The sequence below is a fragment of the Nuphar pumila genome, chromosome 10 (assembly GCF_984573655.1).
Source record: "Nuphar pumila chromosome 10, dmNupPumi1.hap1.1, whole genome shotgun sequence".
NCBI lineage: Eukaryota > Viridiplantae > Streptophyta > Magnoliopsida > Nymphaeales > Nymphaeaceae > Nuphar > Nuphar pumila.
In genome coordinates, this window is record NC_143258.1 from 90,343,493 (window position 1) to 90,461,643 (window position 118,151).

At 37.1% G+C, this 118,151-nt stretch overlaps 4 protein-coding genes and 1 long non-coding RNA gene across 10 annotated transcripts; 4 read left to right on the forward strand and 1 right to left on the reverse strand.

The window, feature by feature from the left end:
* The first annotated feature begins 14,097 nt into the window (after positions 1-14,097).
* Positions 14,098-22,828, forward strand: LOC149827307 (GTPase activating protein 1-like). Of its 2 annotated transcripts, XM_090019270.1 has the most exons (3): positions 14,098-14,383; positions 18,568-18,663; positions 22,379-22,828. In XM_090019270.1, the coding sequence occupies exons 1-3, from the start codon at positions 14,273-14,275 to the stop codon at positions 22,664-22,666; spliced, it is 495 nt and encodes a 164-aa protein (XP_089875396.1). In that variant the 5' UTR covers positions 14,098-14,272; the 3' UTR covers positions 22,667-22,828. The 2 variants fall into 2 exon arrangements, with proteins under 2 accessions (XP_089875396.1, XP_089875397.1); XM_090019271.1 differs by lacking the exon at positions 18,568-18,663 and having other exon boundaries at positions 14,232-14,383.
* On the forward strand, positions 18,670-19,576 carry LOC149827308 (uncharacterized). The gene is made up of 2 exons (XR_016434876.1): positions 18,670-19,005; positions 19,109-19,576. It is a non-coding gene; the product is annotated as an uncharacterized LOC149827308 (long non-coding RNA).
* A 2,285-nt stretch (positions 22,829-25,113) lies between the features above and the next one.
* On the reverse strand, positions 25,114-51,057 carry LOC149827309 (uncharacterized). Of its 3 annotated transcripts, XM_090019267.1 has the most exons (6): positions 49,516-51,057; positions 48,424-48,484; positions 48,157-48,281; positions 32,852-32,942; positions 29,111-29,158; positions 25,114-25,473 (listed from the first exon to the last, which is right to left on the reverse strand). In XM_090019267.1, the coding sequence occupies exons 1-6, from the start codon at positions 50,610-50,612 to the stop codon at positions 25,423-25,425; spliced, it is 1,473 nt and encodes a 490-aa protein (XP_089875393.1). In that variant the 5' UTR covers positions 50,613-51,057; the 3' UTR covers positions 25,114-25,422. The 3 variants fall into 3 exon arrangements, with proteins under 3 accessions (XP_089875393.1, XP_089875394.1, XP_089875395.1); XM_090019268.1 differs by lacking the exon at positions 32,852-32,942; XM_090019269.1 differs by lacking the exons at positions 32,852-32,942; positions 48,424-48,484.
* A 7,210-nt stretch (positions 51,058-58,267) lies between these two features.
* On the forward strand, positions 58,268-70,714 carry EMB2795 (condensin complex subunit). Of its 2 annotated transcripts, none has more exons than XM_090019272.1 (13): positions 58,268-58,627; positions 58,900-58,998; positions 59,080-59,194; positions 64,055-64,131; positions 64,206-64,266; positions 64,384-64,587; positions 64,685-64,971; positions 65,043-65,190; positions 65,310-65,560; positions 65,670-65,700; positions 66,375-66,514; positions 68,564-68,674; positions 70,196-70,714. In XM_090019272.1, exons 1-13 carry the CDS (start codon positions 58,346-58,348, stop codon positions 70,409-70,411), a joined length of 2,022 nt encoding a protein of 673 aa, XP_089875398.1. In that variant the 5' UTR covers positions 58,268-58,345; the 3' UTR covers positions 70,412-70,714. The 2 variants fall into 2 exon arrangements, with proteins under 2 accessions (XP_089875398.1, XP_089875399.1); XM_090019273.1 differs by having other exon boundaries at positions 58,345-58,627; positions 64,058-64,131.
* A 29,200-nt stretch (positions 70,715-99,914) lies between these two features.
* HPL1 (hydroperoxide lyase 1) lies at positions 99,915-105,071 on the forward strand. 2 transcript variants are annotated; one of them, XR_016435156.1, is made up of 3 exons: positions 99,915-100,792; positions 101,120-101,909; positions 104,961-105,071. XR_016435156.1 is itself a non-coding variant. In XM_090020289.1 (2 exons), exons 1-2 carry the CDS (start codon positions 100,042-100,044, stop codon positions 101,791-101,793), a joined length of 1,425 nt encoding a protein of 474 aa, XP_089876415.1. In that variant the 5' UTR covers positions 99,915-100,041; the 3' UTR covers positions 101,794-101,980. The 2 variants fall into 2 exon arrangements, 1 of the variants encoding a protein (XP_089876415.1); XM_090020289.1 differs by lacking the exon at positions 104,961-105,071 and having other exon boundaries at positions 101,120-101,980.
* The last annotated feature ends 13,080 nt before the right edge of the window (positions 105,072-118,151 follow it).

The window sequence follows — 118,151 nt, forward strand, 5'->3', positions numbered from 1 at the left end:
GTCTAAACCGCGAGATATCCGATGCGGCTTCCTCCTTAGGAATAAGCGACACAATTGCTAGGTGAGAATGAACCGGCAATCGGCCATTTCGATGAAACTCGGCGAAGACACTAAGAATGTCACTCTTAACGCATTGCCAGAATATGCGAAAGAAATCCACAGGATACCCATCAAATCCCGAAGCTTTCCACCCAGACGACTCCCGCACCGCCGAGACGATTTCTTCTTCGGAGAACAACCCCTGAATCGAGTTGGCTAGCGCTCGATCCATGGACAAGAAAAAATTGAACCCATATTGCCACCTACAGCTTGGTTGCAGGAATACAAGTTAGAAAAATAGTTGGAGACAGCATTGAGCACCTGATCGCCCGAAAAGGAGACACCATTGATATTCAGAGTGTGAATCGCATGTCTTCGATGCCTGTGAGATGCTAAAGAATGAAAGAACCTTGTATTTCCGTCACCCGCTTTAAGCCAATTTACCCTTGACCGCTGCTTCCAACGAATTTCATCCTTTAGACGCCACGATTGCACTAGAAGAGTCAGCTCGGCCGATCTAGCATTGAGACATTCAATATCTGATGCATTCATATATGACGTATCCAAGAGAGACTGATTGATAGATGCCAGCTCTCGCTCCCAATCCCCCAGATTTTGGAATTTACTTATTCTATTGGAGATGAGCCAAGATTTGATATCGCGGGATAGACGAAAAAGCTTAACCATGCATCTTGTAGCTGCCCGGACTGCAAAGCAAGGTCTACTCCAAGATTGATGGACTAACGACTCGAAGCCCGCCTCCTTAAGCCACCATTGCTCAAATCTAAAGGATCTAACGTCGGTGAAGCCTTGACCCCATCGGATAACCATTTGACTATGGTCTGAGACAGATGGTGGCAGAAGACAACAAGAGACGTCATTAATAGAACTCAGCAGCTCTGACGAAACGAGCACCCTATCTAGCAGACGGAAGCACGGTGTAGATCGTCGATTGGACCACGAGAAAGCTTCACCAACATGGGGAACGTGGTACAACCGGTTCATCTGAATAAAATTTTGAAAGCCCCTCATTGAAGCCGAGAAATTAACCGGAAAGCTAGAATCGATAGGAGACATAAGGCAGTTGAAATCTCCCATGATAATATGCTGATCCCCGAATGAAGCAATAACCCTATTTAATTCCAACCAAAACTCCTCCCGACGGCTTTGACGGTGGGGACCATACACCATAGTGACCACAGCTGGAATAAACTGAGTAGGTAAGGGAAGAGTGATGGATATGGAAAACGTACCTTCGTCCACCTGTTGTAAGGCTAGAGAATGCTTCCCGAGGATGAGGATGCCTCCCGCATATTGAGTCGCAGGTTTGAAGAAGGAATCTGCACCACGCCAGATTTCGGAGATGACGGAGCTCGAGATATCTGCCATCTTCGTTTCACAAAGAGCAATAAGATCGGGCTTTTCTTGACGGATCCAACTTGCCAGGAAAAGACGTTTGGTGGGGCAATTCAGTCCCCGAATATTCCAACACAAGATCTTCATAACTGAAAGTCCGGAAATACCCGAGGAGTGCGGATCCTCACAGACCGCCTAGGAGAGACCCCAGACTCGCCGGATGGAGATAGCGAAGGTCGACGACGTCTCCTAATAGGGAGACCACCCCACCCAGGAGGAGATAACCCCTCGACCGAAGGAGATGGGGTGTTGATGAACGAGATACGCCCAGCATCCGCGACCAAGGTCGGTAAACAATCTGCGATCGCAGCCAAGGACTCACGCATAACAGAATCGACGTTGAGGAGCTGGGCTTGGGAAAGCGCAAGCTTGAGCCGCCGAGCTGCATCGTCCACAGACAGACCCAAAAAGGATGAGAGCTGACCACTCATAGAAGACGAACCCGCAAATGACGGATAGACCAAGTTTGGGGAGGCCTCCAGGCCTGCGAAGTCGCCCTCCCGGATGAAAGAGAAGGAGTTCAATGCCAACGGAGCCCTGCAAAACACGGCTAACAGAGGGGCACTTACCAAACTGATAGAGACCAGGCGCATCGGACAGACGATGCACTTTGATGAGAAAGATGAAACCAAGACTGAAAGGCCATCAACCAGCTTGAAGAAGAAACACTGTCGGATCGGGACTCCGATAATAGGCGACCTGTGGGCCCGAGCAAGGAGAGAATCCTCCGAGAGATGAGACCTCTTACGCGAGAAAGGCCCAAACTCAAATGCCCTATAGGTCGAAGCAAACAAAATAGAGGATGTTGCAGCTGCCGAGAGGCAGAGAGAATCCTTAGACGCTAAGGCGACACCTGACGGTCCCCGATCCCCATCAAGCTCGAAGAAAGGATCCACCAAAAGGCTCCGCAACAACATAGCCCAAAACTCAGACCACCCGGGAAGCCACGACAGCCAACATCTTCCTGACCGAGGCCAAGATGCCTCGTCACACCCGCCATACCACCTGAAAACCCGTCCCGCTTCGAACAACGAGCCCAGAAAGGAAGATACTACAGATGATGATGATGCAAGCAAACTCACACCCCGAGGCTGCAAAACGTCCGCTGCCGACATAGAGACACAAACCCCGCCAGGGAGCCGCGGTAGCCCGAACCCCAACGCCCCCGAAGGAGAGCAAGATGACGACAGCGGACAAAGAGAATCTCTGCTCACCCAAGAAGACCTCGCCACGTCGCTAAAGGGACCCACGCTATCCACCGATCTCCGTACAACTTGTAACCCATGTGGCCAGCACGACCACCAAGACAAGGAGAGGCGAGATCTCGATAATAGAATCGGGGAGAGCCTGCTTGCCTCACCTCTGGCCATAACAACTCCTCGCACATCAAAAAGAGCGAAAGAAGAGAAAAAGTACCTTCGTCGAACAGAAAAAAGAGAATAAATCGAAGGCACCCCCGAGCACGCGACCTGCATCCCCGATCTACGCAGAGGAGAAAAGGACGGAAAAATCGCAGGCATCCCCGAGCAAGCCGCCTGCACCCCCGAGCATGTCGCAAGCACTCCCTGACTGCAAAAGTCACCGAACGCGGAACCCTCAGAGACAGAGGTAGCACAAAGGACAGGCGGGCCCGACGCAGCAGAGCAAAAACTGTCCCGACCCAAGATGGCAGGCGAGCCACTGGTACGATCACGACAAAGATGGGTAAGATTGAAACGCTTCCCTGCGAAAGACATCGGAGCAGCCGTAGATGGTCGCATCGGCACCCAAACAGAGCCGATCTTGAATCCCAAAAATGACGACGAAGGATCTTCCAAGATACCGATCTGGACCCAAGGTGCGAAAGAGGCTTTGCGAAGGCGGTGCATACCTCGCGAAGAGGCTCGTCCGAGGGAGGGAGGAGGGACTACCGCCCACGAGTGCCTCAACACTGGGTGCCGCCGAGACCTGAACAACGAGGCGCAATGGAGGCAAGCACGACGCCTGCGAAAGTTGAGAGAAAGGCAACCCGCGCACCACCAGTCACCCGGCTTCGCCTGTGAAAGACGAGAGCGAGAAAGCTTTTTGGGGAAAGACCGCTGCCAGGTAGCTTTCACCTCCTGCCAGCCCCGACCGTCGATCGAGCTGGGCGGCCTACGAAAGAAAAACGGAGCCCGAAGAGTGGTGCCAACAGAGCATGCCTGAAGGGATTCCACCCTGACAGCTCTAAGAAATCGCCTGACATCACGAGCCAGCAGTGAACCGGCGGCGAGACAGGACGCGAAGGCCTCCGATAGAGAGAAAAACACACGAAAAGATAAGCGAAAAGGGAGAGCAACAAAAGCACCTTGGCGGCGAAGGGCGAAAGCGAGACCCCAATCGTTCAAAGCCTCTAGGATAGAGGATAGAGCATGTTGGTTGGCTTGCAGGGAGTTGGAGGCTCCTAAGCCCCAGAAAAAGAGGGATGAGGGAGGCATGTGTCCCACCGAAGGATTGGCGATGGAGGTCGGAATCCTTGACGCCGATGGCCGAAACTCCTTACACTCGAGAGACTTGGAGCTTGGCGGAGGACAGCTACTAGATGCCGAGGACAAAGGTGTCGGTGCCGCAGACGCCCACCGCCGAGATTCCCTTTCGGACGGCCTCCAGCACGTACTCCACCTCCCATCGTGCATCGCTGAGTGCTGACGATGCCTCAAACACCAACTCACCCGCCACCGCACCGCTGGATCGCAGAAGATGCCCCTTCACCCGGCACTCGGACCTCCAATGGGGCTAGGGTACTCTGGATCCTCAACACCACAGAGAGTGGTCAATCAACTAGCCTCAACACCACAGAGAATGCCCGGGGGGGAGGAGAGAGGCTATCGAGCATGGGAACAGGTTTACGATGGGCGGGAAATGGCAAAAAAGGGGTCGACCGGTCAGTCCAGATCGGAGGTCGAGAGGTCATGAGAGAGAGAGATAGATGGGCTCCGATGACCGGCGAGCAACGGGGGAGGGAGAAGGCAGGGTCATCGGCGAGCAGGCACCGACAAGAGTGCGAGCAGCAAGGCCGCCACAACTGGATACGGAGGGAGAGAGGAATCAGGCAGAACAGGCGATGGCATGGCTCTCAACAGAGCAGAAGATTGGGTTCATCTCCGGCGAGTGTCTCAACGACGGTGCACGTCCCCGGAGGTGGACGACTGATCAAAACTCGGGATGGAGAGGGAAGATGGGAAGGAGAATCACTAAATAACACACAGGGGGAAGGACCTTCCCACACAGAGACGGGCGGGAGCGTTCGTACGATCTGATGGAGTGCGTGAGCCCTCCGCAGACGGTGAGACGGACTCCTCCTGGCAAGGCCAAGACTCCCGCTTCCAGACCCCCCGAAACCCTAGCCCCTTCCTCTGCTATCGCTCGACCTGCCCTTCACGCGGTCCATCCCAACCCAGAGAGCCCCGCAGCCGCTCAGAAGGCATCACACGAGCGGGATGGGAGGAAGAAGAGCGACATTCGTTGGTGCTAGAGAGAGAGAGAGAGAGAGAGAGAGAGAGAGAGAGAGAGAGAGAGAGAGAGAGAGACTTACATTTGGGGACACGGAAATTGATTGGTTTTTCTTGGAAGGTAGAGAGAGACTTGCAGAGAGAGAGAGAGAGGTGGTAGCTGCTAACCACTGTTCTAGCTAACCGCGGAGCTTTCAAAGAGTTTTCCATGTTTTTCTTAAATCTGACCTTACATGTGTTTTACATGCTTGATTTTATAGGAATCAACTCTTGGATCATCGGATTCCGCTGATAGGTTTTCGTAAGGTTTAAAAAATCGATGGACTAAGATTTTCTTAAAAATTCAAGAGTTAAACAATCATGTATTTTTAATCAAAAAAACATGATTCAAGTGCCATTTTTCTAGTAAATCAACCATGTCAAACACATTTATAAGGTCAGATTTATGTAAAACATGAAAAAAAAACCTTTGAATGCCCGATTATATATATATATATATATATAGAGAGAGAGAGAGAGAGAGAAAGAGAGAGAGCACGATAGTGGGTGTGATGGGTTATCTAGGCGACTGACGTGGACATGTGTCAAACTTCTAGTGGTTCAACAATAAGCACCGAATCCTCTTATATCCTCACCCAATAAAAAAATGTCATTTCATGCGAATGAGAACCTCCCAGAACGTGTTAAAATACGAAGAAACTGCATTTGACTATTAGAAACCCAGAGTGCTAAGCACCTTAAAAATTATACATTTTGTATTAAGTTCCATCTTTCATGTATAAAAAATCCTACTCCATTCATTCCCACGATAGAACCCAATCAACCCCTGCTTGGGGTTGCCCAAGTGGTTATCGCGGCTTTTTGAGAAGGCGGTGAAACTCCATCTTGATTAGGATCAATTCCTCTTGTGATTTGAGAATTGCTTTGTTAACTAGGCGTATATGTTTTCGCAATATCTCAAAAGTTTACGTATTTATAAAAAACAAGCCAAAAGTTAGAGTATTTTTATTTATTTTTTTAGAACCATTTTTTTTATAAAAAAATATAAAAAAAAACTATTGAAAATTGCATTGGATCATGCTTATGGATTTAAAGCTACTCTATCGGCCAACCACGCAGAACACTTCAGTGAGAATACCATGTAAGGTGACATTTGTTGATGATGAGGTCCCATTGAAAGTTTTGCAATTATGTTTTTTCAACAACCACCAACCTTGCAGTAAACAGCCAACATCGCCATACATAACGCCACCTCTTACTACGAAAGTTCGTATTTTGGCAGCCAATAGTAAATCACGAACCCAAGAGGCCTCAGTGATAGAGATGGCATTAGATTGGGGTGGGTGCGGGGGGCAACGTCTCCATCCCCCACCCCCATCTCAAAAAATGCGAAGCAGGTTATATGTTCCCCCTCCCCCTCCGAACAAAGGAGTTAGCTACATCTCATGTTCGGGGGTCCCAAAGAGCACCACGTATGTAAGCATGTGCGTCTCGTATCCCCATGTTTGTCAGCATTAATTAATGTTGGAGTTTGATGCGATTGCAAAGACTTAAGTACCCTCTTTTCCATTGGTGCCAAAAAAAATGATGATTCTTGAAAAGGATTGGTTGTAAAGACTTAAGTGCCCCAAAGATGATTATTTAAGACCCAGTCTCTACACTGCAGGATTATCCAAGAAAGAAATCTCTCCTGGAGGAGGCCATGAACATCAACCCTCTCACTCTCTCTCTCCCTTCTATTTCTGCTTTTGTGTACATCCAGCAGAAGATCCTACAATGCTTCATCAAGCACTGACTGACCTGCACATTGACTGTTGTGGAGCCTGATTCAGAGTTTTTACCCTTACAGAAGGAGGGTTTGGGGGTTCATCCCAGCGTGGGTAACATCATTCAACTAAATGAGTTGTAGATCCTGATTCAGAGTTTTTACCCTTACAGGAGAGGGGTCTGGGGGCTCCTCCCAGCGTGGGTAGCATCATTCAACTTGATGAGTTGTGGAGCTTGATTTAGAGTTTTTGCCCTTATAGGAGGAGGGTTTGAGGGCTCCTCCCAACGTGGATAGCATCGTTCAACTTGATTTGTTGTAGAGCCTGATTCAGAGTTTTTGCCCTTACAAGAGAAGGGTTTGGGGGCTCCTCCCAGCGTGGCTAGCATCGTTCAACTTGATTCGTTGTGGAGCTTGATTCAGAGTTTTTGCCCTTACAGTAGAAGGGTTTGGGGGCTTCTCCCAGCGTGGGTAGCATCGTTCAACTTGATTCATTGTGGAGCCTGATTTAAAGTTTTTGCCCTTACAGAAGGGGGGTCCGGGGGATCCCCCCCGGCACGGGTCCCGGGTGTCGTGGTCAAAAAATGCACAGGGTGTCGTGGTGAGAAAGACATATGTTTGTTCCAAGCAAGGTTGGAAGAAATCAATGGAAAATCCAACAAGGAGCATGTCAGAATTAAGATGTGGATGTCAAGCGAGAATGGTGTTATGCAACTCAAATAACATAAAATAATAAGGGTCTGGTTTTAAGTTAAAATGGGGAACAAAATGACAATAGAAATTGCTTAAAATTTACAAGAATAAACTAGACTCAATAACGAAGACATCACTTTTTACGGATTTGGAATATGACCTCCGGTTAGGGAGATATGACCCTAACAAGTTTGTCCTAATTCGAGTAGCGATTTACAGCGATTTGCTTACTGAATAACACAACAAATCGCTATAGTGATTTGCAAAAGACACTACAAATCGCTATAGTGAGATTCAAAAATACTATAAATCGCTATAACGATTTGCGAAATACACTATAAATCGCTATAGTGAGATCCAAAAACGTTATAAATCGCTATAGCGATTTGCGGAAGACACTATAAATCGCTATAGTGAGATCCAAAAATGTTATAAATCGCTATAGCGATTTGCGGAAGACACTACAAATCGTTGTTGAAAAGTCGGATAACACTATAAATCGTTGTGGGGCTCGTTGGAGACCCGAAAATACTACAAATTGTTGTAGGAAAGCCTGATAATACTACAAATCGATGTTGGAAGGCCCAAAAAAAAATTGGTCCGGACGGCGCTGCCCCCCGACCCCCCCCCCTGCCAGGGGCGGCCCCCCCTGGACCCCCGCCTGCTGACCGCACAGCGGGATCCGCGCCGGGGGGAGCCCCCGGACCCCCCTTCTGTAAGGGCAAAAACTCTAAATCAGGAGGCTCCACAACAAATCAAGTTGAATGATGTTACCCACGCTGGGAGGAGCTCCCAAACCTCTTCCTGTAAGGGCAAAAACTATGAATCAAGCTCCACAACTCATCAATTTGAACGATGCTACAGTCAGTGTGCAGGTCAGTCGGTGTTTGATGGAGCAATGTAGGATCGTCTGATGGATGTGCACAGAAGTAGAGAGAGAAGGGAGAGAGAGTGTGAGGGTTGATGTTCATGGCCTTCTCCATGGAGAACTCTTTGCCTCCCTTGATTTCTTCTCTAGAGAGAGAGAGGGTTTTACAGTGTTTTACAGAGAAAGAAGAAGAAGACTTTCAAGAGTCGACATCATCATCGACTTTCTGGATGAAGGACATGTTTGTCCTTTTTTTGAATTGTTTGCTTTTTCTTTTTTGAATGAAGGTCATTTTTGTCATTTTCTCAAACCATCACTTTATGAGAAGAATAGCAAGAAAGGGTATTGAAGTCTTTGCAACCACACCAGACTCCAATGCTTAGTGATGTCAACATACACGGGAATACGAGCCCCATGTGCTTGTATACGTGGTGCCCATTCAAAGCCCCGAACACAGACGTGGGATTCAGTGAATCGTCGGAGGGGAACATACACCACCCTCCCAAAAAAATGTGTCTTCAATCATCGCCTTCATTCACGCACAGGTTTTGATTTTAACTTCTATTCTCGATTCATTCTCCGTTTTATATTCTCCATCCTCAATCCAAACAAAATGAGGTGGCAGGGGGCGAGGCTTCGTTTTCTCGATCCTTCCACTTCCACTGTTAAAAGAATAAAAAGAAATAAATAAAAGCTCTCTGGGCTCATTAGAGAAAGAGAGATCCAAAAAAGAGTTTTATGTTAGGGTTAAGAATATATATATTCTCTCAAAAAGAAAAAAAAAGGACAAACACATTATTTTACACCTCAGTAATAAAATGCGTTTGGGTAAAGTAGGTGGATGAATACGATAAACCCAAAAAAGTTAGCAGTATTTTTGTAAATAATAAGTTAAACAACCTCCCTTTTGTAAATTACTCATGATGTTGACGACTTATTGCTACTGCCGTGTTCAAATTACAAGCCAAACTAAGCAAAGTCACGAGCTGCTCGGTTCATTTGCTATGCCATGTGAGACTCTGAACGTGGCAAATTCTAAACTTTCTTGAAAAAGTTTGTCCAAGGTAGAGGCAGAAAATATTGGTAAACAAGTTGCCAAGGACTTGACCAATTGTGGTGCAACCAACACCTTCTTGATTATGTCACAGGGATCCCGTCTTACCTCTGTGTCGTGTCCTCTTTTACACTGTTTTGAATGAAAAAATCCACACAAAAATGACGTCGCATAGTTTTTTTCTTCCTGTCGTGTCCATGTGGCCTACCTTGTTAAAAAGATAATGATATGCTTAAGCTCTGCTTGAGAGCTGTTGTTGGGAGCGGCAGTGACAGCGGTGGCGGACAAACCAGCTCAGCTTGTTTGACAGGAGCAGTTAGTGCAGTCACCTTGTGTTGGGACATTGCAAGTTTGAATCCCAATGGTATAGTTGTATAACATATAGGGTCTGCAATATTTTTACAAGTTGTTGAAATCTGCACATTTATAACACATCGCTGCTCCCCAATAACAATCCCTTCTTCTCCACCACCGAGGTGGTATCCCATGTGGTAAGCGGGGTCTTGTATCAAGATGAAGGCCAATTCCATCTCCTTCTCCACCACCAAGGTGGTATCCCATGTGGTAAGCGAGGTCATCTATCAAGATGAAGGCCCAGGATCAAACCCCTCTGCCACATAAAGCTACTGTTGACTATTGTTCTGGTAGGGGTTTGCCTAATCTCATATGGGGGCAGGTTATATGTTCCCCCCCTCCCTTAACACGCCCTGTAGCTACAGTGCATGTTTGGGGATCCCAATTAAGCATTGCATGGTACTCAGTCGGGTGTATGAGTGTACCGTACATCTCACAGGTGAGTATATGACCGTGTACGATGCACCCATACACCCGATTGAACGCCATGCAGCATGTTGGGGGGAGAGAACACGCAACACCCTCTCATCTCAGATGGCCTTTCAAACAAAAAAAATCCCATCTTCTCTCCCTCTCAAAAAGGTGACCCCAATCGATGAATCCAGTTGGGATTCCGTGAATCCCTTATCCCTGCGGTCAACTAGGGCTCCCAACATATGATATTATGATGACGTAAGAAACAATCAAAGAATTGCATGATGATGACGGTGATATTTATAAAACAATCACATAAGTCTTTTGTCTCTTTGTTAAATGCCCCGTCTGTCTTGATGATGACCAAAGACATTATGTGAACAGACGTTTTTTCTTTTTCTGGATCTCAAAGATTCGTGGTCTTTTGGTTATTTAGCTTGTTCTAATGTCAACATAAACAATAAAGTTGGTGTGAACATTGTCAAAATTAATAAAGTAAGGACTGTGGGCACTGCACCATGACGCTCAGCTTACGTGAGCAGTTCTCACCCTGACCCAGATTGCAGGTGAGCCGTGTCCCGGTCAAGGTGGGCACCACTCTTGCCCGACCCAAAGGGGTCATGGCTCATTCAAGCCCGAGTGGTGAGTACTTACTCTGGTTTTTTGTATATTTTTCAATTAGCTTTTGACATTAATATAAATGTTTTATTTTAGTTAGAATGCTAAGGGTTTTAATTTTTTTAATTGATATAAATTCATGTTTTTTTTTAGGATTTAGGTTATTAATTTAGATTTTTTCAAATGACATGAATATATAATTAGGGTTTTAAGGTTTTTTATGATATTTTTTTAATTATTATTAAGCATGGCTCAATTAATAAATGCTTGATTTTGATTATCAATCCCTGTATTTGATTTTTGTTAAGATTTAAGTTTTTTATTTTGGGTTTTCAAATGATATAAATATTTAACTAGGGGTTTTATTTTTTTCAATTAGCATATCCATGAATAGTGTTTGTTAGGATTTAGGGGTTTGATTTGGCTTTTTAGAATGACATAAATATTTAGTTTATAGTTTTATAGTTTTTTATATATTTTTTAATTATCATTAAACATTAATTTATGAATATTACATTATTTCATTTTGGTTAGAATATTAAGCATATTTTATAAGTTAACATTTTTTTTTATACTTACATAGAGAAACTGCTCTTAGGAACAAAGACCTAGTTATGCTAGCTTGGCCGAGCATACTTACACACAATGTAAAACTCCGTTGACTTATCAGTTAACATAAATGCATAATTTTTGATGTTTATAGAAACTAAAGTTTTGATTTGTTGTTTTAGAATAACATAAATGTTTAGTTATAGTTTTAGGTTTTTGTTAAAGAATCTCTTGCATGAGCTACAAACTTGTCAATCAAACTAAATGTTGTAGTCAAACTGCTCTGCAAAATAATAAACCTAAAACTCAACATTAATCCTATTTTTCGTTATGCAACTCATCAATCATTTTAGAATTACATAAATGTTTAGTTATGGTTTTAGGGTTTGTCTATGCTCTTATTTTTATTTTTTAATTACCATTAGGCATGAATCCTTAAATATTGCTTGATTTAATTTTGGTTAAAATATTAAGTTTTTTTTTTATCAATTAGCATAAATGCATAACTTACCAGGTAAGAATTGGGGTTTTGATTTGATTTTAACTTTAGGTGCATTTTTTGTGCCTCTATAATTGAAAGGTTTTACTCTACATGCCTTCTATAAGCTCAAAATTTAGATGCATTTGTGCCCACCCTAGTCTAGATTAATGTAAGAACGCTGCAATAGTGGCTTTTCTACGTCTCTCTTTGGCTTTAGTGTGATTTATGGTCCCACCATGTAATTTTCTAGAAATTTCTTAACAACAATAGCAACTCTTGGGATTCCTTGTGCATCTTTTTCCAATTTGTGGGTCAAACGACTCTACTCACCCTAGTCCCAAGTATAAAATTAAACTAGTTTTTACGACACTTGGGTTAAAAAATTGGGGTGATTTAAGTATAGGCACCTAACATACATTAAATTTATGTTTATTTCAATGGGTTTTTAAATATTTAAGATAAACCCTTAACTTTTTAAGAAATTGCCTGCAGGGGTAGGCACCTAGCCCGATGGACCGAGCCGACTCGGCCCGTCTTGGAACATGATTTTAGGGCCGGGCCCATTAGGTACCGTGCCAAAACTCGGCCCGTTATATAAGTGGGCAGGCCTCGGCTCGATGTGCTTGTGTTTTTTATTAAGTTTTTTTAATAATATAAAATTTTTATGAATTAACTATTACATTTAATTCATTTTTTGTTAATTTTAAGAATGAGTAACTATTACTAATTATTAATTTTTTTATTTTTTATTTAATTCATTCTTTTTGGTGTTCTAATAATTAATGTATTAATTTTATTAAAAAATAACCTACAAATGGGTTTGGACCAAGTGTACTAGACCCACTTCATATTGGCCCATTGGGCTAATGGGCCAAGCCACGAGCTTCTCTTCAAATCTGAGCCCGTTACCCGGGCCGGTTCATTAGCGGGCCGGCCCACCCCTAACTGCCTGAGTTACTTTTGCAGCTCCTCATTTTTAAATCTAGAGTTAAGGGCAGATAAATAAAATTTTTTAAAAGCTAACATATATAAATGATCACCAATTATATAATTTCAGAAAGTGAGGCATTTTATTTAAATATTAAACTAAGGCAGCCAAACATAATTCACTATAAGTCAAGTGCCTACATTTTAAGCACACTGTTTTTTTTTTATATTATACAAAGAAACCAACCCCGGATCAAAGACCTAGCCGCTGCCTTTGCCTGCTAGCTGTACTTATGGTTATTGTCCTGGCAGCCAAAACTCTATGGGTTTCGGCTAGCACAAGAGAGTGATACCTATGAGATTTGAACCTAAACGTTAATCCCACTGTTTACAAGTTATTGTGCTCAATGATCTAAAATTTTAACCAATAATTGCATGAGCGTGATGATCACGTAGCCAATGTGGGTCCATGATTCAGATAATGTATTTCGCCCATGAGTCGGTTCGGGTCCGTTATTCTCGTGTCATGATCTAAATTAAATGAGTGTGGTGGTCATGTTGTCACTAATTAATTAAATTATCGGTAATATATCAAGTGATTACATTAGTTCATTAATCCTTCACCATGCTTGGCTGTAGGTGAATGTACTTGTAAACCTCTTGACTTCACCATTATTGCAGTCAATAATGAGGTAAATAGGGTAAAAAAATTGAACCATCGAAAATTTCAGACATCTACCAAAATCCATGTTATTCAAGGAGTGGAAAATAACTCCTCTGATAAAGAAGGGTTGAAATTTGAAATTTTTAATATTTGGAGTTAGCTGATTCCCAACTTCCCTCCAAATCTACCGATTTAATCACTACTGCCAAACAAAGCATTATTAATAGGGGTGTCAACAGGCCGGATCTGGTTTGGACCCAGGTGAGTCCGAACTCAGATCTGTATTGAGGTGCGAGTAGCATGTTTGGACCTAAACCCTATAGGGTCTGCTATAAAAAATCATACCCGGACCCTATAAGGATTACATGAACTACACCCGGTCCATACCTGATAAAATTTTATATATATATATATATATATATATATATATATATATATATATATATATATATATATATTTGTACTGAAAAATCACTGGTCTTAAGCAGAACTAGGGTCGGACCCAGGTTTGGCATGAAATTTCATAAACCATACTGGTTTCATATATTAATCAGATCCTTTGGGTCAGACCCAGTTTCTAATCGGACCTCCCTCTTTTATCACCAGACCCTATAGGGTTTGGTACGAGTCGGGTCCGGGTCAAACCCGACCCGTTGACACCCCTAGTCACCTTTTTTTTTTTTTGATGAAAAAAAAACCAAGTCGAGGACAGATCACTTAATGGGCCTGCCTCCCTACGGTTTGGTAAATTCCGTGGGGAAGAGAGAAGGAGTGGTGACCGGGATGTGGGGACGTGCTTTAAATTTCAACGGTCCGCACCTTCTTTGTTGTCAATCACAGGAAGGGGTCTAAAGTTTTTGGACCAGGAACATACTCCCACGTATCATGGTATAAATAGATTGGCCACCCCGTGATCCAAATATCCATTGTTCATCATCATCTTGTTCGTCGTGGGTGGAGATGGATCACATCCATGGGCTTCTGAGGGTTCGGGTGATCAAGGGCGTGAATTTGGCAGTCAGGGATGTTAAATCTAGCGACCCTTACGTTGTTGTTAGGATGGGCAAGCAGGTTTTCTTCTCTTACTCAATGTTGTTGTTGTTGTTGTTGTTTGTTGTTGGGTTTAAATTCTTGTTGTTTGGGTTAGTGGGTGTTTGATTTTGTTTCTTCTTATTCTGTTGAGTTTAGGATGGGTTTAGAATCTCATTTTTCTTCTGCTTATTCTGTTATGTTGGATTCTGGATGTTGGGTTTGGAATCTCATTTTTTTCTTCTTATTCAGTAATGCGGAATTCACGATGTTGGGTTCTTTTCTGATCTTGATTTTTTGTATTTGATGTGTTTGTTTTAGATTTTGATATTTATATGCAGCGTGCCACTTTTTGTTATATGAGTGGTTCGCGTTTAAATTGGTGGTGGTTTTAATTTTCTCTGAGTTTTTTGCTCTCTATCTCTCTCTGTGCTGATGTTGGGTTTGTGGTTGTGTTCCTTTTTTTTTTATCTCGATCATTATATGTGATGTGCCACTTTTGGTGGGAGTTTTTAATTTTCTCTCAACTTTTTTTTTGGGTCTGTTTTTTTTTTTCGCGGGCTCAACTTTTTGTTGATCCCATGACTTAGTAATGTTGATGTTTCTCTCTCTCTCTCTCTCTCTCTCTCTCTCTCTCTCTCTCTCTCTCTCTCTCTCAATATGGTGCTCCTGATTTATCTAACTTTCGTCATGGAACCCGGGGGCTGGCGATCTCGCACTTGCGAAGCATGTGGCTGAGAGCCTTATCGTCCTTCAGAGATCAAATTGGGGATACAGGTAATTATGATCAGTGGTTGCATTGGGCTATTGCACCAAATGGTGCGTTCCACACCCATAAAGTGTATAGATCGTTGCTCCTCCCAAGGGCAAATTGGTTCCCTGAGTGTGCGTTATGGGGTAAGGGCCCTACCCCAAGATCTCAGGTCTTGGCTTGGTTAATTTTGCATGATAGGGTTCAGACTCACAGTTATTTAAAGAAGTTGGGCTTTCAGTTCCCAAGTTGGTGTGTGCTGTGTCAAGCTGCTGAAGAAACTACTTTTCATTTATTCTAGTCCTGCCCAATCTTTGTGGCCCTATTTAATAGCACGTGGAGATCTCCGAACGTAATTGTTAAAGAGGAGTCTTTTGCGCTTGATCTGCTCCTAGCCCCTATTGAAATTAGACGTTGCAAGCGGTGGAGACTGATCTGGAAGACATGGTTGCTTACTACTTGGTGGTTTGTTTGGATGGCACGCAATGATGCTACTTTCCGTCAAATTCCGGTCATCCTTAACAATCTTGTCCATAAAATCTTGGTTGATGTATACGCGATTCTACGTATGCATCTTAGAGACCTCTCCTTCCGTCTGAACAACGTTCACTCATCGGTGGTTCCTTCTTTTCCAGAGGATCCTGGTTGAGCTTGGCTTTGTTGTTTGTTGCTAGCTGGCTGTAGTTTCTTTTCCTTTTGCTTTTGTTTTTCTATATTTTAGTTTTGTTTTCTATTTTGTTGGGTTCAACATTTTGTTGATCTTCATGTGTGATAATGTTGATCTTCTTTCGGCTCTCTCTCTCTCTCTCTCTCTCTCTCTCTCTCTCTCTCTCTCTCTCTCTCTCTCTCTCTCTCTCTGCTGATGTTGGGTTTGTGGTTGTGTTCCTTTTTTTATGTCGATCTTTATATGTGATGTGCCACTTTTGGTGGGAGTTTTTTTCTCTCAACTTTTTGTGCTCTCTCTCTCTCTCTGCGGAATGGATGATCTCTCTTTCTAACGAATTTTGATGCAGGAAAAGACTGTCTGATCAATGATGTTTAGAATTTTTGAGTTGTTAAACATGATAATATGTTGATCCGATTGGTTTTTTTATGGGAAAAGTTTTATTTGCTTTCATTTTCTGGACACATGATCATGGTGATTTTGATGCAGGAAAAGACTGTCTGATCAATGATGTTTAGAATTTTTGAGTTGTTAAACATGATAATATGTTGATCCGATTGGTTTTTTTATGGGAAAAGTTTTATTTGCTTTCATCTTCTGGACACATGATCATGGTTATGCTTAGTTCAAATTGTAAGAGTTCCTTTCCCTTTAAGACCGTAATATTGATGAGCCTGTGGGAACAAAGAGGCCCCGGGAAAAAGAAGATACCAGAAGAATGTCTCTTGGGAGGGATCTTCAACAGATTCATTGAGGGAGCCTGAGGAGTTGGGGCAAGCTGAACATGATGAAGGAAGGAGCCACAACTGTTTCCATCAGTTGGAACAAATAGAGGATTATGCAGAAAGGAATGGATGGTTGCTTAGGCATTATCCTAATGAGATGAAGAATTGGGAACCACGTGAAGGGTATATGACAAAAGCTGCTTTTACAATCAAGAAAGCCTACAGTATGGGAAGAGAGTAATCTTTAATCTTCTTTCCTATCAGTTTTTGGATTCTGGTTTTTTAGGATGCTTTAGTGAACATGTCCTGTCCTGATCTTCACTTTGTACAAGGATTGCAGGTAGTTCTGACTGTCATTTTTTCCATAGTTATCTGAGTGCTGCTTTTGTAGCAATCCTCCTTTCTTAGACTGGAAGATCTGGGGCTTATCTTGTTAGAAAGCTACACAGTGGAATAAAACGACAAAGAGAGAGAGAGAGAGAGAGAGAGGAAAACAAGCACACACAATGACACACGCTTTACATGGTTCAGCTAAAGGCCTACGTCCACGGGCGGCAGAGGAGCAGAGATTTTCACTGTGTAAAAAAAAAGGGATTGCAAAGGTAGATAACGGCTCTGTCACAGAAAACCCTAAAGCGGCACAGAACACCCAAACTCACAAAATAAGTTACCTAAGCAAGAAAACCCTAAAAGAGTATTTAGGACCTTGTTACAAATGGATCGGGTCCATAGGCCCGGTCCCTTCGCTACCACCACAGACTTCCAAAAAATTCCAAAATATGGTTTTCTTCAAGTGACATGTGTCGAGGTTGTGACATGGAATTCAAGGCACATCTCAACATATCTAAGACTGTATTAATTTTAATTGTACATTCTTAGTCTGTCCTTAAAATTTTGAGTAGGAAAGACTGCCTTCTTTTCGTTCTTCCTAATATGCTATAGATCTTCCTTTATAATAAAAAGATAGAGACTTGTTCATTGATAAAGATTAATTACATTGAAAACAAACTGAAGAACCTTGTACAAGACTGGATTTTTTTACACAAATCTGTCACAATGTCCTCACAAGTTCCATGATTTGAATTTAATGAGTGCTAGACATTCAATATCATCTCTCATTCAATATATCAGTTTACTAATTAGCCTCCTATTTTTGTTGTTATCCTCCAAAGGGTCTTCTTAGATGAACTTCAAAGATGTTCTGTGGATTGATCCCATGACCTCTAGGGACTGTTTTCTGTTTCTTCCATCTCTGATAGCCTGGATACTGGCATTTTCCAATTCATGTGTGTTTGTATTATTCACGAGTTTGTGTCATTAAGTGCTAGTGCGTGTATGTATGCATAAATTCACATGATAATTTTACTTGGTGATATTGCGCCTTCAGCGTAAGTGGTCAAGAAATTCATTACAATAATGGCACTAGAAGTTGGCTTCGCAACTTTCCCGTGTTATTCTTTGTTTATCCAGTTTGTAAGGTGAAAGCTTGACTATAGGATGATTTCATTCACATAGGACATGACCAATCTCTGAATGCACTTGAACTCATTGATTTACAGATAGCATTCTGTTTCTGTATCACCTTGATGATGATGATTAAAATGTTAGTGTTGATGACAATGATGATTAAAATGTTTGTATGCTTAAGTTACTGCAAGAATTTAGATGGAGGAATATCATTTAGTGCACCTTGTGTTGTCATAGCCTTAAGACAGGGGGGGTGCAAGAGTCGATAAAGAAGTGCTGCTCTTAATTCAGTCAAAACTTTTGAACGTGTAACGAACATGAGTGCTACCAATTCAATGGATCTCTATCATGGTGTTCTGAACTGTCCAGATAAAAGACAGAATTCAAACATCTAAAAGCAATGAAAACATATTCTACTTGGAACTTTTCAGATGGTGTGTGTGATGAGGATGGCATGTGCATGCCTTGATTCAATTAGTAGTTTGATGTTCTATAAAGATTTTAATTTTGAAAACTAAGTCATTTTTCTAACGTTTCTTGCACCAGCACATTTATATGCTCTATATTTCTATTTGGCATCCATCCTTCTTGAGACTAATGTTAATCTTTTTTGTGTCAGAAATTGAAGACTCGTGTCGTAAAGCAGAATGTCAATCCAGAGTGGAATGAAAATTTGACTCTTTCAGTTTCAGATCCTATTCTGCCAATCAGAATTGTATATACTGTTCTTTTCCGGCTGCTTATTTCGTGTCTCTTGCATGGCAATATGCTTTATTAATTAGCTGATAATTCTTCATTTCTAGATGTTTGTTTCTTATTTTTCTTGATCTATATTTTCGAATCATTTGTTAAAGTGATGAAACGTATTTATGTTTACATCAGTTCGTGCTACAACATTATACACATGCAAGCATGTATCTGTGTGTTATTCTATCAGCTAGAATATCTCATAATTATAGGATTTGTAACTTCATATTTACAGCAGTCAAGTTGTTGCCCACTTTAGCAGACAAGATTTTGGCATAAATATATTTTCCAAGCAGCGGACTAAGGCATGGTATCCTTTAATATTCAATGAAAAATCATTTTCATGTTATTCTTGATATGTCTGTTTTTTTCTGAGAATACTGCAGAATGAAACTTTGATACATGATGTTCAGATCCTAAAGAATTTCTTTCAAATGGTTTATTTCCATAGTGCAAGGGATTTCATGACACTTTCTCTCTGAATTTGTATCTGAAGGGCTCCCAAGGAAACTCATCATCCAAATATAAACTGAAGATTGTCATTAATACAGTACTCCGAGTTTCAACCTCATGTCCTCTACATTCTCAGCAATTCACGTTGTTATGCTTGGAAAGACATTTTGATTTTGCTGAATCTGTGAAACTGAATACCTTTTTGTAAGAAATGGAGTTCCTGAACGCTGAAAATGTATAGATGATGTTGAGCCCAGAAGTTAATTTGCTATCCAGGATGCCTTCTGGTAATCCTATGACTGCATATTTACCTCCAATGCATGTTTGACAACCTTATCAGCCATCATTGATAAATGGAAATTTTTTCGATACAATGCTAAGCCCTTTTTTAATACAATTAAGTAGAAAGTGAAATTTCGAAAAAAGAAGTGTGATGCGTCTACAGATGTCACAGCTTTCCATGGACCTAAGGCTATCAGTGCTAAAGGTTTCTTCTGTTGCACCTGATACTTTTGAGCAGCTCCATCTCTTCTGACTAGTTAAAGTTGTCATGAATAAATATCTGATGGGTGTGAGAGACATGGCACTGTCCTTTTCCCTCTTTATTATGTGCTCTTGTATATTGCATCTAGTCTATGTCTTTATTGGCTCTTCTGCATATGTATGTCCATCAAGCTTGTGACGATTACAAAAATAAAATTTATTCTTCCTTCTTTACAAGTTTCATGCCATAGAGTGCTGGAGACTTTTTTATCTTGCAAAAAATCATGATTTTTTGGTTATGGTGCAGCAGGACGTCCACCACATAACTTGCTATGCAGAATTTTTTTTCAAGGCAATCTGAGAACATACATCATTATTCATCTTTGATGCATTTGTTTCACATGCATTTCATGCTTGTGCATTTGTTTTAGTCTATGGTTCATGTATCAATTGAGCAATATTAAATTTTGTAATTGAATATTATAAGTCATCTTAATTTTAAGTTTCTTGAAATTGAAAACTCCAACATTCTTAGAATATTGCATGATTTGACATACAATCGCCAAGAGGCTAGATCCAATTGGTCCACATGTATCAATTGTTTGTGGAAACAAGATTCTTAGTTTGCGAAGCACTAGTTTTGTGCTTGAAGTGCTAGATAATCTGCTTTATAGGAAACCATAAAAAGATTCTATATGGAGCTATTCTGCACCTTCTTTCCAAAATGTATGGATCACGGATTGTAGAAAAGGTTTTCAGAAATATTCCATGTCACACCATTCTTTTTGTTTTGTCTCCATCTATGTCACATGGGTGCGGGTGCGGGTGCGGGTGCGGGGATTCGGCACTTCCAAAAAAACCGGGTGCGGGGGTGCGGCAGGGGCAAAAATGTAAAAAATAATATATATATATATATATATATATATATATATATATATATATATATATATATATATATATATATATATATATATATATATATATATATATATATATATATATATAGTGTATATGTATGAATAATGTATGGTAGCTGTTAAGGTCCATGACATTTATGCCCAACTTACTTTTTACCATTTTTTATCTTATATGGTTGTCCCCAAAGATGAAAGTGATGAGTTGTGGAGCTTGATTCATTGTTTTTGCCCTTGCAGAAAGGGGGGGGGGGGCGGGGCTCCCCCCGGCGCGGGTCCCGGGGGCAATTTTTTTTTTTAATTCCACAGCCCATTTCGTAGGGCAAAAAAATGTTTTTTAAAAAAATCCAAAAAAAATGGACAAAAATGACCCTGGGTGCGGTCAACGCACCCAGGGTCGGGTTGACCGCACCCGGTGCCGCACCCGCGTCGAGTCGCGTCGACGCAGGTGCGGCACCCTGCTAGCCAAATCCTTGTGACATAGGTCTCCATGTACCATGAATGTTGCGCTGTGAACCATTCAAACATAAGCTACCCAACCCAGCTGAAAGACCTACTACATGTATTCTTCATATTGCACTTCAATAGTGAGTATTCACATTTATTTGAGAAAATCTTGCAGAGCATGTGCTGCATATGCTTTTGTGTGGGTGGGGAGGGGGCAGGTGTGCACAATCCTTCATATTGCATCTCCTGGTCGGTCATTTTTCCACAAAAATTTGGAAGTGATAGCTGGTGTGTGTCTGGATGAGAATGAGTCTCAGCTTGATCACCCTTTTTCTGTAGAATTTAAGACTGAAGTTGATTGAGACTGTTACGTGACTTTTTTGAGAAGAGTAAAAACGTGAACGTATTAAGGTGATTCAGTAATGTGTCAGAAATTTTCTGTCGTTATGGATTTCAGTTGTTGTGCTATACTAGATTGGTTTCTGGATATATGTAGAATTCTCTAAATGTTACAAGGGTTAATGTGCTTGTTTCTATTAGTTTGATCTCATATCATGTAAGGCAGGAAAGGGAGGCTTACCATTAGTTGATTGAGAGTTCAAGGTTTGACTTTCTCATGGGTCTAACATATTTTCTCCAGTCAAGCTTTGCTCTTGAATTGCACCAGAAATTTCCAAGTCTAGAAACTATTTTACCGACTCATATTTATGCATAGTTAAATAGATAAGCAAACAGAAAACCCATCTAGATTTCACGTACATTTTCAGCAAGAAGCCAAGAGGGTGGGATTCTAAGCATCCACCAACTGAAAGTGAAGAAACAAAAACTTTTAAACATGACATATGGCAAACTCGTTTGACTGACCATGATTCTGCAGAACAAAGTGAACACATCGACCAAAAAAATGCAGCCATTAGTTTCTAAGTTGATGGCACACTTGTCACCCCATACAGAGATCAAGATAGCTAATGACATTAACAGAAGGTATGCAGGTTGCAATCCTTTTAACTGGAGAATGTGTAGAATCTGGCCCTTTGGTCAGCCTCCATAAAATTTATGCTTGGTTTCTACTTTCTAGGCTATACTCTTATTTCCATAAAAAATTTCTTAGATTTTCTGACTGTTGTCCTACAATGCATTTAGACCCCTGTACTGCCCTTCATATTCTAGAGTTCATCTTTCATCATTTAAGATGCTTTCTTATTACATTGTTATCTGTTACTTAACTAACTGAGAGCACCAACATAAAGAATGGGAGCAATATGTTATTTGCCAAATTATTTGTTTCATGCTTGTGTTCTTTTATTTTCTGCGTGCACATTTTTTCATTTGCATCTTCATCAGTATCATTGTTGTTATCCCCATAATGAAGATGTTTTGTTGCAGGAAGTATTTGACAAAGATACATTCACTCCAGATGACACCATGGGATATGCTGAAATTGACATCCATCCGTTTATGGAGGCTGTAAAAATGCATGTGGACCACGCTCCAGGAAATCAAATACATGGGAAGCTGGTTCCAAATAGGCAAAATTTCCTGGCTGAGGAAAGCTGCATAAAATGTGTAGAAGGGAAGATTATTCAAGACCTGTGGCTCAGGCTGAGAAATGTGGAGTGTGGAGAAGTTGAGCTACAACTGGAGTGGATCGATATCAAGAAGTCCAAGCATTAATAAATGCTGTTATGCCCCTTTTAAGAGTTCTGTCTATGATTTTTGAACATAAGTATGAGCATATGACAAAATGTTCAGAGTATATATTTTGCTACATTAGCTTAATGGTTTTTTGTAGAATATATGTGGCTGTTGCCTGGGATAAAGGTATGTCTTCACAAACATCTTGGAAAATGATATGGTGACCAAGCTGTGGTTGGAAACATAAGGCATCACAGTTATACCACCTCTAAAATTATGGAGTTTTTTTTTTCAAAATCTCCATATTGTTTTGCTAGATCCAAACATTCTCTTGATTTTGTGAACTGGCTGCATGATGGGGTGAAACTTGATTTCTGAGTTCTCTGTTGAACCAACATATCGGTTTTCCAATGATTATATCATTACATTTTTATTTGAAATAGTAAAAAGTTTTGGCTTTCCAACTTAATGAAGCTTCCTTCCAGCCATGAGATTTTAATTCATTTCAATTTCTCACAAGATCAAGGCTACTGTTCAGTGACTACTATTTGCTATATTATGATGCAAACTATGCTAAGGAGACAAATTGAAGTTCAAAGCCAAGTACAAGAAATGGTTAGAATTCTTGGTCTGCATGACAAATCCCCAAGAGATATTTGATGTTTACTATAGTAAAAATGGAGATGAAAATGATGAATATTCCTGTACAAGCGTTGTACACTTGAAAAGTTTGATTTGAGTTGATGCCTCTCAATATATGTTGTCTTTGTCGCTGTGCAAATCAAGGCTGTGGATGCATGAGCATGACAGTGATTCAAAACAGTTAATTAGAAACATTACCTTATACTCTCGGGGTAAGCTGCCTATTTTCAAGTTACAGTGCTCTTATTATTCTTTTGATAGTTAAGCTGGGGAATGTCCCCAATGGGAGTCGAACTTGAGTATAAATTCTAAAATGCTCTTGCTGTCATCGGTTAAATTCTTTTTAGATTATCTACTTCATGAACAAGCACTGGAGAATGTAACAATATTAGATATAAAGTGCAGTTAGCGAGTGTTTTTGAAAATTTCCACCATTCTTGCTGATTTGTTGGTAAACCATATATAAGTTAAATGGCATTTATGATGATTAATTAGAACCAAAGTAATATACTATGGAGTAGGACCATGTCACCATAGAATATTTTCCTACATAACAGCTTAAATGTAATTAAAATTCTTTGCTGGAGGGAGCACAAACCTGCATTCAGAAGTTCAACCTGAAGTTACATATGCAGCAACTTGTTATGATCTATTCATGTCATTCTGTTGCTTCAACTTAAGAAGTTCATGGCTCAGTTATTACGATGAAAAGTTACCAATAACAAAATTACATTGTTTTCAGAAAAGATATAATTATATTTCATTAAATCAATTTAAAAGATCAAGTCCATCATACAATAGCAAAATCCCAATCCAAATTACAGGGCCTGACTAGAAGGCTTCGTACTACAGTAGAATTGACTGGCCGACGACCCACTGACCTGATCAAATCAGCCCTGTCAAAAGGCCAGACCAAGCCTAAGCATGGCCCAGGCTGGGCTGAGGCTCAATCCCATGGTTCACACCTCACATAGAAGGGCCCCACCATAAGCGGAGCGCAGGCTGCTAACCTTTTGAAAGATGGGCAGACCCAGCCAGACCAAGCCAAGTTCAAAGTTGACTGGGATGACCTGCACATTGATAAGTGGCAGGTTGGTTGACTGGTCTATTGCCCATCAATGGGATGAGCTGAGACTCGATCATTTCCCAATGGGCTGCAGGCTAATGCCTGGACCAACCTAAGCCCCAACTTGTTCAAAAAGCATGAAGCAAGTTTAGGTACAAAAGTAATGCCGCTAGATAAGTTAGTAAGCCCAATCTAAACTAGAAGACAAAGCCTAAACAATCTTTCCAAACAATGAGACCAATGACTGGCATTGTCAGACACCTCAAATCGCTTGTATCAAGAGACATGACAATAAAGGGCACCTGACTAGAAGACGCATATAAACTACAGAAATTCATTACCATGACCACTTAGGAAAAACAAAAAGATCAATATGCATAAGTTGGTTCATATGTTAAAAGGCCATGAATTTACAATTTTTAGCCCAATAACCGTTTGCTTGTCCCCTGATATTATTATTTTTATTGTTGTTATTGCTGTTGTTATAAATAAATGGCTAATGGTGCATTTTCAACCAATGTACAGAACATAGTAATTGATGGTCATTGCATGGTGCAATCGTAAATTACTCTTGTAAGTGCGGAGAAAATATGCAGCACGGAGCACAACTTAAGGGGCAATAGTGCTTTGGTCCTTTTCCTAAGGAATTGAACGCCACTTCTATGAAAATACAAAAGGAACATACTTTAGCACAGTCAGTATGTGGCATTTCCCAGCACAGTGATGGTTCGTTTTTCTTTCCTGTCATAACTGACAATAGTTTGAAGATGAAACTGTGTGGAGGTGATCACCGGGGACAAAATTTATTCTAATGACTTGCACATATTTTCACAATCCCCTGCATTCTGCTTCATGAGCCTATAATGTAACTTAATGGGCAAAATCTGGACAATGTACAAATGCAACCAGACATTTTGATTTCAAAATCAGCCTTTTCTTTTTTACAACATTACCAGTGCTATGTATACTCCTTGTGTGAATTGACAAAAGTCAAAAAACAGAAGTTCCCAACTTCCCGTTCAGCCTTAAATGTGAATTGTATCAGAATCACCGGATCATATTTCATGATTCATTTTAGTTTAACAGTTCAAAACTGACTACTCTGACTCCTTGGTTTTCCAGCCAGACGAGTTTTTAACTGCAGAAAGATAAGGTCACATGAACAATAAAGTTAGAGCTCAAATAGAACAGCATGACAAATGGAAGCACAGTTTCTGTTACATCTTAAACTGTGAATAAAACAATCAAGCAATTGATAACATGAATATAGCGCCAGCTACGGTAGAGGATAACTACCAGTTATCAATAATATACAGTACGTAGGCAATATGTTATACAGCCTTAACTAAAAAATGTATCTTTTTTAAATCTTAATTACTCATGGTGAAACATTTAATGCAAGGATGACTATGGTATTTCAAAATCTGACGGGCAAAATAATATCCAGGAACACCTGTACTGATCACGGCATAATGGCAAACTTGTTAACATCAACTAAGGCTGTGGAAGTCAACAATACCCACACGCACGTGAAAAAACTGGAAAGTTACCATAACCCTGCAGAACCTATGTCACATGGACACTTCACTTAGCATGAGTATCTCGTATTGACATGATACGACCAGGGTTACCAGAAGCGCCATAGGACCTGGGGAAGCGCATTTCGGAAGTGCGAAACATGGCGCTTCCAAAACGTGCTGAGAAGGGCCAATTTTTTTTTTTTGCGCACTTCCCATTTATGGGAAGCGCTTCCCCTTTCCCCTAAATGGGAAGCTCACTTTCCCTTCTTTTTCCTTTTTTTTGATTTTTCTTTCTTTTTTCCTTTTTTCGCTTTCTCCTCGCTTCTGGTTCGTTTTTGAGACGATTCCTCGTTCTCTTCTAAGTCATTCCGCGCTTCCCGCTTCATAAAATTTTGGAAGTGCCTCGCTTCCCGCTCCCGCTTCCCCGATTGACAACTCTGGATATGACACTCGGACTGGTTGCACACAAAATTCAATTGGGAGGTTCATCAATATTAAAAAATTCCACTATAGGTAGCAAATTTAAAAAGTCGGCTTTCACCCTACAGCAACACCTTCAATTCTTGTAGATGCTACTTGAGGAACATGGTGGTTAAAGGGCCTTCCTTTCCATCCCTAGTCAAGATAGGGCCTTTTGGAATATAAATCAACTACCCATCATTAATATGCTTTACATGTTATTGATGTCATAAGACTCACAACTGTACTGTAATAGACTAGCCAAATTTTACCCATCATTAATATGCTTTACATGTTATTGATGTCATAAGACTCACAACTGTACTGTAATAGACTAGCCAAATTTTACCCATCATTAACTTCATTTTTGCAACTGAAGATGCACTAACTGCTGCTAAAAACGACACAGACAGGAACTCTTTTTAAGAGACATATTGAATATCAATAAAGTTTCCCATGTGCAAAAAGATAAAAGGACTGTCCATGTGGTTCTAGATCAGTACCTCCATTTCATCTTCTTTCAAATGATGTTACAACCACCCATGATTCCATTGACCTTCTTCTATGAGACTCGATTGCATGGATGGCATTTTGATCATACTCTGTCCATGCGGTTCTAGATCAGTACCTCCATTTCATCTCATCTACATTTGCATCTTCAAGTGATCTAAATCATAATCATCAGAATTGGTACTTACAACTTTTCACCTTGGCAATTTCTTTGGAGAAATAAATGTTTTTGAGGGAAGATCTTAGGAAGGTAGCAGCTTCAAAGAAAAAAAAAACATAGACAATAAAAAAAATACTTAGTTTTGTAATAATATAAAATAAATATATAATACTTAAAAATAAGAAATTAAGTAAATCGTTTAAATTGAAATTTTAATTTTTGCAATATTATTGAAATCAATGATTTTTTTCTTATAAAACATCATGGAATACCTTTAATATTACTTTATTATAACATTTTAGCTCCCAAGATCTCCACTGTCAAGGTCCTGCATTTCTTTACAACCGCCTCATGACTCCAAAGGTAGCATAGGTATGTCCAATAGGCTTCAACAGTCCACCATCACAGAGGCATTGAACCTTAATTTGGAATGACCACAATAAAATAATGGTTTATGAACAAGGTCTATAAAACTTCAAATGTAGCACTATGAGGGTTACCGGAAGTTTCTTCAGTAGGTGTGAAGCGTGCTTCACAGAAACTCGCTTTCGGAAGTTCAATATTCCTCGCTTCCGAAACTTCATGGGAATCTCGATTCCCTCACGCTTCTTTTATGCTTTCCACACACATTGTCCATGCTTCCTATATGTTTTCTCACGTTTCTTTTCATGTTTTACATATGTTTCCTCTCACACTTCCACTCACTTCCCATGTGCTTTCTTTAAATTGGTAACCATCATTGTTAGATTTTAACAAAAATTTAATTCTTTTACCGAAAATTCATGAAATATAAAAATAATTAAATTTTTTTTGTTTCTTTTTCAATTCTTATTCAGTTCTCATATTGCTTCCTTTTTAATTAATGTTTCTCTTTCAAATTCTTCCTATAAATTTTAAAATGCCTCGCTTCTCGCTTCCCGTATTGTTTCCCGCGTATACTTCCTAGTCTGGCAACCTTGGCACGACCTAATCTCATGTAACATTGGTACTTCAAGATGCCCAACGTTCCCATGTTCAAGCCCTTCTAGGTGTTGGAGCCAAACAGTTGTTTCCATAAATGCCTATGCATTCATGGAACTTTGTCTTTCCTCATAAGCCAATTTTGAAGATAAAAAATAGGTGCTTCTGAAGCCAGCTTCCCATGCTTTGAGAACCATGTCTCCAATGACATGAAAATCCTGATTTTAACCTACATTGAAAAGCTATACATTTCTAGAAATAACGATTTTTATTCTTATGGAAAGCAAGCCATAGTTTCCCTAACAGCTGAACTTGAGGTATTATGGCAACCCATTTCTATAATTGATTTTAACACATGAAGTATTCTTTTTTAAGCTCCATAGCCTTTTAATAGATCCCTTTATAGAATTAGTCACAACAGGAGTGTTCAAAATCTTCTTGCCATTATGAGAACATGCACATGGGAGAAAGGAGGTTGGATGCAGGTTTTATTGATTTCCTCTTCATCTGACATTTTCTTGCATGTCACATGGCAAAACAGAACAATGTCCAGCCAGCCGCCAGCCCTCCTCTAAGCTGCCCATCCAATTAGCATAATCATGTCTCACAATGTTTGAAGAACTAACCTACCTACTCTCATGTCAAATGTGATGCAACCTTATCTTCCATATTTATTTAAATTCAGAATAGCATGTTGTGCTACTTTGAGGAAGTATGCAAGACCGGATAAGCAAAACTAACAAGACATTTCTCCGATATAGATAAAATTAACACTAGAATTTAATTTATATTGCATATGAACTACTTGTGTAGAAAACATGATAAACTAAAAGCAGCCATTACTAGAGGAAATTTTGATGGCAGACCCCAAGATTCCAGTTCTATTCAAATCTGAGATAAAATTGGCAAATTCCAAGCGAGAAATTGGAAAAATGGATTTTGAGGTTAATAACCAAGTAAGCAATTAGATCCACTTTGCACTGGTTGAAACTTCAACATATGCAATACTTTCTATTGGTCTTCTACCATGAAATACATACCCTTGAATAAGGGAATAAAAAACAGCAACATACATAAGATGACACTTAGCATAACCTAATGTAAAGACAAAAGGCTAATAAAGTAGGCATGATGTAAACTGTCCAGAATAATTTGTCATATCATACCGATTCTATGAACTTAAGATGCTTCAAAACTTCATCAGTACTAAGCTCCTGTAACAGAAAAAAGCATATTAGTAAAGGATATTTGAACAAGTACCATTCCCAGAGTAAAACTTATCAAAGACGATATTGACAACGGTAATCAACAAAATAAGCTACTTGAAAAAACTAAAACGATCGTACATAATACTTTAAGAACCCATAGTGGTAGGATGTTCTATCAATAGCATATTTTTATAAAACTTGAAGGAATACAATGGACATATGCAATAGTAAACAAATTTCCAATGAGAAGACTCGTCTTGCACAAAAGTACTATGCTTTTTGAACCACATGCTTCGTGCATGAAAACTACTTTTCTAACTTTGTCACATTCATACTGTTTTTAATCATTTATCACAATGATGTGGGGGTAAGCATTGATACTGAATTTTAGAGCCATTAGTAATGATTAAACGAGATGACATATTGACCAAGATACTTAGATCAGAGACAGACCACATTTGACATCATATGACAATTTTTATTTCAGACTTCTCCCTTGATCTACAGATAGTTAGCAACTTAACATAAAGGATAAATATACACTCAAACTTTCTCGAGAAAATGAAAAACTATGCAACACCATAAGAAAATAACTGAGTGCTACCATAAATACTCTGTTTAGAACATGTTTCTTCAATAAAACTTAAAAACGAAAAAAATAATCATTTGTGTTTTTCAAATGAGGGCAAAAAAGATTCTAAACCCAGGAATCATGTAGACCCTCTTGATTTTAGTTGAGAATAACATGTTTTAAAATGGGAGATAAATAACACTTTTAATCAGAAATAGCTACACTATTAGAGGACAAAATCAATTTATGGTTTTACCTTTTTCCCCATTCTTTTCCCCTTCTTTTTGGGATATAATTGATTTTTTGGGTTCATTTTTCAATGTAGAACTCTGCCAACTTGGTGAATGTTGATGTTGTTTTAGCCAAGCAAGCTAATGCATATGATACTATAGTTTCATAAATTAATTAGTTTCAACTTTTAACTTTTAAGATTATGTTTTAATTTTTTATGTCTCAGTAACAACAATGATCATACTTTTTAGTGATTAAAGAAAAATCACACACACACACACACACACTATATATATATATATATATATATATATATATATATATATATATATATATATATATATATATTCATTTCCTCACTTGGTTTCATTTTTATTCCTATTCCATTTCAGCCTTTATTATCATTTTGTCTCATTCAATTTCGTTTTTGCTTCCGGTTTGATTCTCATCTCCCTTGGTTTCAATTCCCATTTCACTTTTAGTTCAATTTTCACTTAGCTTGCAGTTCAATTCCCTCGATCTAAGGTTTAGGGAATACCATTAAGAGCTGGAATTAATCAAGAATCAATAACAACCATATCTTTCTTATGTTCAACCAAAGATTATATTCTTTTTTTTTTTTGAGAAAAAAATCAGAACTATATTTCTATTTTAAAATTTTTCTGGTTGCTTCCCAAAATAGTCCACAATCATCTTCTATGAATAGGAAGCCAGGGATGAGAGGAAAACAAGGAAAATCCATCAGCTTTAGTTGGTTTATCATGGCCCTCTTTTTTTGCTACTCCTACTCCTAGGACAGTAAATAAGATAAGATAACACAAAGTGTTTGTGGCAAAGAGTGCCACACATAATTAGAAAGATAAATCAGCTTTAGCACCTCTCCTTTCTCCAGAACCACAATAAGTTTTCTCAGAAGAAAGAGAAAAACAAAAAGAAAAATCAGAATGCCTAAGATCTCCCCAACATCTGATTAGTAAGGCCTCCTATATTCACCAAATATTAGGTTATAAAACTAAATATGCTTGCCAAATGAGCATGGTTTCTGCAAAGTATTGCGATGGCACCATCAAACCCATGCTCATGTTTGTGTGCCCCTAGGACTAACCAAAACACCCAAAACTAGTTTTAGTTATACAATCAAATAAAAATACTGTAGTGAGGAGATGAACAAAGCCACATGAACCAAAGTCCAGTGTCATCCGAAAACTGATCCAAGTTACATGCTGTTCTGGGAGAGTTGCCTCGAATTAGACCTGTGCAAGAATGAACTCCTATCATATCAGGCTACATGTCAGGTGCTTTAGGTACCCCTAACTCAAGATGAGTCAGTTCAAGCCCAAGGTAAAGGCAAAAGATGTTGGGGGAATTTAAGCTTAAGGCTAATGGCTGAGATGTAGATAGGACTTGAGCCTTGATCATACCAAAAAATTATATAGCTAGCCTCTCAAGTACAGGGTCTCCTTTCAATAGGCATACTTCAACTATGCATGTGCTTATTCATGGTTGTATGCCTAAAGCTATGTTACCTGGGTACCGGTGCGGGTAGGGGTACGGAGGGTACGACACGGAAATTCCAAAAAAATGTGGATATGATATGGGAACACGGCTATATATGTTATATATCACATAAATACAAAATAAACAGAATATAATCTAAATATATAAGTTATATCTAAAATATATATTATATACTGAAAATACGAAGTTATAAACTGAAAATATAATTATATATTATAAATTGAATACAAACTTGTATGTATGGAGGATAAAATGGTGTGTCTGGGTGTCGATGTGTGTTGACATGGGTCCAGAGGGCAAAATGGAGTGTCCGGGTACCATAGGCCTAAAGATGTTTGGATTTAGCTTGGAACTGCCCAATGACCACCCACATGCAATTTTTGGATACCGTCAGGCACCTAAGGCCAAGTCAGTAGGTTTTGACATTCTTTCATATGCATGAACTGAGATCCTAGGATCTCAGATACATGATCTCTGGCCCAATCCCCCCGGATTGGGCCAGAAAACCGTGATTCCCAAATGGGGTTCTTGATCTCAGATCCCTTGTTTGAGTGAACATTGGATCTAGCATGGGCCCCATGCCAAATATGACATTAAACCACACTTCTGCAGTGCTCAAACACGCCCTTAATCATCCATAGTAGTCCAGTTTGTTAATTTGTTCCAGGTCATCTCCACATCATTTTTCAATGATATGCTACCCCATGTCGTGCATATGAAGTTACTACTTTTTTGCCATGTTCATATATTTCAAAATTGCTATATTGCATCTGTTTTATGTTGTTGGATTTACAAGTTCAAGACCTTGAAAAACAATGTGACTCAAAAAATCGCCCAACTTGAACTGAATCTTCACAAAAATCTGACTGTGTTCAGTGAAGACCCAACACTCATCTACCTGATTGACAAATAATTGTGCATTAGATTACATGAAAGATGCAGACATAACCATGCTTAGGCATAGTAAACCATTGACCTTTTGATAATGTAACCAGATGCTAAATTAGAAACTTTACGTTCAATCATGGGATTACTCAACTTGAGCTAATTTGTTGAACATCCCAAGATGAAATTTCAATTCAAAGTTTGCTATAAAAAATGAAATAAATGATACAGAATAAATATGAGAAAAAATATGCACCATTCAAACAGAATCAAAGAATTTTAGTTCCATCGTGTCTATCATAGTATGAACATCATCGACCAATGCACAATAGCAAAATCCACAAGTTCTAATAAGCGAAACATAAAGTGATTTTCCTAGTTGCACCTAAATCAGTGAGATTTACCTATAATATTAGATCAATGTCAACCATGATAAAAGTTTAATAAAAAACATAGAAAGAGATGTAAAAGTCAGCATCATATTCAATATTGACCTGAGGCACCGCACAATCAGCATGACCTGTATCCCATAAGACAGCAGAAGAGCATTCCCAGTCACTTGTTTGAACTTCAAAAAGTGGAGACCTTTCATTTAATGTGGCAAAATGTCAAATACACTAGCCTTCCATTGTAAAGAAAAGCAGACAGTCCAGTTTCTCAACAATAAATTCTACAGTTCTACCTCAAACTGAGAAAAAAAACAAAACTGTAGCACAAATCACTAATTCATCACAAGGGCTTGTTCTATGCAACCCAGACGACATCAAACTTGTTATCCATAAAGGACCACAGTCGAAGATATTGGTCTACCAAAAAGTGTTAACCAAAATTATAAGTCACTTGACTCATTTTTTTCGCAAAAGAGGCATGTTGCCCTGGTGACAGAATATGTAAGCCCAAGACAAGATGCGTCCATGTAGACACTAGTGCTAGTGATATTTTCAAAATATCGCATTTTAAATTTTCTTAAATAAAACAAGAAAGGGAAAACATCACAATATTTTCAAATTACAGTTATAATGGAAATACTATGATACTATCACAATCATATCATGATCTAAAAAACTTCCATTTTCTTTCTATAACTTTAGCATATATCTTTCTTATTCTTTTTCATATTTTGAAAACTTTTCTAATTTATCTTTAAATATTTTCAGGCTCAATAATATTAAAAATATTAATTTTGTATTATTTTTATACTGATTTTTTTAATCCAAAGATTTTTCCAAGAAAATCAGTTTCTGAAAATCTACCTAGGAAAACCCTCTCCCAGAAATAGACACAATCAATACTCATGAATATTATGCATGTATACACGTGAACTTTCTTATAGTACAACCATCGAAGAAGAAGAATTTAGTAAATATATCATGCCTATTAGGAGAAAGATTGCTTAAACAGATTTTTTCCATAAGCTACTGAAGAATTGATGCAATTGCTTTCAGAAAGGCCTAACAACTCTATGAATTTTTGAACTAAATATTTCATGTACTGGTTTTCAGGCAGACATCACAAACAACTTGATGGTAATTCTCATGTCAAATTTTTAGTTCTATGTAACATGGCCGATGCACCCGTGTCGCACCCACATCCATGCAGGTGACACTTGGGCACAACTTCTACATTTTCATGTGCAGTCAACAGCACCAGGGTCCATTTTTGTCCAAAACTGGATTCAGTTAACCCTAACCAAGTCCAATTTTATCTATAGTACACACACACAGATATATATATATATACGCACCCAAGTTTTTTAAAATTTCCATGTCACACCCTTCACACTCGCGCTTATGTGACATAGTTTTAGTTTTATTTAAAATAATTGTGAAGTTTTACCAAAGTTACCAGTAGCTTTTTAGATAAGTGGGAAGCATGCTCCCCGGAAGCACGATGCTCCTCGCTTCTGAAACTTGATGAAAATCTCAATTCTCCCACGTTTCTCTTATACTTTCCACACACTTTGATAGTCATCATTTTTAGATTTTGACAAAAATTAATTCTTACACTAAAGTCATGAAAATTAAGAATAGTAATTTTTATGTTAATTTTTATTTGTGTTCTATTCAATCCCGACTTCAATTCCCACTCAATTCTCATATCACATATTTTTTTATTCCTTGCATCTCGCTTCCTATAAATTTTAAAATGTCTCGCTTCTCACTTCTGCCTCCTAGTCTAGCAACCTTTAGTTTTACTCCCTTCGAAAACATTAATCGCATTAAAGGCACACCAAAGAAGGGGTGGGGTGGGGGGGGGGGGGGGGGAAGACTTCAGGAAATACATTAAGAGGTGGACTTCTTTGTTTCTTTGAAAAAGTGATTTTATGAAAGTAATCAGTTCGGGAAAGATTTTACCTGTGTCCTAATCTTTCATGAGACATATAAGTCCACCTTTTAATGTATTTCCTGCAGTCTCCCCTATAAGGAAGTATCCGAAAATATAACTCAAAATGCACAAGCATTCACAAAGTTTAATAATGGACAAGCACTAAGGCATACAAGTAAGAAGTCCACAAGGGACTATACAAAAGCCTAAAAAGGTTGTACAAGCATAAAAAACAATGAAATATTTATTAGAGAGAGCCTCGAAAGGCATAACATATAAAGGGGTGAAGTCCCCTATTTATACACAAAGAATAAGAAGTGGAAGGCCATTGGAGGCTCCCACATTGAGTCGTTGGGAGCCCCCAACGGTCATATTTATGACCGTTGGGGGGCCCAACAACTCTATGTTGGGACCCTCAATGCATATTAAAAAGAAAAAGAAAAATAAAATAAAAAGAATCTCCTTAAATTAAAACTCATGAGTCATACTATGAAACTTTGGAAGAGGGTGATTGAGCATAGGTTGAGGAAGGTTGTCATGATATCGGAGAATCAATTTGGTTTTATGCCTGGAAGATCAACTATGGAAGCTATACATCTTCTTAGACAACTTATTGAGAGATATAGAGAGGGGAACAAAGATTTGCATATGGTTTTTATTGATTTGGAGAAGGCATACGATAGAGTACCTAGGGATGTTCTCTGGTAGACAATGATGAAGAAAGGTCTCTCTCTCAAGTATATTAGTATAATTAAAGATATGTACGAAGGATTAGTAACCAATGTTCGCACTTGTGGAGGGGTGACAAACAATTTTCCTATAACGGTTGGGTTACATCAAGGATCTGCATTAAGCCTTTTCCTTTTTGCTATAATGATAGATGAACTTACGTGATCAATTCAAGAAAATGTGTTGTGGTGTATGTTGTTTGTTGATGATATTGTTTTGATTGATGAGTCTAGAGCTGAGGTTAATGTTAAGTTAGAATTATGGAGACAGACTTTGGAAGCAAGAGGTTTTACATTGAGTAAGAGTAAGACAGAATATATGGAATGTCGGTTTAGTAAGCAACGAAGTAGTAATGGGAGTGTAGTGAAGCTTGGTGAGCAAGAAATAGCGGTGGATGACTGTTTCAAATATTTGGGATCTATCATTCAAAAGAATGGAGAAATTGATGGAGATATAAAATATAGGATTAAGGTTGGGTGGATGAAATGGAAAAGTGCAACTGGAGTGTTGTGCGATCGTAGAATGCCATTGCGGTTGAAGGGAAGGTTTTATAGGACGACAATTAGACCCGCTTTACTATATGGTACGGAATGTTGGGCTGCCAAGAGACATCATTTTCAAAAAATGAGTGTAACTGAGATGCGTATGCTTCGATGGATGTGTGGAAAGACACTAAAAGATAAGATTCGGAACGAGGAAATACGTAAGAAGGTAGGTGTTGCATCCATTGAAAATAAGATGAGTGAGAATCGTTTACGATGGTTTGGGCATATTCGGCGAAGGCCTAATGATGCTCCGGTTAGAAGGATGGAGAAATGGGAAAATATATTAGCTAAAAGAGGTCGGGGTAGGCCTAAGAAGACTTGGATGGAGATGATAAGAAAGGATATGAATGCTTTGAACCTCACCGAAGACATGACATTGGATAGAAATGAGTGGAGGAGAAGGATTCATGTGGAGGACCCAAAATGATTTTCTTTTTGGTTCATATCGCCGACCTCAATTGTTTGGGATGAAGACGTTGTTGTTGTTGTTCCCTAAATTAAAATAGTTGTTTTTAGAAACAACTATGTAAAAAGACTAAAATACCTTTATCGGGTATATTGACTAAACTACCCCCATCAGGTATATATATATATTAACACCCTCCCTTAAAACTTACAGGAAAAGTTGTCCCAAAAGTTTGGAAATACAAAAAGAATTAAGGGAAGGAATTCAAGTCTTCAAGAGAAATCTCCATCTTTATGGCATATCAAAGAATTGGTTATCTCTATGATGTATCAAAGATATCACATCTTTAAGAACATGTAGAGAGAGAACAAACCAAAAAAAGACTCCAAGTACACAAGAAAAATATTTTATCCCAAGAGTTACAAAGTTTTAAAAACAATATATTTTAAAAACAAGGATAAAATCGTTTAAACAAAATAGTAATCATTTTTGAATCATTAGATAATCATTAAGAAAGACAAGAGGAGTATCCTTCAAAGACGATTTTTTTTATGAAATTGAATCATAATCAACTTAATTTTCAAGAAACCATAACCTTGATCATAAGAAAATTTGATCATTAAAAGACATGATTCATCAAGAAGAGATAAACACTTATGCATAAATAATATTCTAATCATTTCAATTATTCATATAATAAAAAGAAGAGCTAATTAAATTCATGCATACAATTATGTAAACCAAGCTAATACACATATATACATCATGCAGTTAAAGCATATTTAATGCACATGAAACAACAATGAAAAGATAATCATTTTTATTAAAAAAGATGAGTTAATTAAATTTATGCGTATAACAATGTGGACAATATAATCAATTAGAAACATATATATATATGCAATATATTTAATGCACATAATAATGAATGAGAGCAATCTCATCAAAATTCACTCACACATCCTAGAATGAGTTTAAGTATAGAGAACCAAATAATATATATATATGCTATCAATAAAATGCATGAAATTTTATCGATAAATATTTTTTCATACAAGAAAAAAACTAGTAGTAAAGGTTTAAAAAATTCATGAAAAGATTTAAAAAATCCAACATAACAAAGGGAATGATATATGCAAATCAAAGCCAATTTGCGGAAGATAACATGTTTAAAAAATCTCATAAATATCAAGAAATGATATTTCTCAACAATAGTTTGACCCCTCATTAGACCTTCAAACCTCAAAAATCAAGTGTATAAGTAACTAAACAAGAGCTTAGATACAATGTCACTAAAGGGCCAAAGACACACACAAAGGTGTGTATAAACATCTCTTATCTACATATAATGACACTTAAAACTATTGTATCAACGACTAGAACAAGAGCATAATGCCAACAATGGGCTAAAATAACACACGAAGGTGTGAATAAACAACTCTTGTCTACATGTAATGAAACTAAAGATCAAGTGTATCAACAACCAAATCAAGAGTATAATGCTAACAATGGGCTAAAAACACACGAATTTATGAACAAACATCTCTTGTCTACATATGATGACACTTAGATAAGAAGCATAAAAAGGAGAAGACACTCGAGGTAAGAAAGCTTGTAATAGAAACACACTAATGCCATCAAAAATATTAATTTTAACCATATTTCGAAACACCATGGTTTCAAAAATAAATAGTTGTCACAGATACACATAATTATAAGCATCCATAATAAAGACAATGGTCATTAACAGATGAGTGATTAAACACACTCACAATCAGAGATCACATAACTGTCAGTTAAAGTCAAACTACAAGTTGACAATCTAAAATGACATAAAACGAGGTGCACATATAAAATTCTATGATGGACAATCCAAATGTCATAAAAAGGCAATACACATGGAAATCAATTTCCAAATGGGTGAGTTTATATAAAAAAAACTGATTTGAAAAAAAACAAATTTCAAATCAAATTCAATAAAGGTAGATGACCAACCTTAGGATCAATAAAGTGTAATCATATGTACAACAATGTCTCATGACAACTTTTTATAATCTTGAATAAACAAGAATTATGCTTAACATAATCAATTCTATAAATTGAAGTCATAAATGCACTAAGGCACATCACATCTAATAACTCTTAAAGAGATGACAACAACATATTATCTTAAAAGAAAGTCTTTTAAATCAAAAATCTACTATGAGACAAACAAAACATATAACATTAAGGAGATAACACATATAGAGTTTTTAGAAGAATCTTTTACAATCCCAAAAGTAAACATAATTACTACCAACCATGAATACTTAAAGCAATAAGATAAACTAATAACTCATAGCCACATAGGGTATACAGAAGCTATAAAATTTAATATGCCAAACATCATTCATAATGCATCAAACATAAACCTTCTAAGGAGCACAAGCACTATAACCCACTAGGGAACAAAATACAATCTCTTTTGTATGACCATGACACATTTTTAGAGAAAACGAGTTACCATTATAAAATGCATTCAAAGCATCCAATGCAAGATTCATTTTCTATATGAATGTCAAATAGAGATGAACACAAATATCTAAGATCATTCTCAAGCATAATCAATCGAGTATGTTTTTCAAAGAATTAGTTTTGCACAATGAGAGAAACATCTTAAAGTTAAAATATGGGACATGAACATGTCAATATACAAAATATCTACGATATTACCAAAGAGTTAAAAAAACATGATGACTTGAGGTATAAATCATACAATATTCTAAAGTTTTAAGGAACACATAAAATTCATATAATATACCTAAAAATCATGTTTTAAGAGATGCATAGAATCACCAATGATCATTACGATAAAACCAAATACATACAACAAGGGAATTAGCAACATGAAAGACATAAGCATAATATTTAAGATTTTAAAGGAAAAACACATATTCTTGTAAAATATAATTTTTATGACGATATGCATAATTAAAACAAATATTTTATGGAAACATGCTTACGCACAAGTTCTAATAATTAATTTAAAAACCTATTCATTTTTAACATATTTAGCAAGAAGCTACTACATTTCAAATGCATACCATAAATATTTAAAGTAGATAATCCAAAGAAAATACATGTAACTAGTTTGCTGAAAAAATAACCAAATAAATTTTGATAAAAAAACAAGTCCAACGATGATTCAAAAACCAATTAAAAGGATTTTTTGTTTTAAAAATAAAAAAAGTATATATATATATATATAATGATAAAGAAAATAAGTGTTTTCTCATTCATAATGCATGAAATAAATAATACAAGAAATACTTAAAAAATATGAGATACATACCAGGCTATGTCACATGGACTCGCCAACTAGGTGTCGTACCCGCACCTGAAGCGGTCAACTTGACTCTGGGTGCAGTCAACGCACCCAGGGTCATTTATGTCCAACTTTTGGACTTTATATATATATATATATATATATATATATATATATATATATATAATTTTTTATATTTTTGCCGCACCCCCCGCACCCAAGTTTTTTGAAAGTGCCGCACCCCCCACCACCACCACCACCACCACCTGCACCCATGTGACATAGATACCAGGTAAATACTTTTCTTGAATCCAAGTCACACAACGATCATGATTTTGAAAGAAACTTAACTTCTTTTCTAAACTTTGAGTGACATGTTTTTCGATGCACCGAAAATAAATTTAACTTGATCACCAACCTTTGATATCATGAAAGGAAGTATGCAAAAATATAACTAAAGTGGAAGGCCATTGGGGGCTCCCACATGGAGTCGTTGTAGTGCAATGGTACGGTGTGGATTCGGTACACACCGAGCCACGATCCAGGATCCAAACGCACGCGGAAGATTAAACGATAGAGAGTCTGGACAAAACTCTGAGAAACGGGTTTTCAGGACCCGAGCATTGTACTTTGACAGAAACAGTCCAAATGAAAGTTGTGCGCGACTCGCACATCTTTCCAACGAATCCGAAAACACCAGATTCAGAGCAAAAATGTTCGTTCCACGGACTCGGAATCAGGACTGCTAAACAAATCCAACACAGACTATCGAATTCCACGGACAAATTGTTAACAATAGAGTTTGTTGAAACTCACAACTGAGCAATCGAAGGTCAGGTCCAGACCTTTCCAAAACACTAAGAATCGGAATTTTCTGAGTTTTCTACAGCCCTCTACGAATTTTTGAATTTACGAAATGATATAAAATATTGTCAAGGAATTAACACTTTAGATATACGACAACAGCAGAGAGATTGATATTTTCGATGAACAAAGATAATGATTTATTGAAAACTCAAAACATGAAAGATGTAGGTCTAGATCCTAGCTTTCCATAGAATCAAAAAAATTGAAATTTCATGCAGGGAATCTTCAGATAACAAGAAAATACCAAACACAACTACGATGGTTCTGTAACAGTGAACTTCCGTTAGTCCGACACCTTGACAGTCACTTTCAGAGGTTCAAATGAACGAATAACGAAAAACTTTCAACTACAAAGTTATAGGAAATCGTTTTAGCTTTTCGGGAAGCTAAAGAACGCTAAAATCGGATCAGTAATGAGTATGATACAAATGTTTCTTCAGAGACGCCTCTGTCAACTCGTAACAGAAGTTTGGTCTTTTGACAGGATCCGAGTTTCATTCACACACATCCATATTCCGAGAAAACTCAAGATCAATAGAGATAAATCATAACATGAAAAACACTTCTAACATGCATTCACAAATCTCTATGATATAATACAACTTAGCAACGATAAATTATGAACAATCGCAAAAAAAATGCGAATAAGAGTGGCAAAGAACTAAAATGAAGAACCGATGGTGATATCCGGGTTGAGATCGATAATGGTCGCCGTTGGAAAGCAACCGACGCCACAAGATGAACCACGAACAGTAGGGATGGAATCTCAGCCACCACGAAGAAGCTCAGCACAACCACAACATAATGAACCCTCTCACAAGTTCCACTTCTATACTCACAAAGTAACACGTTTCTTCCTTTATTACCAAAGCACCACACTCAAAAGTTTCTCACAAGTACTCTCCAGCCACCACCAAAACTCACGAATTTTTTCAAGAGAAGGAGCCTCTCTCCCCTTGGTCGACCTCCCCAATTAAAAGCATTGTGGCTTGGGAAGGGCCAAAATAAAGAGGCCATGGGTCTTCCCAATCCTTGCACCAAAAATGAGTGTGCAAGGCATCGTTTTTTGCCAAGAGCTAATAAATATCCAACAACCCATTTTTTTAACTTTGGACTGGTCAATAAGATTTGAATGAGATCCAAGATGGACCACACTCATGTGGTGCCAACTAGGATCCCTCGTTGAATACGGATCTCGATCCAGATCCAGATTGTGTAGTTAAATGGATCATGCACCAACACATTAAAGAAGCGAATATGCGAAAAATAAAAAACTACCCTTGGACCCCATACACCCTCTAGTACCACAAAAAAATTTGTACAGGGTACCAGAACTATCCGGATCCATAGAATCTGGCTCCTTAAAAAAAAGATTACATGACACGATAATTGTGAAACAAAGTCCAAAATACGATTCCACAATGGAATCGAGACAATAAAAAAAGCACGATGAGCATCAACTAACTGAGAGATCCACAAGAACCAGGGACGTCCTGCAAGCGTGTGGATCACCTTGGGTAGCGGTTGTTAAAATGTATACTCAAAAGCATTATTGTAAGTATAAATATATATACTTATATACATAGAGATACATATACATATATTATATGTATATGTATCTCTATATATAAGTATATATATTTATACATTTTTCTCTTTTTACCCGAAAAGGGTATTTCTGTCTTTTCACATTTTGCGCATATCCCATTTGGAATATGTTGTACCTTTTTTCCTTTTATTTTTGTAATTCTTTTTTTTATTTTATTTTGCCTTTTTGCACATTCAAAAAGGAGCATTGGGGGTCTCCCCAATAGAGTCGTTGGGGAGCCCCCAACGGTCACAATTGTGACCGTTGGGAGCTCCCCAACGACTCCTTTGGGGAGCTCCCTCTTGCCCTCTTCTTTTTTGTATAAATAGGGGTGTTCCCCCTGGTTGTAGAATAAGCTTGAGAGTCTCGAGCATTTGCTTTTATATATTGAAATACATGCATTATTGCATGTTTATTATTTATACGCTTTTTACGTATTTTGTTCAAGTGTTGTAAGAGTGCTTTCGTGCACTTCTTTTATAAAGTTTTTATGCTTGTTTATGTATTGTCTCTTCGTAGACAATTTTACATGGTATCAGAGCTCGGTTGGTGATTGAAGATCGTGGGATCCTCTTTTGTTCGAGTGCCTCGAAAACCGTGCCTTCGGATCTTTAGAGATTGAAGAGGTGGATCTTACTTCTCAAATATTTTAGAAGGATCTTGTGCAAAGTAGAAGTTGAAACATTGTATTGGTACGTCTTTTTTCTCCTTCTTTTTACGCCTTAATGGGTGAGAAAGAGTCTCACTTTGCCCTTGGCTTCAAGTTGAATGGGTCCAACTATCATATTTGGGCCGGGAATATGGAGGCCCACATAAAAGGAAAAGGAATGTGGGGTTATGTGCAAGGAACGATTCCGGAACCGGAACCCAAGATAACTGTAATGGACGGAAGCGATATCAAGATTCTTGAGGGAGAGGAAAGAATCAAAGCTCTTGAGGAATACTCAAAGAAACACGACGAATGGGAAATGAAGAACTTCAAGATTCTTTCTTGGTTCTTCGCATCCGTCGAAACGAAGATTAATGCCAACATTATCAAATTCAAAAAGGCATCGGAAGCTTGGCATTATCTCGAGAAGATGTATACATCAAGAGATCTATCTCATAAGTATTACCTTCAAAAGAAGGCCCTCTCCCTTACTCAAGGTGAAATGTCTATTAGGGAATATTTTGCCGATCTTTCCTCTATTTGGGATGAGCTCTCTATGCTTGAACCAAAATGGAGTGGAGAGGCAATTGAACTCCGCCACAAGCAACTTGAAGAAGATCGTTTCTTCAATTTTTTGAATGGGTTGAGACCGAAATTTGAGCAAATAAGGTCATCACTTCTATCCTCATTTACTCCTCCCTCTCTTGAAGATGTTCTCACCAAATTAAGTGGTGAGGAGACTCGTATGAGTTTATGTAAACAAGGACCAAGTGTTCTTATGGTCCCTTGTAATCATGAAGAAAACATTGAGGTCAATGCCGTATCAAGACCCGGAAATAATGTAAAGACCTATCGTCCTCCTCATTTTAAATTCTAAAATCAAGGAGGAGATGGCGGACAAAGAGGAAAGAGGGACTATAGCAAGACTATATGTCACTTTTGTAAAGAACCGGGACATATCAAACCCGTATGTCCCAAATGGAAGAAACTTCTCGCTATGGCCACCACCGGAGCACCACAAAAGAAAGAGGCATCATCAAGTGGGTCACTCTCGTTGAACCAAATAATGGAAGCCCTTCAACCTCTTCCCAAGGGGGCTACATCCGGTGCCGCCGTGTCTACTTCTTCCATTCCAGGTAAAGTCTCTTGGCTTTTGGACTCAGGTGCATCCTTTTATATGTCCTCAAACATATTTTCACTTTCCGATTATTCAAAAAATGTTTCTCCATCCTTTGTTTCCACTGCGGATGGAACCTCTTTTGAAATTAAAGGAATAGGTGATTTTGAAAATCAAGATTTTTTTATTCCAAAAATCAGATTTATACCTAAGCTTAACTTAAACCTTCTCTCTGTTTCTCAACTCTCGGACCATGGTTGCGATATTAAATTTTCATGTGATAAATGTTTAATACAGGATCGTCGGTCCGGGAAATTGATTGGGGAAGGCTTTAGAAAAGGCGATCTATACTATATGGAATCTCTTCAAGTTCCAAAATCTTTTTGTAATGTTGCCCGAAACAAAGACATAAATGTGTGGCACAAAAGACTTGGTCATCCTAATATCACCAACTTATCCTATTTACATTTTGCAAAGGACCTATGTAAAAGTTCTTTTTCTTGTAATGACTGTATTTTCGGAAAAATGCAAAGTTTACCTTTTGAGCAAAGAACTATGTTCTCATCTAAAACCTTTGAAATTGTTCATTCCGATGTTTGGGGACCTGCACCTGTTGTCTCAAAAGGAGGTTTTTCTTATTATGTTATTTTTGTGGATGATTTCTCTAGATATTCATGGATATTTTTTCTTAAGTTCAAGCATGAGGTTTTTTCGTGTTTTAGAACCTTTCATTCAATGATCAAGAATCAATTTAACAGTAACATAAAGATCTTTAGAAGTGATTCTGGAGGAGAATATCTCTCTAACCAATTTAAAATATATCTTGAAGATCACGGAATCATTCACCAAAGATCTTGTCCCCAAACCCCTCAACAAAATGGGTTGGCCGAAAGAAAACATAGGCACATCATTGAGACCACTAGAACCCTTCTTATTTCTCAAAACATCCCTAAAAAATTTTGGGCTGAAGCAGCTCTTGCTTCTGTTTATCTAATAAATCGATTACCTTCTAGAATATTAGGGAAAATATCCCCTTTTGAGATTTTATATAAACTTGAACCAGATTATAATAGGTTACGAGTCTTCGGGTGTAAGTGTTTCATACTTACGATAAGAATGACAAACTCTCTCCCAAGGCTATCCCCTGCGCTTTTTTTGGCTATTCTGAAACTCAAAAGGGATTTCGGTGTTATGATCTTCGAGAAGATAAGTTATATGTCTCTAGAAATGTAACTTTTTTGGAAAATGAAAGTGGATTTGAAAAAACTGTTTTGCAACAAGAAAATTTTGATTATTCCTTCCTTTTTGACTTATTGTCTAGTAATGATGATATATCTAGTGATGATGATGTATCATCAAACCATGATGAGGACATTGAGGGTAATGTCGAAGAGCATAACCAACAAGAAGGCAGGATTTCAAGTGATCCAATAACATACTCACGTAGAAACCAAGACACCTTTAGAAGTGCTATTGATCAATATAGTGAACTTGTTCCTGTTCTCGATCACCGTAGATCTGAGAGGAATAGGAGACCTCCAACTCGTTTTGTCTCCTTTGATTCCTTTTCACCCCGATATAGGGCTTGTCTTAGTGCCATTTATTCTTACTTTGAACCTAGAAATTTTGAAGAAGCTAAAAAATGTATAGAATGGCAAGAAGCTATGCAAAATGAACTTAATGCTCTTAAAAAGGCTGAAACTTGGGATTTCGAAACTCTACCCATAGGAAAGAAAACTATAGGTTGTCGATGGGTTTTTAAGGTTAAAACTAAGAGCGACGGATCCCTTGAAAGGTATAAAGCTCGCTTAGTTGCAAAAGGATATGGGCAAGAGTATGGAATTGATTATGAAGAAACTTTTGCTCCTATAGCCCGAATGGTTACAGTTAGATGTCTTATCACTATTGCATCTATTAAAAATTGGAATAGTTTTCAAATGGATGTAAAAAATGCTTTTTTAAATGATGATCTAAACGAAGAAGTGTATATGGATGCTCCACCAGGCATGGAGATCCCTAAAGATAAAGTTCTTCGTCTTCGAAAGGCCCTTTATGGTTTGAAACAAGCCCCCAAAGCTTGGTATGACAGATTTACCAGTGTAATGCTGGAAAATGGTTTCTCCTCCTGTTATACTGACACTGCTCTATTTACTAGAAAATCTAAGGCAGGGATTGTAATATTGTTACTATATGTTGATGACATGTTAATTACAGGTGATGATGTTCAAGGAGTCAAGGGTATTAAGTCCGTCTTGACTTCAAAATTTGAGATGTCAGACTTGGGTTTTCTGACATATTTTCTTGGAATTGAGGTTGCTTATTCGCAACGTGGTTATTTTCTATCTCAGTCTAAGCTTGCTTGTGAGATTATTGACAGATCAGGGATTTCTGATGACAAAGTATGTGAAACTCCTGAAGTTGTGGGAGCAAAAATGAAGATTGATGACGGTGTTCCTCTAACGGATCCTACTCCTTACAGGCAGTTGGTAGGTTCTTTAATGTATCTTAGCATTACTCGACCTGATTTGTCACATGCTATACACATCGCCAGCCAATTTCAGCATGCTCCTACAACCGTTCATATGAGTGTTGTGCTTCGCATCATCAGATATTTAAAGGGAACGGTGAATAAGGGAGTATTCCTATCTTCTTCTTCTGAATTAAAATTGCTTGCTTATACTGACTCAGATTGGGGAGGTGACCCTAGTAACCGTCACTCCACCACTGGTTTTTGTATTTTCTTAGGAGAATCGTTGATCTTGTGGCGATGTAAGAAGCAACAGAAGGTATCCTTATCATCCACTGAAGCCGAATACAGAGCCATGGCATCCACTACCATGGAAATTGTATGGATTCGACGCCTTTTGGAAGATATGGGAGTGCCTATCAGAGAACCAACTAAGTTGTGCTGCGACAATAAAAGTGCAATCTATATTGCCAAAAACCACACCTTTCACGAGCGAACAAAGCATATTGAGATGGACTGCCATTATGTCAGGGAAGAATACTTGAAGAAGGTCATTGATTTACCATACGTGACATCTGAATATCAACTTGCGAACTTCTTCACAAAAGCTCTTTGTTCGCCTAGATTTCATTTCCTCCTTGACAAACTTGCGGTTATCACACCGTAAGTTTGAGGGGGGGTGTTAAAATGTATACTCAAAAGCATTATTGTAAGTATAAATATATATACTTATATACATAGAGATACGTATACATATATTATATGTATACGTATCTCTATATATAAGTATATATATTTATACATTTTTCTCTTTTTACCCGAAAAGGGTATTTCTGTCTTTTCACATTTTGCGCATATCCCATTTGGAATATGTTGTACCTTTTTTCCTTTTATTTTTGTAATTCTTTTTTTTCTTTTATTTTGCCTTTTTGCACATTCAAAAAGGAGCATTGGGGGTCTCCCCAATAGAGTCGTTGGGGAGCCCCCAACGGTCACAATTGTGACCGTTTGTGACCGTTGGGAGCTCCCCAACGACTCCTTTGGGGAGCCCCCTCTTGCCCTCTTCTTTCTTGTATAAATAGGGGTGTTCCCCCTTGTTGTAGAATAAGCTTGAGAGTCTCAAGCATTTGCTTTTATATATTGAAATACATGCATTATTGCATGTTTATTATTTATACGCTTTTTGCGTATTTTGTTCAAGTGTTGTAAGAGTGCTTTCGTGCACTTCTTTTATAAAGTTTGTATGTTTGTTTATGTATTGTCTCTTCGTAGACAATTTTACAGCCGTGTCCAAAACGGGTCTGGAGATTTGGATTGGGATCCAAATCCGCTTCTGTCTCTGGATGCATCACGTTGGGAGCCCCCAACGACCCTATGTTGGGACCCCCAATGCAAATTAAAAAGAAAAAGTAAAAAAATAAATAAAAAAAAAATGAAAAAAAAAATCTCCCTAAATTAAAATAGTTGTTTCTAGAAACAACTATGTAAAAAGACTAAAATACCCCTATCGGGTATATATATATATATATATATATATATATATATATATATATATATTAACATTCCCCCTCCCCTCTATGGTGTGTGTTTAATGAGATTAATGTTTCCGAATAAGTGATACACTATATGCAAGTATAAATTGTTTTTTTTACTCATCACTGCATGTGGTTAACAACATAAATCCAGCTGTGCTCAGGCACTGTATGCACTTCTTTTAGTAGTTTTGCAAGGAGTTCGAGCTATAATTGTATTAACTCAATTCAAATCCAAAATCTGAGTTCCAATTCCAACTGTGTATGTACCTGCGCCACTTTCCACATATAACACCTTGCTTTCTTTGACCATCATTGGATGCTCCAGCCTCATCAGGAATGACATTTTGACATTGAAGCCAATTTCCAATTGATGTATCATTGTTACATTGCTTCTGCAAAATTATGTCCCACACTATCAGTTCTATAAATGTGTTCCCGTTTACAGCCATCTAAGAGGACAATGAAACAAAGTTCAAAGAAGAAACATTCCACCGACACAAAAAACCACAAAAATCAGCAAAAGGAATAACTTACAGTAGTGTGCTTCTTGGATGGTGTTTCTAAGGGTGTTCCATGAAATGGGTTGTCTGGATCACTATGTAAACAATCCCAAAAGTAGTAAAATCAATCATGTCAGAATTAATTACTTGAACTAACAAACTGAGTTTCAAGTGTTAAACAAAGCTTAGGACAAACGAATTTAGAAAAGTGAAACCCAGTGGAATAACAAGTTGTCTGAACAGCACAGTAGAATTACACAAAAATCATTCTCTAGCATTTGCAGAAATGACAAGGTTATTCTAAGTGAAATGGATACCTCTCTAGAGACATTTAACCAGTTACAAGCCATTTTCCCAATGAAAAGCATTATAACATGAAGATGCTAATAGTTAGCCACAAGTGCTGATCTCAAAGAAGGAAAATAAGGTTAAGGAGAAAAAGTTTCTAGCCAACCATAGTGGAGCATTGCATGGAATGACTGATTCACATACATGGAAATTATTTGACATACCAGCACTGCAAATTTATAAAGACTACCAAAAGCAGTCCTAGGATGATCTTTCATTTATCAATGAATAGATCAGTAAAATAAGTAGATATATGATAGAGTAATTCAAATATAATTTGGAGTAGAGCAATTAGGAAGATAAATTTAACCTTATATAAATGTACAAAATGAACAAAGAAAAGAATGTCTGTAGGACCTCACACATTGCACACATATCAAATGAAAGAAAAACAGCTCCATCACTCACATATCCTACCATAAACTAAACAAGGCTCATTCTACAACGAACCTTAGTTACAATATAGATTGATTATCAATAAATCCTCAGTTGACATCAACTTTAAGCTTTAAGGTTCAGTTTCTCATATAAATAGATTTTGATGAAGTGTTTGCAATTGCATCTGAGGAGGACGTTTTGTAGACTTAGTGGTGCTAATGAAGTTATGATTAATAACATCAAACACAGCTTTGTTTGGAAAATATTCCACATCAATCGCTTTCCAACAATATACATACAAAAGAAAAAAGAATGAGGATTCTAGTCTATCAAACATGAGAACAACGTTAGGAGGAAAAGAACACGTAATGATCAAATATCACCAAAGCAAGTAACTTACTCAATAAAAGGCCCGGTCCATTTGGGCACTTCAGCTTGAAATCCTTTTCCAATTTGTACTTGTGTAGTATAGGGCTCTGTATCTTTAAGCATAAAGGATATCAGATCGCTTCCAACATTTTCTGATTCAGCCGATGTTTCAGAATTTCTACCGATGAACTTAGTGAAAGCTTTTCTATACTTAGTCTTGCAACAATGACAATACCACGATTCGATGGGTATCTTTCTGATCTTAGGGTAGCAGCATGACAGATGAAATGCTTCGTCACAGGAGTCGCAAATTAGCATCTTTTCTAAACCATCCGATACCCCACAAATTTTGCATGGCTCAAGACCATCTTGTTCCTCGATGGCCTGCTCACACATCAAACCTGCCCCTAGGGATGTTGGATTCCTTGATATCAATCCATGCATCATCAAAATTGAAGCACACCAATTCTTGACGCTGTCACTGTCATCCATCAACTTGATAACCTGAACTGAAGAACACTTCCCAATTTCCAATGACCCAAGATTCGAATTACCATTTTCTTCATTTGCCAACTCTAGCTTTCCCAAACAATCATTCTCCAAAGTTCGCCTACAGACTTCTACAGCCTCAATGGCACCCTTCCCAATTGGTACCGACCCAATATTCAGGTTTCTATCTTCATTACCCACTTCCTGCCTTCCTAAACAATCATTCTCGGAAGCTGGCCTACAAACTTTCAAACCATCGGCGGCAGGCTCCCCAGTTGCCGATGACCTGAGATCCAAATTACCATCTTCTTGCTTTCCCAAACAATCATTTTCCGAAGATGGACTACAAACCGACACACACTCGCCGGTTTGTGCAGTTATTAGCGCCACCGAGTTCCTACTGGTTTTCCTCCTCTTGTACACATAACCAGTCATCTTCCCTGACGATGAAATCGAACCTGAATTCACCGATCTAACACTCTCCTGATCGTCGATCAGGACGGGATTTTCCTTGCAACCTAAACCGTGCTCGAGATTTTCCATGATCAGATGAATTTCTCCCTCTCTTGGCCAACCACTGTACAGAATGGCATGGTCTGGTATATAAGAGAGTGTTTGGTCCGACGACAATGAAACCATAATTAATTGGCAATGATCCAACAAGAATTGATGGTCATAACAAGAAACCTAGGGCAGATGTTAATCCTGAGTGCCCACGAAAAGAGAAACAAGGAAACCCCAAAATCTCTTGATGCCTCCAAAATTGAATCTTTAACAAACGGGAACCGTGTGTAAATGGAAAGACTGCTCAATTTGGTGATGAAATAAAGAGAGGGGATGAATTCACAATCTATGAATGTACCTGAACCTTCCGGTTGGAGAATGGCCGGCGAAAACGCGGTCAATCTGAGTATCTTTCAAAAAAATAGGGTAACAAACCTCATCAACGCCTTCAACAAAAGAAATCCGCAAACTATCCTTGATTAACAATCTCTCTTTTCCCCTTTTCCACCCTATTTTCCCTCTTCGCGAACGATTAAGCGATGGACTAACAGCTCTTCTCCTTCTTGTTTTGGGTGGCCTCTCCAAAGAACGGTATGGGGTTTTAATGGTGGAGGGCTCCAATTGAATGGGTGCATCGGACGGCTGACAAGATATCAGAATATTTTGAAACCTCATCAACGCCTTCTTGATTTGTGACTCGTGACAGAGCATTTCATTTGTTATTCTGCTATCATAAAATAAAAAAGAAACTTGCTAATTGCAAGACAAATAAAAAAAAATATGTGCATTGGCAAAAAATCTGAAGTGTCAAATGTATCATAAATACATTCGTGAAATAAGTGATTTTATATTTATTTTATGATCAAAGATATTAAGAGATATCCCACAAACATTCGAATAAATAATAATATTCATTACTAAGGCCCACTTTAAATATAAGTGTATAAATTTTGAAACAAAAAAATGAATTTATAAGGTACCTTTAAAGGTTAGGTTATATTTAAATTATTTAGCAAAAAAATAGTAATAATATTAAATATTTTATTAACATTGCATTGGACAAACTATGAAAATATAAAATAACTTTCATATCTAATTATTGTAAAAAGTGTCATGGTCAAAAATTTTATGTTATAATCAACTAATAAACAACACCTATATTGAAGGTTGAATGCTATAGTTAGATGGTAAATTCATACTATCATAACTGAGAGGGTCAAATATAGTGAGGGTTATCTCACAACTTACCTATCAAAAAGAAAGAAAAACAATAAAATCACTCAATATAAACATAAAAAAACAAAAAATAAGATAAAAAATAATTAAATATACTTACCTTGTATCTTCTTAATTTTTACATATAGATGGGTCGTTTCATTTTGCAACCCAAAAATTGAATGTTCTAAGTGAAAAAGTAGTGTTGACAAAGCGAAAGTGAGTGTGTAAGGGAAGGTCTTTGAGAAAAGAGTTAGCAATTATATAGAAGGATCATTTATTTGTATTTAAAATAAAAATATCACTTTGAGTAGAATAAATAAAGAAAAAAGACAATGTGTCCCTTTTATAAAAGATAAGAAGAAATCCATTATTTCTTTAAAATGAAAGTAATGTATATCATCCAAAAAAAGAGATATACATACTAACAAATTTCTTACAAATATTACAAGTTTTAAAATTTTTAAAACATTACACACGTACAAAGAGGGAAATGGTGGTGTGGGGGGATGTATTTGGTGTTCTCATGGATAAGGAACACCTATTTGAAACTCATAGTGGGAGGTTGTTTTGAGCAAATGCATTTAGCATGGTTAAAATAGTAAGAATCAACCCTTTAAATTGCATTTTTTTACATAAAAATATGCTATGTTGAGGAATAAAATTTGTGTACATTATAGGTCATTGATTTTCCAACCCCTATAAAAACTTACATAAATGCTAGAGTAACATGTTCCAAACACCGTTTTTTATTAACCCAATCATGCAGATTACATCTTGAGTGTCAAATGTGCAAATTTATAGTTTTTCACTAGGGGGTGCTTAGCTAGTCATAAGGGTAACAAACATCAATCCTATATAAATATATATAGAAACCTATTAGGTGTATAATGGATTTTGAATTCCCTAGTTCAAACTCATAAGGGCATGCCATTTTTATCAAATCAGACCCATATATGTGTTCAACATACCCATAATAGAAGAAATTGACCTTTAAACTGCATCTTTTATTTAAAAAGGTGATTTTTTAGTGTTAAGAATTCAATACATCGTAACCATTGATTTTCAACTTCCAAAATTTCCAACATGCACATTAGAAAGACATTATCCAAAGGCAATTTCTATTAAACCAAACATATAGGTTACATATCGAGGGTTAAATATGCAAAATAGATAAATAAATAAACAAAACAATAGATTTTTCACTTATGAATTTGGAACCCATGAGTGTAGATAACATTTTTTTTATATAATTATAAATATAAATACAAATATAAATATAAATATAAATATAAATATAAATATAAATAAATACACATAATCTATGGTCTAGCATAAAAAATATTAAGAATTGCACCTTTTTTTAGTATTATTTAAATATAATTTTACAAGAAAAAAGGTGACACTTTTCTAGTAAGCATAGGGGCTAGTACAACAAAGTCATGCTATTGAATATGAGGTTAGTCAAGTATGAGTATAAACCCATCTAGAGTAGCTTGGCACTGTGGTAGGTTTCCTTGTCATTAAAAAAAAACTAGGGCGAGAATAATTTGATGTTTTACTAACATCAATTAAAAAAATAAAATCATAAAAATGATGGAATATATTATAAAGTTATTTTGTGGTGTTACTAATTGATAAAGAAACACATATAAAAAACCTTAAAAATTAAATATGCAAAAATTCTAAATAAAATATCTATTACATCATTTTTATCATGATTAATTAATAGCATGAGTTTAATTTTTAAACTAATCATCTATAGATGATAAACAACTCATAAAAGTTCTATTTACGGCCCTACATGACAACTATCACAAGGGTTGCACTAAAAACAATGACAAAAAATAAAGGTGACCATATAGGAGGGTCATTCTTGGCTACATTTGAATTTGATCATAGTGATTCACTAGATAATTACTAATTAAAGTAGTGTGAAAATTCTTATACCATTTTATACGTGTGTATTACTTAAAAACACTTATTATACAGAAATTATAATACTTTTAATATCCTTAACATATCTATTAAAGTGATACTCCCTCCAAAGCACTATAAATGCATAGACTTAACATAAATAAACATACAAATTAATTCATAAATTTACAAAGGGCTTAATGGTTCATTCGTGCTTTTGCACTTGATCATTTTTTAAGTATCCTATGGGGTTTATACAATGTTTATATACGGGCCCATGATGCAATTGTTAGCCTATTAAATAATATTTTATTTGAGAGCCTTTGAATTGGCAATGTGTTGCATTTTTTCAAAAGACCTCCATTATTTGAGAGTAGTGTGCTATAGTTTTTTTCAACACCTTTTATTTCATAACAATGGTATTTCAACATTGTGTTGAGAATGGAATCAACTTTAACACTACAATTTTGCACCATTCAAAAGAGCACACTTTTGACAACTCCATCCCCTGCACCACATTTTGGTAACACTATATTTTGACAATGTTTTCATCCCGATGCAAGTCTTCTAAACAAAGCTTAAGACATCTTTTAGGAGATTTTTTGGCATAATCTCATACATCTCATATTTGCCAATGCACTTATCCCATCATTTGTGTTGTTATGCATAACTACATGCATTGTTGCTGGTAGCTTGCCACCACCTATGCCTATAATAGCCGCAACAATAAAAACTTTTTAAAAGTTTGTTGAAAGGTGATTTTCATTTGTTGAGTATATTAGCTTTCCTTTATTCTTGAGAATTTAAATGTCTCTACTTGTTATGCATTCGAAAAGCTCTTTGTGGATTCATGTATGTTATTTTACTCTGTTAGAACATTCCACCTTTCCTGTTAAACTAGTTGCTCATCCAATGATAGGTTGAAATTGACAAGTGATTGGTCAGCAAATAACTCTTTCTCTCTCTCACACACATAACACAAAAAATCATGTTGTTGGCCACTATTTAATTGGTCATTTGAGTATTTTTCATTCCTCTAAATCATTATATTGTTGTTTTCTTTTTATATTGTGAGTGAAAATATCACGAGTTATTGAGCTAGTAAATAGATCATGATGGTCATAACTCAACTTGATTTGTTTGCGTAATTGTCTCATTTGATATTTGAAAAGTGTTTATCTTCGGTTTGTTGAGGATTAATTGCTAAAGAATATTCACACAGTAGCTCACAACTGCCGTATTGTATATGTGAAGGTAGCATCTTATTTGTGGAGATAGACTAGAGTGCGAAGGATGATGACATTCACAAACAATAATATGCAAATGTCATCACATATTTGTAGTATGGTAGCTCGCGAATGTTGTCTATATATGTGAATTTTATATAATATTTATGAAGGTATCTTGATTTCAGGAGGTTTACAAATTCGGTTATGTGGACTTTGTGTGTGTGTATATATATATATATATATATATATATATATATATATATAGATAGATAGATAGATAGAGAGAGAGAGAGAGAGATAGATAGATAGATAGATAGATAGATAGAGAGAGAGAGAGAGTCGCTAGAACACGAGAAATAGAAATATGATAACTACATTGAGAACTAACCATTTTCAATACGTACAATTCCAACTATATAAATTTGTTTAATATGGTGAATTTGCTAGGAATCAATCATTGGATCGTGTATTTTTTTACGATAACTACAATTTTTAGATGCTTGAATATTTATGGAGATTATGAGTTGTTGCTTTTAAAGCCTTGAAAATCTTGATTATACATCATAATCCATGATTAAAGAACTGCTCCTTGTAAAACCAAACATGCATATCACATATGTGTTGTCAGATATAATACAAAATAACAAAAAACATCAACATTGTGGTTCACACAATAGTTGTATTTTTAATTCTCATATTCTAGTGTATACATATGGTTTACACTTCATGTCATCAATACCTACAATTGAGTTTTTTTTTCACTTTTTTCTTTTGTTAAGAACTATTTTTCCACTTTTTTCTTCTTCTTTTTTCCAGAAACTATTTGTATAGTTTTGTTATACATATTTAACTTAGTGGGAATCAACTTTTAGGTCTTCCAATTACTATGACACAGGTAGGTTTTTATGAGGCTTTAAAAATCAATGGCCTACAATGTGTGATACTTTTCAAGTAAAAAAATGTTTTTTCATTAAAAAGAAAAAACATGATTCAAAAGTTGATTCCCACTATTTTTAACATGCTGAATTCATCCTTGAGGCCCGAATTGATGCATTTTGTATGTAATGGTGCTATTACTAAATGTTATTTTTTGTGGGGGTTGGTGTGGGAGCGAACATGAAAAGAGTGTCTAGAGTAAAGTTATCAACAACCAATAGGGGCCGAGGGGGCTCCGCTGGTGGAACGTTGTAGGTTCAAACCCCAGTGGTACGTTGAATAATAACTGGCGGGGTCTGCCTAACCCTCGCTTGCCTTTAAAACAAAACAAAAAAAGTTATCAACCATATTTTCTCAAGGATGTAGTTAAATATAGAGAGATCAGAGGCGTCCGCTCCCATCTCCCATAGATAGGACCCCAAACTGCAATGGGGATTAGAGGATTCAAGATCTAAATAAAGCCTTAAATATGAATTTGGGATAATCAGACCTGTTCTTATGAGGATCTTGCTCAAAACTAAACATGACTAGTTATGTAATTAAGCTTAGAATGACTGTAGCTATGTCCAACCTTGCACAAATTAGGACTTTTTTAAGAGGGTGTTTGATCTGTGCCATTTCTTATGAAAGAGACTCTATTTCATAAGAAATAAGGTCTATTTTCTATAAATTGTGAAATGAACATTGTATGGGGGATATATGATGGAACCCACATAATAAATTAAAAAAATAGCTTGCTGGAGAGCGGATCCTGTTAAACTTTGGGTGTTGGGATGGGGTTTGTGGTTTTAAACTCTCGGTGAAATTGCTAATCTCACCCAACGTTTGACATGCTTTTCTGTCAATATGGGTTCATACCTCCCCACACGGAGAAGCACTTTCTCTCAAAAGTGGTCATTTTAAAGAAAAGAGGTTTCCTTGAGTTGGAGTGTAACAAACACAGTAAATCAAATTTTGGTGGGTCAGATATTATCTGACACTTCCAATAGCCATAGTTCGATCTAGCTGATATTTAGATATGGGCTTGGTATTGACTTTTGCAGTCGAATATGAGTCCGACTAAGATCCCAATCGACCAAAGTTCGAATTTGAATACATGTAAAATACAAACTTTAAGCTATCCATACCCATATATTGTTTTAACTGATCCCATCCGACTTCAAATTTGAATCCAAAACTTGATGCCGAATCTGATTAGGTAGGACTCAGTATTGCCTAGTTCTCACCTGAGTCTGACCGATTTACATCCTAGGTAGATGCTCAAAAAAATTTGAGCCCCAAAACAACCCATCCAATTTTGTTTTACCTTGCCCAAATTTCACCCTAAAGTGTGAAGCACGAAGAAAAATTGCGTAAGACTTGATGGTTATAAGTATTTTATGATATTTAGATTTTAAGGGTTTTATATTTTAATCTCTATTATTGTAATTTATTAAGTGAATGCATGCTAAATCATTTTTAGTATCTATGTTTAGATTTTAAAGGTTTTGTATTTTAATCATTTTTTAAAATTTATTGTGTGAATACATGCTAAATTCAATTTTTCAGGTATGTTTAGATTTTAAGAGTTTTGCATTTTATAGAGTTGATGCATGCAAAATCTTATTTTTTTTGGTATGCATAGATTTTAAGAGAGTTTTACATTTTAATTCTTATATTTGTAATTTATTTAGTGAATTCATGTAAATTTTAATTTTTTTGGTATGTTTGAATTTTAAGGGTTTTACTTGTTAATCTCTATATTTTGCAATTTATCGAGTGAATAACGCTAAGCCTATTTTTTTCGTATGCTTAGATTTAAGAGTTTCATATTTTGATTTTTGTAATTTATTAAGTGAATGCATTATAAATTTGATCTTTTTTTATGCTTAGAATATGAATCTTTTATCAAAATATATAAATTTTGAATATTTTTGTCCAAATTATCATTAATGATAAATCAAACACGGGATACATTTACAATATTGTTCGATGCAAACACTAGTCAAGGATACCGTAACTCTCCTAGATAGGGTCAAGACAAGACTGGACAGAACATGGTGTCCAGCATTGTGCGTGAATCAAACACCCCCTGTAAATGTTCTATAGGCCAATTGAACGATCCTCTACGAGCCGAGCTGGGATGAACGCTCCATGTTAGTGCTTGGCTCAGCTAGTTATAAGAGTAAAGCTCGTTTTTGGCCCGCCATCTAAAAGGAGCCAAACCGAGTCGAGCAATGAGTAACTCGGTTCATTTCTTAGCCCTAAAGACTACTTTAAAGCAGCTTAACAAGGAGACGTGTTATGATTAAAGTCAATGAGGTGACCCGAAACTGACCTAACCCTGGTCCGAATAAACACCGAGTCATCACCTGTTTCCGGTTTTTAATGGGCCGAAACCCGGTTCAGATACAAATGGAAATTTGTGAAATCCTTAAGGTTATTTATGTAACTATTCACCATATCAGTCTCCATTCGAAGGCAGAAAAGGGGGGGAAAAAGGAAAAGCGGAGCCACGACGGAACAAATCGACCATAAACTGTTAATCTTCTTCTTCTTTTTCGTCTTCGTCTTCTTGTTGTTGTGGCGGAGATGGTGGCGGCGTCCGTAACTCCGGAGCGTCCGGCGGCGAGGCAGAGGAATCCGGTGGCCGCGCGGTTCCTTCAGTCCCCGCCGGCCGCCGGATTCACCCTCGGCTCAAACGACGATCAGCTCGAGCGCGCCCAGGCTCGCGCCGTTAGGGCATCCGCCTTGCGGAGGAAATCGTTCGTCGGAGGCGCCGATCTCGCGTCCCCCTGCCCTGACGAGAACCTGCTTTGCAAGGAGCAGATCATCGAGCTCTTCCAAAACTGCATCAAGCTCGCCAGCGAAAATGTACGCCCAAATTTTATTTTTACTTAGTTTTATTTCTTCTGTTTTTTCTGGTTCCTCTTTTCTAAATTTTCATTGTATTTTTTCTATTGTCATTTAAATTTTTTGACCTCCCCCCCCCCCCCTTTTTTTAGTTTGGGATTTTTTCTGTTGCTTCTCATTTATAATGTGATTTTCATGGTTTTGTGCTTTAAAATATTTTTCTGATGTTTCTTTTTCTTTTCAACCTTTTTGTTGGTTCTGATACATTTTCTTTTGCTAATCGCGATTTCTAGAAAATAAACCAAAAGAATACATGGGAATTGAGTCTTATAGATCACTTGAGTGACGTTATCAAAGTTGAAGATGATGATACTGAGACCAACTTCCAGAAGGTATTTCTCTCTCTCTCTCTGTCTTTCTCTTTCTCTCTCTCTCTCTCAAGTTCAATTCGAGAAATAATTGGAGCTGTGTAGGCTAGTTGTACATTGGAAGCTGGAGTGAAGATTTACTCGTTAAGAGTTGATTCTGCACATTCAGAAGCATACAAGGTTCTTGGGGGGATTAACCGTGCAGGGCGCGAGGACCAAGGTCTGGGATTTTGAAAATTTTCTTGTTTAGGCTCTCCTAGTTTTTGGTTAATTCTGTTCTGCTAGATGCCTTTTGTTTAGCTATTGAACTTGTGTATTGGAATAAGTTGCTTGGAGTTTGTGGTACTTGGGTATTGCTCTTGTTTTAAGTTTAGCATTGGCTGAGTGAATGGAATATGTAGAATATGTAGTATGTTTGAACCTTTTGCACGTATTGCTTATTGTTCATAATGGCAAGTTTCTGTGGAAGAGAAAAATCACAATCCTAGCTTATGCGTCACCTTTGCTGCCAGACAACAAAAAAAATATGCATGTGCACAGATCCATCATCCATGTAGATCTACAAATAGCATAAATATGCACATAAATAGGCAGCACTTCAAATCTAAATAAAAATGAAGTGAGATTATTTTTTCCAATTTAACATAGAAAAAGAACATGCAAGGCTACATGAAGCTGGACAAGAAAAATGAATATGTAAACATATGCAGTGCCTACACCTAAAGAGAAACTCTAGCTGAGCTCCTTGAGTTGTATATCACAGTTGAATGTGTATGACTTGCCCTTCAAGTGTACATGTGTTGCTGTAGATACGTCCATATGTAAATTATTTATCACTTGGTTCTGTAAATACTTTAACGCTCCAATCATTTCCCCATACTTGTACCGTCTCTTTAGGCTGTATCAGGCCACCTTCTATCCTTGAATATTCACCACCTTTTTTGTATTTCGAGCCATTAAGTATTCCTGTATTTGTGTTAACAACTAATGAAAACCCAACTTTTTTTTACCTAGTAAGAAATATTTCAGTGGAAGTTTCATTTGACACGTTAAATTATAATCTAACCTCACTATTAGGCATGTGTACATTTTTTTGATATCATCTATTGTTTTCTTCCTTGGAGTTCTCATGTATCCAAATTCCAAACAAAACATAGAGATTACCTTCACTTTCTGTTTGCAGATGTAAGAGATTATCATATATATTTCTTTTTACAAAAGTTTGATGCTGTTTTCCTTATGTCCGCCTTATCTCAATTTCATTGAGTCCCTAGTAGAAAACTTCTTAGGATGGGATATCATGACAATATTAATCAATAAAAGGATCTATCTGACGTAAGTATAATATATTTATCATCTGTTAGAAACTTAGAATTAATAGTAGCACCTATGCTATTGCTCTAGAAAGTCATGCTCCTTTAGGGAGTGTTTGCATTGAACCATGCTTTGTCGATAAAGATGCCACAAAGGATGTCCCTGTGGAAAGAGAGTTTGAAACACTGCAGATTTTAATTAGAAAATCGGGGAAAGAGGGGCAGTTTTCTGAAGGAAGCTTCCTTCCATTTTGGTGCTGCCAAATGTGCGCCCCATGAAATAGGTGTTTTCCATGGAAGCTCCTGCTTTTCATGGGATGCAGGCACAAACTTAATTCAATTTGTAAACTTTTCAACCATTTCATAATTCTTGTTTTAACATGTAAAATGTTAAGTTTTCTGTTATATTCTTGTTATTTCATAGACTTCCTAAATTTTGACATGCAATAATGGATGTACCCAAGAAACCATAAAAGGCAGTAGGTTTCTATTAGATTTCATCAAACTCATCCAAAATTTTTGTAGGATCAGTCAATTGATGTATGTGTTGAAGCAAGCTTCCCACACCTGGCATAAAGCTTCTATAGCCCATTGAGAAAAAAAATATGTTTCATCAGGATATCAGTAGAAAGTCACCATGAGTTTATTCCTCATAATATGAATCCTGGGTCTTGTGCTGTTAGTTTTAAAAATTTCATGCTCATCTAGTGCAGTTTGTAAACTCGAGACCCATGTTCATGGTGCTTATTTTAACTAGAAATTAAATGATTCAATCTGCAAATTTAACTCCTAGAGAGTTCTTATGAAAGTTCATATCAAGTCTTCAACATACCATGTTTTAAGGCTTTCATAATGCACTGGGATAATGATGTCTTGCTGGAATTTTGAAAAAGTTGTTGCCTATATATGGAAGTCCAAAGTGCATTTTGTTGTTCTTTTATATATTACTAGTATTGCAATAACTGGTGTTTTTTATTGTTTAAATTTGGAAGATCCAAACTCCATGGATGGTAAGTTCAAGTTGAAGATTTAATGAAGTATTTGAAGATCAGTTTCAGATATATCCACGTAGTTCAAAAGCATATTGATTTGTTACTGGACTTGTTTGCTCACATCTTAGGAGTTAGTGTGGTCAAGTGAACTTAGTGATTTGGCTGTCTCAACTTTTATTTTTCTATAAAAATTATATGGAAGTTATATAGAATTATAGATAAAAAAATCTTGATTGAGGTAATGTGTATGATCAAAGTTATATAGATAAAAAGTCTTAATGGTGGAATGTCTCTGTTATCAGCCACTACGATTCAAATGGCAACTAAATGACATAAAACATTAGGTCGTAGGATATATATTCGTAACATCTTTTAGCAACTAACCAGTTGTATCAAGCATCAATGATGAACTTGATAAGTATGAATCATGATCTATAAACTATCCATTTGGAATCAACTTTCACAAAGTGAAAACTTGGTTACAGAACTGTGATATTGATTTTTTGGTCAACATTTCCAATGCAGGAATAGTATGACAAATTTACGGTAGTAAACAATACTAATTAGCAAAAGATTTCAAATTGTGTACCTTAATGAAAGGTACGAGGAGAAGAGGTTCAAACAGAAAACAGTAATTATATCTCCATCTCTGCCATCATAGTCCATTTGTATGAAGCCAATTTCATATAGCTATTCAGATGTACGAAATCATTTGAATTAACTAAGTCCTGAAAAAACAGAAGCAAGGTATATGAGCACCAGGTCAACCAGCTGGGCTGACCCAGTACGGGGTGATCTAGGTTTACTTAGATGAATCATCAGGTTTTTAAGCTATGATATCTTCTAGTGGAGTCATTGAATGAGCAATCCAGGTATTCAAAAGCCAAGATGGATATTGTTCAGGCATGAATTTTAGGGCATGTTTGGTTGGATACAAATGTGATTTGGAATCTCATGCAAATGAGAGAATGAATCTCATTTACCCAGCTGACCAAACATGTGATTTCAAATCTCATGCAAATGAGGGAATGAATCTAATTTGCACAGCTAACCAAACATGTGATTTGGAATCTCATGCAAATGAGAAACGGTCACATTCGAAGTGAATCTCATGTGATTCCAAATCACATATTGGAATATGTGATTTGAAATCATATGAATTCAAATCACATTTGATTCCATCTCATGTGATTTATGAGATTCTAAATCACATGAGATGCAACCTAACATACCCTTAATGTGAGTAGGAGAGTTTGAAGACACATAATTGGATCAGATTTATTCTACTTTATTATTTATTATTGTACTTGTGACATTGTGCATCTCTATATGGTGAGTCAATAAAATTGCTAGTCCTCTCACTTAAAAGAGATTAAAGGGTCATAGGTATTTCTCTTCCTTGATCGCTTCACCAATATGGCAGGATTTACTGTTTGGAGGTGGTCGCTAGTGTTGATCCTTCAACTTTCACAGCATGAAATATTAACTTTTCAGAAGTCGTTGTTTCAATTGGAAGGTCAAAACTAGTCCCACACTCCCATGTTGCTTCTTCCATTTGGATCTGCTGGACTGATTGTGTTATTTGATTTCTAGACATGAAGTTTTTTACAATTTTTCTTTTTGAATACACTTGGTTTCATGTATATCTTTCTATCTTTCTCTCTCTAATATATATATATATATATGTATATATTATATAATATTCCAGGAACTTTCTTTCTAGTGGCACCAACTTTGAGCAATTGAACGAATAGGTGAATTAATAACTATGTGAAAGATGTTCCTTCCAAACAATCAAGCTTAAAATATTTGTTTTTTTTTTTTCTAGTTCTTTTGTTGATTCTTTTTTATAACGGTTGAGTTACATCAAGGATCTGCTTTAAGCCCTTTCCTATTTGCTATAGTGATGGATGAGCTTACGAGATCAATTCAAGAAAATGTGCCGTGGTGTATGTTGTTTGCTGATGATATTGTTTTGATTGATGAGTCTAGAGTTGGGGTTAATGCTAAGTTAGAATTATGGAGACAAACATTGGAAGCAAGAGGTTTTAGCGGTCGTAGAATGCCATTGCGGTTGAAGGGAAAGTTTTATAGGACGACTATTAGGCCCACTTTACTATATGGTATGGAATGTTGGGCTGCCAAGAGACATCATATTCAAAAAATGAGTGTAGCTGAGATGCATATGCTTAGATGGATGTGTGAAAATACAATAAAAGATAAGATTCAGATCGAGGAGATACATAAGAAGGTAGGCATTGCACCTATTGAAAATAAGATGAGAGAGAATCGTTTACGGTGGTTTGGACATATTCGGCGAAGGCCTAATGATGCTCCAGTTAGAAGGATGGAGAAATGGGAAAATATATTAGTTAAAAGAGGTCGAGGTAGTCCTAGGAAGACTTGGATGGAGATGATAGGAAAGGATATGAAGGCTTTGAACCTCACCGAGGACATGGCATTGGATAGAAATGATTGGAGGAGAAGGATTCATGTGGAAGACCCAGAATGATTTTCTTTGTTGGTTCATATCGCCGACCCCAATTGTTTTGGGATGAAGGAGTAGTAGTTGTTGTTGTTGTTTTGTTGATTCTTTTTTCAAGGTGCTTGTCTGCAAAATAGATAGCGTGCAAGAGCAATATAATTCAAATTTTTTTCTGCACTATCTGCAATTTCTTGATCCCCATCCCTGTGCCTCAAGAGTCTTAGCAACTCATTGAAGATTGATGGTTTCAATACTTTGTTTGAGGATTGATCGCTTCAATTTCATGGCAGAAGAAACAGCGGGAGAAGATGATTGTACCGGCGTAGGGCAAGAGGAGGATGTTGTGAAGAAAGAGTCAGAGAAGAAGGTGAAAATAGTTATCTGATTCATCATATTGAGGGAAATATAGAATCCTCTGTTGACATTATCTATTTCATGCAGACATCTCCATTGTCAACACTAGAATCATCTTTTGAAGCTCTCAATTTGAAGAAATTTGATGGTATGCTATCTTTGCTTCTCCTTTGATATGTGGGTAGTTTGTTTTTGTGCCCAAATTTTTTGCACTGGAAAGCCTGAATTTTGTCTTCAATTCTTTTACCCTATTTCTGGCATGCAGTGGCATTCGCTGTGGATCCTTTATATCATCAAACATCTGCACAATTTGATGAAGGTGGTGCCAACGGTCTACTTTTGAACAATCTAGGTGTTTATGGTGGTTGTCGGGTGCTTTTTGATTCCACAGAAGTCCCTGGGAGGAATATGTCATGTGCGGAACAAACAAACACAAATTCAGAAATGATTGACATCTCTTTTGCAAGAGGTATGGTTACACAATGGCAGATAATCAAGAAAATTTATGCTTTTTATACTGATGTGAGAAGATGTAAGAAGATTCAATAAATAATGCTCTTTTGTAGATTGCATTGAGAAGATGATGGCTGGCATGTCCATTAAGAATGAAATTTCTCCAACTCTTAGAGATATTGTGGAACTGTTTGATGAAGAAAATCAAAGACCATTTGAAGCCTTCAGAAGCCAAAACGCAATGGGGTGTGATGTTTATGAACCTGCTGAGAATCTGGTGGAGCCAGAAGGAAACCAGTTTGATGGTTATGAACCATGTGATTTTGATCACGAGGAACAGATGAGCACACCGGACGAGCATTCTACTTCTACAGTTCCAAATTTGGTGTCTAATGATGAGGTAGTTGTTCTTGCTACTTCTTGAAATATCTTGGGCTTTGTCACTTTAATGGTTAATAATGTTATCTGTAGGATGCTTTGAGCGATCATTATGCACCTTACGAAACTGAAAGAGGTGACAACTATGAGGAAATGGACTATTTGATTTTAGGGTTAGCATTTTCTTCAAAATCTAATGCATGGGCTGGTCCTGACCATTGGAAATATCGGAAGGTTAAAGGTATTGAAGTGGAGAGTATTGCTATCTACCTCATTCTTTCTATGTTTTATTTTGGATATTTTACTGTTTATATAAAGTTAAATGTGAACACTTATTGCATGTTTTCATTCTAAGTGCAGAACCAATTCCAGATTTTTCAATTGGATCACAGATAACTGCCAAGAAGTCAAAGAGTAGAAAACGAGAAGCCTTTTCTATTGATTTCACAAACATATCAGAGCTGGAAAGTCTGAATTTATTTGCACCTCCTAAAAACCAGAAGTCAACATTATTGCCTGTAAATCGTATTCCTAGCAGTACCACTCTTCCAGAAGACTGTCATTACCAGCCTGAAGATCTTGTGAAATTGTTTCTTCTTCCCGATGTTATGGTGAGGACTGGTATCAGATGGTGTAGTTGAATGATGGCTGGCCTTAGTTTCCTCTTTCGGTTATTTAGGTTTTGCTTGGGTTTGTCTAATAGCTAATTTCCATTTGCAGTGCGTAGGAGGGAAGCGGAAGCAGTGTCATGGTATGTTTTTCCTCTCTCTCTCTCAATCATGTGGCTAATTTTCGTTTTTTCTTTAATTCCTGATTTTCTCTTAAGTTGTCACCTATTGCAGAACAATTATTTATTATTAATCTAGGATCCAACTCCAACTGTGTGAAATATGCTGTGCTTCCAATGCTTTTATGAACTACTTTGCTATATCTGCCAAATTTTGATGCATGGGTGGTCAGCTTTGGTTTCTGAGAAGATCAGCTCATGCAAACTCATTTAAATGGTCTATACTTTCCTGTTAACGTCCGAGAGCTGATTGTTAAGGGAACATCATCCATATCCAACTAGTGTTACCTGTTGTGTAATGACTGAATTTGACTTTGGTGCTTAACACAGTGGAATTTTTAAAACTATGATTTGGCTGCACCTTTTCATGATATGATTCTAAGCTAATCTTCTAACAGTTTTTTTTCCTCTTATCAAAATGAGTTGCTCTCTCCTTTCAAGATTACCAAGATTATCAATTATTTTGATTCATAGTTGTGGTGTAACTTGATCAGGTTTGAAATGGAAAGATGTTCATTTTTCTAATTTATCTTGTTTCAGTCCACTGGTTGAATGGATTTTTATGTATGGATAGCTTGTCATAGCAGATTCTTTTAGACCTTTGTTCATCACTTTTGACTGTCTTCACCTTTTGTTAGATGATTCGAGAAATCAAACTGAAAACTATGAACAACCGGAGTCATGGGCTGATGGAAGTGACAGCTCTTATCCATTTGATTATGGAGATGTTCAAAGTGATGTGGACGATTCAAATGATCTAGTTTCTCAACCTCGTCAGGTAGTTCTGGTTTCATCTTTTTAAAGTTTCCTTTGCTGTGCTACAACTTATTTTTAGTGGTCCTATTTGGTTGAGACCCCTTTTGTTAATGATTATATAAAGAATACTTTGTTTTTTTTATAAGCCTAAATTTTGATGTATTTATTTATTTAGTCACTTTATTTTTCTTAAGATCATGTATCTTCATATTGATGGTGGTGCTGAACATGGATCAAAAGATTTACAGTTTGTTGCTGGACAATGGAATTGAATATGAAAAGTCTTGCACTTATACTTTTGCTTAAAATAACGTAGATACAACCCTATATATGATGCATGCATAAGAGTTTTGGGGCTTATCTATGAAGTGAGGCATTTTATACTTTTATATCTTTGATTAAGTGCTTGCCGTTAGATGTGCTTATTACACTTTATGAGATACAAGCTCTGTCACATAGGTGTGGGAGTGAGATGAGTTACTAGGGGTATGACAAAATTTCTAAAAAGATGGGTATGTGGGTACACACACACATCTCCAGAATAGATCCATAATCAAATGAAAGAGATGTATCTAAGTAGTATCCACTTGGAAGTATGCTTCACTAGATGCATACGTAATGCCCCGCTGCAAGTCTTTCAAGATCTATTGGAATTGGAAAAAGATCTAAATTTAGAGATTTCTCCACAGGTAATATTGCTCCAATACCTAACCAAGGGGCTATTCTCGTACTGATAAAAAATCCTGTTCTAGATACAAGTGTCATGATGGATTTTGAAAGTTTTTTACTCCAAAAAGGGTAACTGAAATCATTAAAGAAACTCCCAAGAACTGCACAGGTACTGTATGGAGTATTTCAAATATGGGAAAGAAGTACCATTCAGGTCAGATTTCCAAAAGAGCGACAAATGGATCTGCTGGTTCACCAATCATTTTTACAATCATTTCTTGATCTAGAACCTCTAGACCTGTGTTAAATGTAATAGTACCTTTTGTGACTGTGGTTTCTATATAGAAAAGATCATTTGGCCAAGTGAGTTATCCTTAAATGGTGTCCTATCCCCTTAGCCTTTTGGTGGCCTGCTTTATGGTATGGTTGTTTCCAGGGTTACCGGAAACTCCACTTACATGTGGGAAACTTGTTTCCTGGGAAATTGTTTCTGAAACTGGAAACCATGCATTTTCCAAACTTGTGGGAAACTTCTAAAAAATCATGGGAAACACGTTTCACATCACATGGGAAACCTACTTACTTTATATGGGAAACTCAATTGTCTTATTTGGGAAACTTGTTTCCTTTTTTTGCAAGTTTTTCTTAAATAAGAATTCTTTTCAATGAAAAGTTGAGATATATGTGTTATTCAAAATTTTAATTACTTATTTTAGTTGTAATCAGTGTAATCATATATTTTATAAAAAATAATAATCCTTACTATTTATCATAATATTAGTAAAAAAGTGAAGTTTATATAAACTTCTAATGTTGTTCGTCAATATTGTCGACATTTGCACTTTTGCTCCACATAGACACACACACACATACTATATATATATATATATCACGTTTTCCGTTTCACATGAACTTTAGAAAGTCTCGTTTCCCCTTTCGGTTTCCCAACACGTTTCTCATTTCAGTTTCCCTTCCTGGCAACCTTGGTTGTTCTGCACAGTCCAGCTGCTCCATGGTACGTAGGACATGATATTTCCATTGGGGCATTTAAAAACCTATATAATATGCTTGAGGAAATCCAGCACCAAAAATCTTGCTTCTAAAGAAGGCAATTAATGAATGAAAGCTCGCATCAGTAACCTTGTTTGACTACTTTTGCAAAATGGTTAGGTCTTATTGATTTATTGAACAAGTGTTGATTACTTGCTTTTCATGTCATGAAGAAAACATGGGATCATTATCCTATCACTTATTGAGACAGTTGGTGCTGTTTCCTAAATATTGAGTTTGATATATAGGAGATGACTCAATGATGCATATTGAATCACGTATGTTCTTAATTGTACAAGTTACTGCAAATATACTTTGTTAATTTCATTGTGTTGTTCCTTTAAACACACAGGTGAACAAAATTGAAGTTCAGTATGACAAGACATCTAAACAAGTTGATGTCCATGCTTTGAAAGGGACGTTGTGGGTTTGCATGCAAGAACTTGTTGCAACTTCTGATGTGGTATCTTTATTGCTCTTTTATTCTTTTAAATCTGCTTTTTCAGTGTTTGTTTGTAATCAAACCTGTTTTTCTTTTTTAGAATATCTGTCACTTGTCATTTCCACTTTATTCTCTTGTTGTCTTTAATATAAGTATCCAGTGAGCAATTGGAAATTGTTATGAACATCCTTTACAGGTGCATATTTTATCATTTTATGTCATGAAGCTTTGGGAGCATCAAATTTAATATTTTTGTATAATTTAAGCTTTAATTTTTTGAAATTACAGTAATTCCTGCAACTTCAATTGGACTGCACTGCAAAGTAAACCTAAGTCTGTAGTTCTAGAATTGGGGTGGGAGAACCATAATAACACAAATACCAGTGGTAAATTTGAAGATGGTTCTAAATTTTTGTTGCAAAGTTGAATCTTAGTTTCTGGCAATTTTGCTGAAACAAGCTCAATTTTTACAAAGTGCACCATCCCCAAGTTTTGTCTTGGTTATTCTAAAGACCTTGTCATCTATTTATACGAAATTTGCATTAGCTGTGTGACTTTATATTGGTCTTATCCATTAGAAAGAGTACTTTTTCAATTTGCTGCTGACTACAAAATGATAACTTCTTAATCTAAGAATAAACGTCTTTGATGTAATTCAAGTTTTATGATTTCATTTCAGGGGTCTTATAGATGAATTTTAGATGGAAAAGTGCTGAAAAATTACGTCTTCTACCTATGTTACTATATGAATGCAATTTCATCAATAATAGTTATCCTCTTCCTCAGCGACTAATAGGGAAACATATATTTAACAAATCATGATTAATTGGAAAAAAATCTGTCAAATTTTCCAAATTAACCTTTTGGCTAATTGTGATTAATAGGCTATATGATAAAACATGATTAATTGGAAAAAATATATGCTGCTTTATATTAAAATGTTTATTGTAATTTGTGTTGATTAGATCTTACTTTTACTAAATCCATATTAAAAAAATAAAGCCCCAATGTTAAAATCCACATGACGAAAAAGCAACCTAGTATTGTCACATTTTGGAGGGAAAAACTAATGGAATATTTTCAGGCTATATTTGTTAACTTAATATAAAATTACTTTTATATATAGTTTGTTTCTTATTTATAACATTTTTGTCCTCTCTTTAAAAAACTTTTAAAAATACAATAGTAACAATACTGGAGTTAATCGGCCAATAACAAAAATGGCAAATCCATAAATCTTCAATCTGTTCCTGTTAATTGGCCATTTGGTAATTGTGCAAAATTTCGACATTCGCTGCACCGCCTGTAAGTGTCGGTCATGATTCTTTGTCGATTTGGCCATTGAATCACTAATCACGGCCACAATGATTTCATCTGGTTGAGGCATAAATTTCTTAATTAGTTTTCATTTTCAATGTATGATTGTTGAATTTGCTGGATTTGCAATTCTCGGGTAGGTTTCTTGTCCATTCTTAAAGAACACGGTGATAATATCTTAGTCGATATACTGGTTTCATAGTATGTGTTTCCTTCCCTTTGCAGGAACATGATGATGTCATATCATTCAGGCATGTTTTGAGATGCTTGCCCGGAAACTGTTCTGCAGCTGCATCCAAGGATCTCTCTCCGCATTTATGTTTCATTTGCTTACTTCATTTGGCCAATGAGCACAGCCTAAGTATTCAACATTCAGCCAGTATGGACGAGCTCTTCATTAAAATGCCTACTGGATCCACCAGAGCTGGAGTTGTTATGTAAGGATATGGAGATGTATGCCAAAATCTCATTGATTAATACAGTTCTGTGAGCCGCTTGCCCGTTTGTTGATCTGCACTACATAGTGTCCGAGTTCATTTTGATGTTGTCTCCTGACAATTGTTTCACTTTCACCTGCTTCCTTTTTGGAAGATAATGATTAGCCCTTTGTTGTAGTTGGCCATTTGTATTTCTTTTTCTTTTGATTGTCTAGTGTAGGCAGAAAGCAGCTAGATCCTGTTCTCAGTTAGATCTCACTCAGATTGAGACCTTGGATTGCCAGCTTCATTATGGATTTTTTTCTTCATTTCATGTGGCTGCAAGTTCTGGTTTAACCATCTCTTAATATAAAACTAATTGTCAAATCATGGATATATGAAGTGGTTAGGGTAAACCAACCATATCACTTGACATGCATGCTATCTTTGTTTGGTCAAGTTGATCAGCATGGTCTGCTTTCCCTAAACAACGTGACAATTATTGGTGATATTTTGAAAAAAATGTCAAAAATTACCCGGCCCTTTTTTCCAGTAAATATGGGCAGAAAATAATTTTTTTGATTTATTTAAAATTTACTTTATTTTTTCTCTTGTAAAATTAATTAAAAATTATTTTTTTATTCTTTAACACGATTTTTATTCTTTAACACTTCCCGCTCTAAAAATTGTGAAAATTTACCTGGCCCTTTTCCCAGTAAATATGGGCTGTGTATTATGTTTACTATTGTGTAATATGATTGATAAGGAGCTTGGAAGCTTCGCCTAACTGGAATGTAATGCATGCCCAACATTATGTGGATGCCCAGACAGTGTCATATCTTATGGATAGCTAAGCATTAGTTTTTGGTTTGCAGAAAACAAGAACCAAAAGGATGATGGAGAGCAAAGAATTAAAATGAATGATAAATTCGTAAATGGGTTAATTATGGAAACAATGGGTGAATCACAAATGGGTCCAAGCTGGATTATTTCCATTTTAAAAAGATGCCGAAATCTAGATCCAAACAGTTTTGATTACTAATCAGAGTTGCAAATTTTTTTTCTAGAGATGTCTAGTTTTGAATTAGCATAGCTGGTCTTTCATATAAAGGATCCTTCTAATTCGAAACAAAAGTGAGCCAAGATGTTCTTAGAAAAAAAAAAGGATTCTCCAGGCTGTTGGCGTGGTTGAATGTGTGGGATTTGGCAGCAGTTTCAGAGCAATTTGGCAGGGTAAAATTAGCTATTACATGCTGGTCCAGACGTATGACATAAATGACAGAAGGATAAACAAAGAAGGATAAACAGTAACAGATCCTAAAAGGTACTCCAGGAGATTAAAGCCAAATATGTCCTAACAATGAACAACAATATGCAAACTCCTCAGTTAAATGAATAGGAGGCTGCAACCCTTGCTGGTTCAGCACTACCGTCTCAGATGATGCTGTTGGTATGACGAGTCTTTCGACAATGAGAATATTTCAGCCTATCCCTCCATCACATCCCACAAAACGTGTGCCTCTTCTATGAGACAAGATTCCTCTACTCCAGCCTATCTCAAAGGGAGCTCTTAGTATATGCGTACCACCCATAAGAGCTGGTTTTCCCACACCAGTTCATTTGTGTGCTATATCATTCTCCCATCTTCCTTTCTAAGAAGAAGAGTAGACAATTCAAAGAGATGGTAAATTCTCTCTTCCAAGAATATTTGCCTTCACAGGTTCATATTAATAATGATTGGAGTATCCAAGAGACAACCAACACATTCTCTTTCTTCCAATTTGAGTATTGGAGTCTCTTTTCATCAGGTTTGCCAACTTCTCCGTCCTATTTGCCACTTGCAAGAACAACCAACTCCAATGGTCGAGCCCATTTGGTGTAATTTCAATCCTTGAATCCCACAATGGTGGATTTGAAATCCTTCCAAACCATTAGCATTCACGATATTCTTTAATATAAGGTCTTCCTTTCGTCTCCACTAATTTTCACTTGGGCCACCCATCTCACAATAATACATCACTCTATACACTTTTATTGAGACTCCTTTCAGTTTCATCTTTGAACTCTTTACCCTTAGAGTTTAATACACATTTCCAGAGCCTTACTGGCCAATTTGACCTCTACTAAGGCTGCCACCAACCCTCTACGACACAAAAAACTTTTAAGAGTCATGCTGAGTACGGTCCAAACAAATGTTGGACTTGGAACAGTTGTTACAGAACAAACAAAACCAATCTTCTGTTTCATTTTTTTTTTTCATTTCGTCCAACCCTGGACAAGCCATCAAACATACCCTAAACAACCTCAATATGGGGACAAACATTACAAATGTCAGGAATGCTTCCAAGCTCACTGTTATTTGAGAAGTCCCCACAACTCCATTTCTTCAGAAAATAACATTTCTAGTTGCCAGCAGAAAATAAACTGGAAAATCTGTAACTTGAACATTCCTTTATGAAATAGGCCGACTTCCACACCTAGTCTTGGTCTCGTGGCTGACGTCATGTAACGGTAGGAAGGGCTTCTACTCTCACATATGATTTTTTGTTCTACTGTGAACCATCTTGAACGATAGTATCTTAAATCTGTATAACAAAAATACAAAAAGGGCAACTCTACCTGCATGTAGGAAACAAAAGAAATTTATCAGGTGCTGATTATAATGAAATGCCCTCACAAAAAAAATGTGTCCTACTTGGGATATGCGTGATCCTTAATGTGTATATTTGCGTAGGTCGACTCTAATCCTGATTTCTATTTATTTTTTTCTGTGAAAACATAACCGTAAACTAGCCAAATAACCACTCCTAATGGATGGGTTCAGATAAAGAAACAAAAACATGAATAAAAGGCTTGACTGGACAAAAAGATAACATCTAAAAACTTACCGTGCACTCCAATGGGTAGACTTCCAAGAACCGATTATTAATAGTGAGACACGGAAGTTATATTTTTTGAGCTTGTCAGTTGTACCAGATGCCATTGTACCCTTTGAGTCCTCCCTTTTTATTAAATCAAATTTTCAACTACCTTCAGCTACAAGTGTTGCAGCATCTCGTTGAGAAAAAAACATCTGAATTTAATGCATGGACTTTTTTTATCAAGATGTAAACCAAGCGGACTAGGTTCATCCAGTGGGTTATATAATCCTGGCTAGGTTGGAAACAAGCTAGTTCTAGTGATATGTTATCGTGAAACAAAGTAATGATTAAAGACCAGACCAGATCAGGGTATTACAAAATGTGGCTCAATTCAAGTCAAAGCCAGGCTCTACTCTGCTTCATGCCAAAATAATTAATTTGAAAGAGAGAGATGGTTCAATTCAAGTCAAAGCCATGCTAGGCTCTGCTCTGCTGCTGCTCAAAATAATTAATTTGAGACAGAAAATGGCTCAAATCAAGTCAAAGCCAGGCTTTACTCTGCTGCATCTCAAAAAAATTAATTTGTGTGTGAGAGAGAGAGGCCTACACTATAGATTAATTTCCTAAAAGTCCGCAGGCGGAAATCTACTCTGCGGAGTGGAGCTGTTCGCCAGGCCTTCTGGAGAGAGGAGCCGCCCCCACCTGGCAGGCAGCCACGGATCATAACACACTCTTCGCAAAACAGATCTACTTTGAAGTTGACTTATTTCCTCGGCCAATCGTCGGAACTCATACAAGATACCAGAACTTACTCACCTCTTCATTTGCCTCCAAACACAAAACCTGAGGTGAGTAAGGAACACTTTCTTCTTCCACCAAAGTAGAGAAATAGGGTACACTTTCAAAGTGATATCTTTAGAGACATTCTTTTCTTTCTTTTTTGTTTGGAGGGGGGGGGGGGGTAACATTTAGAAAGCCAGCCAGTGAGGGGGATGCAGTAAATGGCCTCCATACTATGAATAATCACAGGAAATTCTTTGATAACACTGATTCCTATTTCTCAATGATATCCCGCTCATAAGGGGTACGGCCAGGTGTTCAATACCATAACGTCTGCTGCTTAAGGAGAGAGAGAGAGATTTCGAATCTTTGTTCTACTAAAAGAAACAAAACACATGCCTAATGCCAGCAATCCAATGATTCTAACTATTTTTTAAATGCTTGAAATAATCCCTAAAAATCACTGTAAGTAATCAAAGGGGGAGAGAACCTTCAAAGCTTTTGTTATAGAAAAGTGAGAAAAAGATTTTCTAATGCAAACACAGAGTTGGATCATTACATCATGCATTTTACTATTATGAGATATTTTAGAAAGTCGTTTGAGAGGATAACAACCAAAATCGACTTAGGTGTCAACAGTGGTGTCTTCCGTTTTTCTTTTAACCGTTTCTCTCATCCTTTGGAAACTCCAAAGTATGAGGTTGTTTTACTTCCTGATTTTCCTCCCTTCATATCTTTTGGGATATCGCAGATCTGTATCTCTCCATGTATATTTAAATGAGTCATGGTGCAGTAATAAACGGTGACCCTACAGTCTAAGAGGATTTATCGTGGATGTAGGCTTAATGCCAAACAACGTAATTTTGTGTTCTGTTGTATCTTTGCTTTAACATGGTATCAGAGCTCGTGTGACTGCCTTCATCCTCGTTATGGCCAACGTTCCAGAGGAGACCTCTCAAAGGATCCCAACTCAACGACTCATCTCGAACTGCCGCAGATTTTGCAAAATTCGAGTCTGCTGCCAAGATGTTTGTTGCAGAGCAAAACCCGCCGCTTAAGGTAACCACTGTTTTGCTGAATGGGTCGAACTACGTTGCATGGGCTAAGGCTGCAACACTGTTCCTTAGCGGCAAGTCTAAGTTGGGGTATGTTAATGGCAAAATACAAACCCCTGATTCGGACGACCCTAAATATGAGGAATGAGAGTCCGAAAATCACCTTGTGATGTCCTGGTTGCTCAACGCAATGGATCCACATATTGTTGAAAGTTTTCTTTTCCTTGAAACTGCTCGAGAAATTTGGGAAACCCTTCGAGAAGTATATGGTGAAAAAAATCACTTGGCGTAGATCTATCAGATCCAGAGAGACATTTCTTCTATTCGTTGGGAGGATAAACCGTTTCATGAGTACTTAGGTACTCTCAGAGGATTATGGGATGAATTGTCACAACTGAGGCCGTTCACCCATGATCCCAGTGTATCGAGACAACGAGTGGACGAAGACAAGGTGTTTGGCCTACTTGCGGGTCTCAAAGAGGATTATGATGCCATTCAGAGTCAAATTCTTATGACAAACCCTCTTCCATCATTTAACACCGTCTGCTCCATTATCCAACGAGTAGAGGTTTGGAGGAAGGTCATGCTAACCAAAGCTAAGATCAACGATAATGACCAAGAGAAAATGTCATTCCAAGCCAATTTGCCCCCTGAACAAAAGCAGTTTGCTGAAATTCAGGAGAAGAAAGAGAAAAATAGTGATAAGTTGAAGAAAAATCGGCTAAGATGCACATACTGTACGAAATTAGGTCACACATGTGACCGTTGTTGGGAGCTTACAGGGAAGCCGAGTACATGGAGACCTAATAGGCATGCCAGTCCAAAAAAAGATGCAGCTCAAACCGTGAGTATGGCTGGACTTGCGAAGTTTTTTCAACACATGAGCAAGGCCAATTTTGCAAGTACTCAAGAATCAGAAACTCAGGAATCCAACAATCTCACTGGTAATCATCTTGCCTACTTCTCTGGTAAATTGAATCAAGGATGGATTGTGGACACTGGGGCCACAAATCACATGACTGGAAAAAGTGATTATATCACTGACATTCATACTCGCACTGGCAAATCCGTATATATCACCAATGGAAGATCGGTTCAGGTTCGAGTCAAAACCTCCCTTTTTTTTAATAAGCAACCATCTGAAGTTTTATTTGTTCCTGATCTTTCCTCAAGTCTATTGTCTATCAGCAATATCACTAAAGAATTAAATTGCATTGCAATATTTTCTGCTAAAGAAGTTATTTTTCAAGATATGACAAAGAAGAAGATTGGTAGAGGACATATCCAGGATGGCCTCTACATTCTTGACACCCCGATGAAAGGAATGGTTGCTCAATAGACTAAAGATACCCTCACCGACCTTTGGCACTCTAGACTAGGGCATCCTTCTGGTTGTATCATGCATAATATTTTTTCATCTTTACCTGCCATGCTACATGCCTGTGATGCATGTGAATTTGCTAAATCTACTAGACTTCCTTTTCAAAATTTTGAAATTGTAAGTGATAAGTACTTTGATCTTGTTCATACTGATGTTTGGGGTCCGACTCCTATAGACTCATACATGAGATACAGATACTACATCACATTTATTGATGACAAATCTCGGGCTACTTGGATTTATTTTCTCAAAAGCAAAAGAGAAGTTCCTAAAGTTTTTCAAACTTTTTATAAGATGGTAGAAGTCCAGTACGGGTCAAAATTAAGAAACTTCGTTCAAATAATGGCAGTGAGTATATCAACACTATAATGATAGAATTTATGGAAAGCCATGGCATTTCCTCTCAAAATTCATGTGTTAATACTCCACAGCAGAATGAGATTGCTGAACGAAAAAATATGCATCTCTTGAATGTTGCCCGTGTTCTCATGTTTGACATGCAGGTACCGACCAACTATTGGAATGAGGCCATTGCTACTGCCTATTACATGCACATTCCGATCGAAGTGCTCTTGAGTAAGCAATCATCCATGTCTCATATGCGTGTTTTTGGTTGCAAGCGTTATGTTCATGTTCAAAATAGACTTCGAAACAAGTTTAAAAAAATGAGTCGTGAAATGCATCTTTTTGGGATATTCCAACATAAAGAAAGGCTATAAATGCTTTGACCCTAAAGCCTCAAAAGTCTATGTCTCTCGTGAAGTGCATTTTTTTGAGAAAGAAGCTTACTTTGATGCGGGTTCTGGTGAGGGGGAGTATAGACACCCATACCCTCAGGCCACCTTACCAAACGTCCAACCCCTTGATGACGTTCCTATCAAACCGGCCAGCATATCAGTCTAAGGCAACATAGCGATCAAGCCTCTGGTTCAAGATAATGTGCCGACTAGTGACAACCTCAACACTGCTAATGAGGATACTAACCAATTGTCCCAGCTATCCAACGAACTCAGGCGCTCTAGTCGAGTCTGCATACCGTCTACACGACTTAGAGATTTTTACACCTATCATGTGTTTGATTCAAGCCCATACCCCATAGAAAATTATCTGTCTTTCAATCTTCTACCAATCTTCTACCAGAAAAACATATTGCTATGCTTAGTCATATCTATTCCCTCCATGAACCAAATTCGTATCAAGAGGCAAAAGATGACTCCCGTTGGAAAAAGGCCATGGCTGAAGAACTTGAGGCTCTAGAAAAGAACCAAACTTAGGAAGTTGTCCGTCTTCCTGAAGGAAAGAAACCTGCTAGGTGTCGATGGGTTTATAAAATCAAGTATCACAACGACAGAACTGTTGAGCGATATAAAACCATACTCGTGGCTAAAGGGTACACACAGGTCGAAGGCATAAACTATAATGAAACATTTGCCCCGGTTGTTAAGATGAATTCTATAAGAGTTCTCTTGTCTGTTGCTGCTAACAAAAATTGGCCAACAAACCAACTTGATGTCAAGAATGCATTTTTGCATGGAGAATTAGAGGAAGAAGTATATATGAAACTCCCACCATGGAATGAGGAAGAAAAAGGTATGGTGTGTAGATTAAAAAAGGCCCTATACGGTTTCAAATAGTCACCACGTGCATGGTTTTCTAAGCTTAGTAAAGCTCTTCAAGAAATTGGTTTTGAGAGAAAAACTGCAGATTACTCTATTTTCATAGCACACAGAAAAACAAGGATCACCATTTTGCTTGTGTATGTTAATGATATTATTCTTACAGGAGATGATGAATGCTTCATGAAACAGGTCAAGGCTTATCTGCACTACAAATTCGAAATAAAGGATCTGGGCAAGCTCGGGATTGAGGTAGCTCACTCCAAAGAAGGGATATTCATATGTCAAAGAAAGTATGCTCTCGACCTTCTAAAGGAGACCCACAAGATGGGAAGTAAGCCAATTGATATGTTTATGGATCAAAATCACAAGATCCGAAAAGATGGACAACCTATACAAGACAAAGCCAGATTCCAGAGGTTAGTAGGACGTCTCATCTACTTGATTGTTACTAGACCTGATATCACCTATACAGTCAATGTTATCAGCCAATTAATGCATGGTCCATATACTTCACATCTTGAAGCTGCTTAAAGAATTTTGAAATATATCAAGGGAACCCCTAGTAGAAGCATACTGCTAAAAAGGAATCGGTCCCTTGAAATCGTTGGTTATGCCGATGCAGACTGGGCAGGCGATCCCAACGATCGAAGATCCACCTCAGGTCTATGTGTCACGATAGGAGGGAATCTTGTCATATAGATAAGCAAAAAACATGTTGCGCAATCAAGCATAGAAGCAGAGTATAGGGCTATGGCCCTATGTGCGTGTGAGCTAATATGGGTCAGATCTCTCTTGAAAAACATGGGAATCAAAGTCAAGCTGCCAATGGAGCTATGCTGCGATAATCAAGCCGCCATATATATCAGAGCTAATCCAGTCTTCCATGAGCGTACAAAGCATATAAAAATTGATTGTCATCTTCTTCGAAAAAAGATTCAAAACTATGAAATTCAAACTCTCTATGTTTGAAGTGAAAATCAAGTGGCAGACGTGTTTACCAAGGCATTGGCTCGTGAAAAGCACAAAAAAAATATTGACAAATTGGGGCAAACCGACATTTGCCACCCAATTTGAGGGGGAGTATTATGAAATATTTTAGGAAGTCGTTTGAGAGGATAACAACCAAAATCGACTTAAGTGTCGACAGTGGTGTCTTCCATTTTTCTTTTAACCGTTTCTCTCATCCTTTGGAAACTCCAAAGGATGAGGTTGTTTTACTTTTTGATTTTCCTCCCTTCATATGTTTTTGGATATCGCAGATCTGTATCTCTCCATGTATATTTAAATGAGTCATGGTGCAGTAATAAACGGAGACCCTACAATCAGAGGATTTACCATGTATGTAGGCTTAATGCCGAACCACGTAATCTTGTGTTCTGTTGTATCTTTGCTTTAACATTTACATCTTCAGGTTTCTTGTTCATACTCAAATGTAATGACATCATAATTTGTATAAAATAAACCAAATCATTTTTGCACCATAGTGCCATTGAATGAACTTTTATAGTGGAGGCATCCTTATTGATATTTATAGAATGACATATTCTACAAATTCTTTTTTTTCATGTAGTTGCTTGTTTTTACTGTATTTGGGTATACTGACTTGCTGAGGTTTTCAATTTTTAAATCATATGAAAACCTGTCTGTGTTGAAATCAGACAATTTTTAAATTTTAGAACACGTTTGAAACATATTTAAGGAAAATATGAAAACAAACCTTCAAAAACCAGGTAGACTGGCGGTAAGCCAGCTACCACCTACTACTGTTTCACAGTTCTTTTCGTTCTTGGATAGACGTTCAAAATAAGGGCAAGAGAATATCAAAGGTTTCATAAATTCAAGCCCTAATTCAAATTTCTCACCCAAAGAAAAAAAATACAAAGAGGTAACAATATACACTAGCGTTATCATAAACATCCTTATCCCGTTCTTGAAAAGCTTTCATTGGTTCACCATAAAATTCAAATTTTTTTAGGACAAGCAGGAATACTGGATGAATATCATATGAACCAACGTGTCGTTGAAGCTACTGATTATTCAACATAGCAAAGAATGTATAACATAAAAAGCAAAATTGTATCATTTGACCCTTGTAGACACTTGACCATTAAATATAGCAGAAGTCATGTTTTAAAGGAAAAAGAAAAGAAAAATTCAAGACAAAAACCGTGGTACTGCGTGAAAGTAGGAAACACTTTAGCAGAGAAAATAAAGAAAGAGACAAAACTGCAGAAAAATAATTTTCATATCTAAAACATGTTAGAAAAATACGCTTACCAGAGAAAAGAGATCAAGGACATGTGAATTGGCAAATCCAAGTAACCACCCCCTACCTTTCATTATAAATGAAAGGCTGAATTGTATGATGAGTGCAGTCATCAGAACAACCAGCAGTCTATTGCCCACGTTCTAGAAGTTTCAGTTTGGGTACAGAGTGTCCTGCTCACCATCGACTTGAAGGCTTGGGCTCATTGTGGGAGTTGATAGGCTAAGGAGAATGCCGAGCACCCGCACATCACATCATGGCGTCTACCAGTACATATTTCCATTCCGGTTTTGATTTTGGGAATACGCCAACATTGGGTTTTGGGTTATGAGTCCACAACTTGTGCATTGGGTTTTGGGTCCACAACTTGTGCATTCCGTTCTGCGTGTGGGTGTATCAGGAGCGTTTACGGTCGCTGATGTCTGCATATCTTATTATCGCTGTTGACGCAGACTCGAGCCTGCTAACGCAGACTCAGGCCTGTTGTCGTATTTACACGATTCACCGACAGGTAGCAGAACGGGGCTGGCATGAAAGAATGCCCGTCTGCTACCGTTGACTCAGTGCTTCGGTCGCCGACGATATTGGTGTCGTGCCCCCCTGTTGTTGTTCGTTTTTCGAACAGCAGAGGAAGATCCGACCTCCCCCTTCGCAGAAATGACTTTTGCCGGGAAGGAAGGGGGAGACGATTGACACTGTCACCGTCAATCTTCGTCGGCGGATTCACTGAATCCATGTGGCCGACATCCTTGTCGCTTGGTCGCCGGTGGCGACAACCATCCCCGGCAGCAGAGAAAAAAAATAAAAAAATCAGAGTTTAACATTTTACCTGCTGGTCGCATTGTTGCCGAGGAGGTGAGAGGGGCGACGATCGCCAGCACCTGAGATCAGTCGATGGACCGTCGTTTTGGTTGAACCCCCAAAATCAGATTCATTCAGAGAGGTTCCGACCATGGGTAGTCGATCGAGACGAGGGGATCTCTTTTGTAGACCGTCGTCGATCCGCCGACAACATCGCCGACATCTCTTTCTACTCACCAGATGCAGAAGGGGCATTTGCTGTTTTTTGGTTTTCTAAGAAAACCATCATCACCGGAGAGTGATGCGTTGTCGGTGAGGGTTGCCATCGCTGGCGGCCTTTCGGCCGGCCACCGTCGTTTTGGATGAACCCCCAAAATCAGATTCATTCAGAGAGGTTCCGACCATGGGTAGTCGATCGAGATGGGGGGATCTCTTTTGTAGACCGTCTTCGATCCGCCGACAGCATCGTCATCGCCGATTTGCCGGCAGCATCGCCGACATCTCTTTCTACTCACCAGATGCAGAAGGGGCATTTGCTGTTTTTTGGTTTCTTCTGGTTTTCTAAGAAAACCATCATCACCGGAGAGTGATGCGTTGTCGGTGAGGGTTGCCATCGCTGGCGGCCTTTCGGCCGGCCACCGTCGTTTTGGTTGAACCCCCAAAATCAGATTCATTCAGAGAGGTTCCGACCATGGGTAGTCGATCGAGATGGGGGGATCTCTTTTGTAGACCGTCGTCGATCCGCCGACAGCATCGTCATCGCCGATTTGCCGGCAGCATCGCCGACATTTCTTTCTACTCACCAGATGCAGAAGGGGCATTTGCTGTTTTTTGGTTTCTTCTGGTTTTCTAAGAAAACCATCATCACCGGAGAGTGATGCGTTGTCGGTGAGGGTTGCCATCGCTGGCGGCCTTTCGGCCGGCCACCGATGTAGGGGCGACGTGAGTGACGTGGGTCGCCGTTACCCTTCTGAGAAAAACCCGATGGCTTTGGATTTTCTCAAAAACTGAAAGCCATAGGGTTTCGGTTTAAAGCTGGGTATCGGGTCGAACCGGGTATTCCGACCCAGTGGCGGGCCCTATCCTGACCCATTTTGGGTGGATCGGGTCTGCCTGAATCTTATCGGGTCAGTCCTTACCCAAGATCGGACCGAGACCCATTAATGGTTTTGGGTCTGGGTGTGATCCTGAGAGCCCAGGTCCTGTTTGGACCGGGTCAGATCCGGATTCTGTATGAATCAGGTATGACCTGAATCCTGTTTGGATCAGGGTCAACCCAAATTTTGTTTGGATCAAGTACGACCCGAATCCTGTATAGATCAAATCAGACCCAGATCATATATGGATCGAGTTGGACTCAGATCCTGTTTGACCGGGCCAGACCCGAGTCCTGTTTAGACTGAGTTCTACCCAGGTCTTGTTAGGACTGGGTTCGGATCCGATTCCTAGATCTCATTCGTTTCTATTGTGGAACAGATCTGATCTGGAATAAGAGCAGTGTTTGGATCAGAGCTCGAATCCAATATGGGTTTCTGTTATGGATCATATCTAGATTCAAATTGAATCAGATAAGATCTGTAATAGGGTCCAGACACTATTTACACCTGAACCAAATTAGTGATCGATACAACCATTTTCAGGACCAGTTCAGAGCCATTTTTGACTAATTTCTTTCAGTTTTTGACCGGTTCCGAGATATAGAGACCTTGTTTTTATGAATCTATAAAAAGATAGAGATTTTTCATTCAGTTATAGGGTTTTATGAGTTTTTATTCATGTTTTGCATCGGTTTATTAGGTCCAGAACTGGTTCAAACCTTAGATGATCGGTTTGAAGCTGTTTTAGACCAATCGAGAGTGTTTTTAGACCGGTTCTATTTTGAAGACCTCGAGTTTTACCGATATAAGCATCTTTTTTTGTCATTTTTTATGTCTTAAAAGTATTCATTGTTAAGAAAGCATGACTTATGCATGTTAATTCATGTGTTTTATATTGGTTAAGTTATGCATAATATTTTTAAGCATGAATTATGACTAAATTCAAGACATTTTAACATCAAAATTAGTTTATGTATATAAGTTGAAGCATGAGCTTGCATTTTTTGATGATATAATGTATATATTGTCATGAATATACATGAATTAACATATGTGCATGGACATGCTCCATAATACGAACATGTTTTCAATAAAAAATCTTGATTGATTGATTCATGCAATCACCAAAGTGATCTTATTTATGTTGATTAAGGATTCTTTAGACCATATTAAAATTTGTTATTATGATTGTGTGTGAGTTTATGAAACAACGATTCTACTCAAAGGTAGGTCATTGTGTCTTAAATTCACACAGAGTGTAATAGTAGATATATATTATAGCCCATGAAGCATAATCATACCCAAAGGTACAATGTTGAATTGACTCTGATTACATGATCTACTAGTTTGACCAACTGAAGTCAATTTCTTGTGAATTGAAAAGATGGAGCAACTATGAGTATTGTCGTTTCCACCAAAGTAGAACGATAATAGCTCAATTATACTGGTCTTAAAAAAGATGAATAATAAAGGGTCTCACTTTTACCTTTTCATTACAAGTCTCGTCTGAGCAATAATAAAGTCTTCTCTTTCGTTCCTTATTATATCAGGTTCTTTCCTTATCGACGATTCTAGTAACATTATCCTTTTAGATGAATCTAATTTTTTAGATTGAAAAGAAATAGTGTTATTCACTTTAGGTTACATGGACTTGACCCTTAGAACTGACGAACCTCTTGCTCTTACAAGGCAGTGCACAGTCGAACAGAAGGATACCTCTGAGAAGTGGGAGCGCTCGAATAGACTTAGCCTATTACATCTGCAATCTCAAGTGACTAACAACATTCAAGGTGCCATTTCTCACTGCAGGACAGTAAAAGAATTTTTGAGAGCTGTTGAGGTTCAATTTTTTAGTTTTAATAAGGCGAGGGCCAGTACACTCATGTCTAAATTGATATCTATGAAATATACTGGTGATAGTCACATCTAACAACATATTTTGGAAATGGAGAACATTACATCTTAACTGAATGACATGAAGTTCGCTATTTTTGATTCTTTCTTGGTCCATCTGATTTTGACCGCATTGCTTACTAAATATGGATCCTTCAAGATGTCTTACAACACACATAACAATGAGTGGTCTTTTAATGACCACTTGACTAAGTGTGTTGAAGAGGAGGAGCGACTGAATGGTGAGAGGATACCGAGTGCACATAAAGCCTCTTATAAGAAAAACAAAGGTCCGAGCCAAAGAAAAGTTTCTTCAAAAAGAAGAATAAGAAGAAAGCCTCTAGAGAGAGATCAAACTCTCAGGCGAAAACCAAATCCCAGCAAGGAGGCTCTTTCATAAAGTGTTTCTTCTGTAAGAAAAAGGGCCATAAGAAGGTGGACTACTTAGAGCATAAAAAATGACTAAAAAATAAATGTAATAAGTCATTCGTTTCTCATGAATGCAATTTGATTCGTGTTTCATTGCATAATTGGTGGATTGATTCTGGTGCCACGTTGCATATTGCCAAATCTTTGCAGGCATTTTTGAATAAAAGGGAGCCAACAGAGCATGAAAGAAATATCTTCTCAGGAAATAAGATGCATTCGCATGTCAAGAACGTTGGGACCTGCAGAGTTGTGTTGGAATTGAGATTCATTTTAAATTTGGTTGATACATTTTATGTTTTATCCTATAGTCAGAACCTAATTTCAATTTTGAAACTTGATAAATTTGTTTTTAGTTTTAAATTTGAAAACTCCAAACTTGTTATTATTATTTTTTTTTATTAATATAGGTTCTGCATATGTCTATGATGGTTTGTATCAGTTAGAAACTAAATTTCAAATTCAAGAATCCCATTCTTTTGAGAACACAAAGATTGACAATAAACGTGGTCTAAAGAAAGATCAATCATATTTGCTTTGGCATCAAAGATTAGGACACATCTCGAAAGAGTGAGTCCAAAGGCTTGCGAAAGAAGGAATCCTTGGATCCTTTGATTTCATGGATATATAGCCATGTATTGACTGCGTAAAGGCTAAACAGTCTAACACATATAAGAAAAGATAACAAATGTAGCAATAAAAAATTAAAAATAGTGCATACAAATGTTTGCGGCCTTTTTTCACTGTGTTACACGGGTAAAAAATATTTTGTCACCTTTATAGACGATTACTCACGACATATGTATCTCTACTAATTATTTGAAAAATCAGAAGTTTTTTAGGTTTTTAAGGACTTCAAAAAAGAAGTAGAGAAACAAATCGGTGAAGTTATTAAGGTAGTCATGTTTGATATATGTGGAAAATATTATGATTGTTTCACAGAGATGAGACAAAAGAAAGGGCCATTAGCGTGGTTTTTAAAAGAGAAAGGTATTGTACCTCAGTATACCATGCCTGATAGTGCTTACTAGAATGATGTTGCTGAAAAAAGAAACCGCACACTTAAAGAAATGGTTTGAGCGATGTTAAAACACTCAAACCTTCCCTTGACCTTGTAGGGTGAAGCTCTTAGGACAACAATACATATTTTGAATAAGGTTCCTACGAAGGTTGTTCATAAGACTCCTTACGAGTTATGGACATGTAGAAAACCTTCCCTATTATATATGCACATATGGGGATGTCCAACAGAAGCAAAATTGTATAACCCAAATATAAAAGCCTTTGATCCTAGGACGATTAGTAGATTTTTTATTGGTTATCCAAAAAGGTCAAAGAGCTTTAAGTTTTATTGTCCATCTTATACACCACAGATAGTGGAAACATATAAAGCGAGATTTTTTAAAAATGGTTCTATTGGGATAAATAAGTCTCAAAATATTGATTTTGAGGAAAAGCAAGATTCAGGTTCCATACCTGCGAAGGATAAAAATCCATTTTTTTCCTATTATTGTCCCTCTGGATAATGTCAAGGAAAGTCCGGTCAATGAACATCAATCCCAAATAGAGCAAGTTTTTGATGAGGATATACAGCAACAACAAGATACAAAAGTTTATTTTGAACCACTTGCAGCACCAGTACGAAGGTCTACGAGAACCAGACTATATGATGTATTTGCATGAGTCTAATAATTTCATAGATATTGATGATGATTCCTTCACCTTTGCAGAAGCCAGTGAAAGTAAAAGATCAATACATTGGATTAATGCCATGAAAGAAGAACATGACTCTATAAGAAAGAACCAAGTGTGAGATCTTGTACCTCAACCTGATAAAGTTAGACCTTGTAATACTCATAAATTTTATCGGATAAATAAATGTGAATTTCATATTAATAAACTTGTACGAGGATGTTCTTATTATTTTACATCCTATTTGGATCTTCAATGTCGGATCCCTAATATCCAGTTTGGATCTTCGATATTTTAAACAAATCTTAATGGGAAATTTTTTATATAGGATCCATAATAGCTTACATTGGATCCATATCAATCTAACAAAGGTTTGATCCAAAAAATTGGTGCCTGAAAGGTTGGGATCCAAAGTACCTATTTGGATCTTGGACATCAAAATCTCAATTTCTAATGTGGATTTTTACATCGGAAGTATAAGGGTCCAATTAAAATTCTCCTTGGATAAAAAATAAGTTGCTTGGAATCCAGGATAGTGTATTTGGATCCATGGTTTCAAATAATGATAATAAAGGAAAAAATTTTGGATCCCTGGATCCAAAGTTGTTCATATGAACTCATAAATGAATTGGATCATGAACCTATATCGCATCGGCCAACATTATGGTATGGTCCAAAAATTAAATGATTTGGATCCTTGAATGGATTCGAATAGCCCTGAGTTGAACCAAAACGTAAAGGGATCACGGGCCGTGGTGGTGGACGATCCAAACTCGCACACATATATGCGTAAAATGAAAGCATGTTTGAAAACAAAAAAATATATGAATGAGGAATGAACCACGTTAAAAATAATGTGCGTTAAGAGGGTGAAGAACAAACAAAAATATATATAGGGCAAGGCTCTTTAACCCTAAAAAAGGTTCACCCTTTTGAAAGATGGGTAAATAGGGGCTACGTGAAACCCCCCTATTCACGTTGTGGAGAGAGAACAAGGGGGCGGTAACCAACCCCCTCTCCCCCACGATCTCCTCCACGCTTTCTCTCCCTCTTATCTCTTAAATCCTCCCCCCCCCCACCCACCCATACACACACACACACTCTATATTTCGCTCTCTCTTTCTCTCTCCTTTATTATTTCTTCTTCTTCTCTTCCGTTTCCACTCGTAACTTCTTTCCATCGCCCAATTTGAAGGAAGGAGCACACAACTGCAAAAAAGGGGGAAAAGCTTAGAATAAAGTATGGTTTTACTATGATTTTGTAGTGAACTAATTCAAGTGTGTAGACTATTGCAGCACAACCCATCTGCGTCGATTTAATGTTGTGTAAACGCAGAACCTCGACTCTGCGTACACGGCATGATGGCGTTTGCATATTATGATTACAAAAAAAAAATCCATATACAATTATCTATTGTCCCAATTTATCTCTGCACACTCATACACAATCGTTGTATAAGATCATGTTTACTTATCACCTAGTTTGGATTCATCTTAAAATGTTCGAGTAACTAGTAAGGATTGGGGTTTTTGGTTTACTAAATGTTGATTCAGGCCCCATTTCTTTTATTCAACTATGTCATCTTTATAGGATGCTGTGTAATCAATGAGTAGTGATTTTCGCATGCATATTTCAACTTATATATATATATATATATATATATATATATATATATATATATATATATCAATTTTTGTATTGGGCTTATACTAAAAAATCTGTATTTTGTATAAAGGTCCAGACCCTATGTTAGACCAACTTGCATTTTTTTTGGCATGATTTCTTGTTGTTAAGTTGTTGTCTATAAATCAAACTCAAGATCTGCTTATTACGTAAGCTATTATTGGGTTCCCGTGAAACTTTTAATTTTAGCATGTTGTCCTGCTAAAAACCATTAACAGTTGGAAATTTTGTATTCAAATTTTTTGTGTTAGGTTATTAATAAAAGCTTTGCAGTGTTGAGTCTAATGACAAAAATTGATGATTGCTTTCTATAGAAAAGCTATGAAAGAAATATCATTTCTTGAAATTGTTTGTTACATGCAATCAGATTATGTGAAATGCTCTTTCTTGGGCCACTGTGAATTCAAAACCTATAATATGGTGTTGGTAGTTACCTGGATCAATTATTGCACAAGATGAAATTGGTCTGAGATTTTACTCCATACTATAGAAAGGTTGTGAGTCTATTATACCGTTTTCAGAAAGCATCTTTGTTATGTAAATGTGCTCTTACTTCATACGTGAAACATATCCAGAGATGAACATGTTTATCTTGGCCATATTCCTGGCTTATTCCAGTTCGTACACAACCCAATTATACTATTGCTTTATATATGTTTCATACTCTATTTTATTATATAGTGCAATCTACTTTGGAAAAATATTTGACATATAGGGTTAATAAGAAAATTGGAATTATGCACTCCATGTCTCTGAAATTATTCAACTACTTAAAAACATTGTAATTCAAAGGAATGACTATATTAGACTGAGGAAAAACCCTGATAATTCGGGAAATACAAATTGATAAGATAACAACCCACTCAGACTCGAGCTTACCTTGGAGAAGGTAGGTGGTACACAACTCCGGGGACAAGTATTTTCATGCTTCGAGTGACAATGGCTCGATGGTCCCCAGTCCTTGGAGTTAGGGGACCCAGACTACCAACTTGTCATAGGCGGTAGCTCTAAGTTCTTCTGCAGAAGTTAGGGATGCATCCTGTCATTTGGGCCTTTAGAAGATTCTCTCAGTTATTCAATCGCTCCCTTAGGATTTCAGTTTTAGTTAGACGTTCGGGTTAAAAAAACACCAAGCATAGTAACCCTCCGAATATTCTCTTCTATTACGGTTGCCTTGGCCTATGAGTACCCGCAGGATAATTCAAGAAAAACTTAATTTAAACATTTTGTGTGTATCACTTAGACAAAATATTATGAAATTCCATAACTGCACATGTGATTAGTTATTTAACCATGTTATTAGTTACTTGAGCATTTTATTACTACTAGAGCATGAGATAAGTGATTTAAACCTGTGATTATTTATCTGATTAGATGATGATTCATAATATGTTTTTTCGTGAATTAGAATTGTGGTAGGCAATAAATTAGTCTTCTGTTACTTATTCCTTCATGCCATGCCGAGTATCATGCTTTACTGTCCATCATTATTCATTTCCATTGCATACTTGTTATAAAATACCTCTGCAAAATCATAGTATTCTCCTACGCAGACTGGTTATAGTCTGACATAAATGATTTTACTGTTTTCAAGAGAAGAGTAAACGAACAAGAGTGTTTGCGGGATGGTGTGCGGACCAAGATATATGATATATTGTGTTCTCAGGATGTTAAATTCTAATTTGGTTATTGTAATTATGTCATTCAATTATTCATTTCCATTGCATTTGACCAAGATATTATGTTTTAAACTTTTATTAGAAATAAAATGAATGTTAGTTGCTTTGATGATTCCTGTGATGTACCTTAAATGTTTAACCCGATTAATTTGAATCTTTCTGCTATTATATAAAAAAAAATTTCCTCAAAAATTTGGGTTAGATTTCCCTCATTCTCAACCCATTCTTCTCTCCTTTAGCCTCCTAGACGCCCCCTTGGTGGTTTTCCCATCTCTTAGCCACCTTCTTTCCCTCCTAGCTACTAGGCTAGCCAACCCATAAGTTCAGACCTAGTTAAACCCTTGGTTTGAACCCAACCCTAACCTAGCCTATTTTCCCCTAAGACTTAGTCCGATTTTTCTTGGTTTGAGACTAAGCCTTGACCTACCTAGTCCTCCTAAGTGCACCTGATTTGACCAAAATCCTACTAGGTTTCACTTGACTAGGCTCCACCTTTCTCTACCCTATCTAAGTTCTACCCAAGTTAGCTTAGCCTAGCAAGGTTCGATTCCGCAAACGACCCTCGATGAAGTTACGCCCTCAGAGGAATCATCGAAGCCTTCATAATATTTTTGGAGGAAAATTCCTCCAGGTTATTCTCAGATTTTTTTTTTGCGTCCAAAGGTAGGATCTTCTCTTGTCAAATGCTCGTAAAATGTATAATGTCTGATATATGAAATTATTTTCCTTAAGTATTTGCACCATTATAATTTTTTTAAATTATTAATCAATTACTTACATTTCTTCCAAGAAATACATGTATTTTACATATACTTTACAAGTAAAGAATGCTTCTAAAAAACAAATATTCTCAAAGAAAAGTGAGATATTTTCAAAAGATAAATACTTTCCAATGCATTCACCTTGACCAGAAGAATAGATGACTTTTTCAAAAGAAAATATTTCATAAATAATCTTATAATTGTTTAAAAAGGTTAAATCCTCCAGGAAGCAAATATTTGACAAATAACCTTTATAACCATAATTGATTCACAAAAAGGTTATTTACATGGACAGCTAATAATGCTAAGTTAAAATTTGTAACCTATATTTATAAAACATACAGTTGACTCCAAGAATAGAGCCAAGGTTCAAGGAACCTCTGAGATTCAACCTAAATACTTGAAGCGTATGAAAAATATGACAGTCGGGGTCCGCTTAAATAGGGGCAAGAGTGTCAGAGCAACATTGAAAGATCACATACTCACACACCTAAAATGACCCCTGCTTTCACATGCACATGCTTGTATGACTCATCGAGATTGGCATAGTGCTCAGAAAGGCCAAGAGTGCCAGAACAATACTTGAAAAATAAGATAATCCATACACACACATCTAAAGTGCCATATGCCTTCATAGGCGCAGACTCGTACATACAGAACTTTCACTGAATGTGAGAGAACATATAACTGTATCATAAAATATTGATTACCCAATTGGAATATGTGGGCCATCAATGCCCTGAGATTCTCATAAGGGGCAAACATAATAATAAAACACTTACTAAGAAAGAAAAGCTTTCATTTTTTCATTCAGATTTAAGCCTACCTTAGAGAGGGTAGGAGATACAAACTTCGATGGATACTATATGTTCGTCAAGTGATAATGACTCGACGTTCTTTGCCATCGGAGATACAAGACAAAATCTACCATAGATGAATCTTAAATGAGTAGTTTCCATACTTCTGCAGAAGGTTAGGGTGCATCCTTGTTTCTGACACATGATGAACTTCTCTACTGGTTATTGAACTACCCCTGCATAGTCACAAAGCTAGTTAGTCATACAAAGTATTAAAATACATAGCATAATAAACACCCGTATGGTCTTAGCTGACTCAAAGTTTTTACTGTGAGTACCTATAGTGGGAGTTAAATATTCAAACATAAGTTTAACATAATTACACTACTTCATACCTAATATAACACAAGTCAAACTCTCAAGATTTATGAGCACTGAAGGTGCTGTTCTAAATAAAACAACAAACTAGAGAAGAAGATTGTTCTTTAGAATGAAAAATATGCAAAAATGGTGCTAGAGAAGGAGGAGACTACAAATGGCTTCAAAACAGTCCAACGACTTATCAAAATGATGATACATGGCTGCTATATATATAGCATTCAAGCCCAACCAGAATTTAATTATATAGTAAATTCCTACCATAGAAAAACTAAAAGGCTATTACATTTTCAAGAAGAAATAAATGGGAGAGGAACCCAAAGAGTTTGCATAGAAAAACTGCAGATAGCCTTAATGTAAAACGAGTTCCCAAAATGAGGGAGAAATACAAAGAGTCTAGCTTATAATTCCAACAACCCCTCTTAAGTTAGACTATAACGACACCTAATTTCTCTCTCAATTTATTGAAAGTTTCATTCTTTAATGCTTTTGTAAAGATATCAGTCACTTGGTCTTGAGTCTTGCAAAACGTAACATTGATATCTCCATCTTTGACCAAGTCTCTAATAAAATGATACTTGATTCAAATATACTTGCTTTTGCCATGAAAAACTAGTTTTTTGGTGAGTGCTATGGCTAAACTATTGTCGCAAAACAAAGGAGTGCTTTCACATTGAGGATACTTCAGCTCATGAAGAATCCACCTTAGCCAGAGAGCTTGACAACTAAAAAGAGTCAATGAAATATACTCAGCTTCGGTTGTGGAGAGAGCCACAACAACTTACTTCTTTGATTCCCACGAGATTGCACCTGAGCCAATGTGAAAAACAAAACCTAAAGTGCTTTTACTATCATATCTGTTTCCACACCAATCACTTTCACAAAAACCCACCAATTTTGAATCTTCGACACATTTATAATGAATTCCATAATCGATATTGCCACACACATATCTCAAAATTCTTTTGCCTATGTCCCAATGAATATTAGAAGGAGATTCCATGAATCTACTAATCATGCTGACATCAAACATAAGATCAGGTCTTGTAGCAGTCAAGTACATAAGACTACCAACAAGGCTTCTATAAAGAGTTGCATCGATCTTTCTCTCACCATCATTTTTGCTAAGTTTCAATCCAACTTCCATGAGAGTATTAAGAGGTGTAGCACCCTCCATTATAAAGTTCTTCAATATATTTTCAGCATACCTTTTTTGAGATATGAATATTCCATCTTCGACTTGCTTTACCTTAATGCCCATAAAAAAATGAAGAAACCCCATGTCAGTCATTTCGAATTCGTGCATCATATCCTTCTTGAATTTTTTACACATGATTGCACTAGTGTCGATAATTATTAAATCATCAACATATAAGCATATGACTAAGAACTCCCCTTGAATGCCTTCTTTGATGAAAAGAGTGTGCTCGAAAGGACACCGTTTGAAACCATTCTTCAAGAAATATCCATTAATGCGACTATACCAAGCCCTTGGCACTTGTATCAGCCCATATAAAGCCTTCATCAATCGATACACTTTATTTTCTTTATCCTTCTTCACATAACCCAAAGGTTGATCAATATAAACTTCTTCTTCAAGGAGACCATTCAAGAAAGCCGATTTTACATCCATTTGATAGACCATCCATTTTCTTTGAGCAGCCAAAGCTAACACCATGCGAATTGTTTCAAGGCGAGCCACAGAAGCAAAAACTTCATTAAAATCAATGCCATACCTTTGCTTGTAACCTTTTACCACCAGTCGAGCGTTGCATTTTTCAACTGCTCCATTTGAGTTGAATTTTGTTTTATATACCCACTTGACGCCAATAGATTTGTGTCCACTTGGGAGCTCAGTCAACTCCCAAGTATGATTTCTTTCAATGGAGTCCATTTCTTGATTCATAGCAATTCTCCACTTCTCTTCTTGAGATGTTTCTTTATAAGTAATTGGATTAGCATCCACAAATAAAGCAAAATTCATCAAATCTTTCTCAAGATTTCTTCTTGCTGTTTCAGAAATTTCTTGAAGACTTCTTGTCTTCATAGGAGGAGATTCATAACTCCTTGAAGATGAGGAAGACAGTGATAAATGCGCAGATGGAGCGGAGAGTGAAGTATCTCCTTCGCCACCGTCACCATTAGATTCATGACTCTCCTTATTAATGAAATATGAATTTTTATTTTCATTCTCGCCATCCCAATTCCAAGATTCTTCATCATTGAAGTTTACATCTCTGCTTATGATAATTTTCTTGGAGATTGGATTGTAAAGCTTATAAGCCTTTGAGCATTCACTGTACCCAACAAGGATACATTTTTTAGATTTATCTTCAAGCTTGCTCCTTTGTTCATCGAGAATATGAGAATAACATATGCTGCCAAATACTTTCAAATGAGCAACACATGTTTTTTGCGCACTCCAAGCTTCTTGAGGAGTTAGGTCTTGAACACTTTTAGTGGGGGCATGATTGAGAAGATAGATAGCACATGCCACTGATTCAACGTAGAATATGTTAGGCATACCTTTAGATTTCAACATACTTCTTGCCATCTCCATGATCGTGCGATTCTTCTTTTCTGCAATACCGTTTTGTTGAGGTGTGTACCGAGTAGTCAACTAATGACGGATGCCCTTCTCTTTCAAGAATTCCTTGAACTCATTAGACATATATTCAGTACGCAAGGTTTTAATAGAGAGATCACTTTGCATTTCAATAAATGTCATAAATTGCTTAAAATATTTGAACACCTCAAAAATTTTTTTTAAAGAAAATAAAACCTTCTTCTGACTTAAGTCATCAATGAATGTTAAAAAATAACAATTACCTCTAATAGATATGGTGCACATTGGGCCGCATAGATCAGAATGAACCAACTCAAGTGGTTTTGATGCTCGCCAAGATTTGCCACCAGGAAAAGAGTCTCTCTGATGTTTCCTAAGAACACAACCTTCACAAATTGTCTTGCTGATGAATGTTAGGCATGCCTCTGACCATGTGTTTTTTGCACATGAGAGATAAAGAACTAAAATTTAAATGCCCATATCGAAGATGCCATAACCATGATGGATCTTTAATAATAGTATTGAAGCAAGAAAGAACAACACTTTGAAATATAAATGGAAACATTTTATTTTAAGTCATTTTCACCTCGGCTATGAGAATATTCTTCTTGTCCTTGATTTCACATATTTATCCTTTGAAATGAAGATCATATCCTTTAAGAATAAGTTGCCCAACACTCAAAAGATTGTATTAGAGTTCTAGAACATAGAAAACATTGGTGATGTGGTTGCTGCCATGGTTAGTTTTAACAAAAATATCACCACGTCCCTTGACAACAAGCCTATTATCATCACCTGTTCTAACTTCAGTTTGGACCATTTCATTTAAATCCACAAATAAATTTTTTTTCCAGTCATGTGGTTACTACAATCACTATCAATATACCATACTTCATCATGTGTTTCTTTTTTGGTATCACAAGTAAGAAAAAAAATATCATCATCAAGAATTTTATTTTTCTCATGCATAAAAGTTACCTCTTTTTGGTTTTCTTCTACCAATCTCTTTCTACAGAACTTTATGGTGTGACCATACTTCTCACAAAAAAAACATTGAACTTGTGAGAGGGAGTGACCACGACCTCGACCTCTTCCTCACATAGAATAAAATGAATCACAATCATCTTCTTTCGTCTCTTGATTTCTACCTCCTCCATATCCTCTTCCTCTTTCTCTTCATCCTTGAGTACCATCCCGAATAGAAAGTTGTGTCTGAAAAGCTTGCTTGATTGGAGGAGAATCAAATTTCTTTATACGAAGTTCATGGAATTGAAATGATCCCATTAAACTATCAATGGACAAAGTGGATAAGTCTTTGGATTCTTCTATAGCAACAACAATATGTTCAAACTTGTGAGTTAAGCTTCTCAATATTTTTTCAACAACTCTTTGATCTTTAAGTTTTTCACCATTTACTCGCATTTGATTAACAATGCAGAAGACTTGATTGAAAAATGCTTCAATAGATTCAGATTTTTTCATTTTTAAAGAATCAAATTCGATTTTAAGAGTTTGGAGTCTCACCATTTTTACCTTGTCTTCTCCTTTATATGTTGTATAGAGAGTATCCCATGCTTCCTTTGTCGATTCTGCCAAAGATATTCTTTCAAAAATGCCTTCATCAACAACTTGATAAATAGAAAACAATGCCTTATTGTTCTTCTTTCGGTTTTTCTTCAACTCAGTTTGTTCTCATGGAATGATGCCCTCCACATTGTTCATCTCATCGAAGCCACTTTCAACAATGTCCCATAGATTTTGAGAGCCAAAGAACGCCTTCATTTGAATACTTCACTTGTTATATATAATTTTTTCTAGCAAAGCAAGGAAGTTGTGGTTGCACCATATTGTTGAAAGCCATCATAGCTCTGATACCACTATGTTGTAAATAAAACAACAAACTAGAGAGGAAGATTGTTCTCTAGAATGAAAAATATGTAGAAATGGTGCTAGAGAAAGAGAAGACTACAAATGGCTTCAAAATAGTCAAACGACTTATCAAAATGATGATACATGGCTGCTATATATACAGTATTCAAGCCCAACCAAAATTTAATTATATAGTAAATTCCTACCATAGAAAAACTAAAAGGCTATTGCATTTTCAAGGAGAAAAAATAAATGGAAGAGGAACCAAAAGAGTTTGCATAGAAAATTTGCAGATAGCCTTAATGTAAAATGAGTTCCCAAAATGAGAGAGGAATACAAAGAGTCTAGCTTATAATTCCAAGAGGTGCGTATATCTCTCTCTGTCAGGTTCTTATACAGATGGCCAGTGTAAGTGTTGCGGGTGTCTTCCCCTCGAAAACTAAGACATCATACTCCAACCTCCTTTCGTTGTTCCCTTCATTGTTTTGCAAAGATGAAGATGAAGATGATGGCAGATGTGAGGTTGAGGTCTGATCTGCTGCCATGATGCATCTTCTCCAAATCTGTACTTGGCGATGTAACGAGGCAAGACAAGCGATCTAGTCTCTTTTTTAAAAGCTTCCCTTTCAGTAACAGTAGCCACCCACCCTTCTGTTGGAAACAGATGGAGTAATAAATAATAAAGTAATGGTAGCGAAAGTGGCCGCCCACTCTCTTCGCAACTCGCAGAATTAAATTCTCAATAGAAATAAATGGGTAATTTGATTTTAAAACTGATTTATCCTTTTTTTTTGGAGAGAAGAAAACGTTAAAAATCAAACTCGCGTTGAATATAGTTTATTTTAAATCGGGTCCAAACTCCGATTAATCTGATTTGGTAAAACACATATCCAACCCGAAATCAAACCCATTTACATCCCTGATTCATGAAAGCAAGTCGGATCTTAGTGTAGTACCCAACACGGGTGCCAATCCGGTAAGGTTCTAATTTTGTAACCATATCTGACTTGATTTCTTAATTGGATGTGAAAAATGTTTACAGAACACGACTAAACGGTTTTGGGTCAATCGTATATTCCACTAAACCATTCTAACTTTGCTCCACACAAACATGTTAGGGGGCAAAGCCTACCAATATGGCAATACCCCTATGGCCAGCTCTTCTAAGTTGAAAGTTTAAAACGATAATTTCTTGCAAGATTTATTTAAGTTTTAAATGGCTATTTATCATGAAAAAACTGTGTATTTTTATTTTTAAATATTTTTTATTAATATTTTCTTATAAAAAATATTTTATGTATTTTTAATTTATTTTTTTATTGTTGAGATTTTGCCAAAAAAACATGAGATTTATGAAAAATTTTCAATTTCTCACGAGTTTTTGAAAAAAGAGATTTTTGCCATTTTTAACGTTTGTCACTATGCTCAGACCTGAGTTTCATGATCCCACTCTCCACCACAATATTGTGGACGCCTCACTCTCACCCATCAACAGAGTCTGTCAGGGCCACTCCCAAATTATCAGGGTGCAGTGGTTCAAATCCTTCGTTGTCTCAAGGCCACTGTCTCACATGGGGTCCACACACTTTTCTCACATGTGTTCCTTGGCTATTGCCCGATGAGGTTTGCACCTCATCATCTCTCTAAACACCTTTGTTCACAAACTCATCGTTCACAAATATGTTATTTTTTATTTTATCATAAATTATATACTTATTATTTAATAAATTAAATAAAATTCTTGATCCTCATCTGAGTCTGGCCCGAGCCACCAGTTGTATGCGGCTGTATATGGAGTCTTGAGACGTGGAATGACCTATGGGTAATCAACCTTAAATGACCTTATATTGTTACTATTTAAGAGCAATACATTATATTGGTAGTTAATCACTGGTAAATTGCATTTAGTCTTAGATACATCATATATTTTATAACAGATCTTATCTCTCGATCTCTGATCACACCCGCTTTGGGTCAGTTTTAGTAAATTTCTCCAATAAAAATATAATTTTTGAATAAAATATCTTTTGAATTGTCGTAACTGTTATTGAGTCGGTTTTTCCAACGTGCTATGAGTGAATACTAATAAGTGAAACAAACACCTCTTAACTATCACAGCTTTGGTAAATAAAATATGTCTTGTTAATTCAACATAATTAATGAGTTTGATTTAAATGATACTTCTGGATATTCATATGATTCTTGTGGTTTTCTCATCTAACAAATTTGAGTGATATTTTGAGTTTATCATAAAAAATGCGATAAATTCAATCATCAAGAAATAAGTGAAATAAACATGACATTTTTAATATATAGCTCAAATTTAATATTTCACGTATCAAGAAAAATATGAAAAAATAAGCTAAAGAAAACCAAATATTTAACAGGAAGTAAAGGTAAAAGTGCTGCCTCACCCCTCACCTGTAAGGTGAAGTATTAAATGCTCCCACGTATTAAATGAGACCTGGTTTGAGACGGGGTCAAAGAGGAGGGAGGCCCTCCATTTAGGTGTTGGCATCAGGTGCAGTGAAACATTGCATTTGTGCAATGTGATTGCACCTGATCCTGCCTCTCCTTTTATAGTGTAGGAGAAGGGCCATCCTCCCCGCTCCCTTGGATATGAGACTAAAATCCCATGCGTTTTTCATTAACCTTCACTTTTAAGCCTGCCTCCAGACTCCCACTCGGCTGTTTATTTTTTCAAATCAAAACCCTCTTTCTCTTTATATATATATATATATATATATATATATATATATAGAGAGAGAGAGAGAGAGAGAGAGAGAGAGAGAGAGAGAGAGAGAGAGAGAGAGAGGCACTAGAATATGTTAACTGAAAATATGACAACTAATGTATGAACTGCTATTTTTATGTTTTTTTTGTTGTTTTCTCTTGAATCTAACCGTGTTTTATAAGAATCCCCTCTTGAATAATCCGATTTTGAAGCATAAACTAGATTTTTTTAAGGCTTTAAAATCAATGGCTCATAGTCATCATAAATATTCAAGCATTCAAAAATCACATTTTCACTATTCAACTGTTGATTCTTAACAAATTCACCATGTTCTTAGTTTTCATATTTTATTTCTCATATTTCAGTTCTCACATTGTGTTCTTTGCGAGAGAGTCGAGGAATCTGCGTTGCACCTATTCTGGGAATGTCAGGTCTTTCAAGATATCTTTAAGGTTACCTGGAATAAACCGGTCGTGTCCGTGCGCCAGGAGTCTTTCGCTGTAGACCTCTTGTGGGGACCCCAGTCAGTTCGTAGATGTAAAAATTGGCGGATCATTTGGAGAACTTGGTTGCTCTCTTCCTGGTGGACCGTTTGGATGTCGCGCAACAATGCTATTTTCAGGCAGACCCCGGTTAATTTCAACAAGTTAGTAAATTATATTTTGGCGGATGTATATGCATCGTTACGCATATGCCTTCCGGATCTTCAACGCCACTTGCCGCTAAGGCCTCCCCCAGATCCGGACTGATCGCCTCAGATTTTATCTGTATTTTGTGTCTATTTTTTGGCTTATGTGTTCTTTGTCTTGTTTGTCGGTTTCAACGGCTGTTGATATCTTTGATTCAGCTCTCTCTCTCTCTCTATATATATATATATTGACAATTCTAAGGACAATCATACACTCATCCTCCGACAATATTGACAAGGGTTTCAAATTGGGACCCAAAAGACCAGAAGCGACAAAAATATTTTTTACATGTCTTCATTCACCTTTACCATAATTCAGACAATTCTAGCTGCACTATCAATCATCTGAAAATTATTGAAGGAATATATTGAAAGAAAAAAAATTATTTTCTGTTATAGGAGATCTGACTTGGATTTTCACACAGATGAGTCCAGCCGTGTACACATTTTGTTAAAAGTTGTTACCGTTTTACAGGGATAGAGAATCTTCATCTGCTGAGTGGATAGAGTTCAATCCGTTGGGTTTTGTGTCTGGCAGATTCTGTGGATCGGGTAATTGCCGAGAATTACTACTTACCTTATCATCATCAAATAAGGAAGAGAAGGAAGAGAGAAAACAAAGAAAAAGATGTTGATGAGCAGTTCACTACCACTGAACAGCATCCCAGGCACCTATGGATTGCCACTTATTAGTTCCTTCAAAGATAGGCTTGACTACTTTTGGTTTCAAGGCCAGGACACCTTCTTCAGAAGCAGAGTGGCCAAGTATCAGAGCACCGTCTTCAGAACCAACATCCCTCCTTCGTTCCCATTTATCGACGTCGATCCAAGGATCATCGCCATAACCGACTGTAAATCCTTTGAGGCCCTCTTCGACATGTCGCTTGTCGAGAAGAATGACATCCTCGTCGGCAACTACATGCCTAGTGTTAACTACACCGGAGGAACTCGTGTTCTTGCTTATTTGGATACTTCAGAGCAACGACATTCTGTAATTAAAAGCTTTGCAATGGATACACTGAAGAAGAGCTCAAGGAATTGGGCTGACCAGTTGCACGAGTCATTGCAGAAGATGTTTGACGCATTGGAGAAGGAAGTGAATGAGAAAGGGAAGGCTTCATTTATAGTCCCTGTGCAGAAATGCCTGTTTGAGTTCTTATGCAAAGTGTTGGTTGGGGCTGACCCCTCAGCTTATCCGGAGATGGCAGAGAAGGGATGGAGCATGTTGAACAAGTGGTTGGCTCTTCAGCTGCTGCCTACTGTGAAGACAGGAGTTATACCTCAACCTCTTGAAGAAATACTTCTTCATTCCTTCCCTTTTCCATCTTTGTTGGTGAAGAGCGACTACCAGAAGGTCTATGAATTCCTTAAGAAAGAGGGTATGCTCCTTTCCTTTATGTTGAGCTTCTCCTAGTACTTGCTTTGTTTTGCAGTTTGTTTGAGAGATGCATGGATGAGGTTCTGGTGTGCACATCTGTGCACCCACTTTGGACCATTGATCAAAAGATCTATTTTTTTTAAAGAATCTTGAAGGATTTGGCATCTGGTACAAAAACAATTAAAAATCAACATTAATGATGATTTTTAATATCACCTGATCCCACAGGGATGAAGGGTGTTATGGTGCAGGTGCAGTGCGCACCTGGTCCTCACTCCTTTTTCTCTAGGAGTGTCATTCACTACCTGAACCCATTAACTTGTAACAGGTAAACCGTTAATCGATTCGGCTAAGGCACAATATGGTTTGACTGAAAATGAGATTCTTCACAATCTTATCTTTGTGATTGGCTTCAATGCATTTGGTGGCTTCTCTGTCTTCCTTCCTTCCTTTCTCAACGCCATAGGCACAGACACCACAGACCTGCAATCCAGGATTCACTCAGAGGTGGTTCGTGAGATGCAAACCCACGGCGGTCAACTAGGCTTCCAAGCTCTGGAAAACATGGACCTAGTCAAGTCAACGGTTTATGAAGTGCTGCGTCTTAACCCACCGGTGCCACTTCAGTTCGCACGTGCTCGGCGCGACTTCTATCTAGAGTCCCATGATTGCAAGTATGGCATAAAGAAGGGGGAACTTCTATGTGGGTACCAGCCCTTGGCTATGAGGGACTCCAGAGTGTTCAGTGACAGTGAAAAGTTCATAGCAGATAGGTTCACCAAGGAGAAGGGCGGGGAGGTTCTGTTGGACCACTTGTTCTGGTCAAATGGACCACAAACAGGAAGCTCATCTATCCACAACAAGCAGTGTGCAGCTAAGGACTATGTGGTTGCAACTGTAGGGCTCATAGTCGCGGAGATTTTTACACGGTATGAATCGTTCAAAACAGATGGTTCGGTCACGATCACATCACTCCAGCAGAGTAAATCAAGGGTCCACTAATACTGACAACAAACTGGCCGGTTTGCAACAATGAAGAGTCATCTCCAAGCAAGTGTCCAGTTTCTATGTTGAAAAGCAGCATCCAAGTGAATCCCGGTAGTTGATGGGAACTTACTGTGAGTGCCCTTTCTGTTTTTTTATCTTATGGTTAAGAACATAATATAAATTAAATGATAATTCATGAAAACTAGTGTCTATTAAGACAATGAAACCTTGCGGCAAGAGGGAATCTAGGGAGAGAGCTCAAGTACCTGACAGCATTCTATGTGGGGCCTATAATCTGTTTCTGCGGCATGAATTAGCTTAGTGTCACATAGCCAGGTACTTAAGCGCTCCATGAATCCCAATCATGCCCACAAGGGCTGCCTGCACTCAGCTGGTATGATCGACTCATCGAATTCACCAAGTTGACAGGATGTCCTGAGTTTTGAACTCACCGATGTGCGTCCTTTAAATAGTGTAGTCCTTTGTATTCAAGGTGGGCATGGAGTTTTACACCAATGAACTGGTGAGCAAGGAACTTTTTCCTTGATTACCAAGAAAACGAATGTATTCATCCAAGTAGACCCATTAAGTTTATTGTCTCAAGAAACATATAGTCACTGTCCACCCAAATCAGATCCAACTAGCAGTGACCATAGGCCTCTTGAGACAGTAAACTTAATGGGTCTACTTGGATGAATATAAGTTTATTGTCTCAAGAGGCATATGGTCACTGCTAGTTGGATCCACCTAAATCATATCCAACTAGCTATTAGCAAGAAAATATACCAATTAGGTCAGGTTCATTTATAGGCACTCATCAGTCTAGACCTTATCAGACATAGACCCAATAAAGATGCCTTCATTGGATCACGATACAAGCCCACTCTGATTTCAAGACACGTTGGCCCTACTAATTGTTAGAGGTATCAATGGGTGGGTGTAACACCCTGATCTGGGACCTTGAGAGTCAAAGTCAGATTGATATTACTTTTCAGAGAAAAAGCATATAGAGTTCACAGAGAAAAAATATGGCTAATTTTTTTTCTAATAAATTCAATTTTTTTAACAAAGTTAATCATTTATAACATATGAAATTAATAACTATACGAGTGCTTAATGACGATAAAGTAATATTAACAAATACTCTGCTGCAAAGTTGGAGTAGCTGATCACGTTTTGCCTGCGCTAGTATACCTGACACCCACAATTATAATTATAAGGGGGTGAATTTAAAATTGAGTAAAGAATATTTATAAGCAATAAAATGACTTTAACTTACAACTATAATTGACTCTAAGCCCCTAATCTAAGTTTAGTTTTAGACACACCACACAAGGTTTTGTATGTTTTAAATTTCTCTCTTAACTCTCTCAATCAAACAATCACTTACACCATACTATAATACTAGGTCGACTATATCGGTCATAGCCATCTATAGGCGTAGCAACCTGTATAGAACACCTCAATTTTAAATTGTTTGTCAGACTGTGAACTATAAACTTCCGATAATTTTTGAATCACTAGACATTGCAGTGAAACAAGTGAGACCCCATCGGTAACTAGATGAGATGTCAAGCTGAAACTCGACATGGTTATACTATATCTTAGCCATAATGACTTTCAATCATTCATGGTTGTCTAGAGTCCTAGATACTGTATGAATATAATTTCTAAGTCATATTTTATGTTCATTACATTGAACCTTGCTCTCAAGCTCGTGTTTCACTCATTTTTTTACTAGTGATCATGAAATAATCATGACAGATCTCACTCTCAATCTTAAAATAATATTAGGGTTTACACTTTGTATCATACTAAGCATGCAACGAAGTAGAGTCTCTACATCATTAAATTATCGATAGCCCATTCTCTATGCTAGTTGCACTCTGGCCGCGAACCAGGTAGCCTTTTCTACAGGTCACCACTTTTGAGATTTAAGGGGTTAAGTATGCTAATCTCAATATAAAATTTAAATGACACAATCATATTCAAGGGACTCAATGTTAATTAGAATCTCATCACAATCTATATTATTCACAGATAATAACACAAATACGTTATCATAAAACAATCTCTTTCTAATATGTATGACATATCATGATTGGCGTACATATAGTCATTTCATTACAATAAATTCATGCATGATCATTGTAAATATATATCATGTTCACACTTAAGAGCTACATTTTAAAACATGCTAATTCATAACAACAATAATAACATGCAACATAATATGATTTATTCACAACAAAAATTACTTATAATATCCCTTACCTTGAATACAAATGCTATGCTCTAGTTGCGATCGAGTCTCAAGTGACTCTAACAATACATTCTAATAATCATACAATAATGTTCATATTGATATACATATCTTTTTTATATTTTGATAAAATTATCAAAATACCTCTCTCGAGTTGACTCATCAGACCTTGATTTTTGTGTCTTTAATTTGACCAAAACCATAGGACCAGTGTTGTGAAAAGCGTTGAGGCGTAGCGAGGCGCTCCACCAAAATTTGAGGTGAGGTGTAAGCCTCGAGGCATAAAGCGTAAGCCTTAATTTTTTTTTTAAAACTATAAAAATATCTAAAATTATAAATAAATAAACAAATCTTCATTGATGAAGCAACAACCAACACGAAATAAAAAATCTCAAATAAATACTGAAAAAATATGAGATTAACATGTAAAAAATAGAAAAATTTAAAAAACGGTAAGTATTGTACATCTCCTCATGAACTACAACATAGAATATCAGTAAGCATCCTTGTGGACAAAAAACAAATGAATTATTATTTTCTAAAAAGAATCAAAACTGCCCTAAAACTTAACACATATATCACTTTCTGTCAATGTGCTTAATACCGAAATTCAAAACTGTCATTAGACTTAGTGCCTAAATGTAGAACTTTGAAAAAACAAAACATCAAAGCAATTTCAAGAATTTTTTTGAAGAATTTTATTGAAATATACATGAGCATATACTTGCTGATACACTTCAAAATAGGTACATGTCAAGATTGTTTCAGTCTATGTTAAGTCCGTTGAAGCCTATGTCATTATGTTGGAGATATACAATAGTTTGTTCATAACTTAATAATCCAAGAATCAATTGCACTGCTTACAGTAGTTTTCTCTTTGTGCTATCACAGTGCAACATGAGTTGTTCTTTTTGTGCAGAATGTATTGCATTGGCATATTGTCGATACACAATCATTCCCGATTGAGATTCCATCATACCCAAAACTATGGATGGGTGCCTATTCTCTTTCAGAACGGTATACAATTGCTGATGCACATAAGATTGTTGAGTGAGTGGTTCTGCTACTTGCCTTGTTTTAGTGAGATGACATGCATTCTAGCAAACAATGAAGTCAAAGTGCATAAAACAGAACAATATACAATTGTTGATGCACATGATAGAGAGATAGAGACTGGTGTGAGAGAGAGAGCGACTGTGTGAAAAAAAATAGAGAGAGAGGCTGCGTGAGAAAAAATGAGAGAGGCTACGTGAGAAAAAATGAGGGAGAAAGAGACTAAGTGAGAAAAAAAATCAGAGACGAAAGAGAGCATACCTATTTGGAGGCTCCACCATGAGAGACTGATTTGAGAGCTAAGAGATAGAGGCTGCTGTGAGAGCTGAGAGAGAGAGAGACAACTGTGTGCAAAAAAAGCAGAAAAAAGATGAGTATAAAAAATAAATGCCCCCGACCCTAATTAGGGTTGGGGGTGCTTCATTTAAGCTCTAATATTTGGTCGAATGAGGGTTTTGATCCTCATTTGACCAAATGCTTTGAGGCGTGTATGCCTCATCCTGAGGCACGCCTTGCCTCGAGGCATGCGCCTCAAGGCCTATGAGGCGCATGCCTCGAGGGTTTTGCGCTTCACATGTGCGCCTCAAGGCATAACGTCCATCGCCTTAAGGCGAGGGGCACTTTTTGCGCCTTGAGGCACATTTTTAATAACACTGCATAGGACAAAAAGATATCCTCTACGATATGAGTCCAACACATTAAACCTCACTCAATTATGAGTTTAGAGTGCAAAGTTATGCCCATTTTACTTAATTGGTTATTGATACACACACGAGTAATTTAGTTATTTCAACTGTTATGATTTCACGTGACTCATCCTAAGTTAAAACATGTTCAATATGAGTTTAGAGTACTAGTCTCGACCTATCTGTGTTTGGTTTAAAAACTCAATTAGATTATTAACATTCATAATAAATCACAAACTGGATCTAGATTTAGTTTTGATCTGAATTCAGAATTGTAAGACTGGATCCAAACCCAGTTTTGATATGATCTAGAACTGATGCATCAAACTATGAGTTAGATCCAAATCTAGTTCTGATCTAGGTCCAAAGCTGTCAGACTATATTCAAACCCATTTCTAATATGGATTCAGAAGTGATCCATCCAACTATGAGTTGAATCCAGATCTAGCTACTTATTGGATCCAAAACTGATCTGAAGAGTATCAAACTAGATCCAGTTCTGACCTAGATCCAGTATTGTTCAATCTACTTTGTACCAGATCCAGACCCAATTTTTTGTTTGGATCCAATTCAACTTGGATTGGTTCAGATTGACTCGATCAAACTGGACTGAGATTCGGTGTGGCCCAGATCAAACCAGATCCAAATAGAGAACTAAGACACTATCAGACCCGACTCTCTCTGATTTAGTCAGAATTAGTTTAATCAATTGAGTCAAGTATAAAATTATTGATCAGACTTGGTCTCGGTTCACACCAGACGGGTTCAGAATGATTGAGTTGGTCGATTCGGTACGACCGAGTCAGATCGATTCGGTCAACTAATTTTTTTTACTTGGTTAAGTCTGGGTTGCACCCAGATCGATCCGGTGTTCTATAGTTGGGTATAAGGTAGAGTGGGCACAACCCCTACCTGACCTCTCTCCCTCTCTACTGCAGAGGTTCCTGGCCCTCTGTCTCTCTCTCTCTCTCTCTCTCACTCTCTCTCTCTCAGCAATAAAGCCGATATCCATGGTTGTCAGTTTAGTTGTCTATTTTTTTTTTTCTGCAATCTATCGACAATCATGGTTGTCGACCTTCTAAATAAACGAAAGGGGGAGGATGAATAAAAAAAAGGCATACATATAGTGGTCGCTGGTGGTGCTTCGATGACTGCCACCCGCCTTCTCGATGCTCTTGAGGTGTGCTTTCTTTGTCCTTTTTTTTCCAACTTTCTATCTCGCTCTCTACAACTCTTTCTATCTCTCTTTATGTGTCAAGTGGGCAAAGATGTAACACCCCAATCTGGGACCTCAGGAGTCTGACTTCAGTTGGTATTACTTTCCAAAGGGAAAGAGTACAGAGTTCACACATAGAAAACATGGCTAAAATTAATGTTTTTTTTTCATTATCATTCAATAACTCACTTTCTTTCATATTATTCATTATTTGTAACAAAAAACAATAAATACATTACTGTTCAATGACATGAAAGTAAAAACTATCAAATACTCTACCGAAGGAGTGGATCAAGTCTTGTCTGTACTAGTGTACTCGAAACCTATAGTTGTAATTAAACAGGGGGTGAGTCTACAACCCAGTAAGAAATAATTATAAGTAAATAAATATTTAAACTTACAACTGTAGTGAGTTCTAAGCTTCTAGTCTGAGTTTAGTTTTCAACACACTATACAAGTTTGTATGTTTTAATTACCACCATTCACTCTCTTAAACACCTTGTCACACCCATTAATCCTTGGTCGGCTATACCGATCATAACCGTCTATGGGTATAGCAACCCACATTAAATACCCAAAGTCTACATGTTGGCTAGACAATTAACCATACACTATCAATGGTCCACGAACCACCAGGCACTGCAGTGAAACAAAAAGGAGATGCCAACGGTAGTTAGTCGGGAGGTCAGACTCAATCTCAATCTTAATCTCGGTATAGTTCACGCTACATCCTAACTATGATGGTTCTCAACCATCCATGGTCCTCTAGAGTTCTCACATACCGTGTGAGTGTAACCCTAAGTCATAAGCTAAGTTCAACACATTGAACCACATTCTCAAACTCATAATTCACTCGATCTCTCATGAGTGATATCGTGAACTGACCACGATAGATCTCACTCTTTAATCTCATGATGACATCAGGATTCATACTTATCTCACACTAAGCACACAATGATGTAGGGCCTCTACATCGTAAAATCATCGATGACCCACTCTCCATAGTGGCTGCACTATGGCCGTGAAGCAGGTAGCCCTTACCACAGGTTGTCACTTCAGAGATTTAAAGGGTTATGCATGCTAATCTTAATATATCTATGCATACAACATGGATAAAATAAATGAGACTCCAATCTAAACACAATCTCATCACAATGCATGTTATTATCAATCACACTGTCATGCTATCGCAAACATAATTTCTTTCTAATATGCATGACATACCACAATTAACACATATATCACAACTCATATGTGTATGCAATCATATCAGAATATCTTGCTAATTCACGATATTACAATGACATGCAATGTAAAAATGTTTATTCACATCTAAAATTAATTATAATATCCCTTACCTCGAGTGCGAATATCATACTCTAGTCGCAATCGAGTCTCAAGATGCTCTAACAGTAGAATATAGTCATTACATAAGCATATTTGTATTAAAGCATAAAACCTCATATACTTTTATAAAATTACCAAAATACCCCTCCTAAATTGACTCGTGAGACCTCAATTTTTGCATTTCTAATTTGACTAAAAATAATGGATAAACAGATTCTCTTATATGATACGAGTCCAACACACCAAACCTTACTCAATTTCGAGTTCGTGCAAAGTTATGCCTATTTTACTGAAATGGATCTCGGGTATCCATACGAGTATTTTGGTCATTTCAGATTTATTCTTAAAATTCAAAAATAAACATTACCCGATCTAGATTCACTTATGATCTAGATCTAGAACTGTCTATTTAAACCCAGACCCATAACTCATTTAGATCCAAAACTGTTTGACTAAGTCCAGACCTAGTTTTGATCTAGATCCAGAACTGATCCAATCAGACCAAATTCTGATATTGATCCAAAACTGATCTAAACCAAATCCAATTCTATTCTTGATTCAAAACAGTCGATCTGGATCCAGACTAAGATCTCTTTGGATCTAGTTCTATTTGAATCTATCCAGATTGACTGGATCAGATATGATCCAAATTTGGTCTAGCCCAGATCTAATCAAAATGGATTTGAGACTTTGTCAGATCAAACGGTTAAGTTCAACTTGGTTTGATTCAAACCGGTTTGGTTCACGACTCACCCAAAACGGTTTGTCAACAACCGATTTGACCATTTTTTTTAAGTTGGCTTGATCTACTGAAGACCGGACGAACCTTTCTTTTTATATATCTGATTTGGTCTGGGCGCAACCCAGACAGACCCGGTTTGGTCTGGGTCGCTCCTAGATCGACTGGGTCTGAGCCCTATAAAACAAGAAGCGAAAGGGGCTCTCTCCATTCTGTTTTCTCAGGTGCAGAGGGGCCAGCCCCAGCCGGCCCTCTCCCTCTTTGCCCCCCTGTGATAGAGGGACCGGCTTCCGGCGATGGCCGTCCGACCCTCCCCCCCACTCTCTCTCTCTCAATCCCTCTTTTTTTTTTGTTTAACAGAAGCTTGCCGGCAGCCATGGCTGCCGCCCCCCTTTTTTTCTAGAACAAAAAGAGAAATGAAGGAGAAGATGAAGAAGCAAAACAAGAAGAAGGGGAGGAGTCTTACCTCATCGTCGCTGGCCGGATTCCGGTGAGCCCTCAGAACCCTCTTGCTCGACTGGGGGAAGCGGGTGAGGACAATCGTGGGGGGTGAGAGGTTCATCCTCTCTTAACCCTTTTTAATTTAAAATTATTTTTTAATGCTCATCCCCTCCGACAAAATCGTAGGAGGGGGGGGGGGTTTACAGATGCTCACTGTGAGGGCCCTTTATAGAGCCCTCACAGTGGGTGAGGAGGGTAAGGCAATTTCGTAATTGGGAGAAACGTCTTCCACTGTTCTCGTTTTTTTTTAACCTTTCTGCCCACCCAACTTGGTCGGGTGGCTTTTACAGTGGGGTATTACTTGATCCTGACCTACATCAGATCTGGTATGGTAACAAGAAAACTGGTCCGATTGATTATTCAGTTAGATCCATGAGTTTGAAATTTCATACCAGACCCATGTTCAACCTGAGTTTCGATTATGATCTGCAAATTTTCAATGAAAAAAAGACAAAATATTATTTCATTGTGTATGAACTGGGTCTGATTTATGTAATCATTATAGGGCTCATGCATTTTTCTCCTATCATAGATCCGACGAGACCCATGTCTGGACGTGGTATCAGTACCTCAGGGTCAGATCCAGATCCGGACCCAATAGAATTAGTGATGTCCTGATCGGTTGATACCCTGCTAGTTAGTGTTGAAGGACTTTAAGGATTAGCGTTTGAGATTCCGCATCTCACTGTGAATTTGTGTGGCTGGAAGCATAGTGACAAAAGTTGAAAAGGACAAAAATCTCGTGAGTCAAAAACTCGGGAGATTTTAAAATTTTTCATAAATCTCACATTTTTTCCAGCAAAATCTTGATAATAAAAAAATAATTAAAAAAATAAATTTTTTATGAGAAAGTATAAATAAAATACATTTAAAAATGAAAATCTCACGGTAAATATCTGCTAAAACTGCATTATCGCGAGTTTTTTTTATAAATCTAGTGATTTTTGTTACAGAGGCTGGAAGGTGAAACTTAGTGGGGGTGCCCTTGATTCCCAAGCAGTTTTTGGGGTTAATGTTTTCTACCCTCGTGGTAACAAAACCCTCGGTAAAAAGCTGTAATGTATTTAATCTTTGGTCTTTCTTGCACATCTTGTCCTGCAGAACATATTTAATCTTTGGACTTTGCGTTCTCTTAATGGGCCAGATGTAGGACTGGATATTGGGCAGTGGGTATGCACCATTCATTAAAAACAGTGCAGTACATGGTCGGAATCGGATGGTGGGGGCAGTGGAGGTCCATCACTTGGAGAGGAATCCGGATGGGGTGCAATCACATGGCACAAATTTTGTGCATTAAGCACCTGATTGCCCTCCATCAAGCCTTGGGCCTCAGATGGAGGGTGATCAGGTGCTTAATGCACAAGCATTTGTGCAATCATATTGCACCTGATCTTTTCACCTTGGAGAGGTGCTTGGTCGCTAGTGGGCGTAGTATGGGCCCACCACCTAATTTGGTGGGCGGGTGCTAGTTTAAGCATCGTGAGGGTGAAAACATGGTAATTGCGAGTAGATGTAAATAAGTAGGGTAAGCTTAGCCAGCGCAACTAGGTCTCTGATCTCGAGAGTTGTTTTTCCATCCTTCATGAGAAAAAAAAATCTATATATTCGATGCCCAAAATGATACGTGGTGTAAAACAAAAAAAAAGATTAAAAAACAAGTAAATACTTTCATAAAAAAATTATTTTACTAGTATATGTTATAAAAAATATTTTTTTACATTATGACATTTACAATATTAGGGAAGGTCACATTTCATATTTGGAAGAAGCAAGTTTTCTATTTTCAATGAATCAAGATAGATGTGAGCCAATTGTTGACGTAAGACTGGCTCACTTTATATTGTTGGGGAAACAAGCCAGACAAGTGGACTACCATTTAAAATTGTATTTTTAAGTGTGTCGAAAAGGGTCCAAGCTATTCTGGGTTTCTAATCCGATCCAAATCCAATGGCTGCATTTCTCATGGTTGCTGATTTTTTTTTGATAGGCAAGCTAGGGTTAGGCAGACCCCTACAAGTTATACAGCCATACCATTGGGATTTGAACTTGCAACGTCCCAACACAAGGTGACGTGCACTCACTGCTCATACCAGACAACCGGAACCCCCGTTGGTAAGGTTGCTGAAATTTTCGTGCAGTACAAATCTTACAAAACTGATGGCTCGACACAATCACATCGCTCCAGGACAACACAGTGTCAAACCATGAAACTAATCAGATCATGCATGAGTCATGTTCAAAATGTTCAAGCAAGTTACTAGTTTCGATATTGAGAAGCTTCAAGGGAGTGCTGGTTAATGATAGGAACTCACTGTAAGTGCCCTTGGAATTTATCTAAAGATTATGAACATGATAATATAATTAAGCTGGTAATGTGCCTATCAAGAAAAATGGTGTTACGGACATGGATCCATTTGTTTTTTTTCTTTTGAACGGAAGAAAAGTTTTATTGCTGATGGGAAGAATTAAGCACAAACAGACAGTGAACATGATGGCTAGTGGTTACCCAGACAACAGTTCATCAGAGGATAGAAACAAACAGAACCTAAGAGAACAGAAAATATAACAGAGAACAAAGTGATGGAAATGTTGCCAGAAAGACTTCAACTATGAGTGTTTCGAACAAAACGAACCGGCGCCCCAAAAATGACTGAACCTGATACTCAGTAGAGCCAATTCACTGCTGATCTGTTTTCGTCAAACAGTTTAGCTAGTTGGATATGACGTGGATCCATTCAAATAAATCATAAAATCCGTCAAGTATATTTTATCCAACAGCATTCGATGAATGCTGATTGAATCCACCCATGCCATATCATATCAGACTAGCTATTGGCAAGAAATCATATATATCAATGAAGTCAAGAGATTTGGGCTCATTAATCCCGACATGTTCAGGCATAGACCCAGTATAGATTGTTGGATGTAGAAAGAGCTGAGAAGGTAATTCAAATAAAGAAAACAATTGGGGACCACTCCTTTATGAAGTGCTTTTGGACTTTGATGATGTGGAATAGTCCCATATTGAAGAATCTCAAAAAAGTTGTGAGCTTTATAACCGAAATGAAGATTCTAACACTTGTTCAAAAGAACAAATGAATGAGATGCCTACCACACACATGCACGTGCACACTCACCCATCGTGCCGCGCCGCGCCATATCGTGCTGAGCTGAGCCGAGTCGAGTCTGTGCTCAAGTTTGGATTTGGGTAATTGGCCCTTTAGGGCCATATCCCTTCGAAGTCTAATGTTCTTTTTGTCCCGCATTATTGTTTTTATTTGGATTAAATAAAGGGATAAGAGAAATGGATAACGAATTGTTTCGTTATCGGGTCACGTTACTTCATAATTTGTAACGAGTCTCTTCAACATTTTATAACCGTTCAAGGGTTATAAAACGTGGTTAGAGGGCTGGGGTTACAGTGACGGAGATGCAAGTGACCCTCGCATTTTTATTTTCTCTCTCCTCTCTCTCTCGCTTATTTTTTTTCCTATGGGTGTTCCCCGAAAAGGGAAGTTCTGCATCGGCAGTTCGCTGAGGTTGTTTTCGAAGGACAATCTACCATCAGAGTGCACTGATTCAGATCGTCGAGGCTACTCTATCCTGAGGGAAGAACGCTTAACCATTTTGCACCGTATGTGGGGGCGAATCTTCTCTACGGAGAGTATTTTTATACGCCTTAGCCTTTTACAGAATAATAACAATTTTTTTGTTATTTTTATTCTATTCAATGCATATGTTTGATCTGTTGATCTTGTCTAGATTTTGGTTTAAATCCGTATATGAGATGCTTGAACCCTATTACAATTTGAATCAAATGTTTTATTTTTATACCATGTTATATGAAAATTCGATTTACAACATGATACTATTTTTGATTCTAACAATCTTAGAGAAGATTCTAAGCATGACGATTGCATCGGGTTTTATACCGAAAGTAGACATGTCCGATATGCCTGAAAAATTTGCTGGTCAGAATTTCAAGCGGTGACAACAACACATGAAAATCTAGTTCATGACTATAGGCTTGTTATTTGTTTTAGAACTTGAATACCCTTCGATTTTTGAGACTGATCCTGATTCCGCCGCTGTCAATATGACTGTAGAGTAAAAAGAAAAGGATGGTATATGTCTTGGTTGCATTCTGTTAGCTCTATTCAACACTTTGTTCGATATATACAGTTCCTCTTCTACCACTGCTAAAGTCTTATGGGATCAACTTGACAAAAAGTACAATATCGAAGACCAAGGTCTTGAAAAGTACTCAGTTGCCAAGTTTTTGAAATATCAGATGGTTAAATGCAAGTCGGTCATTGAACATGCACATGAGTTTCTGCTATTGCTTCATAGTTTGGTTGAGGCTGATATGAAACTTCCTGAGAAGTTTCAAGTAATGACCATCGTAGAAAAATTTCCTAAGTCATAGGTAGACTTTGCCAAGTCTCTCAAGCATCGTAGAGGAACCTGGATGATCTTATGGTAGCCATAGCCATTGAGGAAGAGCATAGAAGTCAGAAATATTTTGTGATGCCAACTGAACAGCCTAAAGTGAATATGATGACTAGATCTTCTAAAGACAAGAGACAAAAAGCGAAACCTGCAATGAAAAATCAATTTAAACCTAAGGCCAAAATCCAGAAGAAGGCAAAAAATAAACCGTGCTTGAACTGTGGATAGGTTGGACACTAGGCTAAGGAATATCCTTCCAAGAAGGCCAAGGCTCATGGGACCACAGATGGAACGCTTCAAGTCAATATGGTGACTGAGGTCGTTGGAACCAATACTGGGTATGTTTTTGTTAAGCCGCAAATCTATCATATTTATGAGCCATCTGAGTGACCGATTGACATTGAGGCTAATATGCACATTTGTGCTGATAAGTCTGTCTTTACCTCCTACCAGGCTGCTGCAGGCAGATCCATGACTATGGGTAATTCAATGGTTGTAAAGGTATTAGGGATTGGATGTGTGGACCTGAAGTTTCCTTCAAGATGAGTTTTATCTCTAGACAAAGTGCACCATGTGCCTGTACTTAGAAGAAATATTTTAAGTGGTTCATGTCTTGTTAGAGAGGGTTATGAGTTTAATTTTAAATGTAATAAAGTTATTATTTTACATTCTGGAATATTTATTAGCAAATGATATTTAGATGATGGTTTGTTTAAACTTCCTGTTGAACATGTTTGCAGTAATAAATTAGAGAATGATATTTCATGCCGGATCACCTGGTTTGGGAAATGTACAACCTCACAAGGAGTTACCGCCCTAAATAGATTACCTGATCTGGTCATGCACACCCTCACAGAGAATCCGTTGGGAAGAGTTCCTCAGCGGGTACCATATCTAGTGAAAACTATTGTGATACATGCATCAATACAATTGACTACTCTCAAGGTCGATAGCCATCAACACAGGCATAAGCATGTATACAATCAAAACATCACATCATACATTACTTCATATGACATTAAAATTATAAAATCACACATTTAACAAATAAGGTTCCATGAACCATAGTTCATTATTGAACTTAAACATTTATCACATGCATTCACAATTTCATTTCACATGGCATTTAAATAATATCACACATAAGCATATTATCCTACACATCATATCATCGCCATAAAGAACATTGCACTTCTACATTGTCTAATGTTGCTTACAATATATAATCATCTGATTTGTAGCATAATAGATTGTGTCATGTGAATTTTAATTCTGTAAAATGCATGATGAATTTAAAGATGATTCCTGAACATTGCATAGATAAAACTAAAAAGCGTGAAATCTGTGTGCAAGCAAAACAATGTAGGAAACCATTCTATACGATTGTTAGAGATTTTGAAATATTAGATCTGGTGCACACAAATATCTGTGAGTTTAATGTAGTGTTAATTAGAAATCATAAAAAATACTTTATCACTTGTATAGATGATGGTAAAAAAAACTGTTATGTGTATTTACTAAAATCAAAAGGTGAAGCTTTTGATAAGTTTCTTATCTTTAAGAATGAAGCAGAAACACAAACTGGGAGAAAACTTAAAAGATTGAGGTCTGATAGAGGGAAAAAATATACGTCTAACAAAATTGATGAATATTACAAATCCATTAGCATAGTTCATGAGTTTACCACTCCATATTCTCCTCAATCTATTGAGATTGCAGAAAGAAAGAATAGAACCTTAACTGACATGATAAATGCTCTACTTGAGAGTTCCAGATTACCTACCTATATGTGGGAGGATGCTTTGAATACGACTTGTCATATTCTGAATAGAGTTCCCCAGAAGCATAAGGATTGTAGCCCATATGAACTCAGAGGAAATATGAAATCTAGCTTAAAATATCTCAAAGTGTGGGAGTGCCTTGCAAAGGCACTTGTCCCAGAGCACCACAGGAATAAGTTGGGTCCTAAAACCGTAGATGGTGTCTTTTTGGGTTATGTAGAGAACAACTATACTTATAAGTTCTTAGTAATTAAGTCTGAGATATCTGGCATAGAATGATTTGAATATATTGAAATGTATTGTATTGATTTGAATATATTGAAATATGTTGCAATGTTTGAATGTCTTGCATGAAGTTTTTTTCAATTTAAACTGAATGATCTGAATGATTAGAATGATTTGAATATATTGAAATCTATTGTATTGATTTGAATATATTGAAATATGTTGCAATGTTTGAATATCTTGCATAAAGTTTTCTTCAATTTGATCTGAATGATTATAATGATTTGAATGTATTAAAATGCATTGTATTGATTTGAATATATTGAAATGTATTGCAATGTTTGAATGTCTTGCATAAAGTTTTTTTCAATTTGATTAGAAAGATTTGAATGTATTGAAATGTATTGTATTGATTTGAATATATTGAAATGTGTTGTAATGTTTGAATATCTTGCATGAAGTTTTTTTCAATTTGATCTGAATGATGTGAATGATTAGAATGATTTGAATGTATTGAAATGCATTATATTGATTTGAATATATTGAAATGTGTCGCAATGTTTGAATGTCGCATGGAGTTTTTTTCAATTTGATTTGAATGATCTGAATAATTAAAATAATTTGAATGTATTGTATTGATTTGAATATATTGAAATGTATTGCAATGTTTGAATGTCTTGCATGAAGTTTTTTTTCAATTTGATATAAATGATTAGAATGATTAGAATGTATTAAAATGTATTGTATTGATTGCACATAATTTATTTCATTTCCAACCTTGTCCATAATGAGTTGTGCAACTTTTTTTAGGACAGGGAAACTTCATCTGCGTTCAACATGAGCTCATGTGCCCGTCAGGTATGCATGATTGAATTGCTATAAAAATTTTCTTATAATTTTGTTAATGTTCTTTAGTTTATTACTAGTCCATATGTCATTCAACCATTTACTTTGTTGCATTAGATTAGGTGGACTACATATAATTTATTTCATTATGTTTTGTTTATAAATACTAACATTTTGGTTCTTTTTTGTAGGATGCTAGAGATAATCAACGTAGAGGAGCTGATGGAGGCATGAAAGAAGGGGCAGATCGAGAAAATGAAGAGGATGATGCCCAAATTCTTGGCGAGGATTAGATTTTTTTGTTTAATTTATTTGACAAACTTGTAACTAATTATAACTTCGCAAGGACTGTACTTGGTAGTTAAAGTTTGCTTAACTTAGCATTTCTGTTTAATTTGTATGCATTTTTTATTTGTACTATTTTTTTTAAAAGCAGGATATATGAATTGTATGAGAATTTTTTCTCGAGTTTCAAAATATTTAAAAAAAAAATTTAAATTTTTTATTACAAATTAGCGACAGAGTAGCGACATATATTATCCAGCGCTACTCCGTCGCCAATTTAAAGCAATCGTCGGTTTGCGGCAGAATTTAAGTCATCGCTAATGTCTGTCACCAAATTAGCGACAAATACTCATCCATCGATAAATGGTAGTGACAGATTAAATTCCGTCACTTAACCAAATCGGTCTCCATTTAACGATGAATTCGCGACGCACATAATTCATTGCTAAGCCGCCGTAACATAGCGATGGATTGTTGACAGATTAAATCTGTCGCAATTTAGCGACTAAGGTTATGCGACAGATGCTATCTATCACTAGTCTGTCGCAACATCCATCGCAAAGATGTACATCGACGGATTAGCGATGGACTAGCGACGGATAGCATCCGTCGCCAATACGCATTTTTCTTGTAGTGTACAAAAACTTTGGTTCTTATTTGATTTCTAAAAATATTTTTCAAGTATTAAGGCTCTGTAATAAAGGGACTGACTTACTGGAGGACATGAAGATTATGGTCTAGTAGCTTGGGTTCTGATGTCTACTGGATAGCTAGATTTGATTTTAAAACTATGTAGATCTTTATTGAGATTATTTGACTAAGTAAATGCAATTTTAGTTCATGATTTAAAATTATTCTATGTATAAAATGATTGATGGCTTGTGAATATTAAATCTGTAATGTACTCTGGTCTATAAGAGGTTTTTCATAATTATTAAAAAAAATCAGCATTTTTGAAGGGTCAATTTAAGATCGTTACAAA

Excerpts from the sequence above, each read along its gene's own strand:
- LOC149827307 (XM_090019270.1), top strand. The coding sequence starts at position 14,273 with ATGGATCACATCCATGGGCTTCTGAGGGTTCGGGTGATCAAGGGCGTG. Across the intron at positions 14,384-18,567 it reads TTGTTAGGATGGGCAAGCAG|AAATTGAAGACTCGTGTCGT; the intron begins GTTTTCTTCTCT and ends TTTTTGTGTCAG. Across the intron at positions 18,664-22,378 it reads CTATTCTGCCAATCAGAATT|GAAGTATTTGACAAAGATAC; the intron begins GTATATACTGTT and ends GTTTTGTTGCAG.
- LOC149827309 (XM_090019267.1), bottom strand. The coding sequence starts at position 50,612 with ATGGTTTCATTGTCGTCGGACCAAACACTCTCTTATATACCAGACCAT. Across the intron at positions 48,282-48,423 it reads CATCCAAGAAGCACACTACT|AAGCAATGTAACAATGATAC; the intron begins GTAAGTTATTCC and ends ATAATTTTGCAG. Across the intron at positions 29,159-32,851 it reads CTGATTGTGCGGTGCCTCAG|GAGCTTAGTACTGATGAAGT; the intron begins GTCAATATTGAA and ends TTTCTGTTACAG.
- EMB2795 (XM_090019272.1), top strand. The coding sequence starts at position 58,346 with ATGGTGGCGGCGTCCGTAACTCCGGAGCGTCCGGCGGCGAGGCAGAGG. Across the intron at positions 58,999-59,079 it reads CTGAGACCAACTTCCAGAAG|GCTAGTTGTACATTGGAAGC; the intron begins GTATTTCTCTCT and ends GGAGCTGTGTAG. Across the intron at positions 66,515-68,563 it reads TAGTTTCTCAACCTCGTCAG|GTGAACAAAATTGAAGTTCA; the intron begins GTAGTTCTGGTT and ends TTAAACACACAG.
- HPL1 (XM_090020289.1), top strand. The coding sequence starts at position 100,042 with ATGTTGATGAGCAGTTCACTACCACTGAACAGCATCCCAGGCACCTAT. Across the intron at positions 100,793-101,119 it reads TGAATTCCTTAAGAAAGAGG|GTAAACCGTTAATCGATTCG; the intron begins GTATGCTCCTTT and ends AACTTGTAACAG.